At 41.6% G+C, this 141,861-nt stretch overlaps 6 protein-coding genes and 7 non-coding genes across 14 annotated transcripts in view; 4 read left to right on the top strand and 9 right to left on the bottom strand.

Moving 5' to 3' along the window:
* Positions 1-49,118: 49,118 nt before the first annotated feature.
* CEP295 (centrosomal protein 295) lies at positions 49,119-84,914 on the top strand. Its single transcript, XM_088522369.1, is given in 28 exon segments — positions 49,119-49,246; positions 50,375-50,575; positions 51,724-51,848; positions 52,696-52,789; positions 54,923-55,036; positions 55,922-56,062; positions 59,066-59,249; positions 60,177-60,341; positions 61,285-61,509; positions 62,658-62,764; positions 63,583-63,792; positions 64,560-64,657; positions 64,780-65,866; positions 66,717-66,822; positions 67,016-67,168; positions 68,944-69,114; positions 73,274-73,380; positions 74,716-74,854; positions 76,353-76,508; positions 77,636-77,775; positions 78,013-78,175; positions 79,845-80,491; positions 81,058-81,231; positions 81,685-81,810; positions 82,498-82,738; positions 83,338-83,443; positions 83,863-83,962; positions 84,864-84,914. Coding segments are annotated over 28 exon segments (5,433 nt in total). The 5' UTR covers positions 49,119-49,138; the 3' UTR covers positions 84,909-84,914.
* LOC148595158 (small nucleolar RNA U2-19) lies at positions 74,370-74,453 on the top strand. Its single transcript, XR_015913240.1, has one exon. It is a non-coding gene; the product is annotated as a small nucleolar RNA U2-19 (small nucleolar RNA).
* A 3,126-nt stretch (positions 84,915-88,040) lies between the features above and the next one.
* Positions 88,041-88,179, bottom strand: LOC148595157 (small nucleolar RNA SNORA8). Its single transcript, XR_015913239.1, has one exon. It is a non-coding gene; the product is annotated as a small nucleolar RNA SNORA8 (small nucleolar RNA).
* A 584-nt stretch (positions 88,180-88,763) lies between these two features.
* LOC148595156 (small nucleolar RNA SNORA18) lies at positions 88,764-88,895 on the bottom strand. Its single transcript, XR_015913238.1, has one exon. It is a non-coding gene; the product is annotated as a small nucleolar RNA SNORA18 (small nucleolar RNA).
* A 1,028-nt stretch (positions 88,896-89,923) lies between these two features.
* Positions 89,924-89,996, bottom strand: LOC148595155 (small nucleolar RNA Z40). The gene has a single exon (XR_015913244.1). It is a non-coding gene; the product is annotated as a small nucleolar RNA Z40 (small nucleolar RNA).
* A 728-nt stretch (positions 89,997-90,724) lies between these two features.
* On the bottom strand, positions 90,725-90,857 carry LOC148595154 (small nucleolar RNA SNORA1). The gene has a single exon (XR_015913246.1). It is a non-coding gene; the product is annotated as a small nucleolar RNA SNORA1 (small nucleolar RNA).
* An 899-nt stretch (positions 90,858-91,756) lies between these two features.
* LOC148595153 (small nucleolar RNA SNORA40) lies at positions 91,757-91,884 on the bottom strand. The gene has a single exon (XR_015913242.1). It is a non-coding gene; the product is annotated as a small nucleolar RNA SNORA40 (small nucleolar RNA).
* Positions 91,885-93,171: 1,287 nt separating this feature from the next.
* Positions 93,172-93,243, bottom strand: LOC148595152 (small nucleolar RNA SNORD5). Its single transcript, XR_015913241.1, has one exon. It is a non-coding gene; the product is annotated as a small nucleolar RNA SNORD5 (small nucleolar RNA).
* A 1,077-nt stretch (positions 93,244-94,320) lies between these two features.
* TAF1D (TATA-box binding protein associated factor, RNA polymerase I subunit D) lies at positions 94,321-97,515 on the bottom strand. Of its 2 annotated transcripts, none has more exons than XM_088522136.1 (5): positions 97,261-97,515; positions 96,717-97,170; positions 96,260-96,435; positions 94,808-94,859; positions 94,321-94,508 (listed from the first exon to the last, which is right to left on the bottom strand). In XM_088522136.1, exons 1-5 carry the CDS (start codon positions 97,488-97,490, stop codon positions 94,338-94,340), a joined length of 1,083 nt encoding a protein of 360 aa, XP_088378262.1. In that variant the 5' UTR covers positions 97,491-97,515; the 3' UTR covers positions 94,321-94,337. The 2 variants fall into 2 exon arrangements, with proteins under 2 accessions (XP_088378262.1, XP_088378263.1); XM_088522137.1 differs by having other exon boundaries at positions 94,321-94,505.
* A 3,923-nt stretch (positions 97,516-101,438) lies between these two features.
* On the top strand, positions 101,439-109,008 carry BKGD (beta-keto-L-gulonate decarboxylase). Its single transcript, XM_010218854.2, has 8 exons — positions 101,439-101,587; positions 103,329-103,427; positions 104,007-104,080; positions 104,611-104,712; positions 106,426-106,602; positions 107,303-107,452; positions 107,915-108,031; positions 108,797-109,008. Exons 1-8 carry the CDS (start codon positions 101,530-101,532, stop codon positions 108,968-108,970), a joined length of 951 nt encoding a protein of 316 aa, XP_010217156.2. The 5' UTR covers positions 101,439-101,529; the 3' UTR covers positions 108,971-109,008.
* Positions 109,009-109,454: 446 nt separating this feature from the next.
* On the top strand, positions 109,455-118,833 carry MED17 (mediator complex subunit 17). Its single transcript, XM_088522338.1, has 12 exons — positions 109,455-109,696; positions 109,795-109,961; positions 110,166-110,385; positions 111,522-111,658; positions 111,744-111,828; positions 112,726-112,878; positions 113,694-113,824; positions 114,955-115,139; positions 115,651-115,788; positions 116,873-116,990; positions 118,013-118,172; positions 118,621-118,833. Exons 1-12 carry the CDS (start codon positions 109,465-109,467, stop codon positions 118,824-118,826), a joined length of 1,932 nt encoding a protein of 643 aa, XP_088378464.1. The 5' UTR covers positions 109,455-109,464; the 3' UTR covers positions 118,827-118,833.
* A 4,981-nt stretch (positions 118,834-123,814) lies between these two features.
* On the bottom strand, positions 123,815-129,960 carry VSTM5 (V-set and transmembrane domain containing 5). The gene is made up of 4 exons (XM_088522363.1): positions 129,873-129,960; positions 126,119-126,448; positions 125,897-126,034; positions 123,815-124,645 (listed from the first exon to the last, which is right to left on the bottom strand). The coding sequence occupies exons 1-4, from the start codon at positions 129,955-129,957 to the stop codon at positions 124,602-124,604; spliced, it is 597 nt and encodes a 198-aa protein (XP_088378489.1). The 5' UTR covers positions 129,958-129,960; the 3' UTR covers positions 123,815-124,601.
* Positions 129,961-140,767: 10,807 nt separating this feature from the next.
* Positions 140,768-141,861, bottom strand: part of LOC104571731 (high affinity choline transporter 1) — an 8,172-nt gene continuing 7,078 nt past the window's right edge. The window contains exons 7-8 of the mRNA XM_010218858.2: positions 141,794-141,861; positions 140,768-141,289 (exon numbers count right to left, since the gene is read on the bottom strand). The exon at positions 141,794-141,861 is cut by the window's right edge and continues 150 nt beyond it. Of these exons, the coding sequence (XP_010217160.2) occupies positions 140,768-141,289; positions 141,794-141,861 (590 nt within the window). The remainder of the gene's footprint in view (positions 141,290-141,793) is intronic.

Raw genomic sequence — 141,861 nt, 5'->3', positions numbered from 1 at the left:
ACCCGGGCTCTCGAACACCAACCGTGCACCTCGTTCTGTACAGCATCGCCTGCCACCCAGACACCAAAAACACCCCTTGTTTTCAAGACTCTGCTAAATGAATATTTCATCCTGAAACAGAATTATACAAAGTTAATTACATACACTAGCTAACATCTGAAAGATTAAAACAGAAATCCTTCCCCTAAATGTCAGTGCCACTAGAATTACAAGCTCATGTTCTCAAACTTGGGGACCTGGCACCAGCCTCCAGAAGCGCTTCCAATGGATTGGGTTACTGAGCTGGATGCACGCAGGAGCGAGCCGAGCCTTCAGATTCGGCTGAACTGAGCCATGAAGTACAAGCAGCAAATCCCAGTGGGCTCCTGCTGCCCCGGGAGCCCGGAAGCGGCTGCGGGATTAGAGGACAACCCTCCGCACGGGAAGGTGGAGGCTGCCGCACATGCCAGGTGTTAATGTTGGCGGCAGCTCCTGGAAACAGCTGGGACCACGTGTGGCAGGAGCCCTGCGGCCACCAGGGCGCCCAGCATCACGCTGGGTAAGAGCAGCACAGCCCAAGACAAGGAATCCCCTCGGGTCACTCTGCTACCTCCACTCATGGGCAATAACCGCCCCAGGTGGCCGAGAAGGCCAAGAGCTGCCTGGTTGGCATCAGGAACAGTGCAGCCAGGACCAGGGAAGGGATCAGTTCCCTGTGCTCAGGGCTGGTGAGGCCGCACCTCGAATACCCTGTTCAGTTTTGGGTCCCTCACTACAAGACAGACATTCAAGTGCTGGAGCGAGTCCAAAGAGGGCAACGAAGCTAGGGAAGGTGCTGGAGCACAGACCTTAGGAGGAGGAGCTGAGGGAGCTGGGGTTATTTAGTGTGGAGAAGAGGAGGCTCAGGGGAGACCTTATTGCTCTCTGCAACTACCTGAAAGGAGGCTGTAGTGAGTCAGGGGTCAATCTCTTCTCCAGAATAACTATAGCTAAGACAAGAGGAAACAACCTCAAGTTGCACCAGAGGAGGTTCAGGTTAGGTATCAGGAAGAATTTCTACATAGAAAGAGTGGTGAAGCATTGGAACAGGCTGCCCAGGGAAGTGGTGGAGCCACCATCCCTGGCAGTGTTAAAGAAACATGTAGATGAGGCACTTAGGGACATGGTTTAGCATCCATGGTGTTGAGGGGTTTACAGTTGGACTCGATCTTGAAGATCTTTTCCAACCATAATGATTCTATGATAACCACCCTGCTCCATTGGGATGGTCACAGAAACAGCAATAGAAAGGATGAACACAGCCTTGCAGAAGTAGAACATTCCATGGGCCACAAGCGTCTGCTAAGTCCTGTGTCAGCCAATAGAGCCCGTTGACTCTCCTCCAATGAATTTCCCAATTTAAACTTTGATAGTAAAATTGCAAAAAAAAAGATGATGAAAAAACTATTTTAAAAGCTGTCCCTCAAATGCAGGAATTTCCTGGCTGTAAAGAAACTGTCTTGACTGTCCCTCAAGAAACGATGGACAAAACCTCCAAACCACAGCAATTACCTCTTCTGTCCAATACAACATTGACTTGACACATACGATCAAAAGCTCAGTCTCAGGCAGAACAAAATGTAAAAGTTCAAGCTACTTAAGACCAACCTAAAAATGTCATTCTTCAGCACAGTAAGAACTCATAGATTTAATATCTTGGCTCAAAGCCTGGCTAGTGCCCTTCATTTCCCCCTGCCCATTATCCAAATGGCTTCTCTTACGTGAACTGCTCTTTATTCCGTATCACTGCTTTAAGTTATTTGAGCTGTTCTGCAGAGCTAACCCCAAAACCTAAAAATAAATAAATAAATAAATAATAAAAAGGACACATCAGTAGACTGACTTAGTTAGTTAGTTTACTTATTTAGTTACTCACACCAGCACTGAATATTTGTCAGCATCCTAAAGCAAGGCAAAATACAGTTAACCAGAGATAATTCTGTACCAGAATACTATAGTTAAATTTATTGTTACTAGCCACCTTCAAAGCATACCAGAAATATTCCAACCATAATTTAGGCTAATCCTAGATCCCCATTTTGTATGGAGTTTGTTCTTTTTGTGGGCATCTGGGGAGAGCAAAATTATCCCTGGTGATTATTAAACTGCAATTAAAAGTTCTTCATGCTACACCTGACTACGCCTGTGAGACAGGAGAGGCAGTGCTGCCTCCAGTTGCATTAACACCCGCTAGGTCCTGCAGTTTCTAGATCTCTTTCCACATGCCTCACATGCACAGAAGATTTAGTTTATCCGCACTTAGTGTAATCACATGTCTAGACATCTGAAGAACTTATTATCGCCAACTTTACACCATGAATGTATTAGCCATGTTAAGCCAAATAATTTTACTCCAAATCCAAATTACAAGTGTTTGGAAGCCAGTTTGGATTAACCTGGCCTCCTGATCCCACCACTGTCACTGTAACATTTCTCAAACGGCAAAACATTTTGAAATTCAAACAAACAATCCAGCTAGAATTAATTTCTATCATTTTCATTTTCCCCGGGGCCAAGTGTGTTGCTGAGATGGTACAAAAATAAGAGAGCAGGGAAGCAGGATGCGCTGTACTCACCCTGACTGACAGTAGTAGGGAGGAAAACCGCCAAGATATGCGGGGAGACAATATTCCTCAGGCTATATTAGCGTATAAAAAGCCCCTGAAACCAGTAGTTCCCAATTGCCGGAACAAGACAACATCACAAGTTGGTCAAGGAGAGGAGCTTGAACTCATGGGCTGCCCTAGGCTCCTGAGTCCTGCAGTGGGAGGAGGACCACGGAGATGCTTGAACAGAGACTGAAGTCACCTCAGCATAAGGACTGGGACTTCATCCATGAGGACAGAAGGAAGCAATTCCCTGGCACTGCCCCTGTGGAGCAGACGGAGCATCCCTGTAGCAGGGAGCAGCGTGGCCTGCAGCCACCATGAGGAGCTGAGGGGAGCTCGAGGCGCCCAGCCCGGCTGCCAACACGTCGGCTCACACAGAGCTGTTCTCCGGGCTGCCAGCCCGGTAACCGGCCAGGTACCTGCTGCCTACGCACCACTATTCCTCACCTTCAAAACACATTTTATAGCCATGTAATTTAAAAAAAAATAATAAATAACTGAACTGTACAGCTTTACCCCATCACAATTTTAGTGCAGGGGGAAAATAACACATTTTGAACATGGAGTCTTCTGTGGTCCAGCTCTACGACCTGGCTGTCGCTGCAGCAGCATCAGCCAGGCCGCCATTTTCCAACATGATTTCCCCAGCTCAGAGACACAGCTGAACGGGAATATCAAAAAGCTGGGGTCCTATTTGTAGGAGCTTTGGGCAGATTTATGAAGTCCCCTTCATATCTGAACCTGGTGTGCAGCTGTGGCTGGGCTCTCCAGACACCTCAGCTCCCTGCCCAGCCTTTCCTCCAGCCTTGGTGAAGGACCAGCTCTCAGCCACATGTTCCTCTTATGCTTCAGTAGTTTTCACAGGTGGACAAGAGGCAAATCATGATCCTTGGGCATGTCCTGAAGATGCCTTCACCCCTGCGGATGGGCCCCAAGGGTTTGCTGAGCAATCAGATACCCACGCAGAGCCAGTTCTGGATCTCTGTGTTGGAAGGAGCTTGAGGGCCCTGACACCTCTGCTAGTCTGGCTCTGAGGAAGGGGCTTTTCAACAAGCCCAATTATAACAGTTTTTATCTAGTATGTAGCAATTGCCCAGTGATATTTCCAATCATTTATTAGCACTATTATTAAACCGTGTTTTAAACACTAAATGTAAAATGATACAGCTTTTAAAAATCTTTGCTATTTGACAGGCTCCAGAGGGGCAAAACATTCTGTGTATTCACTTGTGTGGATGACAGAGCAGAGATCTGCCAGTCTAAGACAGCTGAACCCTAAAAAGCGAGCCCACCCAGGAGATCAGCTAAAAACACCTTAATCCTCACCACTTCTCTCTCCCTGCAAACGTCCTGGCCAACCCACCCTCAATGACAGAACTGCTCAGCTGTAGGACTCAAACACAGTCTTATTCATGTGACCACTGACACGAGGGAACAGTTACTTTGTACTTAACAAAGAAATCTTTAATTTGCTCCTCATGGAACAAGTCCACATCTTCGGGAAGTCCAACTCTCTGGGAAGTTAGACAAAATAACTCACAGCACCACAAGTAACTTTCCCTTCTGCACGATCAAGCTTGTGCTCCAGGTCACCTGGCTCATTTCTGCAGAACAGAAGTTCCACAGCAGAACTGATGCTGAAAATTAATGCTTGTTAGCGCTAAATTTGAGATCTTCACATTTCTGTGATATTATCTGGCATGTGATTTCAGAGAGTGCTAAAAACGAAGTAAAACATGAGAGAGAACTTTCTGCTCTGTGGAAAATGGATTTTCACATTACAGCATGAGGATGATTCTTAATATCATAAAAATATACCTCAGTCTATTTCACTCTATCAAAGAATTGTGATTAATTGTGATAAACAAAAAGCCCTGAGTGGGATTTCTGCATCTGGGAATGTATCATTAAGCAGGGACTAGGTGACACTGGCTTTGGCAAATACAGCGCTATAATGTGATCCTATCTGACCAGAATTCAGCAAAGAAACAGAACTAAATTCAATAGAGGAAAAAAAGAAAAAGGACAGAATCTTTTGCCCAACAAATGGGTGAGCAAATATCAATATTTTTCTTTGTAGATAAAGAATCAGCATCAAGACAACTTTTGCAATAGGCTATCCTATGAAGAAATAGGACTAGTATTTACTGAAAACATGAGAAAAACGAACAATTTCTGTCACTGAGTGGATTCGATTCCTCGGGGAGGCTATAAAACAACATCTTGCCACTCTCCATGCAAAAAGCTACAGATGATCTCGTACATAAATGCAACACCCTAGTGTGCGACTAGATAGCACGTTTGCTTAGCTATTTTTTCTAAAAAACAAAAATCCCAGATTTCTTCAGCTGTTCCTGGCAAGATTCATTTAGATATAGAATATTTATGTTCCCATTGTAGCTAAAGAAATTCAAATCTTTTAAGTAGACACACACTTGAATAGAAACAAACCAGTCACTGAGATAGCAACTATTTGAAATACACACGCTCTTTTCCCAACTACTTGGCCTCTCTGACAATGAGCAGTGATAGGAATCAAGTGTGAAAATAATATTTCTGTTTTCCAGTATAGCCAGGTCAGGCTGAGACCTGGACTGTCACAACTACTCGTCGTTCACAAACCGAACTGTCACCAAAAGGGAGCAGTGCTCATCATCTGAGCTGATGATGACCCAGATGGGAAATACTCGTTTTATCCGTCCAACGTGGGGTCAGTCTGACTATCACCTTTCCAGTTCCAGCAGCCAGGTTCCCAGCTGAGTCACGCTGTCACTGTAAACACATCTGAGGCAGAAGCCCAAGACACAGCCCAGGCAGCTCCCAACAAGTCCGAGGTCGGATGTCAACCGTTTTGCAACGTGAACAGGAGAGTTCTGGGACTGTCACTGCTTTTTGTTGCAATTCTATTGTCATTAAAACTTTGCCACTGAATCTTCAGTCCAGGTCACAAGTTGGCAGGCTAAAATATGCCCGTGGCAAGAACAGCTCATTAAATCTAAATGGCAGGAAGGCCAGGGAGGAGAGCAGGTTTGTGGCTGGGGTTGGTGGTGAGGTGAGGGATAGCTAGAGAGACCGGCCGACTGGAAAGCTCAAGCAGCAACTCCCAGGATATCAGGGCAGCATCTGAAAACAGCACATCTGAACTTCCGTGCCACACAAAAATCTGTGTGTGCTGGACTCAAGTTGTCTATGAAACGGCTTCTTCAGAGGGCAAAAAAAAACCCAGCAAATGGAAACGTGTCCTGGCTCAATCTACCAAACTACCTGCAACAGCAGAGAGCAAGACAGAGGTTCATGGGGGCTCCCGATACCCTCCCGGGACAGCCTGAAGGGAGGAGGGGCAGCAAGGCTGTAAGGCTGGACTTCAAGGTTTTATTTTATGAAGAATCTGAAGGTTATTTACAAATTCAAAGCAAATTGGATGGGATGCCAGAGCATGTTGGACAAAAGGCTCTGATTTCAAACTCGTTCCTTAAGGGCTCGTTTGAAGTTCTGGTTTTTCAAGCTTTTCTTGGCACAGATGGTTTTACAGGAGGAGGTTGAGGAGAGACTGCAGGCACCATGCCTGTATGCCAGGACAGGCCGGGGTAACCCTGGAGAACAGAGCACAACTTATGACAAAGTCACACAAAAACCAACACAGAATTGCTGACATGGGTGAACTCTGGTAGAGGAAACCCTTTCTGTGTCCATTCATTGCCTCAGAAAGTGGGACTTGTTTTTCCATGGGGGACAAGCATTTTGGAGCACATGGCTTGGCAGGCTGCATTCTCCCCTGTGCCGCCTTCCACACACTCCCTCCTCCTGCACAGTCCTGTTATTGATTTAGGAGATGCTCAGGCCTGAAGTCTTCTCTATAACTCTTCACAAATCTGAGCCCTCCTCTAATTCCTTTCAAAATACAGAAAGGCTCTAAAGCAGCGATGATAGAGCAATGTGATCAGGACACCTTTTTGGAGGAAGGGAAGATAACTGAGACTTGCAACACAGGATGGGTAGGGAGATCTGGTCTCATTAAAATATTATTCTTTCTACTTCCCATCTTAAACCTGAAATCTGATTATATTTCACTAAACAATCCCAATCTATAATAAAGTGCCAGAGTCCCCTGCCATGATTGATAGATTCTGTTTGCAATTATTTAAGGAGAAGACACATAATTACACACAGCTGGATTAGCCTGATTAAATCCCTGTTAGTGCCTGTCAATTTACACATAATAAGACAGTATGACACTAATGTAAACTAATTTGAATGCAGAAAGTTTAATTAGGACCTAATAAAATTAGAGGGACAAAAAGAAAAGTTTCACATGGTGTGAGCAAAGGTAGTTTCCCCACAAAATTACCCTCCAATGGCTCTTGCACCACGTGTTTACGCACTCCTGTTTACAGTGCTACAGCCAGGACTTTCCACCAGCTCAGCACCTAGAAACAAAAGCGAGTGCTGTGGTCTTGCGTGGGCAATGTGCTTATCCGCTACCAACAAGCACGGGTAGGTAAAGAAGAAGATCTCATTGAAGCTCCTGTAGGATGTTCAGCACACAAACACTTATTAAAATACCACAGTTCAAAACCAGGAACCCAAATGACTTTAAAGCACCCATCGAGTCAAAACATTAAAAACCCTAATATAACGGGACTCATATTCCGCCTTCTCAATTATTCCCACACAGCCTTTCCACAGTTTTGTTTTAAAGCAATCTCCTATATTCACGATGCTCTGAGAAAGCTGCCAGAGATGCCCAACTAGGCATTAATCACAACAGGCCGAATGCAACATACCAGCTTCCTTCTCCCCACTGAATTCCGCGCTGTCCAGATCCAAACTTCCAGGGACATTCATGTGTGTGCACAGCTGCAGTCATCTTTTTCACACAACTCACAAGCACACTGAATTCCCAACCACAGGTTAAGGCATTAGGTGTCTGGTCCCAATTGTGTGGGATCCTGCGATCCCAGGGAGATTCTTTTTCTCTTTTCCCCCAGTTGACAAGGAAAAATTTGAGAAACATAAGTGCTAGAAAGGGTTACAGTGCATTTTCCTGGAAAAATACATTAAAATTCAATACTACATTAAAACCATCTAAAAATGAAGCCCTTCCCTGTTCAATCATGTCTCTCAAACTCCCAACCAGTCTCTCCATGCTAGTAATAAATTGATGTTAGATAACCTTTTTTGAGCAGGTCTACCAATTTTTCTGCATATATTTTCGTTCTAGCTTATGTTTGGTTTTCTCTGGAAACACAGCTATTTAAGTTAGTCTTCCAAGTCATTTTTCTTGTTTCTGTTCCACTGCAATCCTTCAAAGCATCATAAAGGCAAATTTAATAAGCACCTCAATTCATATTGCTTTCTATTTATAATCCTGCAAGCACCTGCTGCTGAGATCTAAACAGACATCTTTCTTACTTTATAGAGATTAATTCAGATTAATCCTAATGGTTTCCTATTTTACAGCAACTTCAAGAAACATTGAACTCCGAACTGCTTCCTTCATTTTTGTTTAAGATCCTACTTTCCAGCTCTTAAAAATGCTCCATATTGTACTTGACTGATCATTCACTTCACCAAACCGAAGGGAACCAGCTACAGTTGAATTGTCTGTTGGATGAGTTGGTTAATCCCTTCCTTTAAGGCACTACTCAGCAACCCAGACATGTCAAGTTGCACCCAGAACCCAAAACAATGTTAAGTCACATCAGCATTAGATGTTTGGGAACATCTGTGTGCAGAGAAGAGGTGTTTAAAGGTGCCTGACCTTTAACTGCTACAGGGGTCAGTAGTCACAGGGTTTGGATCACACAGAGTTTGACCTACCTCACAATCACAGATTTATTAGTTTTCAGTCTTACCACTAAGTGCCTGTGAACACCAAGTGACACCCAGAACTCCAAGGTTACCTTAAGTCTGACTTTGCAAAGGAGCTGAGGAACCAGCCCCTGAGGAGACGCTAGTGAACTCATCTTCTAAGCTTACCCCAAACCAATGAATGCACTTCAAAACTCAGGGCTGGGGACATGCTGGTACCCAGAACATTAACATCAACCGCTCTTGCTCCATTTCATTTCCTGAGACCGGAAATTCCGAGGCAGGAAGACAAACCCAGGGCAAAGAAACTGGGCAGAGCAAGTCAATGAGCGAGATAATGAAGCCAAGTGAGAAAGAGCAGGAGACCCCCCAACTTTGAATAAAGAGAGCTGAGAACCAGAAGGAAAAGCTAGATGGAAATAAAAGCTGGATGGAAGAGCTAATTGAGCAGAGAAGACAGGTGTCAATTATCGTTCTCATCTCTGGATTATGTTTGTTTATTCTTAGTGGTTGATAATCTAGGCTCGTATTTCTCACCCATCTCCTAGCTATGCATTTAGGTTTGCTGTGCCACACTCCAGCCCAACCTGCCAAGAGACCTTAGAGAGGAATTGGAAAGCCTGATCTTAAGAGCAATCCTTCAGGGCTTAAACTCCAGCTCAAGAGGACTCCTGTGCTATTTGCATCTCTGAAGGGCTTTAAACATGCACAATTTTATGCACTGTCTGAAAACACCTTTCTCAACAAAAGAATGTTACTGCTGCTTTTAGTTAACCCAATCCTGCAAAGACTTGCTACTACCTTCATGAAAAAATTATGCTTATAGTATAAATGCCTGTAATTTCCAAAGATCTTTTGTTGAAAAATATGTAAGCGAAATGGCTCAGGAAACCATGAGACACATCTTTGTAAAAGAGGATTTAATATCAACACTCTCTTACATATCAAGAACAAAAACCTCAGTACATCCACTATCTTGAGAAGGCACAGATTTTTTAATTTTTTTCCCTACATGGAAGGGATAAGGATACATATTTCTGGGGTTTCCCTGGCCCTTATAATGTACACATCTTAAAAAATAAAGATGACATATGGATCTTGCAGGTCATTCTTTAAAAAGACACCTCATGCAGCTCTTCAGCCTCTTGCTGCCACTTCCAAATGACGCTGCCCCAACTTCAGCAGCCTTCATGTGCTCTCAGGGTCTTTGATACTCACTCCTTGTCACTTAGGGACGTTTTGAACCCTTCCAATAGCTGTATTCAGAGAGTTACAAACAGACCTGCTGCCCATGTTCCACAATTCCAAACTGATAGCTAATAATGAATTTTTGTTTTCAAGCAAATAGGGTAACTTAAAATGGCAAACATTGCTTTGTCTACCCATCCATAAATTAGAAGCGACAGTAGCAGATTATTACTCATCCACTCGGAGTGTTTGTTTGGCCCTCAGAGAACTGGCTTCATTCCAAGAGCTGGCAAACACTGGTTAATATACATGTAAATGTTTTATTTCTCTCAGAGTAGGCAATTTTACAAAATGAAATACGGAATTAAAGATGACTCTGGTTTTCCTGCTGATGCCTGTCTCACAGGCAGAGATCCTGAAAGCTGCTGCAGTCTTTTTCACACTGAGTCAGCAAGGGGAAAGTCACCCTTTCTTTTGAGGGCGAGACAATTTCTCTAAAGCTTTCGAATAAACAGTAATCACAAAGTTCTCCTGCAGTTAAGTGAATGGAGACTGGCTTATGGGACTGACCTGATAGCTCAACATCCTGAAGTTGTTTTGCAAACACTGCTTCAGAGAGGGTGTTCCTCAGTACCACAGCAAGGGCCAGAAGAAAATTCAGAGGCTCCAATTTTTATTGTAATAGTACTTTAAAAAAGTAATATGCAGCTCCAGAGGGAGGAAAAAGGGGCATTTTGTCATTTGATTTTTTTAGTGCAAGCGTTAAAGGCAAAGTAAAATGTGATTTTCTCAACAAATCACTATTCATCTGAACTGGGAGGAGGAAGGGAGACTAAGAGAAGGGATGAAAGTTCAACAGAGAGAGGTAAATAAACCACAGAACGAGTCTCTAGACAAAGAACGAAGTAGCGGTTTATCAGAGCTTCTTATTAACCACTAGCCATGCGACTGAAGATGCTAAATAAAGAAAAGCGTAACACGCACAGGGAGCAGCTGCAGGCAGCGTGTTCCACCTTCAGCAACCACCACTTCTATACGTGAAGCCAGAGACAGGAGGTGTCTAGACCTACTTCTCCCAAGAAACAGATCCACCAACCACTGCTGACCCCTCTGCCCAACAGGAGAGGATTTTCTGCAAGCATTAACCTAGCCTCAAAGCCAGAACTACAGACACACATTTGAGAAGGTGAAGGAGGAAAAGGACACCCTGAAGCTACTCTGCCCTCTCTATTCCCACACTCTGCTCAGTATCCGGTACGTTCCCACCTTCCTAGAGAGCACACGGGAAGAGCTGCAGCTATGGATGCTAGTGACAGGCCAGTTCACAAACCTCCATACCGAAATGCCACAACAGGGCAGAAAAACTACCATGAAACACGTAATAAGCTAGCAAGCATGAGCCAAATTCTTGATGAGGCACCTGCAACCAAACTCCATCTCCTTCAAGCAGACAGGAGATAGAAGATGAACACACACTGATAGGAGGTAACAACTACCACTGAAAGACCCTTTAAAAAGATGCAGGACGATATCCCGATATCCATGTGGGAAGAGCTAATGAGAAAGGAGGGAAAAGAAGGTCTGACAGCTCGCCCCAGTTGCTACTACAGCAGGTCTCACTGGACATAACCAGCTACTTAAATGGGAGGATTACAGACCTGAGCTTTATGGAGACACATACAGCAAAGACCACTAGTATTAGAGCTGGGCTTCCTGATAAACTCCCATTTAACAGGGAAAAATAATGTAGCAACAGGTATTTTTCACAAATGGCATATACTCATCTCTGGCAGCTTTCTGTTAGCTCGGCCCGTGTTTGCACAGCACAAGGAAAGCCAGAAGTGACAGGAACAGTCACCACGAGGTTAATGATTAAACTTGAGCTTTACCACGACAGCAAAGCTATCTTGAACAAATTCCGAGCTCGGCTAAAGTTTAACATTCATTTTCCTAAAGAGGTTTCATTACCTATGACTACAATTGTGATTTCCCTTAAGGGCATGAAGTTAAGGGTTAATCCAAATATAGGATTTCTTCTCTACCCAAACAGAAACAAAAACGTTTGAAATGCAGAGAATTCGACCGACCTCCCTTCCTTTCATTGTTCTCTCCCCTCTGAGGGAAACTGCACTTCACAGGACTTCAAACCTCAAGGAAAAAAATAAAATCTCATCTTTATTCTACAAGCCTTTCTGCCAGCACTGAAAATTTAATGTGTATTTTCTCCCAACTACCTTTATCTTTGCATTGTTCTTAACATTCTCCTAGAAAGAAGGGTTTTTTTTTTTTAAGCACACAAGTGGACACCTCTAATTTGATGAGGGGACAGAGAGAGTTTGAAGTCTGAAGTCTACTCAGTTAAAAGAGATGACGCAGAGAGAGTTGCACTTGCTTTCTCACACATTTTCTCCTTTCCCACTCTGATTTTCTTGTTTTCATTTCTATTTTTTTAATATTTGCTTCAGAACTGACCAGCTGGCTGTTGTTCTAAGCTGTATCGTTGAACACAAGAGTTCCTTCTTATCTCCTGCAACTACACCAAGGACCTCAAAAGGAAAATTCTTCATTTCCCACAGGTGCCATGAAGTCCTGCCAGAACCATCACAGGTCAGTGACAAATGGGGCCTTTTCTGGGCTTCCCCACCTTCCTGAAACACCCATTTTGACCCACTTACATCTTTGGGAACATGAAACTTGCTTGGATTCGGTCTAATCAAAGTGAAGAAAACTGCAGACCCAACAGTCAGAAACAGGAAAAAAAAAAAAAATTCCAGAAACAACTGCTTGTGTTTTTAGAACTGGCATATCATTTCTTACCCCTTCTTTTGGAAAGTTTCTTTAAAGTTACGCAAAGTCTTCCCAAAGCAGCCATCACTGATTACACTCATTTTGCATTTTTATGTAAAAAAATTTTGGAACATGAATTAAAAGTAAAAAAAAAAAACAATATTAAACCACAGGCCCAGAACCTTGTATGTATGTCTTTAGAGAAAAAGAATGAAAAACAACTGAACACACAAGAGAAATAAAGCTAGACAAGAATGTGGAACCTGAAAGGCTTTTTGCTAAGGTCTCTAGTGCGTTAAGAATTTATTAGAAGATGATGTTAGAGCACCTGAATTTCAGAGAATTACTTCAGAGGTGGCTCCTGTTGCAGCAGTTTCTGCTGGAATATTTTACCCTGGCTGCCTGCCAAAGCTTTGCTACGCTGATGCCAAATGAATGATGCCTGGTTTCAATGACAGGTGCTGTTGTGTCGACACATAATTAATATGTTCATTTCAGGGCTCGCTGCAGTCTGCAGGAGCACCGTGTCAGTCACAGGACTCATTACCCCCATTTACCCTGTCCCCCATACGGGTGCTGCGGGCCTGGAGGCACCTCCACTGATAACCAGGCTGGTCCACAGCGCTGGCGACCACACAGTTTCCAGGAGATGGAAAATAAGGACAGGAGCCCCAACAGCAAATGTTACGCGGCCCAGTCAGATTCCAGCTTGTTCATGGAAGGAAACCCTGGGCTTTCAACATGAGATGCCCATCGCCTCCACGCAGGGCTTGCAACGGGGCAGGGGTGGAAGCCACAGAAGGGCCCCAGCACCCACGGAGCAGCCCCTGTGCCCAGCACCTCCTCCTCGCTCCCACCGCCTCCGCTCCCTGGGCACAAAACAAACCACCAGCCTGGTCAAACACGCGTGGGAGAGGCACACTCCAAAGGAAACACCGTCCTCGCACGTTCACTCTCCTGCCAGCAATTCAAAATAAACTTTCAGGAATAGTATTTTTCTTTTGAAAAACAGCTATAGCCTTTTTCCTCTTTTTGTAAAGATCCCCACAGCATTTGCTGTAATTCTTACAGAAAACGCATAAAAGTCCAGAAGACATTATAATCTATGCTTGCAATGTAACTTTTAACTTGGAATATTATCACGTTTGTCACACAGTGAATGAAAACATTCACAGAATGAAAATGTTCAGAGAAAAGTTCATACCCATTCACTTTATAAAGATGAAGAAAGAAACCTTAATACTTGGCACAAGAGAGCAACAGGTTGAAAACAGTTTTCTGTCATTTATCCAGCTAGTCTGTGTGGTTCAGGGAGTGTGCAGTAAGAAATATCTTGCCGCAAGGCCTCTTTATGATTACAATTAGGTTAAGCTTAAAAATGCTTTTGAATTTCCTTATATGGGGATTAACAAAGACATTTTAAGCTTACAGATAAACAGGAATCACTACCTGGAAAAAAAAAATCAGCCCCTGGGAAACATATTCAGCTGCCTGTTTCCTAAGTTGTATTTTTGAACCCTGAACACAGCCCAGAAGACTTGTGTAGTCCAATAACTGCTGGTTTAATAACGGCAGCTTCCAGGGCCTAACCTGGCTCTCAGATGCTCCCTGGGCTTCTTGGCTAGTAGCCAGGGAAAGGTTTGATCCTCCAGTCACTTCTCATAACATAAGAAACTGGATCGGAAAACACGGATGTTAATTCCTCAGACTGCACATTGCAGCTCTTCCCCTTAATTCCTGCTCTCCTGTGCTTCCAAGATTGCTCAGGCCAAACCCCTCGGAAAACCTCCCCTCACACTCAACTTCTCCAGGGCTGCCCAGCACACAGTAGTAGGAAACCACAGGCAGCCCTGAAATTCTCCCTCACATCCCTGGCAGCTCCGACGCGGAGCAGCTCCCATTCAAAAGCTGCAGTGGTTTCAGAGTAGTTTAAGGCACTTTGTTTAAGTGCCTAAGCTAGAAAAACAAACCAATAAAATGGTTGGAGGCAAATCTTTCCCTTTCTTTCCCCCTCCAATGCATTGTGTCTTTTAAAAATGCAAAAATATGTTTTTGGAGCTAGATTGTTTTACAGTAAGTTGAGATGCCAGATAAATTAGTAACAGAAAGAAGGCTGCCAAGTTAACTTGCATGAACTTTTAAAAATGTAAAATGCAACAGTCTTAAAAGTAGTTAAAAGTAGTTCAGGCAATCAAATTTCATGGCAAATCTTATTTTCGCAGACACTGTTCTCTATCCTGTTTTATGTTTCTCTTACCACAGGGGAAAGATTTAAACAATGAAGGGAAACGGGCTGGGGCTTTGTCTGCACTCTGAAATAATCCCAATTCTGCAGCAATAACCAGCATCCAGACTCCTGATTAATGATATCGAGCCCAAATATTTAGGCAAGGAGAATTGTGTGTGTACCGTCTTCTTCCCTGCCAAAGCCCTTCAGCACAAATAACTCGATGTCTCTCAGTCTCCCAACACATTTGATAGTTTACACAACTATAATTACAAACTGTGCCTTCAGATAGTGTCAACTCAGTAAACAGGAGGTTTTCTGATGGGAGAAAATAACGATGCAATGCAGCACTGCCAACTAAGCCCCTCAAGCCATTTAAGACAGATGTTTATCCTTTCGTTTCTGTCCTAAGTTGTGCTACGATTTAACAGCTAAGCTCTTAGTCCAGAGCAGGCTGCGCTGTGACAGCAGCTGAACTGGTTTCCAGGCAGGGTTTAGTTTGCAAAAACAGACAGGCAGCTCTGCAGGTGAATTCCCAGGGATGTGGGGGTATCTGCACCACCCCATGCAGCAGCCAGTCCCTTACAGCAGTGGCTCCCGAACAGGCCAAGTATCCTGAACACCACAGGAAACAAGTCCTGACACCGAGGTGCTACATAGAGATGTTACTGCCATCAAACTGGCAGCCAGCCCTGCTGGCAAATGAGCTAGAAAAGGCAAAATACTGAAGTGAGTTTTAATAATGAGTTTATGACGCACATCTCCCTTTCAGGTCTTGTGATGAGCACTGTATCAGAGAACTCCTTTTCAAGTAGCAAACAGAATTAAATTGGCAAATGCTGAAAAAAGTAGTGAGACCAACTTCTAAGTAAAGATCAGTCTGAGAACAAGATTTTGCCCAGAATGGGTCTGTGCTGTAGGTCTGATACATCCAAACATGATTACCTCTAGCATGGTGCAAAGCCCCAGATTAAGACAGGTTGAACTCAAGCTTTTTATACTCATCAATACAAGGCTCAAAGAGCCTTATTAAAGAGCCTGTCTGAATGCAGCTAGGACCTATAGGATTAAGGGCTTTCTTCCCCCAAAAATGAAGAAACTGCTTTGCTTTCATTTTTGGTTTTCAACTTGACCAAAGTGGAGTCGCAGCTCTAACTCTACTATACTTGCATTTTTTTTTTTTTTTCCCTGAGAGAGCGAGCTATTGCCAAAAATCACAGCTGGACAAGTGCTCATAAACAAAAATGCAGATGTAGTGAACAACCCCAATCCAAGTGGAGTGAGTTTGTTAATTCTGTATGTTAAGGGTGCCATGTAAGTGAATGCCATAGACCACAGCACTCCACATTCCCCACCCAGCTGCCTTCTGCCTCCTGCAGCCGTCTGTGCCCACAGCCAGACACCACATTTCCACTTTCCTAGTGACAAAGACACAAACATATGGGTTTCGGCAGAAGCAGCTTTAGCACTAACACTGCTCTTTATTCCCCACTTTTTTTTTTTTGTGAAATACAGAGACAATTTCTCTGCAAATCCTTTGGGGAAAGAGCTTTACTCAAAATCACTAGTCCTCTGTCTAGCACAATAAGAGCAGAGAATGCAAATTAGTCTCAATAAAAGCAGCTGGCAATCAATAGGAAAGGGCTGGTCTCCAAGACTGAAACTGGGTCCTCTGAGGATAAGAGTTAAAAGGGGGAAAATGTGAGATGAGGAAAGTAAAGGAAGAACAAATGTAAACAACGTGGGGACGGGCATGCACAAAGACAAAAAAAATCCAATAGTATGAATAAAAAAATTAGGAAAAGTAACAAAGAACAGCTGGAAGTAAAAAGGAAGGAAATACAACACAGAATGCAAATAAGGATCATTAGAAGTCTTGTGGAAGAAGTGCAATCCACACAGAAGGTAACGCAAAGACAGCAAAAGGGAGCAGTACATGGCTATCACAGAGCTCTAATGCATGAGGCCCAAGGCTGGCCTGGCTCATAGGTGCTGATGGCTCCGAAATGGAGCTTCAGGAGCTTCCTTCATTGCACATGTGGCCAAGTGACAAAACCTCTGCACGTTTGTCTCTTCTGGCCTTCTGCCATAATGCTCCAGAAAGTCAATATCCACCTGAATGAGCCAGAGTCCACTCACTCTACATTTACACAGGCTCCTTTGGGTCCCTTCGCCTTAGGAAGTCCACAGACACCTGTAAGAAACTGTGAGCAGCATAATCATTATCACTTGTTTAAAGGGGGCAAAAAGACATTCCTCAAAGTTGATGCTTTCTTCAAGTACCCCAATTGTTTCCAATTTCCACAAGTCAGGGAATGCACTGAGGTCACAGGGGCCGCCTTTCTTTGCGGGTATTACAGGTACTCCCCAGTATAAAGCAAAAAGAAACAAAAGTATTTGGCATTGTTGGCAGAAAGAACCCAAAATGAAGTGATGGGGCCTGCAGGTGCGTGGCACAGAGCACCAGCCCTTTCCCTGCCATCTGCACAGCTGATTCTGCATCGTGGCTTTATCAGTGTCCTCCAAAGCTACCTGGTTAACACAGCATTACGGTCACTTCTTGCAAATGCCCTTAGCGCTACATATTGGGAAAGAGGGAGGCAAGCAGTCACTTTGCTCAAAACTTCTCAACCCCAAAGAGTCTCAACAGGAAGCTACACACACTAGCTCCTTTAACACCAGAAATGTGACCACCCTCTTTAATGCAGTAGCTGCTTATGTAGCATACAATAATTATATAGGGTGGAAAGTCATGTTTTCTACACATACAAAATTGAAGAGGTATCAGTTCAGAATATTTATTCAAATTAGGCTTTGACCAAAATACTGATATATTAGAGATCTCTGTGAAGTTACAAATACGCTTAGTATACTTTAAGAACTTTAATATAGAATAATTCAACATGCTCTATGCTTGAAAAGGTTCTCCAGGATTTCTGAAGACAAAGTGGTCAGTGACTTCTAGTCACACAGACTTGTATTTTTAAGAGATGGAGAAGTGACAGAAAGCAACTACAACCAGTATGCAACATATCAAATGAAGCAAGGCAGAGATGAGCAAAGAAAAACAAACCCTGAGAGTATATCAGGAGTGGAACAAAATAAAGCAAAGAGAATATTATTACACATTCACATCCCCCCAGGATACAGGTATGTGCACAAACACCTGCCTGCGTGCCGGAGGCAGCGCACAGAGCTCCCTTCCTCTGCTGCCCACAGCATTTATTCTAAGGTTTAACAGGTAAAACAGAACAACAAAAAAAAAAATCTCAAAAAGAGTGTGTTGTGGAGCAGCCTGCATCAGGGATTTCCCTCCGTAGGAAGCAGTTAAGACCTTTACATCCTGAAAGAGATGCCCTTCCCCATTAGCACAGTTTGTCAGGTACAAACAGGATTAAAAGCTCAGCAAATCCTCACAGAGCCCGAGTCTGTCATCATAACTCCTCCCCATATGGGCAAATGGGAAGATAACCTCTCAGTTTTACTGGGCAATTATTGGAAAGCTGATATGGTGATAATAACAATTACGGTGATGATGATGATAGAGCAACGCAGAGTGCCACAATTGCAGAAACTCCTCTGAATTTTTTACTCTGTGAAAATAATGCCACCAATAATGAATTTGTGATCTTAAAGAGCTGCAGCAATCCACCTCAGACCTCCAGAGCCGCCAGGGCAACAGCCAGGACCTCTCAATTCACCAGCCAACTCAATTCGGTGGAGAGATCAAGGCAAATCTAGGGATGAAACAGCCCTCTGGACCAGGCAATCATTTTATTTAATGGTTTAAACATACCTCAAGGACCTGCAAAATAGTGCTTAGTTCTTCCAAACCACTGCAAAAGATGAGTGTATCCCTCCCTGAGCACAGCCCCCATGACAGCACCTCCACCCACCGAACCAGGGCAGGTCCCTCCGTTCTCCACGGAGAAACCCTCCCTTTCCACATGGATCCCCCGGCCAAGCCCTACCATTTGCAAGGCCTCAAAGCAACAGGCGATGGGGCAGGATAACCAAGGAGGAAAACTGAAAGCACAAGCGAACTCAGCAGCTGCATTATATTGCACAGTATGTACCATAGCTAAAATACTTATTGCACGATCGATCTGCCACCCCCTGAGCCAGCTCGCATCCCCTATCTTATCAATATGCTAAAAGCATTTCAGTGGCTATTTAACATATGAAAAACATTGTTAGATTGAAAAAAAAAAAGAAAGAAAAGAAAAGAAAAAAGGCAGGCTATTTTGCTAGCATAGCGACAGGACAGGGAGCAAGGGGGAAATAGTCTCCATTTGTCACTCCGCACACCTCCAAACAAGTAGCAACAAACTAGCAGCCAACCAGCAAGGCCCCATGCAGGGCAAGCAGGAAAGAAAAAGCAGGAAAGAATCACTCAGGTAATTTCTGGAATTCCCTGGTCACTAAAGGGCCTTCAACAGCTGCACCCAAAATTTCTCTTGGTGTAGGGCCCCACACCACTTTGCACAAGCCAAGAGGAAAATGATAACCGAGATTGCCATAATAAGCAACAGGTCGTTTAATCTGACAAGGGCAAAAAACGTCTCTAACAACTCCAAAGTTTGAAAAGGTTAAAATCTGCTTTCTTCTCGTTTTAATTCTAAGAAATCTCAGTGGCTTATTTACAGTATAGAAATTTCTTACTTGAAAGTAAGAAATAAGTGGCAACTTTCAGTGGCTTATTTACAGTATAGAAAGTTGCCACTCAAAGGCACTGGAAAGGGAAGCTGGGAAGTTACTAAAAGCACCCCAATGAGAAGCAAACTAATTTATATATATATATATATATAAAAACAGGGTGACAAGGAATTCCTACAAGTTTCTTATTTCATCTAAATGAAGGAAATTAGCAAAGCTAAAGCAAACTGACAACTGAATTCTCCAAACTGAAAGAAAACACAAGAACACCAAAAGGTCCCAACCCAGCAGGAATTCACATGCACCTACAAAACTGACACAACTTTCCTGCAACACTGGGAAATCTCAGTAGCACCAAAACATTTATTTTCTCTGCTGCCTCACAAGAAGATCTAAACCACACAAATGAAATCCATTTTTAAGGCAACCAACAGTAACAAGAAGTAAGAAGCTCCACATTAAACTCACTGTGGGGACTGAGCCAGCACACATTAACACAGCACAGGGAAATGGGCAAAGCCACGTTGTTTTTTGCCTTCAAAATGGATTATGTCCATATTTTCTCCCCGGGTCACCTTTTAACACTTTCCTACTTTTTTTTTTCCCTAAGGGGCTGCTTAAAACCCACCTCGACCCTTTACCCCACACAACCACAGCAGTGCCCGAGGTGCTAAAACTAAAATAATAAACCACTTGAAGCGGCAACTTTTTACACATAACGAATAGTAACCGCCGCCGCCCAGCCCACCTCGCCGCTCCCGAGGCGGCGGCGGAGCCGCAGTCGGCGCCGCGCGGAGCCCCGCGGCGGAGCCCGCGCAGCCTCCGCCGAGGCCCCTCGGGGCCCGCGGCCGTTGGGGCGCGCGGGAGCCGCGGCCGCCGCGCTCGGCGCCTTCTCAAACTTTCCGCCTCCAACGGCGCCGCCCGGCCGAGGGCCCCGCTCCGCTCCGCTCGGGTCCGGCCCGCGGCGGCGGGACGGAGCGCGGCGCCGGCGAGGCGGGCAGGAAGTTGGCCCGCGCGGGAGCCGAGCCCGCCGCCCCGCGGCGCCGCCGCTGCCCCGTGCCCGGGACGGCGCTCCCCCGCCGCGCCTCCTTACCCGCAGCTGCGGCGCTCCCCGCCGGGACGGGACGGGACGCGGCGGGCGCACGCGGCGCCGGAGCCGCGGGAAGCCGCCGAGCTGGGCGGGCGCCGCCTGCAACTTGCCGGAGCCGGCGGCGCCTCGCGTGGGTGCGCGCGGGCGAGCGGGCTCCCTCCCCCGGGCGCGCGGCGCGGAGGACGTGGCAGCCCCGGCGCTCCCGCCTCCCCGGCCCCGCCGCGCCGCGCGGGAGGCTCCTCCCGGCCCCGCTGAGGCGGAGCGCGCGGCGCCCTCTGCCGCCCGCCGCGGGACGCGCCGCCCGCGCGGGCCGGGGCCGCTGCCCGCCGCGTCCCGGGGCCCCGCGCCCGGCTCCGCTGTCACCTCCCTCCGGTGTCATCACCCCGCCCCGGTGTCATCACCCCGCTCGTCGCACGGGACAGCGGCGCGGAGCCCGCTGGAAGGGCGATCCGTGCGGTTCGTGTTTAACTGCCTGCACGGCTTTGCGATGAAAGCGCCACTTGGGTTCTCGCAATGCTGTGTTTAACAGTTCGCTGGGTGACAGGGACGCCAAAGCAGGCGCAGCGATAACGGCGATTGCTTTCCCACGTAGCAGCGGTGTGTTGCCGCATGCGGAGCTGAGCAAAATCGGAAATACTTGGCCTAAAATAAAAGCGGAGAGGGGAGGGAGGATGCCCTCCAACAAGGCCACACAGATGTTATTGAATGAACCAAACTGGCCCAGCCTGGGCTGCTGTCATCTGGTGCCAACAGGACCCCAAAACATCTGGCAGCTGCTTCACAGTTTCCATGGTTTAAGCTGCCTCTGCCGCAGCGATACCCCTCTTGCTGTGGAGAAGAAGAAATTTCGTACTGTGCTCCTGAAGAGACAGTAGCTCTAAGTGGGAGAAAATACGAGAGATCTCAGCCAGCCATTTGCATTTGCTTCTTTGCTGGAGTGCGCCTTTTGAAAATAAAAGATATTACCTGGACTTGGAGCTTTCAAGAAGCCAGACACAGAGGTTCATATTGAAAAGGTCAGCAGGGAGGAATCTCTCCCTTGTTCCAGATTAATAACTGCTACAAAACTCTACAAAACAGTAAGAAAATTCATATCAGGAACCTTAATATTACCTTAATATACCTTCTAACTGAGTGGTGTTGGAGAGTCATGCTGTTAACCCCTGGTGCACTTCTTTCTGTTGAAAATATCCATTTCTTCCAGTTGTGGATGAATTTTTAATCTCCAGGCATGCTGCCAGTTTGCGATTAGCATCTGCCTTTGAAGTTGTCAAGATGTGCTGCTGCTGCTGCTGTTCAAATAACGTCAAAAAGCTCAAGGCTAGAGTGGGGAAGAAATAAAATTGCATTTTTCCAAACCACCCTCCGCACTGTTGTTATCGCAAAAGGCCTTAGGAGGCAATGTCAGGTAAAGGTGCGCCTTTAAGCACAGCAGCCGTTCGGTGCACAAACATGTCTTGGGACATGGAATTTCTTTGCCCAGGGAACTGGAGCTCTCCATAATGACTTAATAGAGCTTAATGATAATCTCAATGCACCCAGAAACATCCAGAAAGGGTCACTAGGTAAAATCATTACTGAAAGATAAACTATGTTTATGTAATAAATTAAACTCATCCTTGGGGTGACTCTACAGAAGAAAATGAAGCCTGGTAGATTTATGATTAAATCCAATGTGCGGATCTTTCCTACACATACTGCAGTAAAGCCGATACACTTTTAAAATGCATGATTTGTTGGTGATTAAGTTATGGATGTATTTGTGCTAAAGTACCCTACCAACAAACTATGTCTGAGTTGGAACAATAGATCTGTCCAGCGCTGTCTGGCACACAATTAATCGCTGCAATAATCATTCTAGCTTCACCAACACCCTGCAACAACAGGATATTGTCATTTAGGACACCCAGATTCATTTTGAAGCTTTAAAAAGAAGGCAATGTGCAGAACATAACAGGATTTTCCATTCTGCATCTGTCCAAAGTAGAGATGATTAAGTGCATTTTGGTTTAGCTATTGATTTATTCACCTGGCTTCCTCAAATGTCAGATATATGTATGGGTTTTGTTGGAGAAAAATAGGGTTGTTTGGAGTATTGATTGCAGCAGTGCAGTCTGCAGTACTGCTCAGGGAAAATGTTAAGACATTGCACATTCTTGCTGTTTAATAAATCTGCATCTCCTTTGGATGTAGAAGCAAAATCTACTGCCAGGGTTGTATTATAATGCTTATTATTTTACTTTTAATCTAGAAAAGAGTTTTTCAGACTGCTTTGAGTTATCGGTGTGCAACAATCCCCCTTAAACCTGCTTAGAATTTATAGATTTTATATACAACATTGTAGCAGGATGCCAAATGGTATAATCAACTTGAGGATTTTTTCCTTTTCTTGTATCCTGCTGCTGGGATAGTGTCAGCTTAGTCTTACAATAAATATATTTCTGTGAATTCATATATGTTTTTAAATATGTGTGTGCTTGGAGAGAAAGAAAGAAAGAAAGAAAATCATACATAAACAGTTCTTGCAGGGTAATATCTATAGCAGGAAGTTTACTCACAAAATATAACTACACGAGTGCCTGTACATATATACACTGCAAGGGCCTTTCTCTGGAGAATTTTCTTCTTTTCTGAGAACTTACTGAAGGGTGGCAATATCTTCCACACAATATCTTTCCCAGATGGCAAAATATTTGCTGATAAAAAGAAGCAAACGTTGGTTCTCCAGGCTGGATCTGTGCAGCGACTGTGAGTTTCACAGGCTCCAGCAGCTCTAGACTTTACTTTCTTCAGAGGGTGCAGGACATTGCTATCCAATGTCCACTTAGGGACATGGTTTAGCACGCAAGGTGTTGGAGGGTTTGTGGTTGGACTTGATGATCTTGAAGGTCTTTTCCAACCATAATGATTCTATGATCCAAACACAGCAGCACGCCAGCAACAAATCCCTCCCACCCCTGTGCACCTCCACCGCAGAGTTCTGCTGGAGTTTCTGCCTTTCCAGAACTCCTTTGCCTTTCTTTGATTTCTGAGTTCTCCCCTTTTCGCTCTGCTCAGACTTTAGTCCTGTAGGAACATCATCAGTGTCTCCCTTCTCCCCTCTGACTCACAGGAGCTCTCTGAGCTTCCAGGAAGTCTCTTACAATCATCTGGGATACTCCAGGTGCTTCTCATCTGTCAAGCTTTAGGTGGGAGGAATGTGCCGTGGGAGTTACCTTTATTGACCATAAAGAGTGCTTGAACAAGTAGATTGCGTTCAGATGTTGAAAGCTGGGCAAGATGAATCCCATCCTATGAGTCTATTCTGTTTTCAGAGAAGTCAAGGCAAGCTCTAAGTAATTTCAGTATTGAAAGAAAATGCTTATTTCTTTTTTCCTGGCCTGGTAAGAATAGTACCTGAAGTGATGGATAACAAATGTCTTCTTTTCCAGCTCAGCAGCTGCCTCAGAACAGAAGTGACCATTAGTAATTGCTGGCTGAAAGTGGTTTGGTAGTTTCTCAAAAATGTGAAAGCATCTATGCTCTTATTTTGTCTACGGAGATAACTTCATTACAGATACTTTTCGCTGACCTAGCCCAGAGACTTTATTACTTCTCTGGAGGCAGAAGAGTCGTGGAGCTCAATCTAATTGTGAGTGGTAAAACAATTTTTAGCAAAGACACGCTTTAAGGAGTGAATTGACTGTGAACTGGAAGTACCTATCTGGAGAACAAAACTTCAGGAATGGACTCATCAGACTCCCAGATGGAAGCTAGAACTAAACATATATTATGAAATTAAAGACATGCAAACAAATATGGAAAGAGGGTGATGTGCAAATCAGTATGACATTATGGCAATGTTGGTGATGTGTGAGCCTCAGCTGGACATTTTTCACATGCTCCAGTCCACCTGGGAACTGAGCCCAAGAGCTCTGACAACCTCTACAGAGTCAAGAGTAAAGTACCACAGGACTTGGCAATCCACAGGAGTTGTTTGAACAGAAAGTAAGACCATATTGATAAGGCAAAAGAAACGTCCTGAGTTGTCACCATCCTTGCAGAACTCTTTTCTTCCAAATTCCAGATAACAGTTCCACAGTTATGTCAGTTTGCTTAGTGTAGACACTAAAGTAGCCATTAGAAGAAAAAAGGTAAACTGTGGCAGAAAACAAAAGGTCAGATTCATCTGCTGATAAAACCTGGTATAGCTTCAGTGAAATCATTGGAAATACATTAATTTAGTCAAGTCAAATTTCTGATCTGTTGAAGCTAAAGCTGAGTCTCATTAAGACACTATTCTTTTCCTGTACAACTCCTTTTTATGCCCATAAGAGAACTCTTGAACAGCAAAACTCCTTTTCAATTTTCAGAAGGACAATGAATAATATTTTGAATTATATTTGAAAGATATCTGTCAGATAGAAATATGACTTTACCAGAACTTTTGCTAAACTTCCCTTAAAAGCATTAAAAATTCAGAAACTTCTGACAGCTAAATTACATCTCATATGTTGTATACACTAGAATAACTGCACAATATTTTGCAGGCTAATTCTGTAGGGCACGTTTAGCCTTTTTACATTTCCTTCATGATGACAAAGGATCAAATGACAGATACAAAAATTACTTGATAACAATTGAGTATGTCATCTGCTTTCAAAGGTTCACAATTCCAAAGCTGAGATAGACTGTAAAAGCAGAAACATATGATGTTACATTATACTTTATCTTTCAGGTAACTAAATATTGTGACTAAGAGTCAGATTAGACAGCTACATGTGCACCGTGTTTTACAGAACTGGAGAGATAAGTCATGGAAGTTGACAAAGCTTTCTTCAATAGCGACTACTGATATAAATGCTTTAGCAGATCTACTTATAATTTCTCATGCAATCTCCTCTTTTGGCACTGAACTATATTAAATTTACAAAAGCAATACCTGTAGCTCTCTAAATCACAACCAATCTGAAAGTTGATGTCTAGGTTTAACATTTCTCATTCAATCGTCATAAATATTTTAACGTTTATGTGACTTACAGTGAATCCCTGAAGACACACACTTGGGAAAAGATTTTCTGTGCTTCAAGACTTTGTCCTCTCTGAAGAACTTGTTGTATCAGTAAGACTTCCAAGAGGGGCACTGTAGGCACAACCGCGCAGAGCCGAGCAACTTTCCTCAAGTTACTAAATGCTTTCAACTCCTATTGATCTTTGGGGAATTGATGGAAGTTGACTATTTACAGGAAGAGCTGAGACTTCTAAAGATTTAAGTCAAGTGCAAATTAATTCTATTAACTTACAGAGTCGTAGTTGCTTTTAGCTATAGTTTGACATTTCCTATTTTTCTTTTTTGTCACACAAAAATATACGTAGCTGGCAATTACCTCCTACCAGTTCCTTTAGGATTTTCACACCTGCTGTCAACTTTTCCCCCCTGTTGATATTATCCTCAATATGTTATTTTCAGTGCTAGAGGATAAGATGTTTGGGAGAAACCTATGTGTAAAAAGCTTTTAGTTTTAAAACCTAATGTACTATTTCATGACTTTCAGCAGACAATTTGTCTCCCGTATGTATCTAAACATACTAATGCTGTGAGCTCTTTTATAATATTCCTACATCATAGCAGCCAGTCCAAATGGCTGATTCAGATGAGGACTTTTTTCTGCAAACCATTAGCCTAATTCCAGATCAGAGCCGTGGAGTGTTCAATGATCTGTAGAAAGGTCCAATGGCATCTGGCACATGGCTACAAGTCCTTTATTCGTTCTGACACATAAGGGAGCCTTCTGCTTCCTCCCACTTCACTGATGATCACCTCGCAGCCACCAGGAAAGTAAAATAATATAGAGGGAGTGCAGATGTCCCCTGTCCTGTTAGGAAATCATGTAACAGTAATACCCAGCTTTGTCCTTAGGCTGCTTAGCAAAGAAATGGGGCCTGCTCTTTTTGACATTGGTATCACTGTAATCATGGCCCTTCGTGTTTGACAACATGGCAAGATCCAAAAGCTCGAAGTCAAAGTTGGGTATGTTCAGCCTTGAAATAAAACGTAATCTGTGAATATAATTGAACAGTATGCCTTAACAAAGAAGTGGTGGTTTCCTTATAACCTTTCCTTTTCAAAAGTAAGAGTTAATATCTTTTTATTTTTACAAAACACCCACTAATCAATCTTCTGGAAGAAACATACAGCCTATGTGCATGAGGTTAGGCAACAGAGAAATTGCAGCTCCTTTTGGGCATCTGTGGATCTGGCTTTATGGGTCATGGCACAGGGAACAGCATCATGTGCATCGTCCTGCCTTTGCTCATGCCACTTGCAGCTCTGCGCTAGGACAGTGGCTACAATGAGCTTCATCTTGTGGCTTCAGATGACTTCCTGCAGTATTTGGGAAGTATTTTACTGTCTGGACCGCTCACGTGACAGTATAGAGCTGGCCATATGTTTTTTGTTGTTGTTTGTTTGTTTGTTTGTTATGGGTTTTTTTGGCTTCTCCTTTGTCCAACCCATCAAAGATGGGATGCTGGGTTGCACGGACTGGTGGTTTGAGAAAGTAAAGATTGCAGGTTGTCCAGTTGGTATGTCTTGCCCAAGGCAGATTTGGGAAAGAAAGCTCAGCCTGCCTTGGACTGCATGGTGCATCTCTGTGTTGCTGTCAGAGGGAGAGAGACAGGGGATTTTGCCTACAGGACATTGTTTGTGGGTGGAATAGATCTTGGCTGTTGTTCATTTGATTCCAGGGATATCACTGATGTCAACATAAGGCAAATTCGTACATATCATTATAAAGAAAATATGTTTGGTTCCTGTTTAGCCCATACCAAGGCGGAGCTGGTGACTTGACCATAAAGACCTTCCTAAACAGTAATACTGACCACTACAATTCTTAAAATCTTGGACAGAGCCTGAGAGTGGTATCATCATGCAGATTGAACTAGTCATTGGAGGTAAGTCCGTCGTGTGACCAAGAAAGTTTAATTCCAGCCTAAAACCTCTTTTGTTTATTAATGTCAGACTTGGAGATTTTAGCAAAAACATAATGGACTTTTTCTCACATGTCAGTATTCTCTGGGCTCAACCTCAAAGTCTTTCAGCACATTTTATCTGTAGATGTAGTGTTTGATATAGCATCTATGAATGTTCATATTGGTCCAGTCACATAGATCCCAGAAGCTAACTTCATAGTTTTTATAGTATTTCCCAAGGACTTATATTTCTAGTGGAAAGATAGATGCTGTCCTTTTTTTTTTCAGCATTGAGAGAAGTAAAGGGAGGGATGCTCTGACCCTCCTCTTCAGTTTAGTTACTCCAAAGGCAAGAGATGGGCCTGAAATTCAGATTTTAAAGAGGACCCACATAGAAACTCCCAGTCAGTGGCAGAGGTGGGAGGTAGAGAAGGATATTTAAAATAGGATGTGCCTGTTTGCTTCAGATTTGGAGTTCAGGTTTAGGATCCTTCCCAATGGACATAACCACAATTATACACCCTAGCAGAAGTAATAACTCCTGGTTGAGCATTCACTGCTATGTGTGTTTTATACTTCCTGTCAAAATACTAGGGCTTGGCTTTTTCGCCTCCATGCATGTATTTATTTTTTTTTCTAAAATTCAACAACGAGAAAAAAATCCAATGCATTTATACCCACAGAAAACCAGTCAGGCAAAGCATTCATTTATGAGAGAGATGTGGTTACACTGAGTCAGTATAATACAATTATCTACTTGAACAAGCTCCACTACTCTGTGCATTAACTGATTTTGCCTCTTTAGATTCTTGCTATACATACATACATACATACATATATATATGTATATATATATTTCTGTTGCTAGGAAGGTTCTTTTCTGTATTCTCTTATACTTGTGTTTTCAAGAACTACCACTAGCTAGAAATGTAGAAGTGCACACTGTTGTCATGGAAAACCCGACTTACCTCTACAGATATAGTCATGCCATCACTACAAACAAAAAATAGATGCAAGATCTGAAAACTGCATTTAAAGCTTTGAGACACACTAACCTATTTGGTAGAGTTGGCTGGGAATTTTTTTTTTCATTCTATGAAATTCTTGAAATAAACTCTTCTTATTCCCAATGACACACAAGTTTTCCTTATTCCAGGTGGAAGAAAAGCTTTTTTTTTTCCATTTTTTTGGGGAGACAGTAGGGGAGAAGAGGGACATGGGGGATTTGCTTTTGCAAAAGCATCAAAGCTACTCATTTAAGGTCAGGTCAGATGTCTTATTTCAATATATTCGAAATATCTACTTTCAATGTATTTATTTTATAAAAGCATCATCATTAAAAGTCAATCAATATTGAATTTAAAAATCAGCACTTCTCATTCTGAAAATATTGAAAGAGGAAGATTTTCATTATTTCCTTACAGAAATTGCTCTGAATTTATAGTGTCTCATCAAAAAAAATGAAAGCAAGCACTTTCCAAAGGAAATTGTTTCTGTAAAAAAAATCTCTTATATAACTAGTTCTCAAAGATGAAGACTGCTACTCTGGAGTGTGTAACTTCTCTGAGCTGCTGAAATCAGTTGGAGTCTTCTCCTATTTTCTGAGGATTGAATCAATTTTTTTTGCTAAGTGTTACAATTCAGAATACCTGTCAAAACTCTTAGACTGTTACCCAAACCAATACAATTGGAAATTCATCTTGGAGATGAATGGAAGCTCATCTTGGAGACTTCATCTTGGGAACCTATCGAGACCTGCCATATCCTGACCTTATTGCCCAACAAAGTAGCAGGGGCTGATTGAAAATATTCAAGAGCACTCTGTGCATCCAAGGAGCATGCAGTTGCCTGGCTCCTTATTGTAGTTGAAGGCATGTACTTCTCTGCTGCACTACACACACACGGGTGTATTTTTTCCTATAAATATGTGAATTACCCTGGAGTATTGCACTGGTTCCGGTTGGATGTTGCTGAGAATCGTGATGCGCATCAGGGAAGTGAGTAGGAGAATAAGGTGCTCCTGTACTTGAGCAGTTTGGCCTGAAGTGTTACGACCAAATATAAGCCTGTGTCATTGTGTGATGTGTGTCCAGTATCACCTTCAATTTTCAGTCAGAAACTTAGTAAATTAAGCACTCATGTATTCCCTAGAGGATAGAGAGAAGCCACCTTCCTTCTCCCAATGTCTAACTTACTTGCTCAGCTGCAGAGCCATTCTCTTTGGCCTGCAGGAGGGTTTTTTATTCCAAGGTAGTTGAAGATGCACAATCTGAGTACTCTATAGCCCAGTCTGTATGGCTGTGTCAGGAGAAAACAAGTTCAGATCTTTAAGGTGAAGGAAGCAACTGTGCCGCTTTGTAGTGGACTGTCCTAGACTCCCTAGCAGGGAGCTGAGAGATCAAACTGACTCATCAGGACCATCCAGTGGCCCTGCAGAGCTTAACCTTGACCCAAACTTCTAGTGGTACATTGGTCACAAGACCACTCATATTAATATGCCTTCCCCTGGTGTCAATCATTATTTAAAAATAATTACTGCAGTATTCCTCTTCATGCTGAAGGAAATAGGTTAGAGAGCATCTAAGACTTGTTGGGTAGCGAAGGAAGGATGAAGCGGTAGCTCTTTAGGAAAGTGTGCTCCTGAAAACCTGCTGGGTCGCTCTGAAGCTCACAGCTGTGAAGTGGCCTCTTTCCTCGTCAGCAACGACATCGTTCACTTGACAGCTCAGAAGGCTTGGGCTGGCCCAGGTACAGCAATTTCCAGCTGATGAGTTGGTTCAATTGACAGCTTCACTTTGGGGAAAAAGAAGTAAGAGTATTTTTGATTGAGTAAGGCTAGCACTGAATGAATACCCTCCTCATTTAAAAGAGGGAGTAGATGACCAAGTGTACAAGAGAAGATGTAATTAATGGAAAGAAGAAGCAATATTCTGGAATTGCTTCATTCTGTCTTTCCTTGATTTTTTCCACGGACATTTTGTTTTCTTTACTGGTCATATATCCCATTTGAAACCCAACCCTCCCATTCCCCTACATATATCACACGCTCTGCACAACTATGTTTTTTAGGTGAGGGGAAAGAAGGAGCTCTTCACTTTTTTTACAAATGTGTCACGCACAGAAGAAACTCCTTGAGTTTGATGTATTGCTGTGAGTGGCATTCACTCTCCATGCTCACTGCTATGCCTGCCACAGCTCTGAGCACACAGAAAACATGCAGTGTGTGTTAGCAGGAAGATCAGATGGCTCCTCACCACTCAGCTTGCTGCTATAGCTGCTGCAAGAATTTTCTATTCCTGTGACTGCTTGGAGGAAAATTCTTCCCCTAAAATCCTTAAATAAATTAAATACACCCATGTGGTTTCAATATTTCCAAGTTTAAGATGAATTTTCTCCTCCAGTTTTCTCACAGAGTTTGTGTGATCAGTAACCTTAAACCTTGCCAATCAACCAGACAAGCAGCAAGTTTATTTTGTCTCACCCATAGATACCAGTCCTTAATTACCCTGTTACTGTTTTAACTGCCACAGCAGATCCCTCTATCTGTTTTCCTGCTCTTCATTTCACATTACACATTCGTAGTTGGAGGCTTGACAGGAGGCAGAAGCAATCAAACCGTATTGTCTGGCATCGCAGTGGGGAAACTGCCATGTCTCTCATGCAAAAGATTAATAAGAGGCTGTGTGAAACCAAACATGTCTTGCTTAAACTGCTGAAAAGTTACACCCTGTGTGATGTTGGCAGTATGGGAGCCCAGTGTCAGACATCTAAAGGGATATTAATCTTTGAACAAAAACCTTTTCTTCTTTTCCTGCATAAATCATCCTGTAAATTCCCATTGCTGATCTCAGAGCATGGTGCTTATATTAAGCTGTTGCTGCAGATAGGAAGGGACAAACTGTTGCTGGGCAGAAGACGAGTGTGGAAAGCCACAGATTGCTTGCATGGAGAGGCGAGTTTTTGCCAGGTGAGGGAGCTATTTAGGTGCAAGGTTGCATTTTAGACCCAGCATCCCCTACCTCTTGGATAAAAGGAGCATAAATGCATTACTGTAGTGCCATACAGCTATGGGAGCCAGGCACCTAACTGCTAGAGCTTGCAATAGCAAAAAGGAACCTAGATAGTTCTCTCTCCCTCTCATCTTGTACTTGTTCTGGGAAGGTAGTGGGTGTCCAGGACTAGTAATTGGAAAAAGAATAGGAGGGGGAGCAATGCTTCACCACTGTTTTATGCTAATCTCACTTGGGAGAGATGAAAGATCCCAGGGGGCTGGGGAAGCAGAGCAGGAGGCCCTCACAATCTGCTTGCAGGGGGGCAATATTCTTCATTAGAAAGTCCGTAGCCCTCCTGGAGCCTGGTGTGGCTGCTGGTGGCGTAACAGTGTCTCTGCATCAGTCCCTAGTGCATTATTGCAAAATGTTCTGTAATGGAGATGTGCTCGAGCTGTTGATTGATTATGAAATGCCTTAAGACTGTGAGGAAAAGCATAAGACAGTTATTATTGGATTATGCAGCTCATTAAATAATATAAATGGTCTGTAATTCCAACTGGCCCACAAATCTCCTTTGCTTGGAAGGAGATTTTTGTGTCACTCTCCCTATTGCTGCTTCTATCAGTGTTTGCTGCTTGTTTGAATAGGAAAATGTGCAGCAAGATTAAGGGCCTGAACTCATTGAAGTCAACTGGAGCTGCTCCCATTGGCTGCAGAAGGAGTTGGGTCAGGCCTCGTGTGGTCTGTCCAAGGAAAAAGGAAAAAGATCTGTGGAAGAGCTGGGACCCACGTCTTCCATTTCCCGTATATGTCCATCAGCATGAGGCGTTTTAAAGAGAAGGGACATGTGAAAATTCTAGTTTCCAAACCGGAAGCATTTCTTTATCCTAAAAGTGACTTAGACTCCCCGTCATTTTTTGTTGCCAAGGTAAGTCTTGCAGAATGGTGAGATTTAGGAGATTAGGATCACGTTTGCAAAATGTGACTTCTAAACTATGTGCTAAAACTATGTGCATTCATTCAACCACTATTGCAGTAGCTATGCAAACTGCTGTTCTACAGCATTTTACATTGCGTTTTGTAAGGAAGCCATAAGATAAATCCTGCAGGTATTTTTGCTAAACTTGAAACATACATTTTCTGAAATTCCTTCTCTGCACTTTTGAAACCCTAAGGAAAGCTCTGTTCTGAAGGAATCAAATCCTCTTGGTTAAGCACAGGCCTGATCCTCTTGCATCCCACTTGTCTTGTATCACTTGCCAATTTATATTTTGAGTATGCTGGAAAAGGAGCTTAGCAGGAGGCTAAGTGCTTTAAATGTGGGTGAATGTAACCTCAGGGTAAGTTGAGTCCCCTGGCCAATGTGGTGGTGCATTATCCATGAAAATGAGTAGTTGTCCATTCCATCAGCCAGTGTAGGTGGCTGGCCCATGGCCTTGGAATCACTGTGTGGGAGAAACCCAAGGGAAGGAATGACATGTGGCACATCCACACCACCTAAGAATGCGGATCCATATATAAATCAGAGATTTTCCCTACAGAGAATGAGTTACAGCCTTTATCATCTAAAACCAATTACTTTTTAGTAGTACAATGAATTGAAAGTTAAGTGAATATGACTCAGCTTAAAATAAGCAAACATCAGCCAATGAAATCGAATCCACACACTTGGCTATTTGGCTCGCCCAAGGAATCCAAAGCTTTCTAATTTATCGTATAGCCAGGTTGTTATTACTATTATTATTATAGAAAAAGAACAGTTTTCCATAGAAAATATATTAGACTTGCCAGCATCTCATGCATTCAAGTGTGGCTATATGAGACATAAAAATCTCACCTGAGGATAAGCTGTATCAAGGAAAGCATCCCTGACAAAGAAATAAAGGCAGCCCTCATGGATAATGGAAATCATGAACAGTGATAAATATTTTCATAAAACCATTTCACAAATTCAGGTTTCAAATATTAATTATTAGTGAATACCCTTTGACATCTATTCAGTAATGGTTATTTGGATAAGGTACCATAAATAATCAATATATGGCTTTCAAAATGCTGCCTTTTCTTAACCTCTCATTCTTATCTCTGAAAATTTCTGGAAATAGACTGTAATCTCTAGAGGTCTGCTAAAATATGAATGGGTTTAATTTGCTAACTTCAAGCCTGCCTCGCACTCAATCTTACATAACTGTCTTTCTTATGGAACTTACTGTTGGAAGGAGTTCAATGTGAGAAAAATCTGGTGAAAAAATGTTTAATTTCCTATTTAGATGTTCAAATTTTAAATACTTTAAATATTATGCTTCACTGGTTGTTTGTTTTATTGAGAAATGTATGTGTTAAAGAGGCCTTCTGAGCATGGAAAAAGCATCAATCCCAATGGATTATCCATAGTAAGTTTCAGCAGAGCAGACCAGAGTCCATGCAAATTTGCACCTGTGCAGTATAACTGCTATCATTCAGTTGGTTCATGAAATTTACCCTTCATGTTGATCTGACCAGAGAGGAGATTTTTGGTTTGCAGTCCAATCTAATTCTGTCTGGAATGCTAAAGATATTCTTACAGTTATCTTCTTATCTGATTTCAGGAAGGAATTTCAATTCTTGGGGTAAAAATGCAGCCAGGGCTCTGGCCGATGTGCTGCGCGTTCAGCCCCAAAATGCTGCCCAGAACAAGAACATTCATGAGGGGACCTTGTTTGGATTGAGGCTCCGTACTCACCCTCTGTGCAAGGCTGAATTTCACCTCCAGTTCCCAAGCTTGCCATGAGTATGTTATAACTGACAGCGAAGCACTTTTCTAATGGATACACTAGGAACAAAGCAGCTAGGAGACATGATTGTTGAATTTGTAAGTGCTTTCAAGACGCGCTGCTTCACAAATAGTGTTGTTGACACCACTTACTTGAAGAGATACACTGCAATGAGAATTTCTATTTTTGCTGAAATAATGTAGACCCCTTATTTGTGTAGAACACACAGTGCAGGGAAATCAGCACACTCCCACTTTGCCCCAGACCTCAAATGCTCTCAGGTACCACCAAAGCTGTGGTGGTGGTGGCTGTGGCAAGTGAATTCTGGATATTCAGATATAAATTGAATAACCAGTGTCCCATTATACTTTTTAAAATTATTTTTAAGGAAAAAAAATCCCCAAGAAATTATTTGCATATGAAACGGCTTTTAACTCATATTCTTTGCTTATTAACTGTCTTGGAAGCCCATTATTCTTTGCTGCTGTTAAAATTACCCAGAAAAACATACACATTTCTGGTCAAGTAAAAGTTCATCAAAAATAATTTATTCTTCTTCATTTATTTCCATAGAATGCAGACTTTTCTAGACAAGGGTAATTATTTCTAGACAAAAGTAGGAGAATTATATAAGATTCTGTTTTATCCTAGCTAACAGTATAAAGATGCTATTTCACTAGAAAGACTTATAATAACAGAAGAGGAAACATGAGCGTCTTGATTTTAATCCTGAGTGTGTAGCTGTGTGACTTTATAGCCGTGAGTAAAATCGCTTAATCTTTTGGGGTGCTAATATTAATCTCATTCCTACTGAAATAAGTCTGGAGTAACTCTGCAGAAATCAATGGAGTTGCAATGTTAATCCGATGTTGTTGTTTGCCTGTGAAATAGGTTTATGATGCTCTCCTCTCTCAGGGATGCATTGTAAGAATATTTAGTTAATGTTGACTCTTTGCTATGTAAAATGCTAACACATTGTTATCGTTGCTGCCAAATTTGTGCCATGCAGGTGAAAGAAACAATTAACACATGAGGCACTCATGCTTAACCCACTCTACTAAAAACATACCATAATACATTTATTTTCATTAAAGTACCTCTAGCAATTTTCCCATGACTGCTTTAATTAGGAAAGGAAGACTGGTCTATTATATTGGGAAAGTTACTGGATGCATATAAATAAATTGCTATCCCAAAACTACCAGGTGCATAATGTGTGCTTGGTAATGTCTCCACTCTGCTGCTTGTTTGTGTATAGACCAAAAGAGAGCACTGTGAGTTTAAAATAAGCAGCTCTGATACTGCTAATTAATTTGTAATTTTATATACAGTGAGAGAGAATAAAATACAAACATATAGGTAGATAGATAGATGGAGAAACAATTTACAATTACAGAAACAATTTACAATTACAGAAACAATTTGCAGCTTCTATACTATCATTGTCCGAGGGCACGAGCTCCTTGTGTTGTGAAGCTGTCAGGAGCCAAGTGAAGGCAAGTGAAAAGGCAACACTTGGAGGATCTGAGGTTAGTAGTTCTCAATGCATTTTACCAAAAACATGGATATTTTTCTCTCCTCTTGCAGCTGTGGAAAGTAATGCTGTGAGGACAAGCATCCTGCCCCAACAAATGAGCGGAGGAAGAGGAGGACAGGAGGTGGCACATGGACAGGGGCAGAGACAGGGCTGCCATCCCAGCAGCAGTTGTTGCATCCAACTGTGACCCCACTGGCAAGGAATTTTTGTCCTTTATTCATGGACATTCGATGGGGAGTAGAAGACAGAAAGGTAGCACACAAAATGGTATCTGCGTTTGGGATCTGCATGGGATGGGATCCACATTTCCCTGTGAATCCCACCTTTCCCCGTGAATCACTGTCTCACATGTTTGATCTTCTTTTTCTTTCTGAATACCACATTTTTACATATGCCTTAACACTGACATTTTGCATTGCATCTTCAGCTAATCACTTTCCAGTCTGCTTCCTTACCCGCTCCGCCAGCACCGCATCAATGAAAATATCAAATCAAAGCTTTCATCTGCTTTGTTTTCCATGCCCTCATCTTCCCAGGGGTTCAGCTGTGATCCCTTGCCTTAGGTCCCCAGCACTTGGAGTCCAGCGTGGACCAGCTCCAAGATGGTCAGCTCACAAGGATGCTCGTTGGGCAGGACGGCTGGTGTTGCCAATACAACGGTGTCCAGTGAGAAAACTTCTCCAGGAAAAGAAAAAAGAAACTAAAGTAGCTCTATATTACCAAGAATATCTTTTGCACTTGATTTTTTTCAGGCTGTATAGCTAGAGTACCTTGGGCACCAGCTGCAAAGTATTTACCCAGGATCTCAAGCAGGCATGTGCAATTTGGGCATTGAGAGCTACACTGCTACTAGTTCCCTGGGCATCATGCTACTTACCTTGGTTTTGTCAATGTGATATGAGAATATGCTATAGATTTATCCTTAACAAATTAAAAAGAAAGAAAAGAAAAAAAATATTACAACAATTACTGCAAATTACACACTGGACAAAGATTTAATTTTCAAAACAGTGCTTTTGTATATTCACGGAATCACAGAATGGTTGAGGTGGGAAGGGACCTCTAGAAATCATCTAGTCCAACCCCCCTGCTCCAGCAGGGACACCCAGAACATGGGGCACAGGGTGGCATCCAGGCGAGTTTGGAAGATCTCCAGAGAAGGAGACTCCACAACCTCTCTGGGCAGCCTGTTCCAGGGCTCTGTCACCCTCACAGCAAAGAAGTTCTTCCTCACATGGAGATGGAACTTCCTGTGTTTCAACTTACACCCGTTACCCCTTGTCCTGTCACTGGCCACCACAGAGAAGAGTTTGGCCCCATCTTCCCTACATTCTCCCCTCAGGTACTTGAACATGTTGATCAGATCTCCTCTCAATCTTGTCTTCTCCAGACTAAACAAGCCCAGCTAGCTTAGTCTTTCCTCATACGATAGATGCTCCAGTCCCTTCATCATCTTTGTGGCCCTACGCTAGACCCTCTCTAGAAGCTCCACGTCCCTCTTGTACTGGGAAGCCTGGAACCGCTATTCATGCACTAAAAGAAATAGTAATATTTTCCAGAAAGATTTAATTTAGGAAAGAAAATTGGAAAGAGCAAAGGATTAGGAAAGAATTAAGAAAGATGTCCTATAATAAGATAAAAAAATAGCAAAGAGAAAAGGAAAGTGACTTCTTCGGTAACCTCTATAAATTAGCAATAGCACTGGCTTAGCCAACTTGTCTTGAAAATGAGCTCATTAAATCTAATTGGAAATACTATGTAGCAAAGAGTGATATGATACAAAAACTATGAATTTTATGTTCAATTAAAAAAAATAATCTGTGGTGTTCAGCCCTTGATTCCAGTGGTGAACGTCTGCCAAGAAACATTTAACTAAAGTGTACATGTGGGTTAGATTAATACATTTTCAGACAGAATCAGCCCTGGCAACAGGGAAGTCATCTATTAGAGGAAATAAAGATCACAGCAAAATTGCCCATTAAAAGAAATCATAAGCTCTGAGGGAAATATCAATGTTTATTAACACTTATTATCTCTGATTTAAGTGGATGGCTTAGTAGAAGAGATAAGGATTTTTTTTAAGAGCTTGTAACTTGACCACAGTGAATCAAAAAGAATGAACGTGCAGCTTGCAAGGATGCAATAGGGCCCATATCTTTCCCTGACAGTCAAAAGCAAAGGGGAAAATACGCACATAATGATGCAAGGGTGCAATCCAGAGTGCTTTTTTGTGCACTTGTGAGAGGCATCACAAAACCTGGTCTCAGTGAGGTGAATCAAAGAATTGAAATTGCACATGTAAGGTCCATATTCTTGATAAAAAGAATAAAAAATACACTCCAGGTTAGCCCAGAATGCCAGACAAGGGGTTGATAGTTGGCCAATATGAACAGCTTTTTCATTGACTTCCAAACGTCTGCCCACTCAAGATGCATAGAACGGAGACATCCCAAGGGTAGGGACATAAATGACCATGGCTCATTTTTTCTCTAGGAATTTTTTTTTCTCTCTTTAAAAAAGAAAACACTAAATTGAGGTTCTGTTTCCTTAATTATCTTCGAACATTGATCTCATGATTGCCCAAGGTAATATGTATCAACAGTCCAGGACAGTTGGGAACCATCTCAGCAAGAGGGGCACACGTCTCTTTGCCAAAAGGCTGGCCAGCCTGGTTAGGAGGGCTTTAGGCAAGAAGGGGGAAGGGGAGTGTCACACAGACACGGCGAACAGTACCACACAGCCAAAGTCAGATGGCATCCAGCAGGAGTATGGTAGTGGCAAAGTGAGGATAGGAAATGATTACAGAGGGTCCTCTTTCACCCCTCCTGGGAAACCTGCAGGCTCAATTACTTCCCTGAAATGCCTGTATACCAATGCGCGAAGCATGGGGAATAAGCAGGACGAACTGGAGATCTGTGTGCGGTCCCAGCGTCATGATCTCATTGGAATTGCAGAGACATGGTGGGATAGCTCACATGACTGGAGAGCTGCCATGGAAGGCTATGTGCTCTTTAGGAAGGACAGGCTGGGAAGGCGAGGTGGTGGAGTTGCTCTTTATGTGAGAGAGCAACTGGAATGCATGGAGCTCAACCTGGGAGTCGAGGATGAGCGAGTTGAGAGCTTGTGGGTAAGGATTAGAGGGCAGGTTAATGTGGGAGACACTGTGGTGGGTGTCTGCTACAGGCCACCTGACCAGGACAAGGAGGTTGATGAGGCCTTTATAGTCAGCAGGATATTGACTCACAGTCACAGGCCCTGATTCTCATGGGGGACTTCAACTACCCGGACACCAACTGGAAGGACAACATAGCCAGGCACAAGAGAGATCATCTAGTCCAACCCCCCTGCTCCAGTAGGGATACCTAGAGCATGGCGCACAGGGTGGCATCCAGGTGGGTTTTGAAGATCTCCAGAGAAGGAGACTCCACAACCTCTCTGGGCAGCCTGTTCCAGGGCTCTGTCACCCTCACAGGAAAGAAGTTCTTCCTCACATGGAGATGAAACTTCCTATGTTTCAACTTACACCCATTACCCCTCATCCTGTAACCGGCCACCACAGAGAAGAATCGGGCCCCACCATCCTTATATTCACCCCTCAGGTACTTGAACATGTTGATCAGATCTCCAGATCTCCTCTCAGCCTTGTTTCTCCAGACTAAACAGGCCCTGCTCGCTTAGTCTTTCCTCATACAATAGATGCTCCAATCCCTTAATTATCTTGTTGGTCTGTGCTAGACCCTCTCTAGAAGCTCCACGTCCCTCTTATTCTGAGGAACCCAGATCTGCACCCAATACTCCAGGTGTGGCCTCACCAAAGCTGAGGAGAGGGGCAGGATGCCCTCCTTCGACCTGCTGGCAACGCTCCTCCTGATGCACCCCAGGATCCCATTGGCCTTCTTGGCCATCAGGGCACATTACTGACTCATGGGTAACTTGTTGTCAAACAGGACTCCCAAATGCCTCTCTGTGGAGCTGCTTTCAGCAACAACAGCACTGAAGCAGGAACAGCATCTCTTTTAAATTGGGTAACTAACTTGGCTGCCACACTTCATACTGAAAAATAAAGGACTTGTGTTGTATGCATTTGTATATTGTTCATCTAATGATTCTAGTTGCATCTCTGCGGACTTTTGTCATTATGGAGTAGGCATCTACTCTCTCAGATGGGAGAGATGTGCAGAACTCTTAGCTCTGAGTGACACAGTTCCTGGTCCCAGCAGACCAGGAACCTTTTCTGCAGAGATGCTCACAGATAGTGTTTATTAAACAGAACCAATTTACTGAGATTTTGGTGTAGGGCAATGGATTGGGGAATCAAGTCTCTCAGACGGGACAGTCCTTCGCCGTCCAAATGGTGACAGCAGTTTCCATTGCAAGGAGTCCATTGCAATGGTATCTTTAGCAGGGGTCACATGAGGTATCATGCTTAGTTCTTGCTATTGTTTTGCTCAGTTCTTATAATCCAAGTGGCTAGTGATCCTACACAACCATTGAAGCACAAGTACAATCCAATGCTGCAGATTATCTTAAATTACATATAAAATGTCTCCTGTTTCACGTATGTACAAAAGAATGTTCTACTTGACTGTTTCTCCTCTGTAGGAACAGATTCTACTGCCTATTTGTAAATATTTTATCTATGTGTAGTGTGCCCAGTTCTGCAGCAAGAACCACCTAAGGGAGTCTCCACCCAGGATGTTAGTTAACAGATTTAAGCATGCAAATTGGTCAAGGCACAGCAGGAACTGTCTGGGGAGGTCTCCAGGACTGTCCAAAATTCCCACCAGAAGAGCTTCTGTAAGGGCCAGACTTTTAATCTTGAAGGTGGCCAGCAGTCTAGTCACTCACTTTGTCCCAGGTCAGTCTGTTGTTTCAAATCAATCTGTTACCTATTAATGCAGAGGACTAACAGGAATTCCTGGACCACCCAGCAATTCATGATTTAAAGGCACTGACACACAGCTACACTACAGTTGTAAATAAAACACCATATTTAATGCGAAAGCTGTCAAGCAAACACAAACCTTCTGTTTTCATCAAATGGAGGTACTTCTGTCTGTCATCAGCACAGTATTTGAATGAGTCATTATCCTTATACATTATCCTTATATATTGTTGCCATTAACCTCATTTTACTCCTGAGGAACTGAGGCACAGGTTTTCTGAATCCCAGGCCTGTGTCTTCTACTAGTTCAGGCATCACATTCTTACCTGATTGCTGTTTTTCCAGCAATGTTGCTTTCACAGGTCAGAAAAGAAATAGGAAAAAAAAAGGGGGTGTTGTAGTTGTGTAATTGCACCTCCTTTCTTCCTAAATAATTCCTTTCCGCTTATAAATCAAGCTTATGGCATAAAATTTAGCTTATGGCAGTGGACTGAGCAGCCCACGAGCACAATGACCAGCACTGACTGGCCTTCTGTGTAAAAAATTCAACCTTGATGTTGTGTAGAAAATTTAGCATCTTTCATCCAAACAATGTCACTGTCTGGCACTGATTCACACTGTTCATTCTGTGCCTGGCTGTTCTTTGTCACCTGCAGTGGATTGGGATGCCTGACCAGCCCACCCAGAGGAAGTTGATAGATAATGTGCAATACAGCTTTATTTTTTTCCCCAGTACGTGTTTACTCTGCATCACAGAAAATCCATTTGTCAAATACTAATTGAATTCTCCAACATTTGGTATATTTGCATAACTATTATGAAATGGAGCGTTATCTCTCTGGTATTATACCCATTTCCCTTGGATCTTGTCCCTTTGATCCATTAATCATGTTTCCTGTGTCCTCCCACAGCAGCTTAATTGCTCACATCTTGTGGAACCCCACTCACAAAGAAAAAAATTAGCTCTGTGTAAATCTAAGGTTATTACCTTGCGTCCATAAATGTAAAACAGCTAAATTATTCTCTAAAAAGGACAGTGATAAAATTCCAGATGAGCATTGATCATCCAGGGAAGAAGAATGAGGCAGTTTTATTGGGCCAGTGAAGAAAAAAATACATTTTTCCTTTACCAAGGGCATATTATGGGAAAATTGCTTGAGAAGGGGGAAATTAGAGAAAAACTAGGGCCTAGTAGAAGTTACTTCTACTTCTCCATGATTCCCTTGGGAACACAATCTGCCTTCCTAGCACACACTAATAAGAGTAAACGAAGAGTGGAGCAAAATGGAGACACCGTGGCCAAACTTGGTGGGCTTCCTTGCAGAGGGGATAACCTGATGGTCCCATGCAGATGACGAGTAAATGGAGGGTATTACCTCCATCCCTTAATATCTGAAATTAACAGTTGTATTCAATAGATGGCTCCATTTTTAGGATCGATGTAAGGCCATACTGTTGAGTGCATCAAGTTCCTATACAGTTTGTAGGCATTACTGGAACCTCAAGATAAATCTAGAGGAGCCAGAGCACTGATAAGGAACCACTTAAAGTCTATGTCTTCAGGTGCAGCTATGGAGAACTAGCTTATGAGAAATGTTGAGAAAAGGAGTATCTGCTGGATCCTGCCTCTGAGAGCTGCACAGATATGTTCCTTCAGGAAATGTCTCTTTAGCATCACATCTCTAAAGATAGGAACTCACATCTTCAGAGAAGCTGTGCAAAGCCCTTTTCCCCATCCAGGCTGCAGGAGTAGGTGGTAGGAACAGCATTCACTCTGTGGCAAATTGGTGGCCTTTGCGGAGGAAGTGGGAAACATGCACTGGTTATCCTCATAAGGCAACTCCCATGGATCCGTCCTATCCAGCAGGCATAGATGGTTCAAGGAAGGGGGGTCAGTGAAGATAACCTGCCTCTTCCCGCGTAGTGGTGCCAACCTGCCCAAACTCTTCAGTAGCAACTTGCATCTGGAGACAGCAAGGGAGCAGTGACTCTAGTCTAGTTGTTTAGGAACAAACATGGAGAACCAGACTGAGCTCTAATTCCCTCTTCAGGCATCATTGCTGCTTCTTTCACCAACTGTTCTTTGAAAGAAAATAATAGTATATTAAGTCAGGAGCATGTTACAGGTTAGCGTTCTGTGCAGTGTGCGTTGGCTGCATTTTGAGCACATTGGTTTTCAAACTGAATTGGAAAAAAAAAAAAGGAAACTGCAAGCCCTGAACCTTGTTGAGGTCTAGATTCTGAGTTGTCAGCCCTGTCAACACCAGAACAGTCTGAGAGTTCACAGAACTATAAGACTGAGGATGTTTAAGATTAAAAATATATATCTCTAGACTTCAGCAGCTTTGCAAGTCTCTACAGATTTGGAATTTGGGACTTGGTTCCATTTATCAGGTCAGGTCCTAGGAGACTAGGCCAGGGTTGTGCATATGTGCACACATGTCCATAGCCATCGTCTCATGGACCCTGAAGCTCCAGTTAGGCTGGAGACTAAGTCATTAATCAACTTCTCTTTTACATTTTCTTCTCTAAGACTTGACTGGAGATTTCTCTCTTTTCCAGCACAAAAAATAAAAATAAAAAATAATTTAAAAAATTGTTCAGCTTTGTACATCCCTTCTTGGTGTCCATAATATTTTACGGAATGATGACAGAAAAACATCTTCATGTTTATAAAGGGAATGGTTTCTAATTGGTACAAATTAATTCTCTCTCCCTGTAAACCTTTCTTACCACCTGTTCCTTAGGTAAGGTTTTCCTTGAAAAATACTTCCTCCATAAAATTGTTTAGTGACTCCATCTACTCAATCAGTTTCTTTCTACTAATGAAAAATCAGAGCTAATTTGTGATAGAGCTGCAGGCCGATGTCACTGCTCTTTCTGATCATGTAGTCTGTTTAGTTTAGACTGTGAAGACCTTCATCAAGCCAGAATCCACTTTTTTACACCATGAACATTGTGCTTGTATTTCATAAACAATTTTAAGATATTGCAACAGAGGACAGTCATGCATACTCTGTTTTCTCTTCAGACCGTATATGTTGGTAGAAAGAAACCTCCATCCCATTTTTTATCCATTTTATCTTTCAAAGCAGAAGTTGTCAGACATGGCAGAAGCTTGCAGTAAGGAGAGGAAGTATCTAGCATACATTTGCAGTTGTTTTATGCATAAATGATTAGAGTCATCAGACAGGATTCTGAGTGAACTCTCTTCATCAGCTATTAAACTGGTGGGACATAACCACTGTCTGACTTTTTATGTTTTAATCTGGAGCCTTCAGCCTCCTATATTGCATTTTTTTGGACTTAAAGCTTGAAGCTATTGTTCAGAATGTTCCTAAATTAATTTTATTGCTTGCAACAGAGCCTTGGACATACATCTGAGGGAAAAATGCAGCTTGTGAAACTCCCAAACACGTAAGTTTACAATGGACACTGCCAAGGAAGTGTTTGTGCCAGAGAAAACATCCTCTAGTGCCTGTTTCTGACTCCCAATGCTACATTTCCGGCATCCAAGTTAATAAGCGTAAGCAATCAACAGGAAGAGACACGCAACACAACTCAGAAGCCAATTGAGGTTGGAAGAAAAGGGTTCATTTTAAAATTAGACAAAAACGAGCTTTATCACAGGTACTGCAGTCTGAAAATATGTCTTTTAATGTCCTAAACATAGGACTAAGCTAAAAAAACAGCATTCTGAATCACGCAAACTTGGCCCCTTTCCTTCCCACTAAGATTTTAAAGCATTCAAGTGTTCTTGCTAAAGTATAGTACAACCATCTATTTAAAGAAAATACCAGAAAACCCAGCACTGCTCTATTTTCTGCATAAAAGTAGCTGCAGTAAAGCAAGTAATGTTCCGTTTATTTTGTGAAATTGAATAAAAGTAAGTGTTATGAGAAGAAACAAAAGAGAATTAGCCAAGCAATATATGGAACAATAATTAAGAAAAACTAGCAAAGAACAGCTTGTAGGCTCAGTGGATTGCACATAATTGGCTTATTTTTGCACATAATTACTATGTGTATTATAACAGCTGAAGAATAGTCTGGGTATGGTTTCAATATCTGCTACAATGTTTAAGGCAGATTACAAGAATTTTAGGGAGAAAAAAATGGGGAAAAAAATAATTGGGTAATTATCCAGACTGGTCCTGAGGAGATGCAGTAGTGAAAATACAAGTGGCTCATTTTTGCCTGTAAGAATTCAATACAGTTCAGTTCTTATGGCTTCAAAATTGAGAGAGCCCACTTTGAAGTGCTTGTATCCAGCACTAAGGTTCATACATGAATCCAGAGGGTACCATTTGTTTTCCAGACACCTGAACTAGTTAAGCCAGGTTAAGGATTCTAGGTAAAGTCTTTGCTGGGTTAAGAGCACTAGGTAAAGTGCACTCCCCATGACTGATGTTGAACCTCTTTTTAACAGTGCTCCTTGACCAATGTCATATTATTATCCTTCTCTTGAGATCTTCAAGACCTGCCTGGATGCCACCCTGTGCCACGTGCTCTGTCATAAAATCATAGAATGCTTAGGGTTGGAAGGGACCTCTAGAGGTCATCTAGTCCAACCCCCCTGCACACACAGGGTCACCTAGAGCACGTGGCACAGGACTGCGTCCAAGCGGGTTTTGAAGATCTCCAGAGAAGGAGACTCCACAACCTCTCTGGGCAGCCTGTTCCAGTGCTCTGTCACCCTCACTGTTAAAAAAATTTTCCTTAAGTTCCTGTGGAACTTTTGGTGTTTCAGTTTGTGGTCATTACCTCTAGCTGTGTCAGTGGCCACCAGTGAAAAGAGGCCAGCACCATCCTCTTCACTGCCTCCCTTGAGGTACTTATAGACACTCATCAGATCCCCCCTCAGCCTTCTCTTCTCCAGGCTGAACAGGCCCAGCTCCCTCAGCCTCTCCTCATAGGGCAGATGTTCCAGGCCCCTGATCATCCTTGTGGCCTTGTGCTGGACTCTCTCCAGCAGCTCCACATCTGTCTTGTACTGACGCCGTGCTCTAGGTGTCCCTGCTTGAGCAGGGGGTTTGGACTACGTGATCTCTAGAGATCCCTTCCAGCCTCAACCATTTTGTGGGTCTGGGGTCTTATTTCTGAGCATGATTTTACACGGCACAGCTCTGGATATTGCTGTTACTTACTTGAAAGGCTTCGCAGCCTTTTGTTGCACAGCATTGAACATAATAAAGAAGGGTGCCCTTCCACCCATGTCAAGAAAACTTATCTCCAAATCAGTCTCAGGCATAAACTGTTACAGTTTGTGCATGTATAGGCTGACCACAGTAGACTACTCAGACTCCAAGATAAAAATTAGCATTTTTTTCCATATTTGGAAACATCATGCTTGCAACATCTGCATGTAGAAAAAGGCCTACATTTAATGCAAACTGCTCAACGAAAATATTTTGTATAAATAGAGGATTAGGAAACCTTTGTAAAACCGCATCCTGTTAATTTCTGCTGGTCAGGATAATTAGAAATCCTGTGTAAGATGCTAAACAGGAGATAAAACAGCATGGGAAACAAAGGATCACAGATCAAAATAAACCGAAGAAAAACAGTTACAGTCATGTGTTACCGTGCCAAATGAAAGAAGACGATATCAAATGCAGAGAAAGGCCAACTCAAACTGAGAGACTTCTGGTTTTAGTCAGATGCTTAGTAAAAAGCAAGAGGAGACAAGAAATAGAAAACTACTGTCTAATGAGGTATCAAAAGGCTTTTCTTAATATCTGAATATGAAAAGCTCTTTAAAGCTCTTCCTTCAGATTTTATCGGGGAAAATACTTGATTTTTGCAGGATGTCATGTCCTGCACAAGGTGCAGGTGGTTGTATTAATTCCATTACTGCATCTTGAAAAACCCTATTAACCACTATCAAAGGTCAGAAGCATCAGAAAGATCACTAGAGATAAGAAAAGCATCTAGTGCAAGATCATCTTGCATGTAGTAATAAATAATGCAAATATAATAATTAATAATAATAAATAGTATTAAAATACTTTTTGGTAAATCCTCATTTTTATTTTTATGTATGTAAATAAAGTCGTAGCAGAATTCTGCAGAGCGTTTTGACTCAAAAGTACCCTCAAAAAAAATCTAATTTGGCAAATGTAGGATTCATTATAACCCTTTTTCCAATCATCTAACTTTAGAGCATCTATTTGACCTCTTTCACATTTTCTAAGTAGAGGGTTTTAAAATCCATGATCTCAATTACTCTCTCAATAGATTGCTTTCATTTTTTTTCTACCTGCTGACATGCAGTAAAAAGAAGCTATTTAGAACAGATGTTATTGCAGAGAGCACCACCATAATGTAAACGCTGAAGGACAAAAACAAAACAAAACAAAAAAACATAAGGAGACCGTGAAACACGTTCCTGAAGTGTAAGGTACTCTGTGCACATCCTGTGCAGCACCTGGGTGTCTGCAGCGCACAACCAGGCACTGCCCACAAACCAACCCATGACACGAAGCAGGTGTCTCCCCTAGCTGCTCCCATAGCACAGAAATCGGAACAAGAAGGCAGTCTAGCAGTAAAATGCAGAGGACCATGCAGAAAGCGCCTATGGCTCCTATGGGACTTCTTGTGCTGCGGCTTTTGTTTTGCAGCTGTATATTATTTCTGTATATTTGATGTGTAGGCTCTGCCAGGTCGTCTCAGGTCTCCGGACTTCCCTCCCGAAGAGCACAGTGCAATGGGTTGATCTGACAGGTAGCTCTTAGGAAAAAGTCACTTTTTCCTTTCTCTAGAAGAAACCGCATAAAATGCGATATTTTGCACACGCACTTCAGCATGAACAACAGATTATCCTCGGTGTGCCTCACCAGGGACACATCCCAGGCTCTTCTTTCCCTTTCTGCAGGGGCAGCACAGACCCCAGGAACCTATTCAATTTAAAAAAAGTAATAAAAAAATGGCATGGCAGCTCTTGCTTCATCTGTACGTGCAGCAGAATCATTTCTGTCAACATGAATAACAAGATTTTGCAGCTCCCCATTAATCAGAGATATCAGATCCACTGATATTTCCACCTCCACTTCCAACCCCCAACACATGTGACAAATGTCCGTCCGTCCGCCCGTCCGCCCGTCCGCCCGTCCGCCCGTCCGCCCGTCCGCCCGCCCGTCACCGCCCCCACCCGGCCTCGCGCTACTTTCATTTTCCCGCCTTCGGCCTCCTCAGTCAATCACGGTCTCCCTTAGCTCCCATTGGTCATCAGGAGCCCGTGGGCGGAGCTCACTGAGGCATGCGCATGCGCAAAGGGCTGGTCCGGCGACCGTTGCGTACGAGCGCGGGCTGTGAGGTGGCGGCGTGGCGGGTGCGTGAGGGCCGCAGCCCGGGCGAGGGGGACGGGTAATGGCGAGTGCCTGAGGGCCGCAGCCCGGGCGAGGTGGGACGGGTAGTGGCGAGTGCGTGAGGGCCGCAGCCCGGGCGAGGGAGGCGAGCAATGGCGGCTCCCCGGGGGCTCCCATTCCCGGCTCGCTCTTCGCTGCCCTCCCGAGCGGTGCGGGGAAAGGCGGGCTCGCCGTGTCGCGCTGCCGGCTCTGCCGCGGCCCATCCTCTTCCCGGGCGACTCTCTAATCGCCTCCTGTTCTTATCCCGTTGGGTTTCTCTGCGTCTTCCTTATCTTGCAGCTTTTCCTTTTCCCGAGCGGGAAACGAAGGGGAATGTGGTCTCTAGCTGCTCAGCTACCACTTTTCATAAACTTCTATTTGGCAGTTTATCAACTGCATAAGGAATGGCCAGGAGGGATGGCTCTTTCCCTATTTATTTTCCAGTGAACCCCGAGATACAGTGTTTTACTTGAGCCTGAATTAAATTCGACTTCTGGAAAAGCATTTCCTTTTTTATGCTTCATCTGAGTAGAATTATGTTATTTTTGTACCTATGATACTGAAAAGAAACCTGTTTGGTTGTAGCAACTCAGTTACGTTGGTTACAATTGTTAGTGCTGACTGTTGTTAGCTAGTAGTAACCCTTTAATCTTTATATAATGTTTCTTGAAAGCTTTTGTTCATTTTGGGAGAGGGTTTGGAGGAAAACCTTAAAATCTTTTTTCTTTTTTTTTTTTTTCTGAGCACGTTTGGGCCAGACTGTACCAGACTGAAAAATTCTTTTTGCTCTCAGATTAAAAATGAAAATGATAATTGTAAAGAAAATGAGAAATTATCTGTAAAACAGCATTGTTGCCCTGCTGGGGGTACTGCAGTAAAATCTGGAGGGAAACATTATTTCAGAAAGCTTCGTTATGAAATTGAACTGAAAAATAAACATCTAGACATTGGGTGTGTATATATATCTGATGTATGAAATAGTATTTATTTTCTAGTACAAGGCTTCTGAAAAGTGAATGTGATAACTATTTTTTGTGGAGTTTACTACATGTGTGATAGTTCAAAGCCAATATGTTTTGTTTTCTGATTATGAAGAAGATGATCCCAGTACCATTAGGATTTTTTTTTCTTGTATCAGAGATAAACAGTTGTAGCTTTTACCAGTCTCTTATAGATTTGTAAGATTATGGCAATATCTACTTCTTATAGCAGTCTTGTTAATGTTATTCATGTCCAATGTTCGTTTTTCACATTTTTCTCACAGAAGTTGTTTATTCATCTTCCCAAAGATGAAGAGGAAAGTGGCAAGAGCTAGGAAATTGAGGCTTAGTCCTAATGAAGAAGCTATGCTTTTAAAAGAAGAATATGAAAGAAGAAGAAAACTGAGGCTACAGCAGGTATGCCTATGTTTTTTGCACTAGTTGTCCATTTCATTTAGCAATGTAGAAGAAATAATTTAGGAAAATATAAAAAATGTATCTCACATTAATTCAGGGTTATTATACTGTGTATGAAATTATTATTATATTTTTTTACACCTTTCTCTACTAGTAAATGCTTGTTTTGTTTGTGATATATTCTCTTTGCTAGGTTCATCTGGGTCTCTGTTCTGGAACTTCTTTATTCTTGACAATTCATGTCTTCATTTGTATTTAAATTTTTATCTTTGACTACCACTTTTATGTGTTGGTTAACATGCAGATTTGTCTAGTCTGTGTTGATATGCCTTTGGCGATAACTTTCATATCTTAAATTCATGTATTTTTCTGCATGATCACTACTAAAAGAAGCTAACTATGGCTGAAATGAAACTTTCTAGTAGACTGAGTTGTTCAGTATGTAGTAGCTCTAAATACTTCTAAATTATTTTTCCTTTTTAGAATTAATTTAAGAATCTTTAAATTCTTCATAGCCCAGCTGTTGACTGTCATCTCTTTTTCCATTTCTGTTCCACTTTGCTGCTATTGGGGCACATGACTGTCTTTCATTTTTTCCTTTTAACTCTTTAAAACTCTTCTTCTAACTCTTTTAGCCTTTCTCTGTGCTCTCCTACAAAAGGCATTTAGGTCTTTCACATTTTTAGAAATATACATTTTCAAGAAAACTATGCTAGTCCTCTAGTCTTTCAGGTTTGTTTCTTCATATTTAATATTCTTGTTTCTCTTTAGAAGAGCATGCGTTTTTTCCCCTTTGACAATGAAACTTGTGTAAGCAAATTTTCATCAAGCAATGTACTTGCTGTTTTTCTTTAAAGAAATATGTTGCGTTATAGAAGAAGTTACTACTAAGTCATTCCCTTGGAGGGAAGAATATTCCAAGCAATTTTTTTTACATTTATTATTAAAGATGCCCTTTTGAAAAAGGGTAATGGAAGTGTTTAAATCTGTTTGGGACAGACGGAGTAGTAATGGAAGAGCAAATGAGACTGAAAGGGATAAGTGGGAGAGAATGTATTGTGGAAAGATCTGCTGCAAGAACGAATTGTTTTTAAAGTTGTTTATGAAACATAAATGCTATTTCTGCAGGTCAGGGAACAACAGAAGTACATTGCCTTGCAGATAAGGCAAGAAGTAAAGCAGAGGAGAGAAGAACAATTGCATCGTTTAGAGGAGACATTGAGAGCTGAGTGGGAGAAAGAACAAGATCAAAAGATGAAGGCCTTAGAGAGAATGTATTTATCAAGCTTAAGAGCTGTTGGTGAAGGACACAGACAAGCCAGGGAAAATGTAAGTAAAAAGCTTAATGTTGTAAAAAAAAAAAAAATCTGATGTTCTAGAAATATGAAATTGCTGGATTTCTCTTTTTGTTGTTTTTATTTCTGATATTACTGTCATAATATCTGAAGAGAGACTTTCGTTTTAAGAGTGGCAAGTGCACAGAAACTTCTACATATTCCTATGCAGACATTGATTCGTGGCATGAAACATGGTGAGAAGTAATGTACACTTTTTATTGGGAAAGATTTATAACCATGTTATTGCAGAATCACTGAGATGTCAGAGCATAAGTAGCTCATTTAATGACGTTAGAAGGCTGTTCATCAGTTCATGTGATGTATTTTTCAGGCTGAATAACATGTACTTGTGAAACTCTCAGCATTCAAATGATGTGTTAAGGCCTTCGAAAGCCTTTGCCTGAAGTCCATGACACGAAATTATGGCATTCATTACATGAAATCTTGCAATTTCATAATTTTGCTTATGTAAACTATTTTCATTGTTTTCTAAATTCTGTAACTTATGTAAACTGTACTTGAGATCACTGACATTGTGGGGTAGGAATCCTCTGTGGGGTTTGACTTTGCATCAGGCTGGTAGAAATTAAGCTCTGTAACAGATTTCTCACGTGAATTTAGTAGATTAGCTTAATCTCTGAATTGGTTCTTTTTAAACCCCGAGTGAAACAACATTATGCTTTTTCCCCATATTTCAACATTGTTATATTTTTTTCATTTGTTTTTTTCATATGTGTGGAAACTCTTGGAACACCATAGTAGGAATAGAGAAATAATTTTGAAATATTTTTGTTGATACACAAGTGTTGTAGTATAATGCCTGAGATATGGTAAGATCCTTCCTCTGTATGGTTTTGTATTTATATTACTTTTTTATTAAAAAGATGCAGAGAGAAGCTAAGATTTCAACATTGTTGTTTGGTTATGCTGGTTGAGGTATATGACAAACTTGGTACTGGTTGGTAGATGTGGAGAGAATATAGAAGACGGCAAAAAAGGGAGAGTTTTATTCTAATGTGGAAGAAAGTATTTTCAAGCTCTTATCTCTTACCAGCAGTACTTAGTATGAAATTTCATACTGATAGTGTGATAACTTATTAAAATACTGTATTAAGTTCCTATAATATTTTATTGGAAAAGGAACCTGATTTAGAAGCTTTGGCAAAGCAAGCAGAGGAAAGGAAACAAAGAGCTGAGAAGAGACACAGAAAAGCCCTGAAAGAGCAGAAGTACCAAAAAGAAAAATTACTTCGTGAGCAAGTCCGGTATGCAATAGTAATCAAGTTTTATTAAGCATAAAATGCACTCTACAGTTTTGCAATGTGAAAAGCAAAAATATTGATCCTCCTTGTCGGAAGCTTTTGAATTTTGAAATTGTGAAATGAGAGGACTTGAACTTGAGGGCAAACATATGGATTTTGGTAAGAATTGTGATTTTAAAACAAAGATTAAATGTCAAGTACACTAGCTGACCTGTCAGACTCTCACCGGACTAGAGAGTCTTTTATCTATCACTGTTTTCGGGCCAGATTGGCCGCTGTTCAGTGACACATGAAACGAGATGTTCTCAGTCCAGCTCCTGACGGAGAGTTAGCCACTTGAGAGGAAAAAAAAAAAAAAAAATCACTTATCACTGTCTCTCGCCTTATCATTTTTTTCCCTCCTAATTGAATCGGTTCAAACTTGAGCTGTTGTGAAAAATGAACTGTGTTCTCTTGAGGAGTGCTGCTTCACTAGAGATGAAGCCTCCTGAGGAGATGCTTATTTTTACATGTGTATGAGAGATTAAAATATGTTTAAGTGATCCAGTACTTTCCAGAAAGTTATGTGGAAAAGCAGGGATTTTACTCTCTTCTTGAAGAGCTTGTGTGTTATGCAGATGTTTTCTTAATGGTTTTTGTTTCACTCCAAAAAACTAATCGTGCTACCTTCCATCCTCAGTTCTGTTAGGTTTTCAGTATGCTTGCCCGTTCCTATCTCCCAAGAGTTAAATAGATTCAGAAGTTCCTAAATAGATTTTTAAGTTTGCATTTTATTGTACACAGTGCTGTCATTATTGCTTGAATAACTTTCTCCTTCTTCCCCATTTATGTTTTCCCCTTCTCTCTCAAGACGAATCAATGCACGAAAACATGCTCTGGATGTGGAAAAAGAAAGAGCTGCCAGAGTTGCCAGTCTACCACCTCCTCCACCACATCCTTTTGAGGTCTGTATTGATGACATGATTGCAGCCATAGTTTTGGGATACAATACCAATGCAATGAAAGAACTATCCATTAGCTGCCATCTTTTTACTAGGCTTTAATTTTTTTTTCTTCCGTTTTCTTATGTGTGGATTTTATTTCTGATAGGCAGCTGTGATTAATGTGTTCTTTAAACCTTATCGTGATCTCATTTTCATCTGACAGCTTTAATAGTATTAACTTTACAATTATCTTTCCCAGCATGAACATCCCACCCCAGCCTTCTGTCATGCTGATGTAGCAGTGTTTTGGTTGAGTTCTGTTCCTACAGTTTTAGCTTTTTGTCTGCTTTTAAATTCTTTTTTCTAGGAAACTGGTATTTGTGGCTATTGAGGAGGAAAGTAGATAAGAAACAGATTTAATTCTGCTGTGGTTTTTTTTGCCCTCTTCATTTGGTGAATTCCAGATGCTTGAGTATTGTTCAATTTGATGTTTCTGGAAGAGCATGCAATAGATAGTAGAATTGTTTTCTTGTAACACTTGCAGTTTAGCATGTGTATGTTTTCTTGCTTTTTAAAGAAATACATTTCCTGTTGGTGGCGACGTGTCAGCTGCATTTAGTGTGCAAATTTGTAGGTGATACAGTACTATTCATAGCTGTTATATATTTCTGAGATTGTTAGATGAAAAGTCTTATATCTCTCCATTTACAAAGAATTTTCTTCTTTAGAAGTCTTGCTCACGAGAGCAAGACCAACTTTCACGTTTTCACAAGATTTTGAATTGCGTTCATTATCATTAATTACTGTTTTGTTAATGTTAAACTAATGTTAAACTTAGCCTGTTCCTAGCTACAGATTCTGAAACTAACACAGAATAGACTAAGCAACAGGTAATCAAGCTAATGATATGTTTGTTTTCAGAACTATAATTAGTGCCTACAAGTGTTCTAGTTATTGTCTTTCTACAATTACTAGTTACAATTACCATGACTTATTGTCTAAGATAATGCTGTTTGAGAATTGCTAATTATAATGTACAAATAAAAGCGAAATACTCAGTAGAATGCTCTTATCCATGCTTTTTTTATTCCTCCTCCCTTCACTAGAATAGCATACGTTTGCTTTAAAACCGTAAAATAAATTACCAAAGTTCCTTTGGTAATGCTGAAATTAGTTTGATATAGAATTTTGATTTAAAAGTTCCCTATACAGTCTTTAAAATAACAAGAGCTAATCTATCCTGATGTCAGTTTTATATGACATATTATATCTAAAGGCGAATCTGAAGTTTAAAATATTCTGAAGACTTATTTCTACTTTTTGTGTGTGGGCGTTTGTTTACAAGCATGATAAATTACTCAGTCTATGAAACTCCATTTTAATTAATGTGTGTTAGAATTGATTCTTTAGGGGAAGATCTAGAGGAGAGGAATCTGAGAGAGAATTATCAGAGGAGAAGTGTGAATTAGAAGTTCAAAGGCAACTCGTACAGAATACTGAGCTATCTTACCTGGTTACTTGAACTATTAAGAATGTCAGACTGAGCCAAAGAAGGTGTATAACTGCTGAAGGATCAATATTTGGGAGTGTACTCAAAACTGTTCCAAAAACAAACACACTGTACTGTATGTATAGATTTTTTTTTTTAGTGAAATTATGGAAAATTTTCTGGGTAGCCCTAATAAAAAGGGCACAGGAACAGGTTCTATATGGGCAAACCAAGCCTGAGAAAGGTTATTTTTGCTATTACTGCTATTACATTGTGAATTTGTGGTTGCCCTGCTTTCAGGTGAGCATAACAGCTATTGTTGTAAATGTAACTTGTCTTAACCCATTAAAACTCAAGTATCTTTGAATGATACCGTTGAAGCATAAAGAGGAATGTCTGTTTATACAGAGAAGTTTGCCTTGGGCTGGTAGATGCTCCCAGTCATTTAGTGCTCCAGATAGGCTTATGTTGATGTCATTTATTAATAACATAGATATATGAAGTTTTAAAATGTGACATTTACAGGAGAGAATTTTCTGCTTATAAGCTTTTGGTGTTGGCTTTTAGTAGTAATTTGAGTTTGCATGTCACTTATGTTCCATTTAGCTGCTTTGCAAGAGGCTGTTATCCATGCAGATAGAAATCTATTGTACTTCTCTTTCTAGAATTTTGAAGTGAAAAGGATTCCTACAGTGAAGATCTATAATGCTGACAACTTTCATGTTACTCATTATCATCTTTCAGAACCTTATGTGGACAGAGAAATGGACAGAGAACAGGTGATTAACTCCCAAGTGCTTTTGTGATTGTATATTATGTCTTTTTTATATTGAACATGGTGTCTGGATTACTGATATCAACAATTTAGTTTCTCAGAACTTGTTTTAAAATTAGGCTTGTATAAAGCAGCTATTCTACAATTAGTCGATGGTGGGAAATTGTAAGGCCTATTAAGTGTTCGATTACATGCAGGATCAGACGTGACAGCCTTTCCCACACAGGTACCCTTTTTAAGGGTGTGAGTTCACATGGCTGACATAAGGGTAGGGCATCTGAATTGCTCATTTTTTGCTTATGCTAAACAGTGGTGGTTGCCTTATTTTTTGCATATGTTTAAGTCTTTTTTTTCTTACAACTTTTTTCTTTTTTTTTTTTTAATGCTAGTAAGATTGTTATTGAAAATTGCGGAATGTTTTTGGTTGTACAAATCGAAATTAAAACTTTTTTACTTAAAGATATAAAGATAAGATATAATATGTATCTTATATATTAATATGTATTATATATAATATATATTATAATATCCACTAAGATATAATAAATTGCTTTTATTATTCATTTTACATTATATTGAAGGAAAAATAAACCTTTGCTATATTAAAGGATTATAGAAAAGTTTTCTTTTTCCAGAACTAAGTTTGAAACTCCAGAGCTTAAAAATTGGCACAGAAGAATGATACTGAGGTACAATCTGTAACTATATATATATATATTTTTCCAAAGGTATAAAGCCAGTTTGATGCTGCTTTTAACAGAACTATAAACTCTAGAGGGAATTCATCCAGAATTGTATTTTTGCTACAGTCTTATTCATTTATTGCCACATATGCTTTAAACTGCCCTAAAAAACTTTGCAGACTAAACTGTTACTGATTCCCTGCCAGACAGACGCTCGGTTAGTTGCCGAAGAGGAAGGAAAGCGTTTGGAAGAGCTACATAGAGAGGAGGAGAGAGATAGAAGAGAGCAGCTGGAAAAGGCCCATCTTAGAGGAAGTTATGCCTTGAAGAAGGTCCGTTTGGCTCAGGTAAGCAAAGCAGAAATTGTGCCTGTTTGCAATTACCAGCATGAATGAATTAGGAGGAAAATTGAAGGACTAACTGCTGTTTTCAAAACCCCAGCAAACCCAGCTTGCTTATTTTGGCTGTCTGAAGCCTTATAAGGTTGGAGTTTTTTTGACAAAGATAAATTGGAAATCCATTTGGAAGCGAACTAGATGTTGCAGGTAATTTGGCTTTATTATGCAGTGCCACAACTTTTACAGAAACTAGTATTGCTGTGACTTTAAATGTGTGAAATAAGTATAGATTTTTTTTTCTGTTAGGTGTCAAGGGATTTACTATGTTGCTTCACAGAGAAGTAAAAGTGGGTTTTTTGTTTGCTTTGCTTTAAATGCATGGTGATGTAGAAAGTGGTTTTGCCTTTAAATGAAAAAATACTTAAAAAAAAAAATGGAGATTCTAGTCTATTCCAGGACTTGTTTTGACATTTTTTTCTTTAATGTGAAGGAGTTCTTGAGCTTGAAGTCCTGTCTTATGAAATAACTGCTTAAAGTGTTTACATAATTAATGGTTGAAGAGTACATAGATCATATTAGCAAGCATTGTAGAGTCTTCATTACTGTTCTTGGAGTTATTTTTCTTATCACTAGATGAGACTGAGGAAGAACGAACTGTATGATAATTTTCAAGTATAATGACCTTTACATATGTACCCTTCTTCCAGAGCTGCCTCCTGGATTCTTGAGCTGCATTTTTTCATCTCCTTATACACTTTTTCTGAACCCTTGTAAAATTGTAAAACTTTCTGAACTATCCACCTGGCCTTGCTGGGGCTGGCTGGCTGTAGCATCAACTGTGGGAGCAGAGCTTGGTTTGGAGGTTCTCTGGCTTGAGGTAGACCATCCAGTCAGCTGCAGTAGCCTGAACACAGGCCACTGTTGTGCATGTCTTACAGTGCATTGGGAATTGCTTGCTGTAGCCACCCTTAATTTTAAATTTGACTTTTGATGATTATTCTTACTATTCTGTTCAGCTGTTATCACCCTTTAATCCTTTGGTTTTCCCCAAGTTCTGTGATCTCCTTTCTGCCTGTGTCACCTTGTCCTCAGTATGGAATCCAGTGGAGACAGTGACTAATGGAAGATGCCTAAAACCTGTAAGAGAAAGTTAATGTTCAGCCTCCTTGCCCGCAGTATTTGTAGCTTAGGAGCTTCCTGAATCTTTGAACTTGATGGAACTTCCCTTCTGTATTGGTGACTGTGGGTTCGAAGGGCAACTAAAGTTTGAGCATCTGTAGCTGGGTGTGTTGCTGTGTTCCTGCTGCTTATTAGGCTCATCTGTTTTCCCTACTCATCTCTAAAGGCAGTGAATTCCCTACTTGCCTTCACAGCGTCCCTGAAGGTTAAATAGGTTCCTTCTGTTTCATTTTTCCTTCTAGTCTGAGAAATCCTAAACTACTCAGCAGATCTTTGCAGAGAAGCTGCTCCCTAGCTTTGATTATTCTAATTCCCTTTTCTGTATTTTTCTTCAGTTTGTGTGTGTGTAGTATACTTTATATTTCTGATTTAATTTATGCCTGTCACTCGTGTACATCTGAAAGCAAAAAAAAAATCCAAGTAAAGCAAAAACATGCAAAGTGTATAAAGAACATAAGAAGGTGCAGTAGAGAGATACTGTACGAAAGAAAGAAATTGGTGATTATACAAGAGGCAAAGGTGGTTGAATTGGCACTGGTATGAGCCAGTGTGAATGTAGCTCTGCTTTCAGAACTGAGCTTGCTGGCGTGGACCGAGACTGGGTGTCTTAGCAGTTATGCTCCATATCTGTTCTTGACATTAACTCTGTATTTCATTAGATTTGTAAAGTGAAGGTAGCTGTTCAATACTACATTATCCTGTTCTTTCATTTACTGATTTAACACACTGTGGCCAAACCTTATAATGAATATAGTCATCTCCGTTTCCTTGTGACTATTCCCTTGTGCTTTTGAAAGCATCTTGTCTCTGCTTGAGTAGGAGGGCTTGGATTAGGTGATCTAATCTTAACAGTGAGATGATCTAATCTTAACAGTGCTTAACAGTGAGGGTGACAGAGCCCTGGAACAGGTTGCCCAGAGGGGTTGTGGAGTCTCCTTCTCTGGAGATCTTCCAAACCTGCCTGGATGCCACCCTGTTCTACGTGCTCTAGGTGACCCTGCATGTGCAGGGGGGTTGGACTAGATGATCTCTAGAGGTCCCTTCCAACCTTAAGCATTCTGTGATCTGAGTTTTCCAAAGATTCAATTGGAAGTTATATTCACAGCACTTCTGTGAGGAGGAAGTGGGTAATCGTCTTGCCCAGAGACAAGAAAAGCACAAATATTAAGGCTATTTAGAAGAAGGTCCTTCAACTTTTTTTAGTGTATGACCTAATATTGTTGAACTGGCTATGTGTAGGATCAAATTCGTTAATGGGTGGTAAACTCTGCTTTTCCACATTTGTAGTTTTCTATGCTTTAGGGGAAAAACTGGGTTTATTTTTTTTCTAAGAATGCAACTTATTTTGCAAAATATTTTTAATTTCGTCATATAGGAAGGTTCTGTTGGTTCAAAAGAGTGAAAATATTAGATTTACTTTGGAGAGTAGACTGTGTACCCAGAGGAACACTCTGATTTTTTTTTCCACTTTTACATTTACAAATATATTCAGGAAGCTATAAATGGCAGCAGTTTCCCATTTCTTTGAGAAATGAGTCCCTGAAGAATATTAGCTCCCTTTTTTAATTTAAAAAAAAAAAGGCTGAAGTACACACTAACAAAAGAAACCTAACTGCTACTGATTCTGTGTTTTATGCTGGATCTTTCAGGCAACATTGATTCTCGTGCTAATTAAGTACAGCGTTTAAATCACACCTTTGGTCAGAATGACCTTAAAGTTTAATTCTTCATGTTTAAATTTAAGGTAACCAAAAGGAAATATTTTATCAGTTTGATGTGCTGCTGTCTGAATGTGAATGCTAAATTCTTAGGAGATCACCTTTTTCCTTGAAGGACAGGGAGAGGTTGCTGAAAGAACTGGAACAAATGCAGAGTATGGACCGGCTGCGCAGGAGGCAGCTTGTAGCACAGATGCCACCTCAGCTGTTTGTACCCGCATACAAGCGACTGGAGATAAAAGAAGACTGGCAGAGGGAACTGGAGTTTGCGTTTGAAGACATGTACAGTGAAGACAGGAGTAAGTTATTTAGGGGCTGCTGAACCCAGTATCCTAATTGAGGTGAGACTGTTGCAGATCCCTGTTGCCCAGGCCCAGCCAGGAGCAAGGCTGCCCGATAGACACGCGTAGGAAGATGCGTATGCAGTACAAGGACATATGCGTGCAGCCAGCTGCATGGACCAGCAATGCAAACACCGGAGGGCATCTTAATGACTGGCCTTAAATACTCATCTCTTTCAGCAACTAGCCCAGGACCCCTCGGCCTTCCACATATGTGCCCGCATATGCACTGTCACCTGCAAATGTACAAATGGATTCCCCCAGTAATTGTCCTTAGTCACTCTGACCACCCAGCAGCTGGGCGTAGACCCTTGGTGTCCTGGTTGCTGGTGCCTGGATCCTTGGTGTCCGTGTTGCTGGCACCTAGGCACGCAGCAAACCTATGCTTTGTGGTCCCCACAGCAGTTGTTGACGGTTGAACCTCCTCACACACACACTAATGGTCTTCACCTGGGACAGTGGCTCTAAAGATGAATTGGTGGGTTTAAAACCTACATGATGGAGCTGACTTCAGTTAGAGTTCTGGGAGCAGCTGGGTCAGGATAGTGTATTTGCCTGATTAGGTTTTTTGGGTTGTCCTGCTTGTTGTTGTTCCTGCACCATTTGTGCAGGTGGAGAGAAGGCTTTCACCACAGAATCTTTTATTTGGAGGAATTTGGTATCTGCTAGTGGAAAAAAAAAATAGAATCCCAGATTCAAGAAATAGCTAAAGAACTGAACGGTCTGAACTTTGCAAGTCTTGTATTTTTGGGGAGAGGAAAAAAGGATTAAATCTGTTGAGAAATAACTGTAGATGTTTGGACCCCTTAAGAATTTGCATAGTAAGTGTAGTCCTGCAATGTTTATTTCAAAGATCATTTTATATGGTTGTTTTCCCTTAATTAGAGATTCAGGGAGACCTGATTTTGCACTTTGAGCCACAGCCATTACCATCCCCTTCTGAAAGATCTCAAGACAATGAACTTGATATCACTTTGGAGCATGAATCTGCTTGTGACACTGGACAAGAATTGAGACAGACAATAGAGGAAGTTCCTGATGAAACAGAAAGTAAAGCTTTTAAACTTTAAACTTTTTTGATTTTTAAGAGAAACAACAATTTAGTATAATATATCACTTAGATTAATTTCAATATTAATTAAAATGTTGAACTATTAAATGCTGCACTGACTATGAAATATTTCAGTATCAAATGGTTTATGAGGTTTATCAGGATGATATGTTTAACAAGTACGGGTTAAAAATTCAAATGTGACTTTTTAATATGTCTGTTTGTTATGCTTAGAATAACTTAATTTTTGTAAAACTAAACTTTTAGTAGTTATGTTGGCTCCTTATGTAGTTAGTGGAAATTATGGGGAATGAAGCTAGGATATAAACTTAAGTAATTTCTTTTTCTTTTGAAATATTTCAAAGCTGAAGCTTGAGCTTGTTTGAAGGTTGCTTACTGTCTGCCCTTCATGTTCAGGTTCGTGACGGAGTTATCTCACTTTGCGAGTAAGCAGCAATAATGCACGTGTGTGCCCTGTTTGCTTGTGGCATGCCCAGGGTAACAGAGTGTGAACGAGGGTGGGGTTACTGAACTTCTCTCCTTAGAGCATTTCAACCACATCTGTTTGGTGGTATATCCGTTTTTTGGCCTATGTGATGGATCATGTTGCTCATGCTAATGCAATAGAGAGCACATGAACATAGAGACAAAGGGGACAAAGTGCTGCCTCTCTCCAACAGTACAGGCTAAGTTTAGCTTGACTGTAAAACATGGTTTAGTTTAGTCCTCCTTTTATTATGTTCTGAGTCAATTTACTGCTCTTCTCTTCCAGGTAAGAAAAATAACTTGATAAGCTTGGAGAACTTGTTATTTTGCCTGAGTTGTTTGTTCATCTGCATGAACAACAAAAGGAATTAATGAATGTGTGGATATTTTTTGAGGTTTTATAGCAGGAGGATGAACAGCTACCTAAAGCTTTTAAAAGGTGTGTATTTCTCATAGGTAATGAAGAAGGAAAAACTCACAAAACTGAATCAAAACTTGCCTTAAAGAAGTTGTTGAACAAAATTAGAACCCAAAGAGAGGAGTGGACATCAAAATCTGAGAGAGAATGTCAAAATGAAATTGAGACTATTGAATCGGGCACAACTGCTGGTGAAGAGAGACAATTATGTGATAAAGAACTTAACCACGAACAACATAAAAATTCAACATCTGCAAACAAAGGTATGTAATACCTGCCATTTGTCTTTTTTTGGGGCGGGGGCGGGGAATGAAAAGATTTATACAGCATAGCAAAGTAATGAATATTTTAATGTTGTTTCACTGTGTTGCCAGAAAGCAGCTAAGTTCTCTCTCTACCCCCTATATATTGTGTTTTGTTTAAAGAGTAAACTGGAGAGGTTTTTGCTTTTTTTTTTCTTGTCAATAAACCTCTACTCCAAAAAGAAATCTCCAAAATACCTTTGCATTTTGTAAATTTTGTGAAATTTTTTGTCACATATGGTCTTGCCATGCATTAATAGATGTTTACCTTCAAGAGTGGAGTTCCCAGTGCAAGATTTGGCCTTAAGGCTCTATACCAAATGACCTGGAGAAGCCAGATTCCAGAAGTGTCTGAAATCCTTAATTTTTTTTTTTAGTCAGATCCAGTGATTTACTTGTCATGTGCACATGGACACACCTGCCTAATTTGTGAGTGTTGTGGTGCAGCATGGGTGGGGTAAAAAAGGCATTTAGCTCCACTTTGCCAGTAGAGAAGATGTGCTGATATTAAAGCTGGCAGTATGTGATGAACAATTGCTTTTCCTGCAATAAACAGATGTCATACCTTCTAGGAGTACGATCCTTTAGGCCATGTTTTTCCAAGAAGTAAAGTTGTTTCCCTGATCGTTAATCAGATCATTAGTAAGATCGTTCCTCAGAATGCTCTTGCTAGTAACCTACCAAATAATCTGGGCAAAAGAAATCCTTTTGGAATGAGTCATCTCATATATCCAAAGCACTTGGTAAAGGGCTAGCAAGTGCTTAAATAATCAAAAAATATGATTCTCCAGCTCACTGAGACAAGCAGAGGAAGATGTAGATGGAAATCTCTTTGAAAGCTGCTAATGCATTTTGTTTACAGGGGTTACAACAATGTAAAGAAATATGTGAGAAAGATTCAAGGTCTGGCTCTTTCAGAAGTAACCACTGCTGCCTTCTCTGTAGCAATTGGAAATATTCTGGAAATTAGCCTGTTTTTTATCTAGTGCTTTATGAATTCAGTAACGGAAGTTGTTGCCAAGCTAAAGTAGTCCTGTGCTTTCAAATCTGTGTTACCAATATTGTCCTTTCTGACTGCATTTATGCCTAAGTAACTTGTGTGTTTTTAGACTCCGTGGAAATTTTGGAAGATGCAGTTATAGTTGAAAATTCAGTTCTAATTCATCCTCAAGAAGAAGCAGCTAAAAATAGAATGGAAGAGGAAAGAAATAAGTGGGTAAGTATGTATAATTATCTTTTTTTTTCTCCTGTGTCTTAGTTATGAGTGTTTTACAGAAGACTGATTAAAATGCTCGACGTAATAAAACAGCTGTAGTTCCTTTTAATACTTTTGTAACTTTTACATATTTTTTTTTACTATATTTTCTATGCTTGATATCTGTATTTTTTAAAATTTTAAAAATGTTTTAGCTCTTGCTGGTCCTTGGAACAATGTAGAGGAAAAAAAATCTAACACTACATATGAGAGATCTTGCACTAATAGAGCCTGACTTTGTGTTCCTCTTTGCCAGCAGTTTGATTTTTGTTTCTCAGTTTCTTCCAAAAGGAGAGTACTGTTGCTATGTCCAGATGAAAAAGTAATTTGTAACTAATGAGTAAGTTAGAAAATTAAAAAAAAAAAAAAAAAAAACTGCTTAGGAGATTTATGGAGTACTCTTAAATAGTTTGCTTACATATTAGTTATTTCATAAATACTCTGAGACTTGAATTAAATGCTGTGAGGTCCTGATGAAAAACTGTAAAATGCAAAGCATACTTTCAAACTCAGATGTCAAAAGAGGGTGACTTTTTTGCAGTCTCTGGAGATTTTTAATGAGTCTCCAATCTCCAATGGTTTTATCCTTTCTGTTAATTTGATAGCAGATAAATGTGCAGTAGAGAACCTGTAGTATAATATGCATTCGTGGACTATTAGGAATATCTAGCCAGCCAATACAATAGAAATTCTCCTACAATAGAAATCTGATTGTAATTTGTGACAAACTTTTCTTTATCATTCAATTCTGGAGATTCACCCTGCCTTCTGTTTAATAGAATGAGCAAATAGAGCAACAGAAACAGGAGCAGCTGGCCTTGCTTAAACAAATTGAAGAAAAGAGAGCATGTCTGGAGGCTGATTTACAGAGGATCCAGATGCACCTGTGTTTGGAGGAGGCTAAGGAAAAAGCAAGGGAGGAGGAAGCTCAGGTGGTACGAAGCAGCAACAGTCCTCTCTCAGACCAGCAGAAAGAAGGGGAAGATGAGGTTGAGTATCTTATGAAGTATCTTAAGTGTTTTTTTCCTTTTATTTATTCATTATTTAAAAATCCAGAAGGTGAATTTGGTATTGTGAACTCTGGCACTCAGGACTTAATTTCTGATTCTCAGGCCATAGGTCGAAAGCTCCTATATACAATAGCTTCCTTTTGGCTGAAGTAGTGGTGTTTTTCATGTGATATTGATGGGCTTTAGATATTGTGTTATCTCTGCGTGGTCCTAGAGCTGGCTTATTTTTATATAAGCACACATTGGTTAAATCTGATGACTTTGCATGTACTCTCATACTTCTTGATCAAGGAAAAAGTATTATTTAAAAAAGGCTGCTTTTTATCTGTATGTTGAACTTTAACTATTTTAAGAGGAGTCATTCGGTAATCTTGGTTTTAAATCCTGAGTTGTTTCTACAACCTATACTCCCTGTAAAGCATGAAGAAGAGTCTATCAGGATCCTTGTGTTGGATCATTGTTTCTTTAATTTGCTGCTGGATGCGTTCAGCTCCGAGCTAAGCCACTGTGAGCACCGTTGCCTGGATTTCCAACGCGCGCGGCTGTAGCGGTCCAAGCAGGCCGTCTCTTCCAGGACCTAGTTTAGCTCCATTGCCTTGGGCTCAAGTCCCACGGGTTTGAGTGGTACAGAATCCCTTCTGTAGGCTTAGGAGGAGGAATAACATGCTGCTAAGGGTTAAAGTTGCTCTAATAGTTTTTTTTTCTGAAATATTTGCATATTTCAACTTTTTTTTAATTTTAATTAGACTGAAATTACTGCTGTGTTAAAAACTGCAAGCCCCAGACAAGCCAGTCATTTACAGATGATTCGTAGTTATCAACAGCGTCTTCTACAGCAAAACAGGTAAAATTCAGTATAAAATGAAAGCCAAATTTGTCAATTTAAGAATAATTTTGAAATTGTTTTATTATTGAAACTGCAGTTTATCTTTGCAATACTGGATGTGTATTGTTTGTTTTGTTTAGACTGCACAAACAGACTGTTGAAGAAGCTAGAAAGTGCCTGCAAGAGTATCAGAATAAACTGAAGCAAAGATACCCAAGTATTCCTGTAACGCCTCCAGGTTCTGCGGAAGCAAAGTCAGTTAGTTTAAAGTCGACCTTGGAACCCATTCTACAGAAGCAAGAAGTGCATCCCATACAACACGAGTTGTCTAAACAAATTTGTATGCAACAGAATGGCCGGTCACTTCCTGGGAATTCAGAAACACCACAGGCACTGGAAAAAACATCGTCACAGAAATATGAAGAGCAAATGCATGATGTTTGTCCTGGTAGGCGTGTGCAGTTTTTGGAAACATCAGAAGGGAATCAAGGAATGTTTCACTTGCCATCTAGCTCTCCTTTGCAGGAGCAAGTGGAAATCTTGGACTCCTCCAATATTCAAGTTAGAGATTCATTGCGATTTCGGACCCTGTCAGGGCTGGGCATGGCTTTGCAAGGGGACCCTGCTGTAGGGACGCAACCAGAAACCCATATACAACAGGTTAGATTTGTTTTGCCTGCAGAAAATTCCTCTGAACCTCCTGGAATATTTGAGCAGGATAAGGAGTTGTCATCTGGGAAGATGTCAAACCATCAAACAGAGGCAGAAGGTGTAAAAGAGCCTTCACTTGCAGTGCCCCTTCTGTCAGCAGCAGAGAGCGCTGGGGTAGCCCAGGCAGCCTCAAGTGATTCTCAGCAGAGCCAGCAGGCACCTGCAGGGAGCAGCATTAAAACAAGCTTTGAACAGCCCTGCTCTCTCTTTCAGCCTCTGACTTCGCCTCATGAGGAACTTAAAGCCCATGAGTTCTCGATATCAAAAAGTGGAGATGCATCTTTGTTAAATTATTCTAATGTATTGAATTTAAGGGACCGGGTGTTGGCTTCTTCAGAGAGCATCCAAGCCCAGCAAAAGTATTTGAAGGAACTTCAAGAGCAGCTGGATGCACAAAGAGAAGCTCTTCTTTTTAGACAAAAAATACAAGAACAGCTACTTAAAAGGAAGCAGGATAAGTTGAAGGAACAAATGCAGAGACAACAGGAGGCTTTGAAAGAATTTCTGAACAAGCAGGTATATGATTTATAAATGCAAATGCTAGTAGGTGATCAAACTCTGTCAACTTGTAAAGTATTTCATGGAGTGTCAGTACTTGAGTCACGTACCAAAATGAAAATTTGAATTAGGGGATCTGATGTGCAATCACTAGTTCTCTTTTGTAAGACCCTAGAGAGCTGGTTTGTTCAGTATAACAGCTCTAGAAGTGCAACTTTTATGTAGAACAGTTCTTATTAAAAATCTTAAATATCTCAAATGATATACTAAGCATTTTAAATGGACTATTAAAATGTTTGGTCTTTTTTAGATGTGCAAACTAGAAAATTGATTTGGAAGTTATTCTCAATTTATACCTTTGTTTATTTTGGTATTTCATCTTAGGTATTTCTTGTATGTGCTTATTTTAAGGGGCGGGAGGAAATCATGTTTTTTTGAGTTGCAAGCTTATTCCTAAAGAAGTTCCTTTTCCTCCTCTGTTTTTTAACTGAAACAATCTTAACAAGCAAACAAAACATCTTCTGCTTTTACAGTCTTCAGGCAGCTAAAATTCCTTTTATCAATAATGGAAAACAAAGCAGACTTTTCAACAAATGTTCCTGTTAAAAACACCTATTATTCTGATGTAATCTTTTAATGGCCTTGAATATGTAACTAAGCAGGTACTAGTCAGTTGGGTCCATGGAACTAAAATAAATACTTATTTGCCCAAATGCTTTTTAAGGTGAGCAAGTTTGTCCAGTAGCTGAACTCACCTCTTAAAGTTCTCAGTATTGTCAACACTGCAGGGAATGCCCCCCTAAAAGGACTGCTGATTTAAGAAATGAGTGTTAAGTGTAACTTTTATGTACAGTTGCTTTCTTTTAAGGTAAAACAGTTCAGCACAAATGAAGAAATGATACAAGCAAAGCCTAACAGTCTGACTGACTTCTTGCAAACCTCAGAAAACCACCAGCTAGAGGATTGTGAAACAAGTGAGTTTCATAAAAATGAACTGATTTTACAGTAACATCAGTCCAGCTGGGCACATGGGCAAAGTCATGTAACTTCTTTCATTGTTATAATTTTTTTTAGTTGAGTGTTTTTGCATCTCCTCAAATTAATTCAATGGATATGTTATTGCAATGTGTTAGGGAAATTTTAATTCACGAAACTTTTATTTTACAGAGCAACCTGAGCAGCTTGAATGTAAAGAACAGAAATGGAGATCTTCCAAACCACCTCTGGCAAAAGTCAAGCTAGGTCTTCATTTGGAACAGCATGAACTTAGTGTTATACCAGAAGTAGACACACCAAGGAGCTGCAGCTCTTCTTTTGCAGGTAAAATGTATAATAGATTTTCGTTTTGAGAAATACAGATTGGAGAACAAAAACTATTCTTCAGAGTGGATAAGGTGATTGATCATGAGATATTTGATATGATTGCCTTTACTGTGGCATTTTTTTTCTGTGTGTGTGTGTGTATATATATATATATATAATTTCAGCAAAAATGTGAGCTGTAGTTGCAAAAATCTTATCCTGTCAGGTATATATGTCTAGAAAAAATCACTGAAAAACAGTCAAAACATTTACTGAAAGTGGAATTTGCCATATTGGCAATATTTAACTTTTTTATCCTCGTTGAAATGAGCAGGGGCTGTTTTAAAAGTTCCTTTTAAGAGTAAAGGTTAAGTATTTTGGATTTGATTTTAAAAGGGAATGTGCTTATTCATGCCCTGTTTAATTTGAGGATTTAATCAGATACCTGCAAATATAACTATCAATTGAAAGAGAAACATTAGAGTTGATAGATGGGTATTTAAAGGTTTGGAGAGCACCTAGAATGAACCAGAAAGGTGTGAAACCTTATAATTAAGGAATTAATATCAGGGGGCTACAGAAATACTTTAAAAGTGTAACTTTACATAGCTACTAGCATATTCTAAGTATCTGTGCATAGAGTGCTTTGTGTTTCTCCGTGGAACAATAAGTCTAAGAAGGATAACAAAATATTGTCTAAATATAAACAGTTATTCCTCACTACCCTCCAAAAATTCCTTCACAGCTACAATTCCATGTATCTGCTGAGAAGTTCTAGTGTTGTGCCAGGATTTTTTAAAATGATAAGCAAAACAACCCAAGTAATTACCAGCCTGTCAGGCTAGCATTGATCTTGAGCAGAATAATGAAGCAGCTGATGTGGGACTCTTTCTTAATTAAAGAAAAGTAATTAATGCCAGTCACCATCATTTTATGCAGAATAATTCTTGTCAAACCAATTTGGTGTCTTGATTAGATAAAGTTCCACTTGGTAGTGTTTGAATGAAATACATTTGCACTCATAAGGCACTTGATTTAGTATCACACATTTTGGTTTTTTAAAAAGTAAATAAAAATCAAAGTACATAGCAAACTTGAGTTTTTAATGGGTTTGTGTGGTAAGAACGTGTTACCATGACCTGTAGTTGTATAAATAAGGGAAATTTTCAGCAAGAGTCAAGAATTTATATTGCTCCACAATTTGGGAATGATGCAGCTGCTTCTGAAATGTGATGCTTAGTGGTGGGGGTATCCATATTTCAAACAAGACACTGTGGAAAAAAAACAGACATTATAAAGAATAATTGTGAGAATGACTCAATCAAAATAGACCTTATCAAGAGAATTAGTGGAATCAATTATATTGAGATATTACAGTCTCCATAAGTTATTCAGGAAATGAAAATGTGATTAAGATATCTTACTGGCTAGTCAAGGAGTGAAGTTGACTGTTGGTGAAATTGCCAAAAGTTTTGGTGCATTTACTGTACAGGAAGCCTGTCAGTATGATGGGTTTTTTGTTTGTACTTTTTTTTTTTTTTTTTAAGAGTAATTTAGTTTGTTTGAGAGTTACTTTTTGAGAAGTCCCATGAAATCTGAGTCTGAACCACTGCAGTACAGTTGTTTCCATTGTTTGAAGAGTTTAACTTTATTAAGAGTATTAACTTTATTAAAAGGGAGCACTGTACAAATTCACCCTGTGTGAATAGTAAGCCCGTCTTAATGTATTCTTTCACTAAGTGCAAAACATTTCATTTCTATACCTAAACCCATCACAGATGTTTTAAACTCAGATAAAACAGATTCTGCTTGTGGAGGATCTCCTCCCATTTCACCTGTCGGGGAATTGGCCTGTGCCAGCTGCTACAGTCGTGCTCTTCCTGAAGATGGCAGGTTACCCAGGAGCATAACAAGCTGTGAAGAACAAACCTCTAGTGGAAGTCTGCAGGAAAGTGAACACTCGGGTAGGTTGTTAAGAGATGCTGATGACTGAAAAATTGTATTACCCAGGTGAGGAAATCCCTCCCCTATTTCTATAGGAAAGCCTATCCTCTTGATACTGCTTGAAGCTCCACTTCTTCCCCTAATCTAAACATTTTTATCCTGTGTAATGAGCTATCCTTTTTGATTTGTTTAAGATGGGAAGTTGAAATTACTCTTCAGTTGCTTCCTTTAACTCTCAGAATCTTTTTAAAATGTATATAATATTTAAACTTAAATTATCTTTAAGTCTTTCCCTAAAAGCTGTAGAAAATGCTTATATCGTTGCCTGTGTTGTAGAAGCATTGCCATAATAGGAGTTACACAGTTAATATAAAACTGTCCTGCTATAGTGTCTTTTTTTCCTTTAGTGATTTATGGACAGTGGACAGTAATTTTTATATAAAAGGATTAGGAAAAATCATTTGAATATATATATTAAAGGGAGACAGAATCCTGTTTTGAAGATTGTCCCCTTGAACAGTTCAAAAAATAGTGAAAATACTACTAGCAATATCATATTTGAAATGTAAAGTACTTCATGGTCCTTTCATTAATTTATTTGGTATCTTCAGCAGAAGGTGATCTTTAGCATGAATTGAGCTTAAAGTTTTTGAAAAAGGTGCAAGTGCATTTTGAGAGGTAATGTATAATTGTACAAACTTTTTTGTACTTGATTCTAACCAGACCACTTTTACAATTATTTCTGCTGGAAAAAAAACAAACACAACTGTATCTTAAAGTTAGTTCCCTAATGAAGAAATCAAATGAGTGCTTTATTCATGTGATCTTGATCGTCGTCTTTGAGGTGGCCGCTCTGATGGTTTCTACTTTTGATCAAATGATATATAGCTTTGCAACATAGAAGTTGTACTGCTCTTGTGGTTGCAGAACTACTAGGTGTTCTTTTATTAAATAGTGCTGTGTTTTTTCCAGAACAAGCATTAAGAATTATATCAAAAAGGTAAAAATCTGCAAAGGAGTTATACAGATTGTTGTAAAGAAACTTTGTAAATCTGCTTGGATGCTTTATTGATAAAAGTGTTGGATATATAAGACTTGTCGTTGGGCACCAGGCAAAATGATTTGGAGCTTGCTTTCTTATGAGTATAACGAGAAGAAAAAATAATTTCAGGCTTCTCAAATTTGGGGGCAGACTGTAAAGAGGGGTGGGTCTTAAGGGCTGCTCTGGTGGGATGAGAGAATGAATCTCCACTCTTGGTGTTGAGTTGGTGGCAAGTGCCATGTGAACCAGCTGGCCACGTGGCAGGCCGGACAGGACAGAACTGCTGAACTGGTGCTGGTAGTCCTGAATTGGGTTGTCCTCTTCTACTGGGCCACTGGTGTCTTAAAAAAATGAGTTAAGAACTTAACATGTTTGAGATTCTCAGCCAAATTTGGTTATAATGGGCTAATAGAATATAAATTGTTAGTAGGGAATTGCAGAATGACTCTGCAGATGAGGCAGGCAGTTTGACTGTGTAGCCCTCATTTCCTTAGGAAATCATTCTGAAAGTAGTGACTATATTTGGCATACAAGGCAGAACTGGGGAAGTAGATGTATATGCATTGTTAAAGCTTTTCTTCAGATTTCATCCCTCTTGCAGCCCCCTTGAGAGCACCGTTCCAGCTGTAGTTATCTTCACGTACTGCCACACTACACAGATGTTGTCATGCATGGTAGTTTAGCCTGAATTGGTTGAAACTCCCAAAGATTTCCGTTTGTTTTTCCGAATCCTCAATGTGTGTCTATAACTAAATATTGCAACAGATTGTCTTATCTGTTGTGAATATAGCAGACTAGTGTGGAGTACCTCTGTTGATATAATTCTTTTCTATTTGTATCCCTACTTGGGTTTGAACTAATCCTCGTTTTTCATTATCTTCACTGAGTGATTCATCACTCAGGCTTTTATCTTCTGAATTGCACCCAAAAATAATTGCTGCTATTTTACTGCAATTTCTACTGAATAAATTGCATTCTGGATATTTCAGTGTCAATTTTTAATGGTTTGTTTGTCCTAGTGTAGTGACCAGGAGGTCAAAATATGATAGTGCCACGTAGAAGTTAAGCTTGTCAAATAGAAATGTTGCTTTATTATTTTAGAGGGAGGAGGGGAAGAAGAAGAAAAAAAATGCTTTGTGTCACCAAATATAAAGTTTTTAGGGATATTAATAAAATGTACTCATACCTCGTGAGTTTATTGTAACTCTGAAATAAAACTGCTGCTACTCATCCCTTGTATTAATATCACAAGAACAATGTGTAGTAATTTGTAGCATTGTAGCATAGCTCTTCATAGAATTTAAATACAAGAGAGGATTAGCTGCTTTAAGCTCTTCTGTATTCTTAAGTTATTACCTGTCACTCTGATGTCCTTTATCTGGCAAACTAAAGCATTTCTTTCAGAAAATTCTCCTATCTTGATTTAAAGACATCAAGAAATTGAGAATTTATTATTTTATGTGGTAGCTTGTGTTCATTTTTATCACATTTTAAAATAAATGTTCTATTCCCTGCCTCAGTATGACTGGCAGTCACTTCTAATCACTGCTCCTTGTCATGACTTTGAGTTTAATAAATGATATATCTTGTGTTTTCTCCAGTAGAAATATTTAACTGTCAAGAGATGTGACTGCAGTTTTGCTGACTGAATTTTTTTCAAGATCTCATTCATGGTTTTCTCCAGCTCTCCCATATTCTGCTCCAAAGAGCAGCAGCCTCTGCTATGTTTCTGCTCTGTTTCTACTGCCACACACACACCCCCAGGGAGCTCTGTCCCTTGTCCTACCTGGGTCTTCAGGCTTTTTCTCCAAGGACACGAAGACCTGTGTCATACACTTTCAGAAAGTGGAGCAGAAACCAGGGTTTTGCACTCTTGTTGCAGGGAGGGGAGCCTGTTTGATAATTTATTTAGTCTTTACTTGGAGATCTGTCAGTTATTATTTAAGACAATAACATACTAAATTCCCTTTTTAATCCAAATGCATTTATTTTAAATATTATTTTCATTCATTTCTTGTACTGTCTCCTGGGAGAGTAATAGATGATTGTGGCTATAGAAAACCTTTTTTTCTTTTCTTTCATGCTGTTTCCTGATTGATTTAAGTATGTAGGTATCACATCATAAAGATTCTTATCGTATGTCGCCTTACAAAAGAAAAGCCTCCTGTGAAAGAAATATCTCCTGCTTTAATTGTACTGTAGGAAAAATGGAACATTTACTTTCTTAATAGAAGATGGAGACCCAGGTGGTTTAATGCAAGCTACAAATTGCTGTTAGCAGATCTCAATCTTTTGTTAATTCCACAAGACACAGCCTTACAATACTTGGAATTTGAAATGTCTCTGCCGTCAGCAGCCCCCATAGAGCTGGGAGAAAGCACATTAAACTCTATCTTCACTTCTACTTGATACTTAATGCTTCTTTTCTTGAAAAGTATTACTAGCAAGAGTAATACTTTAGAATTATTTGCAGCAGGATATCTTATCTCAAATTCTGCAAGAATTACCAAACTTAAATGCGTCTGCTCTCACTGAATAGAGAGATTCCTTCTCCTCTGTTCTGCTAGGGTGTTTTTTGCCCCTTCAGATATTGATCACCTTTATTTTTTTTTTTTTTAATATAAGTGCAGTATGGCAGAAATGATCTCACCAACTCTGCAGTAGGAGTCAGGCTGTAGTGAGATATCTCAGCATTTCTGGTTTCTCTGGCTTATTTTGTGCACTTTTCTCTTACTCTCTATCATGGCAATGATTACAAAGCCCCTTTCCCTGCTAACTACCCCAACTAAATAGTTGTGTTAACACAAGCAAAGCCATAGTTCCTCCTGCAAAGCATTGTTTTTACTCTCTGCATTTTCTGCAGAAGGCTGTCATAGTAATTAAAAATTGTCCATGGCTGGTTAAGGAGAGTTGCTCTGTTTACCAGCTAAATTGGTGTTCGTCTAATGCTACAAGGGAGCAGAAAAAGCTCATTATAAGTTTTAAGAAAGAAGTAAACATGGGCAAAATCAATGCAGTGAAGACAGCAACACTAGAGTATTATTGCCACCTGGTGTTCCAAAAAAAATAATAAAGATCTATCTGTGAGCTCGAAATTGTTTTCTCTTCCTGACTACTGCTGTTGCATTTGTGTTCAGCCCGGCCCCAGGGTTCTCGTGTGCCTCAAGATTTGCCAGTGCTTGCTGCTGAAACTGGGATCAGAGGTGTAACCCCTTCTGGACCATCATTCAGACATCACGATATGGTTAGTCCTATCCAGGTAACCACACAACATAATCTACTTCTTATTTCCTGATGTATTTATCTGCAATATGAGTATGGTGCACAAAAATGAAAGTATGTTGTGTTTTTTGTTGCCTTGAGGCATATGCATGAGAATGGGATCTTGTATTTCTAGGATGTTCCAGAAGGTGTGTAAAGCTGTTTGAATCAGGATAATTCAGGCTGAATGGGACCTGGAGGCGTTTCTAGTGTAACTTTCTGCTCACAGCAGGGTCAGCTGTGAGAGCAGACCAGGTTACTCTGGGATTTATTGAGTCACTTTTGAGGCTGGAGGTCACTTTTGAGGCTGGAGGTTCTCTGGACAGCCCGGAGGAAGGGATGCTTCTTACCCAGCTGGGACGTCTGCTGTTTCCATTTATGCTCATGGTGTCTCATCTCCTGCCATGCAACACTGAAGTGCCTGGCTCGTTTTCGGATGTGTGTCTCCCTTCTTGTGATGGGTCGTGGTATCATCTGTAAACATGAGTAGACTCTGTCACCTCTTGCAGGTCATTGCCAACCATGTTAAACAGGACAGGTCTCTAGGTAGACCCTGTGGTGCTCTTGCATTATCTGCAGATCCAGTCACTTTAGCAGTAGATGCAAGCAGTGTTTAGCAAATAGTATGTTTATGCTTATATAAAAAGTCTCGATTTCTTGGATTGCTTGCCCCTTTTCTTACTCTTTATTAATTTTTTATCTTTTAATTAAGATTGGAGAAAGATGCACACATTTTGTCCCTGTAAACTTGGAAGTATAGGAACCCCCATTCCATGCTTTCTAGAGATTACTCATGAAATTAAGGAAAATAATATTTTTAGGGCATTTTCTGGATGCTTCTAGTCATAAAGTGAAATTAAGTTTAACTGTGTCTCCTGAATGCAAAAGGCAGTCTTGCAAATACTTGCGAAATTCTGGAAACTTTCAGGTGTTGCAGCTATATCCCTCTGAGATCCACAATTCTACTGAGTGGGTCTGTGATGAGAAATAGCCAAATCTGAGCACCAGAAGATAAGCTAATCTTCTGGGTGCTGTGATTTGTACCCAGTTCTGAGAAGCTTAAGAAGAGTTTGGAGGCGTGTGTGGGGTGTGTGTGGGTGCTGGGGGGTGGAGGGAGGGAGGGAGATGTCTGAGAGTGGATGTGAACGTTTGTACTGAGCAAGGATGAACTGTGCCGTTGCCTGACTTGAAATGAAGGCTTCTACACTTGAACTGAGCTCAGAATAAAATAGGTGTGTGTTCTAAGCTTGAACCATAGACAGCTGAATATATGATATTATGTTATTTATATTATTGTTATATGTTATTTCCTCTCTAGGGAATGCTTTCTAAAGTACTATCCACAAGCTTAAGTTCAGAGGCTTTCATAGAAGAAGGACCTTGTGATTCATCTTCAACAATCTCCACCGGAAGCTTTTTAACTAGTGAAATACTGGATGCAAGCCCTGCTGACACTGGTATTTTTTTTTCTTTTTCAAAATGGAGAGTTTTATGTCCTTTATCTTACCTTATAGGAGAACAGATCTAACTCGCTGAACCTAAGTTGTTCTTAAAGATTAGTATGGAACTTCACTTAAAAATAGATTATATGCCCTGCAGAACAGAGTGCAACTGGATTACAGGCTCTCTGTGCTTGTTATTTTTGACTTCCGTAATAGTTTTACCTAATAAGCTATTGATTTTAGTAAAGGATATTTTGAAGCTTAATCAGCAGCTGTAACATCCAAGAAGATGCTGATACATGATGAATATAGTGTATGTTGTTGCATAGCTGTAATTATTTGTTGCTGCTAAGAGTATCATTCTGATATATCTGTTTATGTGTCATTACAGTAATTAAAACTTCTCACTTGTTTTTGAAAATAATGTCACTTTAATGCCCCGTTGACATCAATTTTCTGCCAAATATATGTCCCTTTTTTGCTTGCAGCCTGTCTCTTGACTTTAAGCTATTCTCTTATAAAATACAAAAATAGTATCATTGTAATTCATTCCTGTGTAAATCAAACATTATCACTTGTGCACATGAGAAGTGGATAGGACAGTTATTCTACTGTGAGATCTGTGGTGTTATTCACTTTAAGGCTTTCAGTAAATGACAATACTGTGTTAATTTGATTTGTGTCTGATCTCACATACACATACGTATGAATTATTCCATATCTATAACCTAATTTTTAAAGACTACAGTTCTTGAGCTGCTGAAATCTCAGCCTCTTTTATCTTCTAAACCGATAACTTTCTACATAGTAAAATTCTTTATTCATGTGACTGATCTGCATGTAATTATAAAAGCAAAGGTAATTGCTTATAACATTGATTGCACTTGCAGTTTTGCTTTTTTATTAGCTGGGAAAAAATACCCAATATTTCAGTTGCTCAACGCATGATTATTTTTTTTCCAGACTAGCTCTATTTTAATAGTTAAAAAACAGTTATAAATCACAGACCATTTTCCTGATACCTGAAGAATTCCAGAGCTGTGTAGTTAAAGGTGGTTGAACACTAAGAACCTAATATTGCTATCCTTGATCTCAGATTTCCTGTATGTTGCGTCTCAGGCCCTGTTCAAGAAGGAATAAAGCTCTTGTCTTTATCATAAAGATGCCTAATATTATATTAAAAGACTGACGTTTATATGCAATGGGAAGCATAAATATGCTAGGTAGTATAAAATAACTATTAATTCTTTTCTGATTTTATTGCTTCAGTATTTCTTAAGTCTGCATTCTCTGAAATGGCTAAGTTTCACAGAGTAATATATAATTAGGTATTAACAACTTAGATTTATGGAAATTCATGGTAAGATTTGTGGGAGAAGTGATAGGCAAGAGTTAAAGAAATGAAAGCCTGAAGCTGCTGAGAGTATATTGGGATGGGAATCGGTGTCTTCTCAGAGGAGTTTATACAAGTGGTTTATGTGCAAAACTGTCAATTCCTGACTTTTTATTTCAGGGTTATCTTCTGGCAGCACAGAAGATCAGATTTTGAGGGAAACAGCAAGCCACCCTTGGAACTCTTTGTTGCCTTTCAACATGCAGTGGAGACGAGAGATTTTTTCTGGAACATCTGGAGATGTAGAAGCATCATCAGAAAATGCTCCTTTCCAAGGTAATTACCATCTAAGGGTATTTCTGTGTTTTATGCTCTCATACAGAATGAGATTAATAGGCATTATTTGTTAGCCTTAGTTATTTATGTTCAGTTTACATCTTATAGCCAGTGAGGATTCTCTTTCTGGTTCTCTGTGCTTATCACTTGTATATCCACAAATTCTCTCTAATCATGAAGATACATAGAGACATTAATAGTGTTTTATTATTCAGATAGGATCACACAATTTTTGAAACCCTGACAGCCTACTGTGAGTTCTGGACCACGTAGAAAAAAGGTGGCGGTGATTCATGACATATTTAACTACTATATATTTAAATACAATATCTTGATTTGAACCACTTTCTCTTGGAATGTTTTAAAATCTATATGCATAGAATTGTAGAATGATCTAGATCAGAAAGGAGCTCTGGTTTTGTAGTTCAGATGATCCTTCTCTCTCAAGTAGAGTCAATTTAGAAGGTTGGTTAAGGTCTGGTCCAGTCATGTTTTGAATATCCCCAAGGATGGAGATTCCATACATTCCTGGGCAACCTGGTTAGCCAGCTGCAAGACGCAAGACTTTTTTTTTTTTTTTTTTTTTTTTTTTTTTTTTTTATACCTAACAGGAATTTCCTGTGCTCCAACTTCTGTTCAGTGTCTCTCATTCTTTCCCTGGGCATGTTGGAGAAGAATCTGGCTTTGTCTTCTCTTGACTGTCTCTTAGGATGTTGTGGACCACTGTGTGATTTCTGTGCCTCCCCGCTCCCCAAGGAAGCCTTTTCTTAGTATTGAGTGAAGCTGCTCTAGCCTCTTGAATGCCGTGTGCTTCAGCCTCCCTTTAATCACCTTTTGCCTTTCACTAAGGTCCATGTCTGGGACATAATACTCCAGATGTAGTCTCTGAAAAGACTGCTTCTGGACCTCAGCTGTTTATCAAAGAATTGAACCAGTTTCTTTGTAGCTGTTCATGCTTGCATTGCATCAGAGTGAAAGTATTAAATGTCATACTTTTCTGTTTTCTTTCTTTGATTTTTTTACAGCATATTATTTGTATACTTACAGAATTCTCTTTGCTGTATTGATTACGTCTAGAGGCAATGTGTGAGATCTCAATTTACTAAAAATAACTTCTTTTGTTACAGTTCCAGCAGCAGAATTTGATTTTCCTGAAATGGAGAGACACGTTGCTAGCTTCCTTCACCAGCACTTTCAGCCCTTAGAGCCAACTCTTGATTTGGACATCTCATCTCCCCTTTCACAAGACAGCAGGGAACTTAGTAAGGTACTACAGAAAAACTATGATGGAGGGAATACTTTGGCTTTATTCTTATACATTTAAATTTTGTATCATCTCTGCTGTGTACTTTATTCAGAATAAACACAATAGATGCACGTAGAACTGATAGCACTTCTGCTGTTTATAGCAGAAATGTGATGTAAAGAGCACATTGCCATTGATTTTTGTCTTTCATTTTCCTGAGGAAAAAATCAATCTTAATTAAGACTCTTTTGACATTAGAGTTCAAGATTTTCAAGAAAAAGTCAAGACACGAGTGTGTGTGTAGAAGCCAGAGGCTCCAGTTTGAACATGCACAGAAGCAGTTTCCCTTCTCGTCTTGAAACAAGCAAGTTGGGCAACACTGCATCAGAGCAAGAGTCTGCCAAAGAGAACGTCACCCTGGGTATGTGCAGGGCAGCTGCATCCATCTTTCAGTATCAGACCTTTTCTGGCACATGAGGTTTGAGTGCTGTGTTGGCTGAAATGTCCTAGGGCTACTTTGTCCTCCTACACACTTCCTTCCCCAGCACTTTTAATGGGTTAGCTTGTTAATTTTGTAAAGTTCTTAATTTACTCAAGTTAAGACTAATATAAAAGCAGATTTGCATCCAGGCTACTCCGGTGGATGTTGTTTATTGTTTGGTGTGTGCAGTAATTGTAGTGTTAGTAAACTGCCAGGAATTAAATTTGCTCAGGTGCTTTTCCATATCTGTAGTCATGTAGGTCATGTAGGTTCCTCATTATGTAAGCTTGAGGAAGTTGAGAGGAATCCGTAAATTGAGTACAAAATAGTGATGAGGAAGACATGAAATTTTAGATACTTTGATTCTGTAGCTTAAAAATGTATGATTCTTAAGCAGTTTGAAAAGTTAACTGCAGCTCATATAAGAGAAAGGTTTTTTCATATGTTGTGTAGTTGAATTTTAAATTTAAATTCAGTGTGCTTTAAATGTCGTTACAGTATCTCATCCTCAGTTTAAATTTCTCATCTCTTAATTGCTTTGGGAATACAAAATACTTGTATTTAAAAAAAAAACAGATTAAGAAATCAAAAATTACTTTTAGTTGTCATTTTGAGCAAGGATGATATTTAGACCTGTCATCTGGAGAATTTTCTAGTGAATGGCTGATATTGCAGTGTAGTCCCTTCCCTCCTATGTTGGTCTTCCTTGCATTTTAATGCTTTAATTTGTTTGTTAATTCCTTATCCTTATCCTTTGTATATGTAAAACCAAGATGTCTTGTATGCGTGTGGAATGTGGAAGAATGGAAAAATGTCTTTTAAAGGAAGCCCTTAAAGAATTATTTTGTATACAGCAATGTTTAGGAAGAAACCCAATAGTACTGTGATGCTGGAAGCCATGTAACAAATCATACAAACTGCTTGTCAAAAGATTTATGACTTGCATCAAAGGAATATATGTTAAAAAAAAAAAAAATTTTTTTTTTGCTTGACAGATGCCGTGGTATTGAAACACATCCCCGGTAATTAAAACATCAATATCTTATTTTTCCTCCTTTCTCAGCCTTCTGGAAAAGCCTTGATTTGTATGTATGGATCACAAGAGAAGAGTGAGAGTGCGTTACTGCAACCTTGGAAGAGCAGCCAGGGTTCTGATTTGGGTTTCTTCTGCTGTGAAATGTTTCTGTATAAGTAATGGTGACTTTTTCCCTGTTTTTAGGTATTTTGTTGGAGACCTGAAAGGGGTCTCAAAGGGCTTCTGCTTATGAAGTGTAAATTGGTACAAATTCACTGTCTTTCAGTATGGTTATGCCAGCACAGTGAGAAAACTTGATCCTAAAGCTTCTCTAGGAAGCAACAAAAATGCTTTTTACTTGAAGTTTTTTACCTGCACTCATAGAGTGAATAAATTAATGCAGGTAATATCAACATTAATGAGATTGCTTGAAGAAGGTATTTTAAGATAAACGGAACAAACTTTTAGCAAAATGTTACTTCCTACTTAATAGATTTCTTTCTATACCTTACTGAAAAGTCCAGTTATGCAGGGTTCTCTTAAGCTGAAATTCTGTTGTATTAAGTTAATTTTGACTTAATATCTTTGAAACAGGATCTCAGGAATCTTTCCATCCACTGCAGCTGGACTGCACCGTGAGCGATGGCTGTCAGGGCGCTGCTCAGCCAGCAGCCCTTCATGTTGCTGAACAAAATCCCATGATTATAAACCAGGAGCCTGACACCTGGGTTTCACCTGCCAGGCAATACGAAGAACTGGCAAGAAATATAGAATCTCTTAATCTGCAGTCTTCAGTGGAATATCTGCGAAATGAAAGTCCAAATTCACTGCAAGAGCCAAGATCGTTTTATCAGCTAAACACCACACCGGTTGCGATGGATAAAACTCTGCCTCAACACTTCCTAGAAGAGGGTACAGCATTTGAAAAAGAGACTTTATGTTCTGAAGAAACACCTGTTGAGCTGGTGTTTGAGGAGTACGTGAAACTTGCTGAAAAATCAGTTCATGGGAATGGAGGAAGTAAAGCTATGGAAGTGGGTTCTCAGCAGAACACAAATACAAAGATGGATCAAGGCTTCCCAGAAGCACAGAAATCCTCCAGGCATCCTGTTGCACCTAACTTGGAAACCTCAGGCATCAGTTTGCAGGCCGTTGTACAACAAAATGGTTGTTATTTTCCGGAGAGATACAAAAAACCCTCTAACACTGTTCTTGGAGGCTCTGGCCGTATTCCAGTGTGGGTGAGTAAAACTGTGGTTTCTAAATCAGTAATTTATGCAGTGCTTTAACTTTACATCTGTTTTAGACCTGCAGTATCTGAAAACTTATCAAGTCTTTAATTGACAGTTTCAGTCTCAGACTTGCATGTTTCCTGGAATTCTGCCCCCCTGCTTAGCCTTTCAGGTTGTAACACTAACAGTCACAAAAGAAAACAGGATTTACTGTGACCGCTGCATGAGCTCCAGCATCTCCAGTCCATCTCCTTCTGTTAGCATCAGTAGGTCTAGCTTTACATGACAGAATTACTCAACCAAAGCTTGTCCCCAGTTTGGAACCCTGAAGGAAATAAATTATTTTTAAAAAAGGATGAAGAAACTTGAGAACAACTTTCACATAAAGTTTATCTTGCAACTAGATTTTATCAGTGTGTTAAATGTGAGGTTAGCCAAAGGGAGGTAAGTTGTAGGTGTAGTTTTGTTTTTGCTTCGTACTTTTTTTTTTCTCCAAACATCAGTGTAATATGGGTTTGGGTGATGTGTGATTGGATTTATTTTATGTTGATGTTGTCTTGTGTCTTATTTTCTAGGAGACTGAGTCAGGCCATGGTATTATGGAAGAGCCTGAACTCACATTGATAAGTTCCAATGACATCAGTATTGCAGAGTCAGATGCTGAACACACTAGCCAAGAGAAAGCTAAAGACAACAAAATCAGTAGCCCAGCATGTGCAGATCAGTCTGAATTTAATATTTTTACTGTGGTATGTTTTGATTATCTAATATAATTCTGGTTTTGTGGCGATACTTAAGAAGAATGAGGAAAGGCCACATCTGGCAGTTGATATAGTATTGCAAAATGAGAAAATCTTAGAGCTATCGTTAAGTGCTGCACTGTCCTGTTCTGATGATCCAGATCCCGCAGTACCACTGCTACCTTGTATCACCCCAGCGGTGGGTGGGCTTCTCATGAGAAATAGAACCATCTTGCAGATGTTCCCAAGACCAAACTAACCCCTTGGTTAAAGATCTGAAGGAGGCGAGAGGGTGGGACAAAACAAAGCTACAAAGTAGATGGGAGTAACACAGATATCCCAGTGACTAGAGCAGTACTGACCCACACAGGGTTGTGTCTGATACATGCTAGTGGGGTCTTGCTACCATTTCACTCACTTCTGGTGGGTTTTAAGCATTTTCAATTATTTCTTTTGAAACAGGAGAGGGAAATTTTACCATTGGCTCCAGTTGCAGATTATTTAGTTCTCAAAAGGCCTGAAGGATCTTTCCATACCCAGAGTCCTAATGAAAGTGATTTTTCATCACATCAGACTGCAGGTAATTAAGTACAACTTAAACAGAACGACCTTGAGATAGATAACGTCCTAAATACATAATTTAAAAATCATCAATAAGATATAGCCATCCTTTCATAACGCAGAGTTTTTTCTTGCATAAGGCCAGGCTGGTAATGGGCTTGGTTCGGACTGTGTTTGACCCAGATTTAATGTACATGTTTACTTATTTCTTCCAAAGTCGGGCTTTTTTTCTTGAATGTTCATAACTACAATACTTCTGTATCATAGCTGTTTAGTGCTTAATTTGTGGTATTTGATGTGGTCTGTCATCACATCCATAAGTGCCTTAATTGTTGGTTTTATTTCCTGTTAAGTCTCTAAGCTCTGTACCTAAGGGAAGCCACATTTCTATTCTGATGATAATGTGGAATATATAGAAATAGTTGGCTCAAGATGGACAGTAGTAACAAGGACAGGAATTGACAAGATGTTCACCTTGGGGAGGAGGGGGGGAAATTCTCCAGTCTTGTATATTTTCAGAGATTTAGATGCTTTTCACGCAATAGCACAGTGTTCATCTTGGCAGTGCTGTTAACAGTTACTCTTGATTTGGGAACTGAATTGTTCTTTTTTTTTTTCCAAAATTCCTAGTTATTTATAATGCCATTCTAAATACAATTTATAAAGAGTCAAGCTCAGCATTTTAGAGGAAATAGATTGAAATCTGTGAGCTAGAGGTGATGGTCACTAGAGTTTGCTTCTGCACTAGGAACTTTGCAAGAATCTTTTTTAAAGAGAAAGAAAGACTTCATCCAGAAATCTCTGAGGAGAGTAGAAGAAATAAAAAGTAAAGAGAGAAAGAATGAAAAGGCAGAAGCTGGACAGTTGCAGAGGAGAAAGACTGTGTTAAGCAGATGGAAGGAGACCTCTCACACCTCTGGTAGGTTTATCTGGGGACAAGAGAGAGCTTTAGGTATCCTCTTAGCTACTCTTCTCTAAGAAAGCAGATTTCACTCTGGTTGCATCTTTGCTTTTGCAGGTTAATATGTTGGATAAACTTTTCCTGGAGGGTGGAGAGCTTCCTCTCCACTCCCTGTGTATTCCTTATTTCAGTGCTGTAAATGCTCATATCCCTTCTCATTTTTACAATCAATCTCCATGATTATAGTCCACTGTCTGTGTGCAAATGGTGGTTGTTTATCAAAGAACACCCTGGTAAGTGAATCAGAGCTGCATCTCCAGTGTCTGATGGTGCTGGAAGTCAGTTGAGGAGCATGGCTTGCCACAATTCAGGCAAGGAGCAAAAATTTTTAAAAAATATTTTTAACAGAAGAGTCTCTATTCAGTCTGTTCTGCTCCCTTATTTCTTTTTTGAAGCTCTGTCTTAAGTTGAAACTTTGATAGTTTTGAGGTCTGTTACACTGAAAAAAACTAGTACTAATCAGTCCTGCTGTTTACTCTTTACAAAGTTAAACTTCACTGAAGAAACAGTCTGGTTTTCTACATATATATTAGCTGGACTAATCATTTAAATTTTAAAATGGTGGGTTTTTTTTCTTTTTTTCTTTGTAAAAGAAAAAGGGGCAGCTACCACTCAGTTGAAGAAAGTAGGAGAAGTTAAAGTGTCTTCTCCAGAAGACAGGAAGGCTGCAGCAGTTGAAATGCACCAGCGCACTTCCAGGTATGCTGGCACAAATGGGAGGAATTTTGGCGAAAAAAGCAGGAGTGATGTGTGTGTCTTGTGGAGGCTACTGGCTTGATCCCACTCTGTCTTCCACCTGAACCCCACAAGCTGGTCTAGGAAAGCTCTGCCTCTTATTTCTTGAAGTTGGTGTAATTTTGAAGAGAAGTTTGTAATTCCACTTAGATACTTATTGCATGTTTACAGCTTGTTATTGTTAATGCAAAACACTCCATAACACATCCCTGATGGGGTGTTAGATTCAATTTTCAACTGTTTGTAAAAATTCTATAGTACGGGAGAGTTGAATAAAAAATAACCTGTTCTCATTTGCAGCAGGTAAGACTATATAAATGCTTAAGCTATTAATTTCTGGGTTTTTTTTGCCACTTAATTTATTTCCTGCTTATATTTGACAGACTTTATAATCAACTTACAGAAGTGAAAATCAGAAAAGAGGAAAGAACAAGACAAGAAACCTATGCTAAGAACAGAGAAAAGGCTAAAGAGTTTCACAAGGTAAGAGCTGTTACCAGCTCATGTCTCCTAATTTCCTCAAACCTTTTATCGGACTGGTGCAGGGGTGCAACACAGCATGAGGCAGAGACAGGTAGGCACCATTGAAAGGACAAGGCAACTAGATGCACAGTTTGGCCTATGTCTCACAGGACAATTTAGTACAGCTTTTGTGTTTAAGTGATCTCTGCGGTAGTAGCAAGTACAACCATGGCATTACCTTGTAACTCCTTGGTCTGATGTTCTCTCTATTGGGCATCTTTTCAGGCTAAATTTTTCTAATAAGTGACAGGCTAAGCAAAAACTGTTTAAAGCTCCCAACTAGTAGGAAGATTATAGAAGAAGATCTACTTAGTCAAGTAGCTGAGATTCAGACTTTTTTATTAAGGTTTTTAACAATAAAAATTCAGTCAGTAAACATTATAAAGGCAGCTTTCCTTTCTTGGCTAATATGTGTTTCTTACGCCAGATAAATTGTCAATGCTTAAACAAACATAAGGCTCTAAAGATCCTTCCTGGCTCTCGGGTTCAGCACAAGGAAAACAAGTGTTAATTTTTGCCTTTCCTGGGCTAGGCTGGCACAGGGCAACTTCAAAGGAATGAAACACTGAAGAATCCCCAAGACCACTGTTCCAGGCCTAGCTCCTACTTCTCTCCTCAGCAGATTTTTTTTTTCTTGCTCACAGGGCTTCCCTACCACCCACATACTAGTTTAACTGCCTGTTCCCTGCCTCCTCTGCTGGCTTCCTGGACCAAGGGCAGTTACTTAACCCATTTGCCACATTGTCTAAACCTGTATCATTCATCAGAGTATCAAGAACAGCACTTGAGCTGTCACCCCCCACTTATGCTCTTGTTAGCTTGCTAAGCTGGGCTCCTCTCATCTCTATGTCTTTTTTTACAGAAAACACTGGAAAAACTACGAGCCAGGAAGAAACCTTTCAAGTAACCCTGACTGACAACATTTTGAGAACCAGAAAAATTACTTTAGTTGTACACTCCAAATATTGCACTGAATGCAGCTTCCATGAAGCAATATAATTATGGAAGAGTTGGGCAAGTTGAACTGTATAAAAATTAGAAGCGAACAATCACTGTGGTAACCAAGATGTTTTACTGACAAATCACTACACACACTGATACAACTACACCTGCTTTAAAGGGTGGCTTCAGATTAGGTAAATGAAGACTAGAGAAGCCCTTTCTGAGCTTAGTGTTTTAAAGGAAGTTCAGCTTAATTCCTGTAATATGTGTATGTAAATATTTTTAAATAAAGGTTTTGGGATAAAACTTCAGACTGGTTGCTTTTAGTAGAGTAGTACAATGGTAACTAACAAATGGTAATTGACCATACTGCTGCAGCTGAATGGTACATCTAAAGCACTGAGGGCAAAAACAACTGCTTTCTGGAAAAAGGTTCCACTCCTCTAGCACTGTTAACATTTTGTTTTTAAGCAAAACATTATGCTTGACCCTTCCCCATTTACTGCTTTACCGGTAATGTATTTCCAAGTGCCAGTTCCTCTAGTCATGCTTCCTTAGCCACAAGTAACTTTAATTACAAGATCATTAGCGTCAAGTAGGACAAATTCAAGACTCAACTGCTGCAGTCTATTTTGGTTATTTACAGCTTGAACAGTAAGCTTTTTTTAAATAAAATATGGGCTTGTTTAAAAGGAAGCTATAGGAAACAATTCTTTTATTAAAAAGAGGTTGTTGCTATAAGATAAAGCTGTGTTCTCTGCCATGTTCAGCCCCTGCTTGTTGCAGTGTCAGGAAGGACTTTATCATAAAGCTGCAGTTAGGGATAGAGGCAGTGAATTTGTCATAAAGCTGCAGTTAGGGATAGGGGCAGTGAATTTGTCATAAAGCTGCAGTTAGGGATAGGGGCAGTGAAGGGGGCTCTGCCTGACTCACCTTGTCCTTTTTTTTCCTACTCCAGTGAGAGGGGAAGAACAGAGACTCATGTTGCCCTGGACAAGCCAGACATTCCTCACTATTCTGGTTACATGCAGTATTCTAGCAAGATGAATAATCCCTGGCTGCAGCTGTTCCTGTCAAATACTGAGCATTTAAATAAAACTGCTATGACACTTTTATTACTTTGACATTTTTTCACTCTCAAACTTCCAAGGAAGAGATGGAAGCAGAGGAAACAGTGGATAAGTCACCTGTGGGCAAGCCTCACATTCCCTGCTCTCCCTTCAGGTAGCTCTTCTGCAACACCCACCAGCCAGGCAACTACATTTAAGCAGTCCCAGAGGGCAGGAATCCAGGAGGACAAGATCATGTTCTACCTGGCCTGGGTACTTTCATCCCGATTCCCAAATCCATTGCTTCAACTGTAGAGCAGTAAGAAAAGTTCTAGAATTTACATGTTTTTTAATTACTGCAATAAGATGTCATAAATATAAAGATGTCCTTTCTATATCTGATATAGAACAGCTCTCGTTCTTCCTCAGCCTTGCAGCAGGACCTAAGAGATGAAACATATTAGCATTACTTTTACTACAGAAAAAAAATCTTAATTCAGCTGTCATATTTACGTTAAAGTCTTAACCCATGAACAAGGCTTCCTATAGTCCAAAGTGACTTAATTTCAAAGCAGGGTGTTGATAGAAAATAAAGTAATTCAGGGAACATGAAAATCTCTTATTAAAATGTAAGAGACCGAGCATCATTTCTACTAGCAGCTCTCATCACACTCATTTCACCTTTCCTATTAGCATGCAGTACCCATACCCTTCCAAAACTGCACTTCTCTTTCCCACCTTTCTTCTAGATGCAGAAGTCAACTAGGTTCAACCTGAAGCCAAGTGCCCTCTTCCAACAAGATCATGTCCCACTTGGGGTGGCCCTGCTAGGCTTATCTCCTCAGCAATAGACCGCAGTACACACTGAGTGTCCAAGGCATCCTGCAGAGGATTTCAGTATCAGGTCACTGCGTTAAGAGCTGCTGGGTTCTTCAGCCACGCAAACCCTCTTTGAGGTGACCTGCCCTTTCTTTCAAGCACCAGCAGTTTTCCAAGCACTGCTCTTACCTTCAGCCTCACTCTGGCTGCACTGATGTGTTGCTTCTAGCCCCTCTGACACGGCCAGTGACTCAAGAGCAGGCACTATTGATTAAAGAGTCAGATGTGTTAGTGGAAGTGCAAAGCAGGAGCAAGTCCAAGTTGCATGCAAACCCAAGGGGCCTTTTCTCCTTTCTCCCTTCCTGCCTTCAAGGAGTCATGACTTCCCTCAACAGCAGTTTCTGGGGATACATTGAATTACAGCCCAAGGCTCCAACTAGGAGGGTCTCAGCATCGTTACTGGCAAAGCAGGGGAGCCCTGCCCTGTCTCCCATCTCTTCCATTAAAGCTTTATTCCCAGCAGACTCAGTGCCACACACTGTGGCAAGGCAAGAGTCTGATGGCCTTACTTTGCGGTCATGTCCACAGCTCACCAGAAACAGTGACATCCTAGCAGCCTTGGTAATGACCAGTGGCTCTTCTTGCTGCTCTTGGCAGCCTAATCTGGGATTAATCCATACTCAGTATTTAAGTTTCCTGTCTTTTCTTGTTAAGGACTGTCAATTAGGCCAACTTATGTACAAACCAGCCTGGAATCTGTCAGGAGCTCCCAGCATAAAACAATTCCTCACAGCTGGTATCAGCCTTTGCCTTACAGATCACACAGACGTCACACACCTGTGCAGCACAGTGCACATCCAGCAGAGCTTCATACACAAGAGAAACCTGCCCCACTCTGAGTGAGCACTGCCTGGTGGGCTCAACAACTCAGCACCACTTTCTTACTTCCCTAGAAATGAAGCTTCAGTGTCACTCTGAACTTGGGCTTGTGTGTTAACTCAGCACTAAGCTGCATGTAACCTTCTTAACTGATAAGCACCTCAGCACTTACCTGCCTAAAAAGTGATCATCATCCTCCAGATCATCCTCCTAACCAAGCAGAGTTCAACTGCTTCAGTATCCTGAAGTACCTGCCAGGAAAAGAAGTGTGATTGCACTTGGAGCTAAGTGCCAACACATCCTACAGGAAGCAGAAAGCCAAACACACTCCCAGCTCTGAGGGGAACCAAAAATGTGCCAGCAGAAATACCAGGTTTAACACACACAGCAGAATGAAAACCAACGATGCCAGATGCTGAACTACTGTAGCACTGTTTTTTGAACATCCCATCAGGAGATCACTGCTGGGTGCAGATACCATACAGTGCAACAGCTCCCTGGGTTGCAAAATAGAAGTGTCACATTTCAGCTTGTTAAATCCCTGGGTGTTAGGTGCAGGAGTTAAATCCAAAATAGGTGGTTTGTTATTACAAAAACTGTCACACAGCTAAAAAGGAAAAGCATCTACTGCAGCTTCGCCTATGAGGAACAGCTCCAGAAAGCCTTAGTTATTGTATAGGTCCCTACAATTCCTTTTCCTATAGCATTTGTTTTACTTTATATTCTATAGCTAAATACCCAGTAATTTTAAATGTCTGTTAATTACAGACATTTAGGAATGTCTGTACTTAGTCATTTAGAAATTAAAAACTTTGAAATTCAAAACAAACATTGTGTTGCTGAGTATGGAGCTATTAAGTATGCACTTGACACAGAACAAGAATGCAGAGCATTTATGAAGTTACTTTCATTTCAGATGGATTTCAAATGAAATCTCAGATCACAAAACACACCATTTTTTGACTCTTACCGAACTTTTCCATTTGCATCTATTTCTCATATCAAAAGCACAGTCAGCACCTAAATGAGAACATATTGAGGCATTAGTTCCATCTCTAGGAATGGAAATCAAGATGTGTCTTGCAGTTCTTATCCCACAGAGTAACAAGTAGCTCAATGGGCAAAGCGAAACCACAAGTTTATTCTGTGAGGCGTTTCCAACGACACAAACCTATGGAAGAGATCCCATCGGGATAGACCTCAATTTTTCCAGTACTTTAATACCATAAATAAAAACCAAGCAGACTGACTAGTTGTGCTGCTTCGACATACTAAGCATACAAGCAAATTAAAAAAATATTTTGGGGGAAGGATAGATGAGACACTAGTATCATTAGTACTTGGGGAAAGTGATCAATACTTGGAAAAGATGAAGTAGTAGCTCCACGTATATATATATGTAGACACGCAAAATATATGCAAGTGAGCTAGAAGGGTATGAGATGCATGAACAAGTGCACATTTGCCACATTTTTAGTGTGAAAAGCTAATGCTACTTGAAATGCAAAAAAAGGGAATAAACCTAAGTTTCACTTGAACAGAAAATTCTCCCTATAGCTTTAGTCAAGTCTTTGCTACTTAGAAGTAAAACAGTCTAGTTTGATCATTTCAGTTTTCCTTTGGCAATTCTGTGCAAGCATTCTTCTGACAGGAGTCCTGTCCTTAACACGATGAGAGCTATACTGCAATACAATCACAGCGCTGAAACAAGTCCCAAAAGACTCCACAGGTCAGCAAGCTTGAGATAGAGGCCTAGTCCCTGGAAGCCAACCCTGCCCCCACACACCCCAATTAGGAAGAAATAGGGCAAAGTTTTGCCTACTAACCTAGCAGGGGCTTCATACTTCTGATATATGGCCTTTTTACTTCTTCTCACGTTGTTCTTTAAGAATGTACCACCTACAGAAAAGCCACATCATGACAGAGTTGAGATTGTTTTGCATATGCAAAGTAATCTACAGCCCTGCTAGAAATAGCTGAAAATGTTCCCTGATGACCAATCTCCCTGGAATTGCATTTACAGCTACTCATAGGCCCAGGTATTCACTATCCTGCTTGTCAGCTCTCAAAGCCCTTTGCAAAAAACAAACAAACAAACAAAAAAAAACACACACACACACACACAATCGAGTCACATTTCAGTATCTTTTCTGTCCACTGACAAAGCACAGCATATGAAACATTCACCATGGATGCCCACAGTAAAGTGCAATGAAAAGAACACTTCTTTCAGCTTTGTTCAGAAAGGCTGGTCTCATTCACTGTCTTCAGAGCAGTTGAACATTTTGCCAATCATCACCACAATACAGCAACTTCAAATGGAAGTGGAAGGAAAGTGCCTATTTGGTTTATTCAGCAACTCTGCACTCTTCCAGCTGAAACGGCACCACCTAACAGCTCAGGCAAGGATAACAGTGATACACACGTATCACCCGTGTATTTACATTAGAAAACGACTATCACTATGGGCAAAAATAATAAAATGGATTCCAGTTTGGGGTACTCCATGGTTGTCTTTACCTAACATGCAGTTGGGTACTACAGGAATAAAGCAGCACTCAGCAGTGGAGCAACCTCGACTTCGGCAGCAGTCATCACATTGACTTACCGAGACATTAGGACAGACTCCACATTCCAGTCATGCCTAAAAAGACGACAGGAAATTACTGCATCTTAAAATTAATTTCAAGTTTCCTCACCATTTTAATAATTCTAGGAAGATTTAGGTGTTTTTTCCTCAACAGGAAGCAGGTAGACTGTAGCCAAATTAGGCGTCCTTAATGCCAAGTGCTAATGTCACAACACAAACATTTCTTTTGAAGAAGGAGACAGAAGTAGAGACTTTTTATGGGAGACACTTAAAAGTCAAGTAGTGGAATATACAGGAAATACACAAGAGAAGCCATTTTACATCTATAAAAATGCACTTTTCTAGCTGCCAATCCGTATACTTGGGCAGACAGTGCAGAGTTCAGAGCCAGCAGAACCACCTCATCTTTATTTCCTAGTAGTTTGTAGCTGTTTCGCTAAGTAGCCCTGTTACAGGTCTCATTGTCACCACTGCAACCAGCCTTACAGTGAGGAAAGCACAACCTGCCACTCCTCTAGCCTCGTTGTTCCATTCCAGACACACTATGAGCTGTGTCCCTCTGCTGAATAACGAGGCATAACAATCAACTTCAGACAGTGTCTGTAAAATAGTTTCTAATTCTAAGCTTAACCAAACATACTATGCCAAATACTCCACTGGCTGCCTTCTTGTATTTGAGTTTCCAAAAAGTCTTCTTCCTTTTGGAAAATGCAACTTAAATCTAAAACTTGAGCTCTTAAGACCCTCAATCCAGCTATTTCCACCTGGTCAAACTAGTCTCTCAATACTGACCCTTCAGTATTTCACCATTCACCATTTCAGACATGTCACAGGAACTCCCCTTTACAGAGACATATTTTAGTACATGTTCACTGATTTAACTACTGTATTTACTGCGTAAAAATAAAATGTGAAATCCATCAGTGAAGAATGTTTAAAATAGTAGTTAAATGGTTAAAATTGGGTAGAGGCACCTAAATAAGAAACTTATAATCTATTAGTTTCAACAGAAATTCTAGGGTTAGGCAGCACAATAGCATGAATGATGCCAGCTGCTGAACAGCAGCACTGCTTTTTGCACAGTATCAGGAAAATACTCCTGGGTGCACATACTATAAAAGTGGTCTGATCATTTGCTGGGGGAATCTAAAATACTTCCCCAAAAAAACCCAAATCCACACACTGCAGCTCAGCAAAAACACAGCAGAACTCACCTCATCACTAACAGACTCAGTATTTTCCATTAAAATGTGGTGAAGTAACAGAACTGCACTTGAGAAGGCCACATAATCGTTGCAAGAATTGCACTAGTTCAAGTGGGCAACTTGCAGACTCACTGTGGCAGAGCAGGTGGGCTCATGTGGAGAGTCTGGAAAGGAAGCAGTGTACCTGGATTACATATCTATAAATACAGATCATAGAACTGCTCCCCTAGGTTCAGTAGCTGCACAGATTCTACAATCAACTCAGTCAAATATTGTCCCTTCATATAAGTAACACAACTAATACAGTGAGATCAGCTGTGGGTTGCAAAGAAGGGTTTTTTCTAAGCACTAGGTTCCAGGTTTTTGTCTACAGTAAGAGACAAAAACTGAACAAGTGCTGAAGATGAAACAAACACAAAAGCCTCCATCTAATATTCCACTATTTTGAAAAAAAAAAAAAAAAAAAAAAAAAAAAAAAAACATTCAACAGTATACAAAAATCCAGGCTTTTTGGTCTTTGCTACATACTTACCCGGTTAACAATTGTCACCTTACGTTGTCTGTTTTTAGAGGGAGTTATAATTGGGACTAAAGGATAATTGCAGGGAAGAACTCAGTATCAGATATTCTATTACAAGAGCAATTTATGCCGTGTCACAGACTGAAGCGTTATCTGGTTAGTCCTCTTACTACAGCACAGGCCAAAAGAAGATGCTCTGTTTATATCCTTACTCGAACAAGTATGTTCCTGGGAGGTACCATTACATGTCCAGCCTTTGCTGCCTGCAGCTCAGGGCTTTCTAGGTCAAAGGCATTTTGCTTTTCCTGTATTTCCCTGTTATTCCTATAGTAATCCTGTAGTGTTGGAGCCCTACGTGGTATTTATCAAACTACACAATTGCACAGTAAGAGGTTTCACAGCTTTAGCTAACACACATAAACACCAGACTACTGCCCTCGGAGGGCCCCCTCTGCTCCTGCATCCAGAGCAGGAAGAACAAACACAAACAAGCTGGAATTCACGAAGGTGGAATTTTACCACTGGAAAGGGACCCAAAGCAGCAGCCATGGGCAGACACAGTGATGCTCAGGTGCCACCAGGAGACCAAGTGCACAGCAGTTCTCAGCCTCCTTCCCCTGGGAGTGCTCCAGGCCGTGTCAGGAACAAATCAGACATTTTAGCTTGCCCTGCACCATTCAACACCAGGTCAAACTGAAAGATTCCTACACAGTTTCTAGCAAAATCCATATTCAACCATTTTTCAAGAACTCAAAGTTCTACTTCTTTCAAACACAGGTTCTAGTCTTAGTTAGATTGCTAAGAGCAAGTATTGCATAGAACTCAATCCCATAAGAGACAGAAAGAAAATCTACACAGATTTGAAACACGGTAATGGGTTCACTTTAATTATGGAAAATTTTCAAAGACATTCTAAGTTAAAGTGCCAAAAAAAAAAAAAAAAAAAAAAACACCTACCCGAAGGAAAAAGCAATTCAAAACCAGCTTACCTCTGACACCAAGAAAACTGAGCAATATTCCATCTCCCAAAAGCAAACTGAAAATTAAAGAAAGACAAGACCCCTGTCAGATCTAACTGAATAACTCAGGACACAAAGCTGAAAACAAGTTTCAGCAACCAATCTAACACCTGCAGCAAGCTCATTTTTCATGTCTACTGATTCAGTTCTAATCAGAATCAAAATTTAGTTCATTTCTGAGTCACTCAGCAGTTGAACAGAAAAATTCATCATGTGAACTACAGAATGAGTGGGACTCCACATGCCACCCTGCTGTCCCTCACCTGGTAAGCATTCCTCTCCTGGATCCAGGATGAGTCTTTCAAGCCATATAGAGCATTTCTGATGTACATGCCTAAAAGAGTTGCATTCAACCATTAATTTCAGACCAATATTAAATAAAATCTTCAACTACTGAAGAGTAAATTTTGCAGTCTTATTCCTTAAAACTATCAAGTCGCATTAGTGAAACCCCAAGTTATCTTTACCAATATTTGGAAGCCTAATCAGAAGTACATAAACAATGCAATGCTTCAGATTCTCATTAATAGAAGAACACCTGAAGTAAGTCTCCTCAGTTTAGCCACATTACAGCAAGTTAAAACAGCAGATAGAGTTGATCTTTTCTGACAACACCCATGCTCAGCACAAACATCTCCATGTTAAGAAACTATTTCGATATTTTGTTCTTTTCTGTTGGTATCTATTGGCTTAAGTTTCAGTTCTCTGGGTTAAGCTACGTCTCCGTTAAATACTGAAAAATAATCACAGAATCGTTAAGGTTGGAAGGGACCTCCCTTGAATAGTCCCAAGAATGGGGAAAGGTGACTTAAGTCTCTCAATGAAAAATATGGACATGGTATCATTATGGTTGGAAAGGACCCTTAAGATCGAGTTCAACCTCAAGTCCCTCAACACCACATCTGTTAACACAAACTGAGGCCAATCCACATATGCACATGGGCAAAATCAAAGACTCTTCTTCCATACCACACAGCTCAACTGTGTGAGAAGGCATTTTAAACTTTTAGTTACCGATTAACCATTAGTTATACAAGTTCCAAAAGCTGTGTTTAAACAGGCTTGCCAGCCATGAAGTCACAGCTACTGGGAAGGACAGCACAGAGCACACTTAGAAGTTTTATTAAAAGACGTATTTAAAAAGACATTTTTAAAGACTTTTATTAAAAGACATTACTCCATAGCTTAAATTTCGCACACATACAAACATGCTCACCTGAAGCCAAATCTGCCTACGTTCCTTGGTTTACTTCAGAACCACTGTTTAAGGCAAGGCAGAAGCAAGAGATCCATCTTGGGTGACCACCACCACCTCACTTGGGAGCTTTATGTCCCCTGAATTGAACCCTGCAGCTGCCAGAGCTCTCAGCACCACATTCTTCACTTTCTACTTCTATCGCTCCACTTGATTTTGCACGTTTCTTTTCTGGCTTTGATTTTTTCTTGTTGGGGATTTTGCTGCTTATAATGAAACAGCTGTTCTCCTAAGTCAATGAAAAAGACCAGTTTTGAGATATTTATTTATTTCAAACTATTCTGGTAGTAACTTTGCAAGTCTCAGAATTCTTCAGAGAATTCAGAATACACACTCCAACATTATTTAATGGAAGAGAATATGGGCTCTGAAAGCAACTTCCTTCAGTATTACACATTGGGAACACCAGGATTACAAAGAGTGAGCACTGAATCCAAACTCAAGAAAGTAATTTTTTTAAAAATAATTGTTTAGCATCAAAACAGAAAGAAAGCTAGAGAGTTTGTGAGTTAAGGAGTATTTACTCACCACCACTCTGGCATCAAAGTCTTCTTGAGTATCACAATCCAAGCTGTTATCGCTGAAATGTAAAATTCAAATCAAGGTTTGTACTTTTAGAGTAATAGTCTAAAGTGTGTATAAGCTGTGCATACCAGAGCCCCCAAGTCTTCTCTTGATGTGCATGGAAGTGCTATAATTTGTTAAGTATAGAGTAATTCTGTCTCTACACTAAGTTGTCTTAAAAGCACCAATTCTGATGGCAGATTTCTATCCCAGGTAGAAATACTGGCAGGACAGTGTTCAGCAGTAGTAGTGAAGTATTTAGGGCGACAAAACAAATAGGTTAGGAAGTCAGCAAGATAGAAAACAAGTAGCCATAATCAAGAAAATAAAAGCAAAGCATTGAACTAGCAGAGTAGATAATTGTTCTGCTGATTTTATGACAAAAAAATAAATGATTTCCCTAATCCTCAGGATCTCAAGTATGAAGCTGCTTTCTACCACTATTCCCAGATTTTTCATCTCAAGATAGTTAGCACTCCACAAAAACTACTTTACATTTTTCCACAAGCGGCAGAGGAAGGACTGCTTCCACAGCCACGGCTCTGGAAGTCTCCTAAGACCAAAACCATACAAAGATATGACAAGCCAGGGCAGCTGATTTGCATTCATCGTGTTGAACTTAAGTTTTTTTTTCCCTGCTCTTTTATCCAAGTACAAACTAATGATTTATTATTTTACAGGCTCAGCTAGATACTTTTGGCTTATCACCTAAGCTGTATAAATGATAACTAAAAATAATGGATGAAAAACAGATTCTAGACTCTCCTATATTAGACTATTACATATATTTAAAGTAATAAGTCATCTTGCTGATTTCTTCATCCCTTTATGTAAGAAAAATTTCATCATAAAGTCTTTGATCATAAAGACTTTAAATAATACTTCAGATTTTTGAATAAGGAGATTCAGAAATGTTATTCAATCTTTGTCATAAAACATTCCACTTCTTTATGAAATTAACAATAGTAGAATTGCTACAGAACAGAAGAATTTCTCACTTGTCTTCTACGATTTCATTTTAGTGAACAGACCATAAGAAAAAAGCCTCAGATTAAACATACCCTATTCTACAAGCACTGAATCCCAAGTGGCTGAGCAGTTTCTTCCCCACATAAATGTCAATTTTGATCATATTTGCATACCAGAATACACAGTGTATTTTTACAGGTTAGAAGGATAGCAAAGGAACTGAACTTGAAGTTTCAACTTGGCCACAAAACCATGAGCAACTATGCTACCCCCTCAATTCCACTTTATAAGAAGTATACCTTAGCAAATTTCAGAAATATTTAAATTTATCCACCTTGCACCTATCCTCTAAAGGTGACAGACATGCAACATACATTCAGATTGGTGAAGAGGGGCTGACAAGTTTTATACTGCCTAAGTAATTAAAAAATTCACCAAATAGCTTACTTGGTCTCTTGGATAGGGGAAATGGGGCCTTCATCATCTAAATACTTGTGTTTCCTCACTGCCAGGCATTCTCTCTCCAAGTCTTCACTAGCTTTAAGGTTTTTTAAAGCCTTTTTAAGATGTTCTTCATATTTGAGCATTTCAACATACTGGAAAAATCCTTTTGCAGCTGCTTGCTAAAGGAAAAAATGCATTAGGCAGTATTTAATTACCACTATAAAACAAAACAAAAAATACGGCAGCTATCAACAGTTTTAACATTGATTCCCCTGTGCTTCAAGTATTTTTTCTCTTAAAGACTGAGCACGTTACTTAACAAGTGTCCTATTTACCAATGTGTTTCACAGTTCAGTCAGCTCCATTCCATCAAGCAAAAGCTCCACAAAGACAAATTAAATTCACTACCTTAAAGTAAGTACAAAACCCAAAACATTTCCCCTACAGGCAGAAGACTCACCTCATAGCCTAGAACCATATTTAAAGGGATATGTTTCTTCCCATAATGTTTTTCAACAAAAGGAAATTGAAAGCCTCGATCTAGAAGCCTTTTCTTTTGCTCTTGTGGCGATGCTGTCAGTGAGGGCCTCCCCACAGGCATCTGTGTTCTCTCATATTTTTTCTTTCTCTTCCCCGAGCCACTCCTAAATTTTCGGTGTGCAGCAGCCTTAAATTTCTTTCCCCTGAAGTGATAGGCAAAAATGGCTTTCAAATTGAGATTTGACTTCTGCTGTTTGGCCGTTTCAGATATCACTGGACTTGCAGGGGACAGAGAAGAATCTGAACTTTCAGCATCAGACATTCCTGCAAGAGATTCTGCCCGTTGCTTTGAAGGTCGAGATCCCACTTTTTGCTTGGAAGGTAGAGTGGAGCTCTTAGTGTTGCTTTCGCTGTCACTGGAAGCAGAAAGATCCCTAAAGGAGAAGAAATAACACTTTCAGAGGACTGCTTATATTTACAATTCATCAGACATGAAGTATTTCAAGAAACTACAGAAGACTCACGTTTCTGAAGCACTGCTGTCCAGAAGGACTATGGCTGAAGCGGTTGATTTACATCCACTACCAAGCTCATCTGAGGACTTCTCAGCAGGGGTAGCACCCTTCTGTCCAGAGCCTGAATCTCCCCTTGGTGTATTTAACTCGCATTCATATGCCTCAGATGAATCTTTCTGCTGAATGAATATTACGTCTTGATCAGAATCAGAGGCTTGGGATTCATCTGTATCAGTCATCTTTCAATTTGCCCTAAAATCAGTGAGAATTCAAGAAATTTAATTACAAAAAAAGTGAATCAGATAACAGGACTCCACCTACTCCCATCTAATAATAGGACTAGTTTATCAGAGCAAAATGTGAGGAAACCTGGACAGATTTTTGCTATGAACTGCAAGCAACTGAAGCAGCCACCAGCTAAGTTTTGTAACTGCACATGAAGATACCCACAAAAGATGTAGTTTCTTATAGTTCTCATGGTTCAACTGCCTAACAAGCAAGACTAGCTCCTGAGTTGCATCAAACTGTTCACCAGCTTCTACAAGGCAGTTCCTGTGCCTCCATAGTCAGAAATTCTAGAACTCTGGACAACTTGTTACAAAGTTTTATCCCACTCACTCCTAAGGAAACATTTTCCCTTTTACAAGGAGACAAACACATAGCCAGCAGCTTTTTAGAACTGCAAGAAAGCTCTAGGGGGAACACATACAAACACCTTCCTTTATTATTGTTTTAACCTAAGTAAACACCAAACTCTATCTTCCTTCTTCTGTTCTCCCCCTAGTCCTGTAGTACCTACAGTCTCTTGATACTTGCTCCAAGTCTTATCAAACGGGTGTTCACTGTCAGCCCAAATAGAAACTAACCAAAAAGTTAATTGCTAGGTGAACCACCAAGACAATCAAATTTACCCTCCAGCCACCCGCAGCTATGCAGAAGGTTCCAGAAAACACACAGCCGAGGGAATCTGCCTTCCCATGAAGTAGCCTGGAGCCATTTCACCTGCTTACTTGTTATTTACTCGCCCTGGAGCACTACAGCTTGATATTCTACTGGGCTTCCTACAACTTCACAAGCCATTCACACTTTGCCTGGTAATATTTCAAAAAAGGTAATACAGTTTAGCTCAAGACATCACAAGAAAAATCCTATTACATCTTTAGGTAACCTGCTGTTACCATTCAGCGGCTTCATGTTTCAGACTACTAGGCTCAAGAGAAGAGAAAGAGCAAAAATCAGAATTCCACGCAGTGAGATCCCCTTCCTCCCCATCCCAAGCAGATAAAACCACCTCAGACCTATTCATAGACCAAAGGCCTAAGCATTCCAAGCCTGCTGCAGCCCTACATCAGTTATTAAACTTTGAAGCAGGCTGCGCTAGGATGATTTTAAGCAACTGAATCATCCAGTTGATCAAGGCAGAACCTATTTTCTTGCCTTTTTTTTTTTTTTAATGAAAATGCGTGCTCGGAAGCAGTTGTCCGCAGGAGCACTCCTCTCCCGGAGCCCTCCCAGCTCGGCTCGAGGCCGCACCGCACTAACGGCGGCGCCGCAGCGGACAAAGCGCCCAACGGCCGGGACGCCGCAGCCGCCACCGCGGGGCTCTCCGCGATCGGGCGACCCCCGCCAGCGGTGACGCCCCCACGCGCAGGCCCAGGCCCAGGCCCGGTGATGTCCCCTCGCGCAGGGGCAGGGGCGGCAGCGCCCCGGACCGCCGAGGCGCCGCGGATGGCGGCGGATACGCCGGAGCCATCACACACCTGCCGCCGCCCGCCGTAAAGGGCGCGGCGCTGCCGCCCGCGCGCTTACATAGCGCCCCGCTCTCGCGAGAGCCGCGCGGCCTCGCGGGAGGGAGGGAAAATGGCGGGCTCGGCGTCTCTGCCCCGCCGCCATGTTGGGAGAGGCAGGGGCGGGACGGGGCGGGATGGCGGCGCCGCGGGGCGGGCAGCGGCCGAGGCAGCGGCGCGGGCGGCAGCAGCAGCAGGTAGGCGCGCAGCACAGCACGGCGCTTGCTGAGGCCCCGCGGCGCTGCCAGGGCGCCTCGCGGCTTCTCTGCCCTGTCCCCCTTGCTCGTCCGGGCGGCTCCGAGCTCCCCCTTAGTCCCCCTCGGTCCCCTTCGCGCCCGGCGGCGCCAGAACGGCCCCGCTCCCCGCCCTGCGCGCTGAGCTCACTCCTCTGAGCGCCGCCAGCTCCGGCTCTCCTGCTGACAGCGTCACCTCCAGCTTCTGCCCGATGTCTCTTTTCTCTGCCCCGTTTCCAGCCTACAACCTCTCCTGCCCGGCCTCCCCCTCGAAGTTGCCTTAACTCAGGTTTTGGTATCAACCTCGGCCAAAGTGTCACGGTTCTTGCCTGCGTTTTTCCCGCCACCCGGGGGAAACTCTTCCTCCTCTTGGTTGAGCTCAACCTTCTGAAGTCTTGGTGGATCGTGTTCCCTTAGCTCTTGCGGTACCCACCCAGATCTCTTGGTAACTTAACTTTACTTTACTACTTTACTGCTCCTTCAGTGTGTAGAGGAGGGCAGACGCCCATCTGCTTCTCGTTTCCTTCTAGGTCAGCTGCAGTCTAGCAATCAGTCCAAGTTCCTTGTGATTAACTGAGCTCTCCCCACGGCCTTTACCGCTGCTCTTGATTGTGGTGGGTTGACTGCTGTTCTCTAGACAGCAGGTAGCATCTAGGGTAGCATCTAGCCTTGATTATTTGGACTGTGTCTAAGTTTTGCTTCTACTTTGTGCACAGCAGCATCTCTAGCCTGTCTTCACAGGCTGTTTCAGGACTTTCTCACCTTGTGCTTCCATCTCTGTCACAGGCTCCTTCTGGACATGACAAAAGGTTTTTGACAGGACTAAGATCATTTAAAGCAATGCTGACAAAGTTATCTTCATTTACTGCACTGCTCTGTCTCTTTAGTGTTCGGAGCACCCAAATGTAAAATGTCGGGATCTAACTCACTCTGTCTGACAGAAGACACCTAATCCAGCCTGTCACCTCCTCTCCTACAGTCAGAAGAGAGGGGGAGTCACGTGCAGGGGTTCAGCAGCCTAGCGCTGCAGAGGCATCCGTCTTTTCCCCCTTCTCTGTTTCTCCTGAAGTCATCTGGGATGGCTGAGCTCTGAGCACAAGTATTTCAAGTGACTACTACAATCTAATTTTCTAATCTCCCAGTTCTTTTTTTCCCCCCCTATTTCTCTATGAGGCTTTTCTGTTTCCTTTCTGCAGGCTCTAGAGGGCTGTGGGATAAGGACTACTTTCTCCCCCCCCACACACGCACACACACATATATATATATATATTTGGCAATCATAAATGCAAGGATATTGTTTAATACAAGCTATAACTTGTATAAACAGATCCCTGGCATTATATTCCTTGCTAACAAAAGCTTTTTCACATGTGAGAATTAAGTTTCAGAGTCTCTGTTCAAATGAGCTATATTTCAGTCAGCCTTGCAACAGCAAAGTCAGGCACTAGGGCAAACCACCAGGTCAGGGCAGAAACAGCTGATTAGACACTACCTCTGAACCAGCCCCAGCAATCATTAACTCCTCAGGCCCTTGCCTGCTGCACACAGCACAAAGAAACTGAACCCTATTTATCCCTATCTCAGGCCTTGGAGAAAAAAAGACAAAAATCTTTAATTCTCACATGTGAAAAAGCTTTTGTTCAAAGTAAAGCTTTTTGTTAGGAGCTCCTTCCTAAGGGACTCCACAAGTGGTGTTGAGACTTGCTGTTGTTGCCTTCTGCCTTGAGAGATGCTACTAGCCTGCCTGTCCCTGGAAGGGAGAACGTGCCCAGTGTCAGCTGGAAAGCATGTCACATCTGAGGCTGAACGTCCACAGTAGGTTCTGCTGGGAAAGTAAACATCAAGGAAGGACCTGGGGCAGGGGCAGCTAATGTGCTCAGAAAAGTCTGAGGTGTGTTTTTTGTTTGTTTGTTTGTTTGTTTTTCTTCCAGAAACATATGATTACTTCAGTCTTATAAAGGACAGGTAGCTTAGTGATTGTCTTGAAGTGATTTTAACATAGGCTGCGTTTTGCCTGTAGCCAGTTGTAGGCTTGAGGACTTGTAATTCTCTGAACCTGCTGTACAGTAGAGTTACAGTTCTACTGTCTCTGCATCCTTGAGTGAAACTGCAAAATAAGTTACATATCAAAGAACAGTATGGAGATACAAGCCAGTTTTAACTGTTAAACCATTATCCTTGTTAACAGATCAGTCATTTGTAGAGCCTGGTGTATACACCACAACTTCTGATTTGAAGAAAACTGCACAGGTTAAGAAATGGCCAAAGTCGAGAGGTTTGCTTTTCACGTTCCAAGTTTGGAGGAGCTTGCTGGAGGTAAGTGATAAACTGTGTAACTTTCTGCACACATAAAATGTGCACTTCAACCTTGTCTTAAAGCTCTTGCCAAAACCTCTCTACAGCAACTATGCACAGAATGCTTCTGTTGCTAGCAGTGAAATGGAAAGAAAAATACTGTTTTATCTATGCTTTATCATGCCTTTAAAATTAACAAGCAAATATAAGCTCCCTAAACTCTAAATTATATTTAGATACACCATCAGGTTCACAAACCCTTTAAAACAGTGCAAAACATTGGTGCAAAACTTGCAGTAGTTTCACAGCAATAGACTGATGTTATTGACACAGATGGGATCATCAATCTTCCTGTCCTTCTTGTATTAATCTTTCTTTTTCAAGGCTACGTTCTGCACAGCTGACAAGATGCAGTGCAGCATAGCAGGCTGAGAGCTGCAGGTGGTCCCTCTTTCAATGGTTGAATTAGAACTGGGCTGTGGGATACTATTTATTTATTTTGTTTTTGTTTTTCTCCCCAGCACTTTTGCGAAATGTTCTCATGTACTATAGAACTCTTTTCCTTGCCCTAGTAGAAAGGTGCTATTCCTTCTGTCTCCTGCAGCAGATATACTATAGCTTTTCTTCTGAGAGATCCTAAAGTTCTGCTGCTCTCCCTAATCTGTGTTAGTTTGACATTTACATGATTTGAGAGCATATGGTCCTGGGAGGTGATTCTTGGTGCTTTTCTCACTCAGAATTCACTCTATAAGCAGTCCAGGGCTGCTTATAGACCTCTAAGTTCACTGTGATTACAGTGGAATAGGTTACAACAGTAGCATAATTTTCCTCTTTTTTTTTTTATTTTTTTCCTTCCCCTCTCTCCTGAGGATCCCCTATAAGCTGAATGTTTTGCTGCGGTTAAACTCTTGGATATGATTTGAGGAATGCTGTTTTCTTGTCCTTCTCCACTTTCCTGAGGTACCAAGATGTATTTAGAAACCTGCCAAATACCCTTTGTTGATCTTTGTGGTCAATGGCTTGGTAATTCTGCTCCCCAGAGTGGGGTTGAAACTGTCAGGAAAGTCCTCTGAGGAAACAAGGAACATCACAAACTGGATTTTCTGCTGCTTACAGTTTACATTTTGGGCTGATAATCAGTACAGCTTCACTCTGTTCATTATCTGTCTTGTTCCACAACAGTGGCACTTTCCAGAAAATCCCCACATGAATGGAAACATGACAGTCAGTATCCTGTGAGAGCAGAAGTTTCCAGACAGCAGAGACAGTTTGAAAATATAATTAAGAAATTGCAAGCAGTCAAGTAAATATATTTAAAGAAGTCACTGTAATTTCAACTGAAACTAACTTGGTTCTTTGCCATCCCATGAGCAACATGAGCATACTTGCTCCTGTGAAGTAAAACCATTGCTCAATGTCACTCACATTAACCCACGTTAACTCCACATTGCACTGCTCCTTGTAGCCCTAGGAGCAGTCACTTACTGTAGCTCAAGTAAAAGCTTGGAAATGTCTTAAGAGAATTAGGGTGATAGTTCACAAGTCTCTAAACAAGCCCTTGCTCTCCTCTGAGGTTCTGATTTAGAAAACAATTAAATACCATGGAAAGCATCATTTAAATCAAGTTGCTTATTTTTTAGAGTGTCTTCCCTGAAAAGGATACACATCTTGTTATTAGTAATTTGCCAGTCTTTAAGTATTCTGGGGTATTTAATGATGGTTAGTAATGCAAACAATTGTTTGTCATTATTCTTTATTGCAGTTTTGCAGAAAGGGCTTAAAGAAAACTTTGCTGATGCTCAAGTCTCTGTTGTAGACTGCCCTGATCTGACTCAGGAACCCTTCAGCTTTCCTGCTAAAGGTAACGTAGCATTCCTGTCTTCTGCTGGGACTTCTCCAGTTCTTTATACTTGATTCTGTCTGGTTTTCATCTTTTAAAGATGCTGGAGGAGGACAGATTGTTTTTTTCAGAGAGCCAATAGGCATGAGATGAAAACTACATTTTATTCTTGTATTCACTTCCTAGTTGATGCATGAGCAAGGACAGGTCGTTCAAGTACTTGTCACTCTTTTTTCTTAAGCTATACTTGCAAGATTCCTGCAGGCTTCATTTACTGTACGCCTCATGATTTAGGATTAAGTTATCTTCTAGACTGATTTATTTTTATTTTTATTTTTTTTATATATCTGTGTCAATCACTTCTGGGACTTGGGGATTTCAGTTTCCCTTAAGGAGTTCGGTTTCTGCTGTGACTAAACTCCTGCCATTCATGTATGTCTGAAGTGAAACTCTTCTTCTGAGTGGGATTCATCATCTTTGAGTTAGCTGTGTAAAAGACAGACATCTGGTCTGTGTAGTTCTTTGGTGTGTTAGACTGCATGTGCATTTAAGATGTTTAGAGAAAATATTTTGCCAAGCTGACTGGCTGTGTTCTTCCAGGAATCTGCGGGAAGCCTAGGATAGCAGATGTGGGAGGTGTTCCTTACCTTCTTCCTCTTGTACAAAAAGAAAAAGTGAGTTCTCTCATAGCTGTGGTGTTTTAATGTATTTGGCAAAGAAAAATGCAGTATCTTGTTGAATTGAAAAGCAAAACCAGAGTACCATACTATAATTTTCTACGTGCAAAAGAGACTTGCTTTCCAATGTTCTCTGAGATTTAGTCTGACCTGTGTTAAACAAAAAACACATCAGGTAATCTTGCAGATCTTATTTATTCTTTGCAAATATAATTTTCAACAAGAAGAATAGTTTAGTCTTTAGGTAAAATGGCATGGGTACGTACAGGCAGACTCCACCTGCCAAAAAAATAGATGGACATGGACCCAATCTGTTCATTTTGTCCCATTCTGCTGCATTGCACAGCAGAATAAAGACTAAAACATAGACCAATTCTCTATGTCTGGCTTGGGCTCTGTGTTCCAAATAATTATCCAAAATACTAATGAGGGTGTTGTGAATTAAATGATCTAGAAGTTACAGTGAACAGTGACAAGTCCAAAACAGAGTGCCACTCTAAAATGAAAGATTTGTGTTGTTTTTGCAGGTTTATGATCTAAACGTAGTTGCAAAAGACATAGAGCTGCCTGGAGCTTTCATTCTTGGAGCTGGAGCTGCTTCATCCAGGATTCTTGGAGTAAATGCCGAGGTCAGTTGACAGTTCTCAGTCAGTTAATTCATGGAAGTATCAAAATAGGAGAGCAGTATCTTATTGGGTATTTCCTTTTTACAACACAGTGATCACTTAACAAACACCTTTCCTGTCAAAAGCACATAAAACACATTAAAAGGAATTCAAATGAGGCTCATGCAAAGAGGTGCTCATGTCTGAGACAGTAAAGATTGTAACTTGTAATTCTCCAGAAAACAAGTGATAGCTTTGAATTCCAAACAAACATGATTTCTGATACGGAAATAGTTGACTGACAACAACCTGGCCAGAATTTTTAATGCCAAAATTTAGGAATGACTGTCAAATCACTGGGAAATGGCTTTAAAATGCTCCACATTTTTTGCCCTTTTGGACAGCTGTGTTTTAATTTTCTGAGCTTTAATGATACTCCAGTCCAGGTTACCTGCTGCATGAGAGACAGGAGGTGAAACTACTGCCTGTGGAGGTCTTGGCCAGGCATAGTCACTTCAAGCATGGGTCTCTGCTTGGAAGTTTAATTAAATTAATGAAGTTTAATGAAGTTAAATTAGGAAGTTTAATTAGATTAATGAGCAAGTGTTCTCTAGTTCTTATCTTAATAGCTCACCTCTTCAGAGAAGTTATGTCCACATTCATCTAATTCATGCTCTTTGTTCAGATATTTCACACTAAAGCTTAGTGCTGTCTGCAGAGTCAAGGAGTGGGGGAGAAAGGAGAGAGCTGGAGGCCCCACTAGAGAGTTATTCCACATCACAGATGAGGGGAGCTGCTCGCAGAAGCCCCTGTTCCTCTCAGAGTTGGCTTCTGAGGGAGCTCATAGGAGATGCTTTCCAGTTAGACATTTGTTAGGTACCTTCATTTAGAAATGATGAACCTGTGCCATAGCATGCAGTAGTGAAAAAAAATGTATGGAGAACAATGCAGTTGTGCTTAAGCTCACACAAGGAGGAGGTGCTAGAAATCTATGTCCTGTCTTTTTGCACGCTGTCTTTTTCCTGTGAGCAAGCCTTAGACAGCAGGCTGGTTTACCCTAAAACTGCTCATGCAGAAGTTAATGGCTGTTCCTACTATTGGCTTCAATGAGACCTAATGAGATGTCACCCCAGTAGGCTCATCTCTGAAAACTCATCTAAAAAATTTCACTGTTTTTCTGCTGCAGAATCTGGCCATTTCCTTTTGATGGGTTTTGGGGAATGAGATCTGTCCATTCCAGATCTTTTTTCTTTTTTTTTTTTTTTTAAGGTGTTCATCTTTGCAGAACATTAAATTTAAACTCTTTCATGAAGAGTAAAACTGATTTCTGGAGTTTTCTACTGTACTGCAGTATCAATACTGCTAAAATAAATACATAAATAAAATATGTACAGACTTGATCTGTCTCCATGTGAGGAAGGGCTTACTTCCTGTGAGGGTGACAGAGCCCTGGAACAGGCTGCCCAGAGAGGCTGTGGAGTCTCCTTCTCTGGAGATCTTCCAAACCCACCTGGATGCCACCCTGTGCCCCGTGCTCTGGGTGTCCCTGCTGGAGCAGGGGGTTTGGGCTAGATGATCTCTAGAGTTCCCTTCCAACCTCAACTATTCTGTGATTCTGTGATCCTGAGAAAGAGAACTGTGTGATGAGCTGTTACTACCTGAGATCGCGGCCCAAAACTTAAGCTATATACATGAATTCCATTAATGTGACTTAGTTTTACATCTTGTTTTTGTCAGTTTATCCCTATTGTTCAAGCTAAGAGTGAGAAGAAGCCTGCTGTGAATGGGAGCTACGTCGCCCAGATAAACCCTGCAGACAAAGGCTGCCTGCTCGAGAAGTACAGCACTAAATACAGCGACTGTGAGTTCGGCCTGCTGGCCAACCTCTACGCCAGCGAGGGCCAACCTGGCAAGGTGTGTACCTGGCTCTGAGGAAACTTTAAAGCAGAAATTGCATGAAAGAAATAATATTCCAACACAAAAAAAATGATGTTGGCAAATGAGGGGAAGAGTTTGTGTGAGCAGAGTGGCATTCGAATTTCTGAAGGGATTAGTAACAGTAGAGTATTTCTTTTTCATTGCAAATAATCTATTTAAATACGATCCAAAAGAGCAGTGACTTAACATTATTGTTGCCTAATGACTGACTTTGGAAAATCAGGCCTGTGCACTTGTTTAGGTTTTAGCAGAAGTGCTTTTCCCAGCAAGCTTGCCCAGTATGGTGTAGGTGGAGCAAACACAAATGGAATGCTGCATGGAAACCGAGGGATCTTCTCCATTTCCAAGAGTCTCCTTATGAAGCCAGCTGGCTGGGCAGGAAGGAGTTGTTTATACCATTTCTCACATGTGAACAAATGGCTTGCTGCCCAGCACCCTTCACAGGAAAAACTAGTGTTGAACAAAAAGTTGGGAAAGAAAGTTGGTCCCATATTGGAAGGATTTGAGTGTAGCAGTACATGTGTGGAAACTCATGCTTTGAGTTTGTAAAAGTAATTCTAGGTTATAAACTTGGGAAAATTTCACAGCAATTTATAAATGTGCTCAGCATCTGAAACAGACCTTTGCAGACTGTTGTTGCAGAAGACAGCAGTAGTGAATGACTTTTATTCTCCAGGTTATTGAAGTGAAAGCGAGTGAAAGAACTGGGGAGCTTAACTTTGTGTCGTGTCTGAGACAAATTTTAGAGAAACATTATGGAGAAAAACCAGTTGGGATGGGTGGTACCTTCATCATTCAAAAGGGGAAAGCAAAGATTCACATTATGGTAAGTTGCTCTTAATTCATGTCATATTCTCTGTCCTGTTGAACACAAATATAGACCAGGGTGTTACATCTTTGTGCACTGACTCTGTTATATACTTTTAAATTTGTGCATAAACTAAGATAAACAGTATATTAAAGAAAGTGACGTTACCAAACTACTGATGCTATGTTTCCTGGCTGTAATACTGTCCCGTTCCAATAAATCCAAATTCAGAAACCGAGGTGATAATAAACTCTTGTTTAGGCTTGTACCAGGAAAAAAATCCTTGCTTCAGGAATTCTCCCACTAAGTATCTGGGAAACATTTTGGTCACTTCCATTTCTGGCAGAAACACTGCAGAGCATGTGCAAGAGAAAAAGAAATGTGATGAAAGAAGGGAGGGGAAAAGTGAAAGAAAGTTGCTAGAGAAAAGGTATCAATATAAGTAACTTCTCACTTATAAAGCACTTGTTCTTGCTGTAGCCTCCTGAATTTTCTGCTTGTCCTCTGAACACTGATGAAGATGTGAATAACTGGCTCAAATTCTTTGAAATGAAGGCTCCACTGATTTGTCAGCCAGTAATAGTTTCCCGAGACCCGGTGAGTTTCTTTTCTTATTTCTGAGTGTAAAATGAATTGCAGTACAGCTGTTTGTCTCCCAGAGTAGCAGCACAGTTTGTGTTCAGTGCTGGCCATATCTGGAGGAATATCCAGAGGATGGAAGCTGGGTCAGGCACGTGTTCATGTAGTTCACTTCCCTAAAACTGCCTGTGCGGCTGTGGTGTGGAAATATGTGCAGTATCTATCTCATAACTGCTGATGCCCATTGAACCTGCAAACCCTCATGAAAGCAAACTCTTCCTTCACAAGCATTCATTCCAACAGCACACAGTCCAGGATAAAAGAATCTGCTTTGTGAAAACCATTAATATGTTCCTCAGGAGGAATATTTACTTAAAAGTAACCAAGAAACCACAGAGGTTAATGTCTGTATTACAAATAACACCATAAGTAATATGAACAACAAGTTAACTCCCAAGTTAAATGGGTCACAATGTACTTCAAGAATGTGTTCAGGATGTGAATTTGTTATGTCTTTGGTCTAAGGCTGAATTCTGTGCATCCTCCCTAAGTCTGTTGCTGGGTACTTGGGAAATGGTCACCTAGAGCTGCTCCCTTTGGAACTAGTGTTACTTGTGCAGTGAAAGCAGCCGGGTGATTCCCACGGAAAGCTCCAAAGCACATGGCTAAACCTGTGTTTGGAAAGGCCGAGTACTCTGTGGAAATATGTGGTATTAAAGTGGCCCTCTGGAAGGCCTGTCCTTAGTGCTGTTTCGAGGCGTTTCTGCGTGTCTGTGTCCGCAGGGCTTCGACCTGCGCGTGGAGCACACGCACTGCTTCAGCCACCACGGCGAGGGCGGCCACTACCACGAGGACACCACGCCGGAGAGCGTGCGCTACCTCGGCTACTTCGTGCCCGCCGAGCTGCTCTTCCGCATCGACAGGCCCAAGGAGACGCATATGGTCGGCAGGGACTAACCTGGGCCGTAAACCGTGACGTCACAGCGAAAGCCGAGCGATTTTGGATTTTAAGTAAAAATGCTGATTTTTGTAATGCTTTCAATTATGCAGCTCTACTTATTGTAATCAAGAACAATGCAAGAGCAATAAATTGCCAACTTTTTAGATCTTTGAGAGGGGGTGCTCAGAGTTTCCATGTAATGGTTATGTCTGGATTGCAACGGTGATTTAATTCCAGTATCAATAGGCCATATTGATCATATACCCACTTGCTGTTTGGTTGCCACGACTGATGCTCGAGACCCAAAGTGAGTTTAAGTTTCTTAGGGGAAAGAAAAGGGCCTTTTACAGCAACCCGCCCCAAGCAGCACCGGGAGAGCCAGGGCGGCCGCCAGCCCGCGCAGCGCCCTCGGGGCGGGCGCGCTCCGCGCTTATGGGTCCCCGCGCGGCGCCCGTAGCCGGCGCGCGCGCTGCGCAGGCGCGGCAGGCGCGTCGGCGGAGGTGGTGCCAAGATGGCGGGCGCGTCGGCGGTGCGGATCAGCATCGAGTCGGCGTGCGAGAAGCAGGTGCAGGAGGTGGCGCTGGATGGCAGCGAGACCTACCTGCAGCCGCTCTCCATGTCCCAGAACCTGGCGCGCCTGGCGCAGCGCATCGACTTCAGCCAGGGCTCCGGCTCCGAGGAGGACGAGCCGGGCTCGGCGGGCCGCGCATGGGCCGAGGCGGGCGAGGCGGAGGACGAGGAAGGTGGGGGCGGCGGCAGGCCAAGGATCGATTTTTTTTTTTTTTTTTTTTTTTTTGCGAACGTTTACCTTTTCCTCGTTGCTTTGTTTTCTTTCTGTCAGGGCTGGTGAAGTTTCAGCCGTCGCTCTGGCCGTGGGACTCGGTGCGGAACAACCTGCGGAGCGCCCTCACGGAGATGTGCGTGCTCTACGACGTCCTCAGCATCGTCAAGGACAAGAAGTTCATGACGCTCGACCCGGTGGTGCAGGATCCCCCGCCTGCAAAGCAGGTAGGGGCAGCGTCTCGCGTAGCCCTGTGCAGGATCACAGCACGGCTGAGGTTGGAGGGAACCTGGAGCCATCATCTGTTCCAACCCCTTGCTCAAGCAGGGTCAAGCGCAGCAAACCGCCTGGGACCCTCTCCAGGCTGGTTTCAACATTTCCTGGAATGGAGGTACTAAAGTATAAGTAGCTTTCCCTTTTCTTTCTTCTAGAATCCTCAGTTTTTACAGTTAATCTCAAAAAAGAAGTCGTTGGCAGGAGCAGCCCAAATTCTGTTGAAAGGAGCAGAAAGGTTATCGAAATCGGTGGCGGAAAACCAGGAAAATAAACGGCAAAGAGACTTCAACTCTGAACTGCTGAGGCTGAGACAGCACTGGAAATTGAGAAAAGTGGGAGACAAAATTCTTGGTGACCTCAGCTACAGAAGTGCAGGTATATAGCAGTATTTTTTTCAGAAATTAATCTTTTTTGTCTTAATAAGCAACTTTGATAACTAAAAAAGAAAAAACACAATTGGAATAAACTTATTTATTGTAGATAACAAGAAGATTGTGACAATTACAGTTATGAAAAGGAGGAGAAAGCTTCTTTTATTGACCTGGGAAAGTTATTTTAAAGGCCAAGTGTGTGTTATATTAATAACAGTACTGTTAAGAAGCAGTTCTGGTAATGGGGTTGATGAGTCAACAGGCAGAAATTGTCAAGCTTTGGCTTTTTTCCATGTTTTCCAATCTTACATTTTTTTCTCTGTTTGAAGACACAGATTCGGTATCCTAAATTGTGCACTGTTGACAATTGCTACCGGCCCCACCAGAACATTACTAAGTGAGTTATAGTAGGAGGAAATAACCCACCCAGAGTTCTGAAACTAGGTACAGAACACACATTGGATACAAAATCTCACCTAAATTAGCGTGTAGATACAATGCAGATCTGTGAAGTAACCTATGTGAGAATCCTATTGATGGAGGGGGGAAGACAATTTAGGCTATTATTCCCTTTTGTGTTAAAGAATAACTTGTAGCCTCGTGTGTCCCCTTTTTTTAGACTGTCCTTCTGAACTAGATGAACTATGTGGAAGGGGGGTATCTAGGTCAGGTGTAAGTATCTGCCTCTGGCAGCCCCACTGGAGTTAAAGCACTATCGCAGTTCTAGGGCTGCACACAGCTGCCTTAGCAGATCACTTTAAATCGCTATTTATGTGAAGTATGTATACCTTTAGCTGCCTGCTGGTCAAAATTCAGGCACTAAACAATTTTATTTATTTTTTAAACCAAGGAACTTTCCTTCCTTGAATCTGCTGGCATGATTCTAAAACACTGTTTTTGTTCTGTATTTATGCTGTTTGCTAACTTCCTACATAATATTGCACACTGGAAGGCTGAGAAAATGCTGCACTGAGCAGAGCTTTCTTATTTACATAGGTCTTTTTTAAAAGTAATTTGAGTGTTATCTGTGAAGATATGGAGACTTACACTATTAGTTTCAGAAAAATATGTGTTTATGGGCTTCTTTATTTGCAGAAGATGCTATATAGCTCTATATGTGTATTTTTCCTCTCTTACTAGGCTCCCTTTTCCTTCATCATGGCACCTTTGAGGTGATAAAGAACACTGACATTGACCTGGATAAAAAGATACCTGAGGATTACTGTCCTCTGGATGTTCAAATACCAAGTGATTTGGAGGGATCAGCCTACATAAAGGTTCGTTAGGAACTTTAGTAATATGATGTGTTTGCTCTTTGTACGCTTGTGATGAACAAACAGCAAATAACCTTCTCTTTCTCAGGTGTCCATTCAGAAACAAGCCCCCGACATTGGTGACCTTGGGACAGTTAATCTCTTTAAAAGACCCATGCCAAAATCAAAACCAGGTATGGCTCTATGTTGTCCTTGATGCTTCCTATGCATTTACTGCATTTTAAAAATAAAAATCTTAAAGTCGTATCCGAATATTCTGGAGTCCCTTATGTGCTTGAGCACATAGCTGGAAGTAAAGCAAGTTCCTTTGGTTCAGTCAGTTACATCCCATTAGCTCAACTGAACTAATTGACCACCTGCTCATTCTTAATCCTGTCCAAAAGGCATCGTGCTTTTTGTTGGAGCTCGTGTTTTTTCTCTGAATTTGAGACCGTGCTGGCAGCACAGACACTGACTACAACAGCTCACTTGGCAGAGAGTAGCTTGGTTCTTTTGAAACAAGCCAGTATCTGAAGCTGTTATTTTTGGGATTATGAACTAATCCATAACTGTTTAGGATTGAAAAGAACTTGATTCTGGCAGGGATTTATTTCCCAGTGGTCTGTGATTGCAGTTGCTTGTGCTATCTTGAAAACAGAGAGGGTGCTGTGTTTTACATGAAGATGTTTTACGTGACCTTCAAGGTACGATATAGAGCTGGTGTGTTTATTCAGACCAGAATTTTCAAGAATTTTGCACTATAACAGCAGAGGGTTCTGTAAGTAGTGTGCACAGAATTCTTTGAGAATATAATGTGCAGTTCCAGAAGGCAGTTGCAGTTCACAACATATGTAGATGTGAAATTTACTACATTTTTCTTTTAAGTTTTGTTTCTTTGTTTTTTAATTATGCTTGACTGAGATAAAATTGTAAAAAGATTCAGTTTGGATAGAAGATGCCGACTAGCTTGTTATTTTAACTGGTCTTTTAGTTCAGTGCCCTATAATAACTGCTCAGGACCTGAGATCTGGAGAGAGGAAAAAAAAGTAGCTCCTCTGTTTTCTTCTGATTGAAAAATTTACATTTTTTAGGTTCTCCACACTGGCAGACAAAATTGGAGACTGCACAGAATGTTCTCTTATGTAAAGAAATTTTTGCCCAGCTGTCACGAGAAGCTGTTCAAATTAAATCACAAATTCCTCACATTGTTGTGAAGAATCAGATCATCTCCCAGCCTTTCCCAGGTAGGAGCTTTTATTAAATGTCATCTTGTCCTAAATATATGGAAGCAGAGGATTATATGCTTAAATCCATACTGTAATTCTGATACATGTCACTTTTAAGGAAAGGGTGTTAATAGCCTTGTTCTTCAGAATTGTTGAAAAATGAGATCTCCTTGAATTCTGAATATGATTTTTTGCAAGCAGTTATACAAAAATAAAACTAATGCACTTTATTTCTCAATTTATTATTATTTTTAAAATTGTTTCATGGCTTTTGTGTTTGTTTGTTTTTTTCAGTAGTAGTAGTATTTAAAGTTGTCAGCTGCAATGCTTTGTGTAAACTGCAGTTTGTGGCTCTGCATAAGTCATTGCTCCTGAGCTGCGTGCAGAGAAGACTTCAAATTTGATTTGGGTTAATGGACTTTCAGAAGAACTAAGGCCCCCACTTTTTCATGGTTAAATAACATGAAGGTAGCTCAGAGTTGGCTGATGAATCCTCTATTCCTGTAAGGGGTTTATGAGCAGGATATCATATAAAGAATATATTTCTGTATTCCTAAATCTATATATGGTGGTAAATCAATCCTCCTATGTATTAATTGTGGGACTCTCATTTTTTCAGACGTGAAATACACCTATTAAATTGGTAGTTGGTTTGTCGATCCTTCAGGGAATATCAAGTCTTAGCTGCTCTTGGTGCCCTATTCTCAGACATCGTTGTTGGATTTTTTCTGAACCCATCAATATAGTTATAAAACCAATGACTCTAAAAGGTGAAGATGTTCGTGATGGTCTGCTTGAAAATTGTCATTTTTTTCTTCACTTGCTGTATGCAGGTTTGCAGTTGTCCATTTCTTTATGTCACTCCTCCAATGACAAAAAATCACAGAAATCTGCTTCTGAAAATCAGAGTCCAGAGGATCATCTCTATGTTCTGGAGCATAATTTACATCAGCTTATCAGAGAGGTAAGGCATTTATGGTGACATACTGAAGGGGTGTGTTCTTTTTTTGTTTGTTTTTTGGAGCGTTTTGGTTTAGTTTGGTTTTGCTCAGAATGTCACACAGCCTGTGGCAGTGCTACAACAGACAAATACCACTAGGGGTCAGTCGATTTCTTTCTGTTTGTGTAATATGTGGTTCACTTTCAATACATATTAATTTAATCCCATACAAGTGATTAGAGAGTTCCAGCTGTGCTGCCATGGAGTATGGGTTCTGGACGTAACCTCAGCCCCAGCTGCTGCTTCAGATGAGCAGCCATTCAATATTCTGTTTTTCAGTACAACTCATTAGTCTCCCTTTTTCATTTGTGCCTAATTGCTGCTTGTCACTTAAAGTGAGCATCTATTCAGACCATGCTCCCATGAGCAATAAACAACCAATTATCGTAATAACTTGCTTCATTTGAGGTCCACTGCTCTTCTTCAGTGTTTTAGATTTTCTTATAATCTTCTTTTAATCTAGTGGAAGGATGTGGTGTAGAAGGTTGAGGTTGTGTCTGTTAGGCAAGGGAACTCCATTTCAGATGTCTACATGGTTGTGAAACCATGTTCTAGAGACCATTCGTGTCCCTGGAAGATGGTTCCACGTGTTGTCAGGGGAAAAAGTCCAGTAGTTTAGTCACTGAAGAAGGATTCATGAGTTGTCGGCTTAGTGCTCAGCTCTGCTGCAGATTTCCACTCATAATTTTGCTAAATCTTCTTGCACCTCATTTTTCATCTCTAAAGTGCTTCCTTTGTTTCTTTTTGACCAGCATGTCTCTCTGCAGAGACTTATTCCCTAAAGCTCTGGGATGTGTAGGAGTCACACTGCTAAATATTTGTCGTCTTGCACTTTGCAATTCTTTTTAAAAATAGCTTCCTCTTTGCATTAAGTTTTGAAAGACCCAAATAAACCCAAACAAACAAAGTCTTAAGTTTAAACCGGGCTTTATATGAAGTGTTGTCAAATGCATAAAGAAAGAAAAGGCACTTTTTTTGAAATACTGAAGCAACTTATGAAGTATGAAGCAACTTATTGTAGTATACCTATTACTTTTTGAAGATTTTATTGTCATTTGGTCACTGTCTTTTGTAACAGCTGTTGTTTGTTGCAGTGTCACAAGCAAACTCTGAGCTCCACAGTGATGCCCCATCCAGCCAGTGCACCCTTTGGCCATAAGAGAATGAGACTAGCAGGACCCCAGGCTTTTGATAAAAATGACATCAGTTCTTTACAGTCAAATGAAGGACTTCTGGAAAAGATAATAAAACAGGCAAAACATATCTTTTTAAGATGCAGGTACATCACATGTTGTTGTCTTCAAATCACAATGCAATGTATCATAGTGTAGACTGCAATTGATTATTTTTTTCAGTGTTCTTAAAACTATCTGCTTTTTGCTTTACTGTTAAAACAGTGTTCATTTTTAAATGTTGACTCAGTAGTTTCAGCGCTAACTCAGTAGCGCATCCAGTATGTGCAAGTAACAACCAACTAGTGTAAAAAACATACACTGCTGTTGCTATTATTCTTAAGGAACTATTTAAATCTGTTTTAATATTCTCTGCTGTGCAGTATGGGAGGAAAATCAAATAGCCGATACTGAATTATGTAATTTTGATACTTCTATTTGATGCATAGGAAAGAGAATAAGCGAGTGTGCTTCATTTGCAGTTCAGGTGCTCAAATAGACCTCTACTCTGCATAATTCTGTAAAAATTGGATTTTTAATGCGCTCATTTTCTTTAAGCACAGATAACTGCACAATCTCTCTAGATTTTTGTGGGTTGAATATGTCCTTCTGTTCTAGAACTGCCCGAACCATTGACAGTCTGGCCAGTCGTATTGAGGATCCTCAGATTCAGGCTCATTGGTCAAATATAAATGATGTCTATGAATCCAGTGTTAAAGTTCTAATAACTTCTCAAGGATATGAGCAGATATGCAAGTAAGTATGAAAGTGCATGTATTTTTCTACTTGTAGAGGCTTGCTTTTATACAACAGTGACTGAGTATATTAAAGTTTGATTTTTATAGGATTAGATCCATCTTCAGACAGACCACTACAAGCGCCTTGTGTGTGTGTGAGGTTTATTTGAAGATGGGGTGATTTAAAAGTAGGATTTACCTATAAACGCTGCTGTCTGCATGGCGGGGAGAACAGAGGCCAACAGAAAGCTCTTCACCCACTTTGAGCCACATTTAATGAAGAAACTTATTAAGTAGTTAACCAGAGCAGCTGTATGTGGTGGTGGTGGTTGTTTTTCTTCCAAAGGAGGAGTCAAAGCTGAAAGTGGTTGTTTAAAGAGGGTTAACCTTCAGGGTGAGACGTCTGGATTTAAAGTACCTTTGGATATGCTAGATTCTAAGCTTCCAACGTATTTATGAAGAGCTAGTCAATGTTCAGTCCTAGTTTGATTACACAGGCACTAAAACATGAAGCTAGTTGGAATTTGTGCTGTTAATTATGCACACTGTCATTGGAGTAGGAGATTTCATGTTCTAGAAACATGAGTGCCTCTATACTGACTGCCAGTGAAATAGCTGATGTGTAGCATTGGCTGAACTGGTTGCTTCGGCTTCATCTTTCCACTTTGAGCACCCTCTTTTGGCTCCTTCTTCGTGGTGGAACAGATGTGTTCGTGGGTACAGTCTCCAGGCTGAGTCCCAGAGTATGGGTGGCGGCCAAGTCTTGGCTGCAGAGCAGAACAAGTCCTGGATTTGCATCATTTTCCTGTGTGCCTCTGAAGGGAAGCTGGCCTTATTGGGAAGGAAGAAGTTGTGAGACATTTGAGCAGGTTCCTTGGCCTGAAAAGAGCAGTGCCCTGGGCCTTGGACCCTGCCACGCAGTGCCCCTGCCCTGCAGTAGAGAGGTAGCTGCTGTGGTGAGTGATGAAATGTTTGGTGTCACTGTGTGACACTTCATTTTGATGTTCTTACCAGTTAATGGGATTCTGGCTTCTTAGAGCAAGGTACCTGTTTTCTTAAGTGCTTTTATACTTTTTCTGTAAGTCTGCTTCTTGTCTTCAAAGATCCATCCAACTGCAGCTGAACATCGGAGTTGAACAGATCAGGGTAGTGCACAGAGATGGAAGAGTTATTACATTGTCCCATCAAGAGCAAGAACTGCAGGATTTCCTTTTATCTCAGGTAGACTCCTATATTCTTCCCTTTGTGGTCGTGTTTCAGGGAATAGAAGTTACGTTTAAGAACTTAGAATCGTCCTTATATCTCTGTAGAAAATGCCAGAAAACTTAAAATAAAAATACTGCAAATAGGAAGGTGGATGAGTGAATTTCTCGGTCCATTTATATGAATTTAGCAACTAGTACTGAAACAGTGCCAGGTTTTTTTAGGGTTGGTAGTGTGAATTGGGAGCTTTCTCCTTATTAATGGTAAATGTTTTTCCATTTAAAATACATTTGTTTGTGCTACTTGTTGTGGGAGCACCAAGATTTTTGCTGGCTTCAGAAACAGTCGGAGTCATAGCAGGCAGTAAGATTTTCATATATTAAATTATTATAGCCAAATCCTATCTAGAATAGAGATCTTAACTGACCAATAATTGGCCTTAACTGGCCTGTCATTTCAATGTTGTCTTATTAATGCTCCTTTCACATGAGCCATGAAGTATCTTGGAAGCAGCACGGGTTCGTAATTGCTCAGAGCAAGCTGCTGGTGGTGTTAGAAGTGACAGTCTCCCTAGTATGTGTTGCAAAGAGTCAAAAAGCAGATCCTTGGTACTGGTTGCTGCCTTGCTGCTGTTATGTGAAACTCTTGACTCACAAACACACACACAAAAAAGTAGAAACTGATTTTTTTCTGAGGGTATCGCTTTGATCAGGTATTTTCAGGCCTGTTCTTGGAGAATTGCATGTCTGGACAAGGTTCTTCCTTGTTAGAAGATGTAGATTTTGATGAAGGAAAAATATCAACACTTAGAAACTCTGCAGCGGTTGCCCTTGAACACTAATAGGGATATCGTGCATCTGAGAGCCTCAGCTTTGATTTTTCTGAGTTTGCAGAGTTAATGTATAAGCATTTCAAATGAATTGTTTTTTTTTTTTTAAATAAAGAGCAACCAACACTTTTATAAGTAATTACTGGCACTAGAAGAAAAAAGATGAGTAAAAACAACATGTAATTCAAGACAAGCCTCTGTTATCTCTCAGATGTCGCAGCACCAAGTACATGCAGTTCAGCAGCTGGCAAAAGTTATGGGATGGCATGTCCTGAGTTTCAGCAATCATGTTGGTCTTGGGCCAGTGGAGAGTATTGGCAATGCATCAGCAATAACTGTGGCATCACCGAATGGAGATTATGCCATTTCAGGTATACACACATATATGTATTATATACATTTATTTTTATTTTTAAATGTATTTATAAATTTAAAAAGAGGGAAGTAAGCAATACACCCAAGATGAGGATTGTCAAAAAAAGATACTGGAGTTCTTGACATCACTGGGGAAAAAAAATAATATGTTAGAGTTGTGGGGTTTTTTGTTTGTTTGCTTGTTTTTATTATATTTATTATTTCTCTGATTTGTTCTAACCAAGAACATGCAGTGCTAAAGCAACAAGAACCATGGGGAAACAGGGGCAATCGGAGAGAGCAAAAGGAAAGACGACTTAAAAAAACAACCTCTGTAAAGAGAACTTCCCTTGTTTGCTTGCAGCATGGCTGTAAACTAGCCAGTAATGTATAGCACACATAAACAACATAAATGTGAGGAATTTTCCAAGTGTAAAGTGCTAATAAAATCTCTGTTCATCACAGTGCGGAATGGTCCTGAGAGTGGCAGCAAAGTCATGGTGCAGTTTCCACGGAGCCAGTGCAAGGATCTCCCCAAGGGTGACGTGCTGCAAGACAACAAATGGAACCATCTCCGGGGGCCCTTCAAGGAAGTGCAGTGGAATAAAATGGAAGGTCGCAACTTTGTCTATAAAATGGAACTGCTCATGGCTGCCCTGACTCCCTGCTAACAACCCAGCAGCTTCTCCAGGGGGCTTTAAATTCCCTTGGCTGTGGGATCACTGCCAGTGTAAGAAAGGGAAGTGGAATTTATAGGGCAATACAAGAAAGAAAAAATAATTTCCTGTACAGCTCTGTCTATTGTAATGTTTATAATAAAATGTTCTTGATGATGTACAAAATGCAACTTTTCAAAAAAGTTCCTTTCAGTTTAAATTTAAAACCAAAATGACTTAGTAGTTTACTGTTTCACCTAGAGTTAAAACAGTAGCAGAATTGTGTCTTTGCAGGTTGATCTGTGTCTGTCTGAAGTAACAGCATACCTGAGTAATTCTTGTAACTTTTTTCTATCAAGTCAATTTCTGTAGTCCTTTGCTGCATGAAAGTTGTTAGTCCCCCCCGAACTTTCTGAGTAGATCTTTGCAGGCATTTCTGAAAGATTATTGGAATTGAGTTATGCTGTAGATGAGCTCTGGATGACCTTTATTGTAGGGAATGGCCATTTCGGAAGACTTCTTTTGATTTAGAAGCGAGTAAAGGAGGAGAAACAAAGCACCTTATTAAATGCTACTGTTAAAAATAAGATTCAAGCAACAAGTCTTTGCTGTGTGTGATGTCTTCAGTTGGGGACTGTGCTAACTGCATTGGTGGCCTCTAGGTCATCCCTTCATTTCTTTCTTTTTGAGAGGTGTTTAATTAATGATCTGAGAGCCCTGCAAAGTTGCAGCTTGTGGCAAGTTTCACTGCGGTGGCCACAGATGAATCTTAGATGGTGTCAGCTGCCTTGGTTGTGATTTTTGTCTGCCTTTCTCATTAGAAAGAAGGGGCTTTCTCTGCTTATAGAATTCCCCCAACAATTTGAATTTGTGGGTAATTTTTTATGAGAGTTCGTGACTGGGCAGAAGCTGGGAACTAGCTCTTGGATCACTACACTTGTGCTTTTCCTGTTTTCCACCCTGGTATACTGATTATCATCCAGGACATCTTTTGAGTTTTTAAAATAACAAGAAGGCAATGTGACTTTTTTGGTTGTAATTGTAACTGCCTTGCAGTTTCTATTTGGGTGTTACACAAAGCTCTTCTGTTTGTCAATTAATTGCTAAAGGTCTTTTTGAAACCTGTCTGTAGAACTGGTTTAGAATTATGTTCATATTATGTATTTATAAGAGGTAGGTGTGTGTGTAAATGAGAACATTTTACATTTGGCAGAGCAGGTTTGAATTGAACCAACATATTTCTGTGGTGCAAGAACTATGTTCCTGAGCAATAAAGAATAGCTACAGGAAACGTGTATTAAGCAGCTGTGCGTGGGGAGCTCCTGCTGTGCAGTGTATGTCGGAAGCAGCCGTTGTGCATATGGTAGCACTTGCCAGTGTGGAACACATGGTTATTTCAGTTCCTTGAAGTACTCGCTTCTGCCTACAGGAGAGCTACAGGAGCTACAGGAGAGAAAAGATTCATCGTTTTTCACTAAAATGAAAAAATACCCCTTGAAAATAGTGTCCGTGTCTCTTTTTCTTGAAAGGCAAATGAATCCTGTGCCACGGTGGTGGCTGTAGTGACCCCAGAGCTCACGTGCAGTGTGTCTGCCTGCAATGGGCCCATGTGGACTTTGGCAGCCCCAAACTCTCCCTCTGAGGACAAGTTTGTAAAACCTGAACTGTGTCTTTTCCCTTCTGTCATCTTAACTGAAACAAGCCTGTGCATGGTGGTGTCCTTTCTGCCACATGAGCTCTCATAGGAACATTTACGGGCTGCTTCAGAGCGTGGGGTTTGTCCCCTTGGGAAGACTAATGGAGTGATGGGAACATGTCCCCGCTGCCGCAGGTGCTGCACGCAGGAGAAGCAGTGAAGTCGCCCCTCGAGGTTTTCAGGCTTGGATGCAAAAGGTTAACCTTGTAAAACAGGGCTAGAGACCTCAAGAGTCTGCCTTTTAAAAGGGAGAATTACGGCATGTTCAATGCTAATGGAAAGTCAGCTGTGTGTTAGACTCCTAATTTGAGAGAAAGAATCTTGAAATTCTTGGTAATGTGTCCTTAAACGTATGAAATGGAGCCGTTAATGGATGATTAAGACCTTTAGATTTCTTGCTGAAGCACTTGGACATCTCTCTACATCTCTAATTAAAAAGCATAAATGCAAAATGCCCTAATGCCTTTGATCACTTGGAGTGCTCTAAATATAATCATAGAATCATAGGATGCTTAAGGTTGGAAGGGACTTCTAGAGGTCATCTAGTCCAACCCCCCTGCACACACAGGGTCACCTAGAGCACGTGGCACAGGGTGGCATCCAAGCGGGTTTTGAAGATCTCCAGGGAAGGAGACTCCGCAACCTCTCTGGGCAGCCTGTTCCAGTGCTCTGTCACCCTCACTGTTATGAAATTTTTCCTTAAGTTCCTGTGGAACTTCTGATACTTCAGTTTCTGGCCATTTCCTCTAGTTCTGTTGGTGGCCACCAGTGAAAAGAGGCCAGCACCATCCTCCTCACTGCTTCCCTTGAGGTACTTATAGACACTGATCAGATCCCCTCTCAGCCTTCTCTTCTCCAGGCTGAACAGGCCCAGCTCCCTCAGCTTCTCCTCGTAGGGCAGATGTTCCAGGCCCCTGATCATCCTTGTGGCCCTGTGCTGGACTCTCTCCAGCAGCTCCACATCCCTCTTGTACTGTGGGGCCCAGAACTGGACACAATACTCCAGATGCGGCCTCACCAGGGCTGAGTAGAGGGGCAGGATCCCCTCCCTCGACCTGCTGGAGACGCTCTTCTTAACGCACCCCAGGATCCCATTGGCCTTCTTGGCCACGAGGGCACACTGCTGCCTCATGGTCAACTTGTCGTCCACCATGACACCCAGGTCTTTCTCTGCAGAGCTGCTCTCCACAAGGTCAGTCCCCAGCCTGTCCTGGTGTCTGGGGTTATTCCTCCCCAGGTGCAGGACCTTGCACTTGGCCTTGTTGAATTTCATGAGGTTTTTCACCGCCCAGTTGTCCAGTCTGTCCAGGTCCCTCTGGATGGCAGCACAGCCCTCTGGGGTATCAGCTACTCCTCCCAGTTTGGTATCATCAGCAAACTTGCTGAGGGAGCACTCTGTGCCTTCATCCAGGTCATTGATGAATAAATTGAACAGGACTGGACCAAGGACTGACCCCTGGGGGACCCCGCTAGCTACAGGCCTCCAACTAGACTCTGCACCGCTGATCACCACCCTCTGAGCTCTGACATCCAGCCAGTTCCTAATCCACCTCACTGTCCGCTCATCTATCCCACACAATGGTAACTTTTGCTGCTGTTCTGCATGGAGCTTATGAGGGGAGTAAGAATTATTGCTGATTTTTAAAACTTTAGCCTTAACATCTAGCCATAAAATTTCAGATATTTGTCACCTGCCCTCTACCAAGTCATTTGACTGCAAACTGCTTAGCTGTATGGGTTTTCTTTGTGTGTGTCAAATATTACTGATGTTATTAATGTATATTGAGAAAAATCAGATTCACAAAATCTTAGTATTTTATAAGTGACCCTACCTACATAGAGTAAGCATATAAAATTCAGTATAAGCCTTGCAGACGGTGTCTGTAAGAAAAGTAGCAAAAAAACTCTGTGTCTTCACTGAATATTCTTTGAATCCCTGTGGTTTGCGTAGGATGTTGTGACCTAAAAGCAAGATTGGTTTCAACCAAGACTGGATGCCTGAGATTGCTGTATTTTCAGTCAGGTCAAGAGAGCTTGCTAGCTAAAGGCTTCTTTCTGCTGTTAGATTTTATCTTTAAATATGAGGATTTTAAGTGGTCATTTACTAGTTTCATCCCAACTTTCAATTACTGCAGAGATCACTTAAATCTACCCTTAAAGTGAAGCTTCCAAAGGTCATTCAAGCCTGTGTACATTTCATGACTTCTCTTGCAAGTGCTCAAGTAGATGCTAGCAGATAACATCAGGGTTTCCTTCAAGCAGCCCCTTTCCTATCTTTTAAATACGTCTGGCAGTGCCTATGCTCTGTACTCAGCCTAAGGAATAGCTTCACATTCAACTTTTAGGGATAAAAAAGAAAAAAACAGTGCAATAGATGCACAGAAAAAAAAAACTTCAAAGTGTCCATATACAATATGGATATCCTATAAAGTATTTCCAGCTTTTGTGATTAAAATATTCGCCCTGCCAGCTCCTTTGGTGTCATCAAAGCTTCATTCGCTTGCAGATAGGAAGACTGCTCGTATACTTGAAGTGGGGAACAGGAACAACTGGCTCTTTGCCGAGCTGTAGCTGGGCTTGTGCTGCTGTTTGTTGCTCATTCTGACCTCCTCTAGATGCAGGAAGGAGCAACCAACTGATCTGATGGGCAGGCGGGAGGCCTTTCGCTCTACCACTGGCCACTTCACTTGTGGCTGAATTTATAAAGATACTGAGTGTACTGGGCGCTTAGGTGCCAGGTAATTTTTTTCCAGTCAACAGCGTTAGGCATCTAGTGAGAGTTTCTTTGTTCTGCCACGTGTAGCTCGTAGTATGTCTGCGCCTGAGTGCTCCCTGACCAGGGCAGAGCTACGTCAGCTTGTCTCGTAAAAGCTTTAATAAGAAGTTGCAGTGGGGGAGAGGCCGCAAGAGCAGTTGGGCTCAAAGAGCTGTGTGGCTGTTTACAGCTGCAGAAGAATCCCTAGGCACTTTCAAAGGTCAGGCCACACCGCAAAGTTCTTCTCTGTGCAAAATTAAAACAGGATCAGTGGAAGCTGTGTCCGTTCAGTGCTTTCTTGCTTACAGAAGCAAATGTTATTTCAGCCAGCTGATCTGCGTGTGGAAAATGTATGTGCAACACACAGCTTTAAAAATAAATGCTGGTTAAATCACTCTGTTTCCTTACACATTAAAAAAACAAACGTGGCTTCGCTCAGCAGGAGTGGTTTCAGGGCTGTAACTGTAAGTACTAAATGTCAAAATAATGCTATGTTAGCTGTCTTACCAGACAGACTGTTCTTCAGCAGGTTTAGTTTCAAAGAACTCAACGTTTTTCACAATGAGACACTTTATTATTCTCCCACCCCACTGGTGCGGTGCGTCAGTATTTTATCGGGACAATCTAAGCACTGCAGGCACCGTCATCTTCGGTACCTCTGCGTGGTTCCTTATCTAACAACTTTCCCTAATAAAGTAATAAAATGTGTGTTAACATCCCTGGGCAATGTAAATAATTGAAAAAGTGAGTGAGGGAACTTTGACCAGCTCGGCATTCTTTCAAAGTCAGTTTTGCCTCATGGAGAGTTGCTGTTTGTCTTCAGAGCTTCAGGATTATGCCCAAAAGCAGCAGCATATGCACAATAAACAGGACTCTATCCTTGACATTTATTTTTAATGCAGTACTGCAATTAGATATTAAATTTATTACGTTGAAGCATGCTAATTATTGTTCTGTCTCTAATAGATGACTTGCCATGGTCAAAATACAGATGTCCTTCAAGACCATGATAATTTGCATTGTGCTTTGGTATTAGGCATGGTTGGTTGTTCTAAACATAGTAGAGGCTGTAGATTTTATTAATTAACCACAAAAATGTGCTCATGCTCAGCCATTAAAGCAAGCTCTCTTTCACCTTAACCTTGACTAGTAGAGCCAAACTCTTAACAGGTAACAACAGCTCCAACAGACACTGCTGATTTCATGTTAATTAGCTTTGCAAGTCAGGATGCTTCTATAATAGTCACAAACACTTTACCTTTTAGGTTTCTTCTCACTTTCCTTGCCAATATTTTCTCCTGAGGTAGAATTGTTATTTTCGTTATGAAAGGGTTCTTGGCTAACACTCAATGGTTTCCAGTTCAATCTCTTCAGTGTTACTTGCTGCAAATAGAAGGATAATTTTATTGATTGTCAAGTGGATTTGCAACTGGATTCTAAAAATAGTGTGTAAATAGCAGAGACATTGTAAACATCTTAGTGTTTGTCCAAATTTAGTCATTACAATTATAGAACAACTGTAGTATTTTTAAATGAGACACATTTTCAAAACATGTAACTGTATGCAGAGTCCCTCACCATCCTTAAAGACACTGGTTTCTTCAAGGACAAGACTAAAGATGTCATCAAAACTAAATTGAAGTCCGTAGGGCTGATCTTTTTTCCTTTCTTCAATGACCATTGAAAGACTCTTTTAACTTGACTTTTTTCTTGTCTTTGACTCAGACAAGAGTCTAAAGACTCTTGAAGCACCTGATTTGAATCATGTTCTGGGCAACTACACATCATCTGTAGAGGAAGTATCCAGAACTGCATTACTCCAAAAGGCTGCCCAACAGCTGCATTTGATTCAAACTAAGTAAAACTCTGGCTCTGTAGGAATGTCAGATTATTTCTTTGAGAGGGAGACCTTTTATGTGATCAGAAGCCTGTGTGGTCTGTCAGGACATGAAAATTTTCAGCAGTTACAGACACATGTGAACCATGTGCCAACTGTGAACACTTCAGCAGCCCTGAGAGTCCGAGCAGTAGGTGACATATAGAAAGAGATAGCCTAAGCCAAATTCATTTCTTCTCATCATATCTGCAGAGTTAGGAGAGAGTCTGAGCCCTAACACTTCGGATTTTTGAATTATCTATGTTGGTCTGGAGAAACATGGGTAATTCCTGTGCTTCTTGTAGCAGCTAAGCGGAGCTTTGAGAGAAGAAATACAGACAGGGCAAGAAACCACTAGTGAATCTGCACTTACAAAGAAAGCAGGTAGATGCCTGATATGCTTGGAAGTGTTAAAAGACATCTCCTGTTCTCAGAAGAATGTGTGATGCCTAGAGCTTGAGTTGGACATTGAAATTGAAGCTCTGGTCTTTTCTCTCAGAATTTTGCAGTTAGTGATGGGAGGTCAGTACAGTAAAGTGTTTTTTTTTTTTTTTTTTTTTTTTTTTTGTGGTCTCTGATGTAAAATAAGTAGGGCTGTTGTCCTGAGGATCTTTCTGGACTGAATGCTCAGCTGAGCCCTTCTGGCCTTTTCTGCCTGTGTCGCTGTTTAGCACTTTCGAGGCTCTAACCTTAGGTCAGGGGCTTTAAAATTCAGACCAGAAACCTCACATGCCTTGACAGTATTTTTGGGGAGATACCTGTTAATTTGTGTGTCTTCTTCTGGAAGAGATGCAGGGATTTGTTACACAACCACATGAAGCAGATCAAAATGGCAGATACTCCAGTGAGAAATGCAAAGAAAACTGCTACAAAATGTAAATCTTCATATATAATCTCTGCAGGAAAGACAGAAAAAAAGGTGATACTATAAATATTAAAGTAACACACAGTATAACCAAGCACTCCTGTCTAGCTCATACCATAAACATTGACTACGATGGTCCCGTAGATGTTGCTTCCATGCTCCTCTGTTACAGTGACAAAGTAGTAGCCAGCATCTCTCACACCCACGTTCAGAAGCTGTATAGAGCCATTTTCAAAAACAGTCACTCTGTCCTTGTAGCCTGTGGATATGTTAACATAATTCCCACTTCTCCACTCGACAATTTTTGTGGTGCCCCGGCTTGACACATGCTTCCACTCAATGGTGGCGACTCCTCTGCAGGAGCAATCGACGGAGAGGAGGATGTTCTGTGCCACTGTGGCGTTGATGTTGGGCTGCGGGACAAGCAAGGACACTCCTTCAGGGGCTGAAAGACAAAGGAGGGCAATGAGTGCGGCCGTGACGCTGCAGCAAATGTCACCACGCACAGGGAGCGCGCTCGGCCATGACGCGACGGCTCGTGTCCAGCCCCTTGGCAAATCTGGGGCTGCATGGGACAAACAGGAGTTCCCTGCATAGACTCTGTAATCACAACCACAACCTTCTCTCGACAACAGAGGAGCCAGATACAAGCTAAGGCTGGTATTTGCCTCCCTTCAGTACTGACTTTCACAAAGTTATGCATTATGCATAATCTAAAAATTAGGAGGGGCTTCCTCTTTAGTGTGGGGGAAGATCCCACTGATGGGGGTGAATTATCCTGTCCGTCGCAGCAGTGAGTCTTAGGAGAAGATGTGTTATCCTCTCCGACTCTCTCCTGAACACAGAAGGCACGTACGTATCTAACTTAAAGACTAGAGTAACAGTTCATTGGGTTACAGCTAGGAGAAATGTTTCTGCCTTACAGGTACACATTCTAGTTTACCCAAGAGAAGATGGTTTGGAAGAATCTTTTGCGGGGAAGAAGGGGCAACATTTTCCAAAAACTCTGGCCTTGAATATATCTCAAATTGAGATACAAAAATCACTACTTGCTTTCATAACTCTCATCTTTATCACAGTGCTGCACTTGCTTCATCGCTTAAAATGAAGATTGTTGTTGCTGGTTCTCTCTGTCACTGCTCCCACCCTCTTCCTCAGGGACAGACACGTTGGCTGTCGTGAGCAGCCCTCGCCTCCCATCTCTCCGACCCGGCTTTACCCAAAGTCGAGGCATTTCACTGTGATTTGTATACGCCTTAATTGACAGGCAGCTAGAAAATACAATAATCTAGAGGTGGCTTTTAAGTTTCTGAAAGCCAATTATAACATCCACTTTTCTGTGGCCTTCAGAGAGGCTGTCAGCTGAATGCCCTCATAAAAAAATGCATATTGAAGAAATAGTACAAAAACCTCATTTATTTGCCAGATCAAGAACTGTTCAGACAAGTATGCATCATTTGTATTCAGGAGTAACTGGCTTTCCTTTGAAATCCTGCATATAAATCGCAAGCTTAGGTGCCCCGGCCAAGGTCACCTGTTATGTTAATTGATTACCTCCCCAAAAGCAAGGACTGCAGCAGCCTTAAGGATGTGAAGACCAGCCGAGGAGCTCAGGCTGTTTTCAGGATGAGAGAAGCATAGCCAACTGTCAGTGATACCAAATGGATTGTAAATTAGTAATAAAGTGGAATCAGTCATTTGAGACAGCAGCAAAATGTAAGGGAAGTAAAAGCAGCCAGTTATATTCCAGTGCAGATAAATCATAGATAAATCACAGATTTACTGCGCCCAGTTTCACATTAAGGTAGGGACTCATTTCCCAAGGCAAGAACAGATGCAAAAGAATATTCTATTCTCCCACAGTTCCCAGAGATGTGATCAAGGAGCTGTTCATAACCCTGTTGACCTGGACTAACCAGTGTTCAATGCAGTTTAATGTGTAACTGCAATAATTCTGCTTTGAAGTATATGTGTGTGTGTAGAGGGGAGGTTGGATGCACACCAAACATCCCAGTTTCAATGGGCATGCCCATTTTTCAAACAAATGGCGTGTTTGAAAGGCTTGGCTGGAGACTGAAATCCAGTTATCTGCTCACAGAAATCAAAGCAGACAAGAGCCAGATAAAGCACAGAGCACGCGTCACCTCAAGCATCCTTTCCTGGCTCAGTGGGACCAGCTCACCAGCTCGCTCTGTGTCTGAGCAGCCACGACCAAACTGAGAAAAAAGTAATGCTTGTCCTCAAACCTGTATAACCCAAAAGTCAGGGAGCACTGGACCCTGAGCTGTGCTGGAGGAGGACTAAGAAAGTCTCTCTGGGCATGTCGCCTGGAGGCAGTGCAGGTTCACATGAAAATGTTAAGGAGAATAAACAAACAAACAAATAAATAAATCTCCAGAGAAATCTTGGATTTTTTTTTTTCCTCTGGGCAGAAAGCTCCAAAGCAAAGGAGTGAGAAAGAGACGGATGGGGGGGGGGGCGGGTAAACGATTTACAAGCCAACTCTGATCCATTTGGGTTCTCTACCAGAACTTGGCTCAATTCTGCTGCTCAGGGTAATGTCTAATATTTTAAACACACAGGATGGGGGCTTTTCCCAGGGAAAGACTCCTGGTATTGCCGTTCCTGGGAATCCTGGCTTGTGTTACCGGTCCCTCTGCAGGGACCCCCTGCTCCAGGCAGCCCATCTTCAGCTAAGTTGTGGCTTTGGTTTCACTGCAAATGCACAGGGATTTTTGTGAGAGCTCGATAAGCCGAATGGACAGGGGCTGCTGATCATTGCTGCAAATTGATCCAATTGCTCTTTCTGGTGCACGGGTTTGTCTAAAGGCTTTTTTGCTCTATTTCTGGCCACACGTGAGTTGGCTGTCGCCACTGCAGTGCCTCTTCTGGGCTTTGCTCTGAATGTGTGACTGCAAGGTAAATACAAGAGATGCTTCCACGTGCCACCTTTACATTATCTGTAAATATCCATTATGTCTTTGTCCGACCTGCAAAACCAAGCCTGGCCGTGTAGGATCTGAGCGTGTGGAAGTGTTTTTAATGGGCTCTGCCCAAAGATAGCTCCTCCATGCACCCATGGGGGCAGAGGAGCAGGGTGCTCTGAGCACGGTGGCTCTGCACTCCCGGCAAGCAGCAGCCTCCCAAGCCTTCCTCCAGTGGAGGGCAGAGGCGGGAGCGAGGCCGTGTTTGCAGGATCCTGCCATAGCAACGCGAGCCGGCGAGGGGACGGAAAACGGCCGGCAGCGACGCGCTCGGACGCAGACACCGTCCGGGCAGAGCAACCACATGAAACAGAGTAAAATGCCACTGATGGCAGGGGACAGTTCCTCCATTGGTGCCCATCACAGTCCTGCTTGTGTGGCCGCGGTGAAGGAGGAGATGGGGCAGCATGTCTCTCCCAGGCCACCCTGTTGGAGTGCTCTGCACCTCCGTCCCTGTGCGGGTGCTGAAGGCAGCCTCCTTTAATGCTGCCTTAGCCAGGAGCACCAGCGAGCTGTCCCTCCGCGCTGTCCCTCCGCGCGCGCGTTTGCCCACATGCCATGCCAGCCCTCTCAGATCCACCCTCCCTCCTTGCCGGGTCTGCATTTCCGTGTTCCACTCGAGCTGCCCAGCCTGGCTAAACAGGCTCTATCCGCTCTGCACCTTCGCATTCCCTCCAGAGGCTGGAAGGCGGTGGGACACCCGCTTCCCCGTGGCGCCTGTCCCCGCAGCCCCGCACACCTGCAGCAAGCAGCGAGGCGGGCACCGTGACCCCGAACACACGCGCGGAGGGCACTCGCCAGGTCCCAACGCGTGGAGCTCCCACCCAGCAGCGCAGCCCGAGGCTTCGCCCCCGGCATGGCCGCGCGTGGGGGCCCCGCACTCACCCCGCAGGGCGCAGCCGGCCGCCAGGCAGAGCGCCACGGTGCCCACAAGGGCGGCGCGCCGCCAGCAGCCCCGCAGCGGCCTCATGCGCGGCGCGCCGGGCCCTGTGGGGCCGCACGCCAGGCCTCTTCCTCCTCCTCTTCCTCCTCCTCCTCCTCCTCCTCCTCCTAGCCCAGCACCTCCCTCCCTTCCTTCCCGCCAGCCTCCGGGGCCAATTGGTTGAGGGGGGAAATGGCCCTGCGCCCTCCTGGAGACGCTGCCCGAGGTCCCATCCCACTCGTGATGCTCTCATCTGCGCTTCTCTTGTGCCTTCCCTGCCTGGATGTCCTGCTGGGCAAAATGAGCTGGGACTGTAGGAGTGTTAGGCAGCCGCAGAGGGAGGTGAGGACAGCTACCGGGCAGGAGGAAAGCTGCAGGATGCAGCGTCCCACTTGCTGGAGGGACTCAGAGAGGCTCCGGGATGTGTTTCTTGATGGAGGTCCACGTTTCCCACCCACAAAGAGGCACCAGGGAAAGTGGAGCCAGAGGCAGGCAAATTGCTGGTGCTCTCACTGGCCCCGTGTGGGCTCTGAACTGGAGTGGGACTGGGCTCAGTCATGGGTGCAAGAGGCTTGTGAAGCTGCCACCAGCACAGGGCAGAGGGACCCTTGAGTATCTCTTACCTCTTCCTCAGACCCACATTGAGCTGCTCCCATGGGGTGTCCCAGCAGCTGTGATGCTATCGTGGGTGCCAAGGGAAAATTTTGGTGTGGAACTTGTAAGGTTTGGTTTTCTTATCCAACAGCTCGATGGCAATTCAAAGGAGACAGTCCATGTTTGGGATGAAAGGCTGGAAGGCTGCATGGACCACAGAGCCCTTCCTCATTCAAGATGCAGCAAAATCCCCAGCTCCCGCAGCGTGTTTTGGAACAGGCTGCCCTGGAACAGGTTGTGGAGTCTCCATCTCTGGAGATCTTCAAAACCCAACTGGCTGCCACCTTGTTCCCTGTGCTCTAGGTATGCCTGCTGCAGCAGGGGGGTTGGACTAGATGATCTCTAGAGGTCCCTTCCGACCTCGACCATTTTGTGGTTCTGTGATTCCCCTGGTTTCTGGTGGATCTCTTGAGCAATAGGAGTCAGCTGGAGACATGAGGAGAAAGAAGCCAGCGAAGAGGTCCAAATACTTTTGAATAGGTTTTGCAGTCCACACTGATTCGTGCACTTAGTGCTGGAGACATCTGGACATGTGGTGACACTTCATCCATAAAGGCAGCCTTGGGAGAGTTCTCTGGTGCACCGAACTGCTTGATCCCATTCCTGTGGTTTGCCATGTCCCTCTTGTGCAGTCCATGTGCCATTGCTGAAAAGGAGATTACTGAAAAAAAATAACAGAGTCCTTCCCCAAAGGACTTCATGGTAACTTTATTTCTCAAAGTGTTAAAGAAGATCTCATGGTAATGTGACTTTATGACATTTTCCTTCTTCATTTTTTAAAGCCATATTATTTTATTTATCTTTTTCTTGAGCTCTTGGCTCAGTAGCCTGCTTTGGCAGAACAGCACGTGGGGCATATGCTAGTACAAAATTAATTTAACTTTGAGTAATTTAAAACGTATCCCACTGGCTCCATTGCTTTAATCTGCTCTGCTGGAAAGACAGATGTTGCTCATGAAATTCAAATCCAGGTCTCAAGCTCTTCCAGAAACAGTGGCTTTGGGATATAGTCAAATGTTTAATCTCAGGATACATTTTTTTTTTAAGCATCAGTACATATTCAGCAAAGAGATTTCAGGTCCTTTCTGTTTAAAAGCAAAATTATAGAATATCTAGAGCAGCTCAATTAGCTGTGTTATTAATTAGCAGTTCACCAGTGTGTGTTGGCTGGTGGAGCCCCTACTTGGCCTTGGGCGCCCGAGAGCCTCACCCGAGCGTCGCGGGGTGGGCTCAGCCCTGGAGCTCAGCACCTCCGAGTGTCCCCAGCATGTGTCCACCTACCCATTCCCAAAATGTCCATGTGGGAGCTGAACAGAACGTGCAAGACTTTGGCAGGGGGTTTCCATCACAGCAGAGTCAATGGAGCACCCACTGCCCGGCTCTTCCCCAGCAGGGTTGATTCCGCCACGAAATTAGAGGAATTTCACAGAAAATGTGTATGACAGTATAGCTGTAAGATTGCTAACCCCAGCTTCATCCTGATGTATTTTCCTAAAAAAGCTCTCTCTGGAAATCCCATCCTTACACGCCCAGCGGAGACAAATGATGTGCTGCTATGGACATTTTGTGCCCTCCTCTTGCCCTTACATTTTCCTTTTCTCTGCAGGGCTAGCAAACAGGAGCATATCAAACCATAAGATACAGCTCGGAAGAATTAGTTTTCCTTTTTTAATTACAAAGTGCCTGGAAACCAGCAGGAGTGATTTACAAGCTTTATAAAAGAGTCATTTCACCATCCATATGGTGCTACAGAGGACTGGAGATTTTTATTGTTGCATGCTTAGTTTCAGTATTTTAAGGGTTTTTCTGCCTTCTCTTTGCTGCCTGCTGTCTCTCAAGTTTGTCTGGCAGGCCCGATTTCTCTTTCTGGAGTCATTAATAATGGAAGAAAACCACATTAACTGCAGCAACAGCCAGATAGGAGCCAGGAAGCTCCTTTTGCTCTTTAATGTGCTGCATGAGTACCTTGAAATGCTTTGTACAAAGTGCTTTTTTTTTCTTTGTCCTTTTATTTGTTTATTTATTTATTTATTCTTCTTTTTTTTGCTCAGAAACAAATGCTTGACCTTGTCTTTTGCTAAAGAAAAATTATGCCAAAGTTAAAAATTCACAGAGATTCCAGCCTCACATCCAGCAACCTACAGCAACATTTTTAGGGGCAAACTCTCCTTGAGAGAAACCTTGTGAGAAAATGAAGAGGAGAAATGTTAACAGAGATTTCAGGGCCCTTCATCCGCAAGGCCCAAGAGGTTCGGGGACTAAACACCCTTTCCGTGAGATGCTTTGGGTAGCTGCTGGCTGCCCGAGCAGCGACCCAAACACAGGCAAAGAGGTGGAAGAAGAAAGTAGGTAACATCAGGCAGCGAGCAGCCTAGTCTTGCCTTGCTCCAAAAAAAGGCCCTTCCTCAGGAGGATGGTGACTATGTAAAAAAAAGTCCTTTTCAGCATTTAAAAAGTCATTTTCAGCATTTGAAGCAGGAAGCTGCCAAATCCTGCACTTTGTTTGTCAGTGGTTTCTTTCTGCCGTTTAACTTTTTGGCAAGGGCACAATACAAGGTATCCTTTATCTTATCCCAAAATGATCAATGTTTCCAAGAGGAGCAATCGGGGTGCATGCTGGTTTGTCTGCATTCCTCCAATTTTGAGCTATCTGTAGTCTCTGAGTCTCTGTGGTTTCAGGTTTGCGGCTTTGGGGTGTTAGGAAAATAGTGGGGGAAAAAAGGAAGTGAAATGCAACCTTCAAAAGTACAGGAATGTGCATCTGGGGGGTGCACAGATGCTTAGTAGAAGCAGAAGTAGAATAACTTTTAATAGATGAGAGATACAGTTCATAGGCTATAAATAACACCCCCAAAACAGCTTTATCCCAGCAAGCGGTCAGGGCAGGTGTGATAAGCATGCAAACACACCAAAACCCTCCAAAATGAGAGGAAGATGGCTGCAATGACTTTCTGGAAATGAAGATCTTCTCGGGGACCAGGGAAGACAATTAATGCAGCCATGGCCCACGTTTGCCAAGGCTGGTGGGGATCTCCAGTCTCGTGCACTCGCTGTAGGTCTCTGAGGACCTTGGAGATGTGCTGCCTAATGGCACAAGCAGACAGTGTCACCCAGAAAGCTTTATGAATGCCACTTGGAGGCTTGTTTCTCAAGTTCTATAGTCCAGCTCTAAAAAATCAGAAAGGTTTAAAGAAAATCAGGAATCGCCCAGAAGAATATCAAAATCTTGTTTTGTTTGACCTAAAGCTCTGCATTATTTCAAATACAATTTGCTGAACATTTTCAGAGTTCTTCTCCCCCAAGCAGATCCCAAAGGCCCATGAGGGGGGTTCCCCATCTGTTCTGTGCCCTCTTGTCGTTTATTCTGTAGTTCAGTTGAACCCCCCACCCAGGAAATCGGAGACTCAGTTCAAGCATGGGCGCTTCTTTCAGAAGGGGATGTGAGACGGAGGAGAGTGACTGGATACCTGTTTTCTTCACCCTGAAATATTAGCCCCACAAGGCAAGGTAGGTTTTTATTTCAGAAAAGAAAAGAAAAGTTACACTAACGGGTTAAAAAAATGAAATTTCAATTAAATAAAGTTATTTATGTCCCAGTTTGACTATGACATCAGAAGATCCCTCACTGATATAACCCTTTAGCTGATATGAACGTACCTTTGGAAGAATAAAGTTTAACATCATCTGTTGCCTGAGAATTCTCTCTGTAAAACTGGGTCTCTAGAAAGGGGCCGCAGTGTTGTACCATATAAAGGAAAGATAAGGAAGCAGCTCTTATTTTTAGGAACTTATTTAAGCATTTTCCAGGATACTCCTGGTGCTAATCATGGCACTTTTGTATATTCATTTTTAGCAGTATAATGATTTGCAAATGCAGAATTCATCAAAGTACCTATATCCATTGCATGCAGCATGCAGCATGAAAGAAGACTCAAAAGGGGGCAAATACACAAAGGAATCCTTATGTTTTCCCTGTAATTTGCCAATTCCCCTCTTTGTTTCCAGCGTAGGACAAGTTTTTTTCATGCTCAATCCCAGGGTGCCAGAGAGCATGACTCTGGCTCTCCTCTCTGATTGTGCCAATGCAGGAGGAGAGATATGTTCAGATTGGGGTTGAGAACTTAATTGCAATGAAACTAGAGTTATAATTAAGCCAGGCAATAATTAAGCATGATTAAGCTGGTTTAAATGGACCATTTAAATATCTGCACCCTAGTCTCAATAGCTCTTTTTATGTGGATCACCTAGTACGTCTCCAGTTCATTCAGTGTAAATTTGGTGCAAAGAATTTCCTTTGATGTGCCCCGTCAGCACCTCCGTGTCCTCGCTCGGTTGGAGGGAGCCGCAGAAGCCAGGATCCTCTTTCCCTGCGGCTGGTTTGGTTCCCCCGAGCTCGCGGGAGGGCTGAGCTGGCGCCGTCCGCGTAGGATGCTCTGGAGACCCGCAGCCATCGGGAGCAGCTCCACTCTCCTGGCCTCGTGCTCCAGGTTCTCCACATTGAACCTGCTAGCGCAGCCTCGGTGGCCCTTCAAAGAGGTCACGTCGCCAGCAGGATAAGATCTCCCAGAAAGGCTAGTGGAGGTACCTGGTCCATGGTGACTTGGCGAGGGCTGCAGGATGCCCTAGTAGAGCCTGGAGGACACCTGGCACTTTGGGGGAGGGATTTCTGACCAGCAAGTGGCAGAGGACGATGCCTGGTGTCTCCAGAGGGGCACTTGCAAGATGTAAGAAAGCTGCATGAGGGAGGCAGGGAATGTCGTGCTCCCAAGTGCTGATTTGTGTTACTGGGAGTTGGGGTTAGGTGGTGCTAGAGAGTAAATAATTCAAACCTCTGCAATTTGGGTGCCCAAAATGCAGGCCATGGGGAATGTGTCCCGAAAACATTTTGTGAAGAGCCATAGGAAGATTTGATTCAACACTGCAGCAGTCACATAAGGTACAACTCACAGGCCATGCCAGACCGGCGGTGTCTGAGGAAAAAAAGATCTTAATTTACTTGATCTTGTTAGAGCTTTCAAAAAACCTAATTCGAAGAATAAGAAACTTTTTTTTTTTTTTTTTTTTGTCACTTGCTTTAACCAGTGTCAAAATCCTGGACTGACTGAGGGATAGTTGTTTAGAATGTGACAGTCCAAATAAAAATGAAAAGTCCAAAACTTGGCTTACACATTCTCTCACCCCACAGATCGCAGCCAGGAGGAGCAGAGAGCACAGCCTTCCCTATAGAAATGACTGCTTTCAAACTGGCAGGTTCCTTACCTGTTCCTCAATCCCCTCTAATAAGATAACCACCAATTAAACAGTTAGTGTTTTCAATTAATTATCATAGTTGGTCTTGAAAATTTTGTATGATCAAGGGATGTGCAGGGGAAGTCACCTTTTTTAGAAACTATTTCGAACCATCCTGTTCTGTTCTGTTCTGTATCAATCCTCAATAAATTTCATCACACTATGATTTGAGTTCTGCCCACAGGTGAATTATGCACAGCATAACACTGTGTGGGTTCACCAAAATTGTTAAAGGGTGGAAAAAATGGAAAATTTTCATTTTTTTCTAGTTCCGTGGTGTAAATTCTCTCTCACGTCATGTAATCACAACAAGGTCTGTTACTCCTGAGTTGAAAGAGAGTAACTGAACTCTAGAAGAAAATAAATTCTGTGTGTGTATTGAACAAAATTCTCTTCTCTCTCTGAGGGTATTGTGGGAGACAGAGTCCAAAGCCTCACTAAAGACGACCAACATCCACTGGTTAAGGACTGTGGATTAAATTTACTAGGGAGACGGCACTCCAGACAAGGACAGAAGTTCTCATCTCGTGCGTAAAATTAATAGTCTCTGTACAAAATGGAGCTTCTTCCAAAGATCTCAAAAGCCTTCTTGGAGTCAGCTGTCCAAGACCAAACAGCAAATGAGTATCCCTGCAAGGACTAACCTGTCTGGCAGTACCTCTATTGCCAGGAGAGGAATGCAGCTGAGGGGAGACTGGAGGAGGAAATTGGGAGGATCTGCCAAGACACATCCTGTATTGGTGGTATTTGGTGGTTCTAGAGAACCACCAAAAGATCAAAAATAAAAAATTTGGCCAAAGAACTGAAACAGAGTACTGACTCCTCTTGAGGTTATTTAATGTTGAAAGAAGACATTTACCAGCAGACTTGGACAAAACCTTAGCTCGGTGTGTTACAAAGGAAAACAGGTTAAGACACAACCCATCTTTGGGAGTGCTCACACTTCTGCCAGTGATAGTGGAAACCTCCCTCTGGGTCACCTTTTTCACCTTCTTTTGGTGGTTCCAAGCAGTCCAATGTCCTGGCCCTCACTGGGAGGCCACGTCCTGAGCAGCCTGGCCCTCCCTGGTGTAATGGCAAAGCTCAGCAGCGCCAGCTTCCTTTCCTACTCCCTGGTTATGTTCACAAATGTCCTGTTGCAGGGGCCTTTCCTGGATGCTGAGTTCTTCCTGTGTTATAGAGGTAGCCTAGGGCAGGAAAAATTATTGCAAGAGCCGAGGTCTCTGTTAGCAGAGCTAGCGTATTCTCTAGCACCTTATGCTAAGGATGAGATCTCTGAGGGAAGATTTCTGTGGGGATAAAAGTAGGGAGTGTGGCATTTGTGTAGAGGCGTTACAGACATTGTCCTAGTCCCAGACAGCATACAGCGAAGGGAACCGTCTTCTAGGCACTTTTAGACATGTCTGACAGATCTATGACAGTTTTTCTTTACTCCCTTGCTGGAGCAGAGGTCCCAGATGTTAGTCCAGTGAGGAGACACTTAGGAAACCCTAAAATTGAGCATAAGGGTGGAGAGAAGAATATATAGGGTTCCCTTTAGGAAGTGCTGTGTTCCTGTTTTTTATCATCTATGTACACTAGTCATACAAATATTGCCCAGTGAGGAACAGGTGAGATGCTGAGAACTCACTCAAGCCAAATGTTTCCCAGATTTCACATTTTGATAGCTATGTTTATATTCATATTTATTAGATATTCATATATTCATATTTATATGAATATCAATATGCATTTATTTTTATAAATATATATATATATACAGATATAAATGTATAATAGATACATAACTATATTTTATATTTATGTTTTATTTTATATTTTTAGTTTGTATTTACTTAGGCATAACAGAGTATTTCTAAACTCAAAAATGCCAAAAACAGGTATGATCTGTGCAGGTTGGAAGTTAAAAAAACATAGCCCAGTCATGGACATATGTAGGGGACAAAGGAGGTAAAGCCCCAAGTAGAAAGGTAAAGTGGAGTCCTCCAGTGCCTGATCACAGTTTTGATATAGAAGGAGCAAGGAAAAAATATGTGTATGGAACTGGAAGAGAAAAGTTTTCATGAGACCTGGGTCATTATCCCCTGGGCTTTGGGTGTGCTGGACTGGAAGAACTAGGCATTTTGTCATTAAGTTGAGGCTAGAATTACTTTTATTTATTTTACTTGCAACTAATTGTTTCCAAAACTTTACCTGACCTTGATGAATGTTTTCTTTTTGAGCTTGCTGAGGAATGTTCTGAAGACAGAGTCATGTGAGGATGGAAAATAGTAGCTATTCTCTAGAATTGCAGTAATTGCATCTTTGCCATTTTAGTCTCTCCACACAAGGTTGAAAATATTTCAGTGGTAGGAAATTCATAGAAGACCTGTAAGGACAAACTGTCTCTCCTGGGTATGGCAGGTACCCCTTACATCACTAAAACACTCATATTTGAAGTCTTTTGTGGTAACACCAGATGGTGACGTGCTTGTGGTGGTGACACTCTTCAGCAATGTCCTACCCCAGAGAACTGCACTTTGAAGCTGTCACAGGAAGCTATGAATCTACTGCCTGCCGGGCCAAATATGTGAAGCGCTGGAAAGTTTTAATATAAAAATTTAGGACTATGAAGCAGAACATCAGAAGACGCCGGGCCCAGTGGTATGTAGTAAAGGCCTGTTCACGTGTGGTCATTTGCCTTCCAGAGATGTTGGCAGGATGGGCTGTGAGCTGGGTGCTGACCTTGACGTGAGGACAGTGGAGTTTCATCCCTTCTGTGCCGTGGAGCAAGCCTGGGCCCTTGCACAAGTGAGTTCTACAACTCAGATGTAAATCCCACATGGAGCTGCACAGGTAGCCAAACTAGGTCATCCCCAAATCTGACAGGGCAACATAGGTGAGTCGGCACGTAACAAGAGACCGGCAAGACCCCAGTTATGGCGCTAGCGCAATGACAGCGCTGGGGTCCCCATGTCTCCCTGAGCTAAGCGGTACCAATCCCACTCGGATCACAGGGGTGTCAAAGTCTTCAGTGGGTAACAGCCTGGGGCTGTGGTTAATGAATATGCTTTTAATCTTCAAAAACGGTTGAAGATTTTTCTAAATCATTAGCTAACTAACCTTTCTGCAGACACTGGACACAATTTCTGGTCTTGGTTTAGCAAAGCAAATCAATAGGTCTGCTGAGAAATGAGAGTGAATCATGTCTGAACATTTCAGTAACATCGAAGCAAAGCAGAAGGTTAGGTGTTTTTTTGTTTTGTTTTGTTTTTCTTGTTTTTGGTTTTTATCTTTTCTGGTGAGGAGCAGACTCTCCACCTGGCTGAGGATGGTGCTGGGGAATGGATTTGAGAGGGGCTGGCTGGAGGCAGAGTTATCAAAGCTGTATCTAGGGCTCAGGGCTTCCCGTCCTCTTTGGAGCCACGACAGCTCGTCTCGCTTCAGTTCAGAGTGACAAGTGGCTCCTCACCGGGTGTGCTGGGGACACTCTGCCATCTGCAGCTCAGCTGGCCATCAGGGCTGCTCTGCTGTGGGGTATTTTGGGCATGTGGGTAGATATCTACCCTCCAACAGTACCTCGTGTTTCCATGCACAGTGGCTCCTACCACTGGGTGCTGAAGGGCAGCCCTGAGCGTGTTTCCGATGGCCGTTGCAGGTGGATGGTGACTAACCCTCAGAAACCAACGCACACCTGCTGAGGGAATTTTAAAATAGCAGCCAATTTCAGGCTTACCTGTGGTGTATATGTTCACTTTCTGAATCTTTACTTCAACTCCTGCCTCACACCTGAAGGATGGTGCCTGTCCATCAGACTTCAGGCTAGATACCAAATGCACTAGTGAGCTGAGCTGCTGCAGTCAGCTTCTGCTGCCATTCATTTTTGTGGCTTTTCTCCTCCTAACACACCAACCTGTTAGGATTTTTTGTAATCAAAGTACCTGGGCTTTTCTGTGAAGACCTTTTGGCTTGAATCATTTGGGATCTCATTCTCAGGACTTAGTGTCCTTGCAAGTAGGTTCAGTATCACTTTCCAGCATCCTGCAAGCATCACAGTCTTCTGAGGTCTTATGCATCTGCTTAGACATTTGTTTCACAGCATCCCACCGTTCTGCTGGGGTGGCACCTCCACACGTGCGATTTAACCAGGTGCATTAGGGAAGATGTTCAAGAGCCTCTTGGGTACCTCATTTTTTTCCAGCTGATTCTGGTTTCATAAACGGCAGCTATTTATTTATTCATTTTTTCACTCTATAATTAAGGGATGATGCCGCCTCTCCTATCATATGATGTGTTAGGGCAGAAGTGTATGGGGATATTCTCTCCTCAGCCACGTGGCAGCAGATTGGCTGTGTAGCTGGGAAGAAGCATGTTCAAAAGGATTGGGAAGGTCATGGAAAGCTTTAAAGTATACAAAAATGGCATAGAAATGATTTTTTTATGGTGATTGTGTTACATTCAGTAATCTATACATTTTTACACGTCTGAAGCCCCCCATCAAAGTCTATGGTAGAGAAAGCTCCACCTATTGCAATGGAAACAGGTTTACTTTCCATTTTTTTAATTAAATACTCCCAATCTATTAAACATTAACTCATCTCCTTTGTGGTGAGAACAGCATGGGCTTTGATAATGTCATAAATGCTGGAACATGGACTTGCTTTCTAGTGGGACAGCAGAAAAACCCCAAAGCAAATCCTGCTGGGGCCCAGGGTACCCCCTGGTCATCATTAGAAGATCAAGCTCCAACCCTACCCGCCTTTAATTACTGCAGACTTTGAGCTCACTCATTCTCCTGGCATAAATGGACTGCGTCTTTATTACTCTAAGGGCTTTATAATATTCATTACTGGAGAAGGCAAAGGGAACAGCAGTGCTGTTTGTGCCAAACCTTAATTGCAGAACGCACCGTGTCCTTTCAAATGAGGTCTCACATTTAATCACGATGCTCTTCTAGTGCAATCATTTGCAAATCCATCTGTTTCTCCATCTGCTGCAGGGGAATGAGAGTGCTGGCTTCCTTGATGATGTTGCAAACATCCCATCTGCGGGGAAGGAGGTTTCTCTTGAACAAAAATGCAGCCAGATACGAAACAGCAATGATCGTCCCCAAGGTGAGGAGCATGGTGAATGTTTTAAAGGGGAACAGCTGAATGTAGGTCCCCTTCACGAAGGAGCAGGCTGGGTACCGGATAACGGGGGGGATTTTTAGGGCAGGCTCCCCTGCTAGCAGCCTTAGGAGGAGCCCAACCAAGAAGCCAGTAGCTGAGCCATAGGTGTTAGTGTTGGGAACGAAGAGGGCACAGCACAGCTGAGGGAAGAGCAGGGCATACACCAGCTCCCCACTGAGGAACCAGAGGTCGTAGACGGAATAGGAGTAAAAGGCCAGGCCAGCAGCACCAGTCCCAAACACCAGCATGGAGGCCCTCAAGATCCATAAGACTTCTCTCTCAGTAGCCTGTAAAACAGGAGATTGCAAAGTTACAGACTCTGGGAACTTCATTAAATAACGTTGGTATTGTAATGGGACACACAGCTTGCCCCAGCTCCTTGGAACGATTTCAGCTGACAACCTCAAGCACCGTCCCCTGCCACCACGACACTACTTCTGGGGGGAAACAACAGCATTTGGGGTTCATCAAAGCTTCCTCTTCTGCTCCATGGGAGCTCAGCAAGCACCCAAGGCACAGGCTTAACCAGAGCCCTGGGAAGAAAGAGGGGCTCCCACCTCTGCTCACACTTGCAGGGACTAGCACTGCTCTGCACGCTCCCGCTCCAGGCTAGTTTCTGCCAAGCTCTGGCTTCATCCAGGTCGTGCTCACCTCCAACAGCTGCTGAGGCTACAACAGCTGCACTTGTTTTGTCCCACTCCAGATCCTGGACTAGTGTTTTGTAGTTCTAAGACTCATAGCTTTATGTCTCTGTCCTGGTACAAGAACTTTGGAATGCTGTAACCAAATACCTCTTTCCTCAGGATTTTTCTGTAGATATTGTGAGCAAACATGGAGCTGGCAGAGAGAAGTGCTGAGT

This window comes from Tinamus guttatus, unplaced genomic scaffold (genome assembly GCF_059628265.1).
Source record: "Tinamus guttatus ecotype Peru unplaced genomic scaffold, ASM5962826v1 Tinamus_guttatus_pri_ptg000150l, whole genome shotgun sequence".
NCBI lineage: Eukaryota > Metazoa > Chordata > Aves > Tinamiformes > Tinamidae > Tinamus > Tinamus guttatus.
Note: the sequence above shows the minus strand (reverse complement) of the source record. Positions and strands in the feature narration are given on the sequence as shown.

Coding starts and splice junctions, on each gene's coding strand:
- TAF1D (XM_088522136.1), bottom strand. CDS start 97,490: ATGACTGATACAGATGAATCCCAAGCCTCTGATTCTGATCAAGACGTA. Junction 97,171..97,260: donor GACAGCAGTGCTTCAGAAAC/GTGAGTCTTCTG, acceptor CTTCTCCTTTAG/GGATCTTTCTGCTTCCAGTG. Junction 96,436..96,716: donor ATATGGTTCTAGGCTATGAG/GTGAGTCTTCTG, acceptor TTTTTCCTTTAG/CAAGCAGCTGCAAAAGGATT.
- BKGD (XM_010218854.2), top strand. CDS start 101,530: ATGGCCAAAGTCGAGAGGTTTGCTTTTCACGTTCCAAGTTTGGAGGAG. Junction 104,713..106,425: donor TTCTTGGAGTAAATGCCGAG/GTCAGTTGACAG, acceptor TGTTTTTGTCAG/TTTATCCCTATTGTTCAAGC. Junction 107,453..107,914: donor AAGCAAAGATTCACATTATG/GTAAGTTGCTCT, acceptor TTCTTGCTGTAG/CCTCCTGAATTTTCTGCTTG.
- MED17 (XM_088522338.1), top strand. CDS start 109,465: ATGGCGGGCGCGTCGGCGGTGCGGATCAGCATCGAGTCGGCGTGCGAG. Junction 109,962..110,165: donor ATCCCCCGCCTGCAAAGCAG/GTAGGGGCAGCG, acceptor TCTTTCTTCTAG/AATCCTCAGTTTTTACAGTT. Junction 110,386..111,521: donor CCTCAGCTACAGAAGTGCAG/GTATATAGCAGT, acceptor CTCTCTTACTAG/GCTCCCTTTTCCTTCATCAT.
- VSTM5 (XM_088522363.1), bottom strand. CDS start 129,957: ATGAGGCCGCTGCGGGGCTGCTGGCGGCGCGCCGCCCTTGTGGGCACC. Junction 126,449..129,872: donor GGCCGGCTGCGCCCTGCGGG/GTGAGTGCGGGG, acceptor TTTGTCTTTCAG/CCCCTGAAGGAGTGTCCTTG. Junction 126,035..126,118: donor CATCGTAGTCAATGTTTATG/GTATGAGCTAGA, acceptor TCTTTCCTGCAG/AGATTATATATGAAGATTTA.